Source organism: Lygodium microphyllum, chromosome 2 (genome assembly GCF_053477565.2).
Source record: "Lygodium microphyllum isolate KBCC chromosome 2, Lygodium_microphyllum_v1.1.10, whole genome shotgun sequence".
Lineage (NCBI taxonomy): Eukaryota > Viridiplantae > Streptophyta > Polypodiopsida > Schizaeales > Lygodiaceae > Lygodium > Lygodium microphyllum.
Genome location: NC_141136.1, coordinates 97,851,500 through 97,995,678, shown reverse-complemented (window position 1 = coordinate 97,995,678; position 144,179 = coordinate 97,851,500). Strand labels below are relative to the sequence as shown.

The following is a 144,179-nucleotide window of genomic DNA, read 5'->3' as shown; positions in this document are numbered from 1 at the left end:
ATATGGTTATGACTTGCTTTAACACTTGTATTTGAGCTATGTTTGATGTACTTGGGCTTAGTCAATTGCTTGGAGCTTTTTTGCTTACTCACTTATAAATATTAAAGCTTCATTTGACACATACTCTCAAATGTATTTGTGATATGTTTGGGCTTCCTAGATACTTTGATGTATATGTCTTGAGATTTTCTTGCTCACTTTGCATTTCAGACTTGCTTCTAGTGGAAGATGCTTGTACTTACTTGGTAGAGCTTGATCCTTTGAGACAATGGGACTCTTGGTTCATGTATATGCTCTCTTATATATTATTGGGCATAGTTACCTCTACTTGTGGGATAATTTCCATATGCTTTGGACATGAGCACTTACTTCTGTCAACAATTTGCCAGTGATGTATATGCTTATGGGATGTATAGCTTACTAACAATTTGAGTTTGTGATAGTCTTTAGTACTAATGGTCTACGCTTAGTCACTGCTAGTTTTATTCTTTGTATCCTGGTTGCTACTCTGATATATGTGGCAATGGAAGCTTGCTTTCTTGGCTATTTGCCCACAATTCAATTGACATATATAGCTATCTTTATTTTAGCATTGTTGTAATTATTGCTTTTAGCATTGTCTTAGAGAGTAGACATTGTACTTTGGCATTTCATTGCTTTTAGTTAGTGGATATTGGTATTCCCTTCTATTTTGCCTTTGTTTTAGGGATGAGTTTTGGGGGTTGATTTGCAATCATTTACAATATCTCATTCTCTTGGATTTTACATTAGTATACAATCATTATGGTGGCCAGTTCTTTGAATGAATGTGCTATTTAATATTAAAAAGCTTGATGGCACAAACTTCACTTATTGGAAGACATAGATATGGTAGATACTAGTTTAAAAGAAGTAAGTTAGGCCTTTGAAAACCAAGAATGTAAAGCTAAGAGATATTGATTAGGATACTTTGGATGAATTGGATGATCTATGTAAATCCACTATTATATTATCATTATTAAATTAGGTTTATTTCAATGTTGTGGCATGTGAGGATAATGTTTGGTAGTTATGGGAGAATATATATAATCTCTATGATAAACAAAGTCCTACTTCACAAATGTATTGGTTGAAACAGCTCATGGATTTTTGTATGAAGGAAGGGACCAGCATGTCTACACATTTGAATGAGTTTTGTTCGATTTCCAACCATTTGACTTCACAGGGCATTGCTTTTAAGGATAATCTTTCTTCCTTATTCTTGCTTGTGATACTTTCTAAGTCATGGGATACTTTCCATGCTGCCATTTGTGCTAATATGCCTAAGAATAGTTTGAAACTCCAAGTGTTGATGGTAAAAAAGAATGTGGATGCAGCCCATACTTCTCACGCATTGATTGTTAGGTGTAGACATGATGGTAAGAGCAGTGTTGACCACTATGGTAGAGACTTATAGAGGTCTCAATCTCATGGACAGACATATTGGAGTAAGTCCCATGGTTGTAAGGCCTCTCTTACATGTCATTATTGTGAAAAGCAAGATCATATTAGGCCATAGTGCCATAATATGCGCAATGATAAGTGTAAGGAGAAAGGCAAGGGAAAAGTGCTGCATAAGTTTAATAATCATAGCATTGTTCCTAGTAAGTCTAGCGTGAAAATTGAGGAGATAAATGCCTTGGAGCTTGATTCTAATGATGATTACATCTTCATAGTTTCTTCTCTTAATGATAGTCAATTGACTGATGCCTCATTCACTTTTTCTCAATGTGTTGGTTGCTTGATTCAAAGGCTTCTTTTCATGTTATCCCACATAAGGATTGGTTTCATTCCTATCGCAGCATGACAAGTTCTCTTGTCTTTTCTCAAGGTGCCAAGGCTAGCAGCCTCTATCCCTTGCTTATATCTAGCGTGACCATGTTTGTGGTCATGGTTGATATACAACATGTATCTTTATGGCATTGTCGTCTTGGGCACATCTCCTTAAAATGAATAAAAATAATTTCTCATTTTTGCAATATCTTTCACCCCTTGATTAGAAATGTTTTGATTCATGTGATCACTATCTTTATGGCAAGGAGACATACAATTCTCATAAGAAGACTGACATTACATGCATGGGTGAGTCTCTCACTCTTGTTCATTTTGATGTATGTGGCCCCATGCCCTATCAATCACTAGGTGGCACAAAGTACTTTGTGACTTTCATTGATGTTTATTCGCATAAGGTCTAGGCATATTCCATAAAGCAAAAATTGGATGTATTGGCTACCTTTCAATGTCGGCTTGTTCTTGTTGAGAACCAATCTGGAAATAGGCTGAAATGTATCTAAAGCATTTGAGCAGTTTTGCAATGAGTGGGGTATTAAGCATCAATTGACCATCCCTTATATCCCACCCTAAAATTGTATTATAGAGCACATGAATAGGATGATTCAAGAGAGAATCCCTAGTATGCCTAGCCAGGCAAGCTTACCGTATCATTTTTAGGCTGAGACAAGTACTACTACTATACACTTGATAAACAAATCCCCATGTAGTGCTATTGGTTTTTTCAAGTTATAGGAGGAGGTATGGTCTAGAAAACCTCCATCATATGCTCATTTGCATATGTTTAGATGTGAGGCTTTTTGCCATGTTCCTAAGGACAAACACAATAAGTTGGATCCTAAAATTGTGAAATGTATATTTCATGGTTATGGGGATGCAAGTGAGATGGACTATTACCTATGGGATCCGTAGACCATGAAGATCATCTATAGCCATGGTGTTGTTTTCCATGGAGGAGAAGATGCATAAGGAGATCGATCAGGTAGTTGAGGTCCGCAAAGTTATATTTTAGGAGAAGCCTCCTGTTACTATGCAACCAACTAGACAGCCTACAACTAACATCCCAATGGCCCATGATCATGATGTTGGATAGGAGCATCATGTTACTATGCAACCAACTAGATAGCCTATAACTAGTGTCCCAATGGCCCATGACCATGATGTTGGATAGGATGTACAAGCCCCACAACCTATTTTGTAATGATTTATTGGAGATGGGGGTTAGCTTAACCAATTTGTGCCCTCCCTAGACTATGTTATGGTGACAAATGCTGGTGAGCCTCTTACCTATGATCAGGCCATGCATAAAGATGATAGTCACTCTTGGGAGACGGCCATGTAATTAGAGTACAACTCATTGGAAAAAACATCATACATGGGATTAGGCTTCTTTGCCTAGTGGAAAGCGTGCTTTGCCATCCAAGTGGATGCACAAGTTGAATAGTACCCTTAGATATCCCAAGCCAATATATAAGGCTAGATTGGTTACAAAGGGTTATAAGGAGAAGCATGGTATTGACTTTGAAAATGTCTCCTCCCCTATGTGGTCAAGATGACTACCTTATGCTTAGTACAGGCTTTGGTTACACAATTAGATGTGGGCCTCTATTAGATGGATATAAAGATGAATTTCTTATGGGGACATTTGCGATGAGATTTATATGCAATAGCCTAAGAGCTTTGAGGAAAAAGGTAGGGAACACCTAGTGTGCAAGTTGAGAAAGAGCCTTTATAGCCTTAAGCAAGCACCTAGGGAATGGTACCACAAGTTTGATACTTTCATGCATTCATAGGAATATACATGTAGCCAGGGGGGTCCACTAGGGTTTGCCGTATGGTACCACGTGAGTGTAAGGGAGGGGGGTTATTTAAGGGAAGGAATGTACATTTTATAAGGTAAGGTCCCATAAATAGGGGGTAGATAAGGGGTATTTTCATATATTTATTGCATGTAGGTGATGTCTCCTTATTACTCTAGTGAATCCCATGTGACATGTACTGATATGGATTTGTGTCTCTGTATGAAGAAGGCCCATGATGGCAACCTAATTATTTTGGTACTTTATGTGGGTGATATGTTGATTGTTGGGAGAGCTCATGATGATTTGGATGCCTTGAAAAAGTCAACTCAATAAGAGATTTAAGATGAAGAACATGGGACGAGCCTCACATATTCTTAGCATGCGCATCACTCTCGCGATTACTCTAAGGGACTCCTTTACTTGTTACAGAAAGACTGCATATAAAAGGTCCCTGAGTGCTTCCATATTCAAGATGTTAAGCCTATTGGTTGTCCTTTACCTTCCCATGTGAAGGTCGGCCAAATGGGCAAAAGGTTGAGATGCTCAAGATCCCCTATGCATCAATGCTGGATAGTTTGATGTATGCCATGATAGCCAATTGTCTAGACATAGCATTTGCAATGGGAGTTATGGCACACTATATGGCTACACTTGGCCAATAACATTGGGATGCCATAAAGAATATCATGAGGTACCTAAAAGAAAATGTAGATATGAGCATTTGCTTTGGTTGTCAGGATACTATAATCATGAGTTACACTGACTTTGATTATCTATGACATGTAGATAGTAAGAAGTTTACCTCTGGCTATGTCTCCACTTTTGCTAGAGATGCTATTTATTGGATGTCCAGGGTGCAAAAATGCATGCCTTATCTGCTACTAAGGTAGAGTATGTTGTAGCCATTGAGGCTTGCCATGAGGCCCTTAGACCTTAGCATTACTATTACTCTTACATTGCATTTGGATTCTATGAATGCTATTCAGTTGGCCATCAAGAGTTTGCCAATCTTCCATGAGAAGACAAAGCACATGGAGGTGCACTATCACTTTATCTAGGAGGTGGTAGAGGACAAGTCTGTTGAGCTTGTCAAGATCTCGATTGACAAGAATCATGTAGATCTACTCACTAAAAGTCTCTTAGTGGAATGTTTTTCCTTCCTTAGGAAGATGATGAGCATAGGATGAGATGATGCTTATTCCTCATCCTATTGTACTTTATGTATATTTGTACTTTGTCACTTTTTCTGGTCCTCTCCTCACTAGAGGCACATTTCACCTTTAAGTGGAAGGTTGTTGGGGATAACGATGCATGTGCCTAAGCCGCCCTATATTTACTTCACATAATATAACTATTGAATAAAGGAGGGCCAATTACACATCATGACTATTGGAGTTCCCACATACAGTGTCTTTCTCTCTCTCTTGCTCCATCTACCATAGCTTGCTTTGCTCTTGCTTCCACCTGTGTGGTTCCACTTAGGCTCTACCTTCAAATCCAATAATGCCATGCTATCAAAAATTGTCATAGTCTTATTTCTTTACTATAAGTCATTGAAAAATCATATATTGCCAACACCAATGTCATACTAGACACTTTTGATTAGGTAAAGAAGGTCTTACAAAAGTTGGGTATGTGATGAGGTAAAGAAGGCATACTCTTGAAAATTAAGTATGAAAACTAGAAGGTATGTCTAAAATGTCATATTTGTCAAAAGGACATGCAACAAGAGGTAGTGCCAATCAAGGTCCTTCAGCACTTCCCCCTCATACTACTAGTCCATCACATGCTCTAATCCAAAAAACTTACATAACCCTTATACTTGGCAATTACATAACCATTTCTATGATGGTATGCAATGTTTCCCATGGATTGCAAGGCATGAAAGAACCTTATTTGAGAACTCTAAACTTGATTGGTCCAATGGCAATAGTGTCTTGACAGGGCTATTCATGTGGATGATCTCTATCATGAACATAGTAGAGATAAAAGCCACATGGATCCCATCAAGATATACCTATAGGACCTACAAGTCAAAAAGCTACATAGAGTCCAAGGTGACCCAAGATTTGATTGTAAATGTTAAAAAGCAGCAGTAACAACTAGTTAGGATGGTTGAGCCACTCAAAATTTCAAGATCTTACCTTCAAAATCTACAATGTGTTCCCTATATCAATGACCATCTACCTTCAAAATATCCATGGCAACCTCAACCTTGCACAAATTGTGGATGATTCGGCTATGAAGCAACATATTGTAGAGCCCCACATAGGCTCCCTACTCCTAACTTTTCCTACCGACAATTTACCTCATGAACCAATTATGCTAGATAGCCTCCACTTGCTCCATAACTACCAGTGTTGGCCTTGCCAAGACTCGCGCAATGTGTTGAGATTAATCCCTCAAGAATTCCTAGACATCTAGTGTTGATTGTCACACACCTGCCTAAGCTAGGAATTCCTAGCAATCTAGGGTTGAAGAGTTAACACGTTGTCAAGTGTTTTTCTGAAAATTGAAAAGCCCTAGTCAAACTGTAGTTAGGTTTGATTTTTGCTAGCTTAGTCGTTTATGTGACAGTTTGTTTTGTTATTTCATAATTGAATTTCTTGTGTTTGTCTAGCTTAGGATTTGTTTCTATCATTTTGTTTGATTTGTTGAGTGTGAAACTTGATAGCCTTGGTCGAACTTGGTATTTTTTTGGACAGGATGAAGCTTGTGTTTGTCAATAGCTGCTGAACATTTAGGAATAAGGTATGTTTTCTTATTGAAACTTTTGCACATCATGGGGATAATGGGTTCACGAGCACTTCACATTGCACTTGTTAATGCACTGCACTCGGGGGTCGTCTCTTGTTCTTATCAAATACTTCCATGCCATGGGTTGGGATTATACACATTTTGCACCATCATTGTGCACTAGCACGGCATGAGGTCCACTGCAACTATATGCAATAAGTTTTAGATACATGCGCACATGAGAGAGCGCATGTCATTGAGCACGCACATTTCTTGCACGCACCATTTGGGATGTTCATTACAAAGTTAGGAACCTCTGGTTGAGTGTGTAAGGAGGTTGGGTGAGTTAGAGGGTCGTGAAGAACGCCACCAATTGTGAGATGGGTTGTTTTTATCTAGTCAACATCTTGAGGACCATCATTTTTTAGAGTGATTGTGAGATTTTGGATGGGTGGAGTAGAGTATATCATATCTTTTTTATGAGAGTTGAGAGGTGAGGATAATGAATTTTAAATTAACAAGAAATTTTGTTTGCATTTTGCATGACGCACGATCACATGTAGATAGACTAGGCACAATTTCTTCAATGCATACATTATTTTTGTGTGTAACATCGATTGATTGGTTGCATATCATGGATCCAACATTGCATATTTTTTCAAATCATGAATGATTGGGCACGGAGTTCATTTCAAAAAACCATATTCCTGCTAGGGCACACTACATAAAAAACAGGTTCATATCCAGAGAATATTCATTTTGAAGACTCAAGGATCAAAAGAAAAAGGTCGTACGTTTTACATCGTTAGCGAGTATTTCTTGAAGAAAAAGAGGACATGTGTGGTGAAAGTGTGTGCAATTACAAGAACAATAGGCCAAGGAAGGGAATAAGTCATCCAAGAGAAAAGATGGAGAAAAATCAGTATTTTTGTCCAATTTTGTCCAATTTTGATGGATTTTTGTAATTTTGCTCATGTAAGCTTTTCAACTAGATGCGTTCCGATCGTCTTGAGTACCCGAACAATTATATTCGGAGTTCAAATGATAAAGTTATGATCCAAACAAGTTGCAAACATGCATAGAGCAGAAAAAATGAAAATAGTGAAAAGCATTAGAAAAGCAAAAGCCAAAAGCTGAAAGCAAAAAGCCTAATGTATGTGAGTGTGGAGAGAAAACTATATAGGGAGATAAGAATGGAGAGTTAAGGGCCTTCCCCCTCATGTACAATTGTATTTTGTGAGAGAGGAGAGTGGAGGGTCGCATGCTAGAGTGAGCTCTAGTCATGTCAATTTGGAAGTTTGAGCTTTTGGGTGTCAAAGCGCCGAGCATCGACTCAAGGTTGTTAAGGAACGAAAATATATCTCACTTGGTTTGTTTTCGAATTGTTGGTATTTTCGTTGTATTGTGGTTGTGTGATACTCTACCCGCATACGGGTTTTAAATTTTTTTTGAGCTATAAGAGGCTTTGTTTTGTTTTTGTGTGGCTTGTGGTATATGATTGAATAATTGAATTTTTTAAGTTATGTTGTGCATTCGACAAAGTCAATTTTACTCAACCGGCACTCCTTAACGTCTCGTTATCGGGTTATGAGTGAGGCTTGCTCTTGATCACCGCTCGCGTAACAACGTTCTAGGAAGGAGCCAAGTGACATGTTGTCCTTCTTGTGTAAGCCCTTGGAGATATTATTGTCTCACAAAATCATAAACATTGGAACTAGTGTAAGCATAGTTAATCAAGATGTACTCAAAGCCTAGGGAAATTGGCCAATTGAACCATTATACTTTAATTTGACCATCATCAATGTATTTAAAGTTGTGTCTTAAGAGATTGGCCAGTTAAGATCACCGGAGTACTGTCCAAAGTTAACTTTGTTGTTATGAATGGTGTAGACTATGACCTACTACTTGTCTAGGATGCACAATGCACAGCTCATCGAGGAATTGGGGCAATGGTCTAGTCTTCATGGGGAATAGAAAGGAGGCAATTTACATTGAGATGGAATCTTGGAAAACCTCATTGATCGACTTGGATGCTATCTCGGCACTCTTGCGTGGAGATTCTAATGACTCCCCAACCTTTGGACCATTAGTCTGATACATTTTCTCTCTCAAGGATGAGCAAGATTGGATGTACATTCTCACCACCTTGGAATTTCTATTCACAAAAGAACCAAAATATCGATCAGCCTATGAGCGCTTAAATCAAAGAGACACATAAGAAACTTTGATTCTCATGATGGATTTCCATTAGGAAACAATGTTAGTGTTGCTCTTCATGTTGGCCTGTGACTCAATAGCCACAACCTTCTAGGGTTATCTTACCATGATGGACAAGCTTACATTTTCAAGATCCTCAATCAATGATCAGTATATGCTTCCATAATTGAGCAAATGCTAATTTGACTATCTTTGATGAATTTTTAAATAGCCCTACCTAGCAATGGACAACCATACACCAAGCCCTATTCGATTTCCATAACAACCTATTTGCCTCATTCATGAAGGCACAAGGTGTGCACATAGAGGAAGTAAGTGCAGAGGTGCAAACTATGCCTACTCAAACACATATGTTTACAATTGGTAAATGCTAGTATTATCATGACCTTTAGTTCCAAAGAGGTGCAAACTATACCTACAAAATCATCCTTATGTCTTAGTAACTCCACACCTAAGACCACCACACTTTTGTCCCAACTATTGAATGAACAAGTTCGCAAGAAGCTACTTGTCAACTGCACCACTCAGTGGAAGTGGCAACCTAGAAACTTTGCCCACCCCTCTTCACAATACAAGCTAGGGAAACATAAGCAAAAGTGAAGACTTTTCCACCACCACTGTCAAACTTATCATAACCCTCACCAATAGCTTGATGGGTTCTAAAGCCCTTCTTGAAGTGCAATGATATTATGACAATTGTCGCACTCTCTGGTTGCCAAAATCATCCATGCACATATGGCCCCTCATCATATTCAAATCACTAGTCTTACTCTAATGACACCTCATAGGTCAACCAAACCAATCCCCATTGAACCTTCACAAAACACTCTTACCAAAAACAAAGGATCACTAACTCCCTTACCCCTATTGGCAACTTGTTCTTCACATACCAATTCCCTAGTCAACACAACACCTTAATCCTCTAAAATGGATACCACTCGTCGCCAATCTACCTCCATAAGAGGATATTCTTTTTTGACCTATACCAAGTTTCTCCATATCAAGTGAGAAAATACTAACCTTCTCCATTGGCCACATTGAGGAAACCCTATCAATCTTGATCCATCTATAAAAGGGTGGAAGAATTGTCCACCCAAGCATCGAGTGCTTTTTGTAACTCGACTCCACATTTGGCACCTTTGCCATGATCAACCTTGGGCTAACTAAACCTGATATGATTATGCTCACTTCACAATAGCACCCACTTGGGAGGAGCACAAACACCTCTTACAAAAAAGTATTCCCATACAATACTAGCTAGCTTAGGAGATACTGAAATAAGAATTACAAGCTTGTTGCATAATTCCTTCATTCACTATAGCAACACTTCTTAAGGATCTTTCTACCATCAAGAGACTACACCATCTTTGTAATATGACCACTCGTTTTCTCAAAAGATGATATGCCATGCATTATAAAGCTACAACAAGAGGAAATAGGGTTGTCACCATGGTCGAGCAATGCAAGATTGTCAATTTTCTCAAATATGGTCCAATATTCTATGGGACCACATATTTATGTATCATCATCAAGGCCCCATGTTGACATGCCTCAAATAGCAAATTCATCATCTACTAATTGACAAACAACTCACATCACTCCTTGACAACATCATGTCTCATCTCTATGAGTGACTAATTCCATGTGACGCCTTGGATGCCCTAGCAAAATTTGAGTATATAACCTAGATTTTTATGATTGGTGGATTTGTGAACCTTCATTCATTGCACATCTGCAATATACCCCCTTTTCTTGGTAAATAATAATAAAACTACAAAGTGTGAAAACTCTATGCACACTTTATGGCCTACTCTCCTAAGCTAGGAAACTTGATCAACATTTCTAGGAGGGGAGACAAGAAAGACCAAATTGATCAAGACTAAAGCCAATGACCACAATTAACATTCCAATGAACAAGACCAAAGTTAAAGACTACAACCAAGACTTCTAAGCATCCGAGACCTTATAAATCAAAAGGCCAGCCTCCAGAGCTCAACCTTCCAATCCTTTTGATGTAGAGTCAATGTTGAGAAATGTGCAATCACACCCACTATATCCCCTTTGTAATGAATGGCAAGGCAAACTATCACATTGCAAATAAAGCCTTAGACTAGGTCATGTATACATGGTTTATTAAAACCACAATTGGTGAATACCATGGTCCCTTTCCACCTACCAATATCACCTACTTTAAGCCTATAAAAGGCACTCATACCCACACTCAATCTATCCATCATTCTCATCTAGTTGTACTTGCATTATGCTTGAATATATCAGTTATTCTTCTTTGTCATTACTATGTCTCATTATGATTGTCTACTTGCTCATCAGTGATCCACCCTAGCATGCATCCTCAATAATTTAACATGGTATCAGAACCAGTTTCAATGCTAATGAGTCATTAGGCCACTAATTAGGTCATTTCAGTTTGAATTTTTGGCTCCCTCCACTTTCCCATGAATCTCTCACCTACCTCCATAGCCACCCAGCTTCGTTGGAGGGCTTGAATCTCTCCTCCCAGGCATTATTAGCCTTTGCTCTCTTCTAGAGAACTCTTCCTCTACTCTGAGTGCTCTAGCCTAGCACCTCATAGCATAACATTTGTGCAGCTAATGCTCTAGCATTGCATCTGCATCAGCCTGTTGTCCAAATTTGCACCATCTCTATTCGTACTATCCATTTAGCTTGCATGTGCAGTGATGTTGATAATTTTCATAGGGAAATTGAAAGTTGGCTCATGAGCTTCTTCCTTATCAAAGGATTCATCAAATGATTGCATCTATAGGCTGTTGTGACCAAAAAACCATATGCCTATAAAAACCCTAAAGAGGGAAGCCATAGCTATCAAGCTTCAAGCTCATGCTTCACTTCTTTCTCTCACTCCTTTGACTCAAATTAAGCCACTATCTCTCTAATATGCCCCATCACTCAAATTCTAGTAGTGCTCTCATATCAAATCGTCGAGGAAGGGATTCAACTTCAAGATCGAACATCAACGGCTCAACTTGCTAGTATCTCTTGATACTCACATAGTGCTTTTTGGCACTAGTGCTTCTTGTGTCTTTTGACACACTCAACTTCAACTCTCTTACTGGTCTATTCTCACTTAGTTGTTGCTGCTCCTACCAACAAAATGGGAAAATATTCACCCTCATGCCGATTCAATGGTGTCGAGTTTCCACACATGGCAAACTAGGATCAAATTGATCCTGATGAAGAAAGGCTTGTGGTCAATCACAAGTGGTCAAGAGAAGAAAGCAAGGGAAGCTGCACTCTTAGTAATATGGGATAAAAATGATGATAAGGCTCAAGATATTATCAAGCTCGAACTTGATGATAGCTGCATTCATCATGTTGATGATTGTGAAACCTCTTAAGTAACATGGGATCGGTTAGAAACCTCGTTTCGAGCTCACTCAAAATCCTCCAAATATGGCTTGCTATTTGAATTTTTTAGGCTTGACATGAAAAGTAGTACCTCACTTGCAACTCATTTGAATTATATGGGAAGCTTCTTGACACAACTTGAAGATGGATAAAGACATTTGCATTGGAGTACTTCTCAAAAGTCTTCCACCTAAGTATGATAATATGTCTACCACATTCATCAACATGCCAAAGCCGAAGCTTGTGGATATCAAAGATTCTCTCCTTGAAGAGGAAAAGAAGATTAAGAGTAAAGGAGAAGCAATCACCCCAAGAGGAGACCAACAACTCCTCTATGTGAAGGACAAAGGGAAGAAGGGCATAGTTTGTGATTTTTGTAAGAGAACTAGGCATATTGAGAAGTTTTGTCATGCTAGGAAAAGATCTCAAAGAGCATACCGTGCAACAGTCAAAGAAGATGAAGACAACAATGGATAAGAAGAAGAAGACACCCAAGAACAAAAGGATAGGACTCACCAATCCCTCATTTGTAGCTCATTTTATGATGGAATTTTTAAGGTTTTAAATGTGTACTTGCCTAATGTTCTTACCATAAGCTCTTGTACTCCTCATGTAACCTTTGCACACTACAGCCTCTACACACTTAGTGAGGCCTTGTGGAAGCCTCTAGCTTTATACGGTTGTTTTTTTTCCATGTCTACACTTACCAAGGTTCTACTCATGACAGCCTCTATACACTCAATGTCTTTCTTGGTTGTGATTGAGGAGGGGTGTTGAGAAATGTGCAATCACACCCACTATAGCCCCTTTGTAATGAACATCAAGGCAAAGGATCACATTGCAAATAAAGCCTTAGACTAGGTCATGTATGCATGGTTTATTAAAACCACAGTTGGTGAATACCATGGTCCCTTTCCACCTTTTTCCACCTACCAATACAACCTACTGTAAGCCTATAAAAGGCACTCATCCCCACACTCAATCTATCCATCATTCTCATCCAGTTGTACTTGAATTATGCTTGAATAATATCAATTGTTCTTCTTTGTCATTACTTATGTCTCATTATGATTGTCTACTTACTCATGAGTGATCCACCCTAGCATGCATCCTCAATATTTTAACAATCAAGATGTGGAACAACAACAACCAAGGACAAGGAACCATCTTGTTCTCATCAAGGACCCCTTGAATGAGGACAAGGCCACCTTCACTACTAAACAATGCACCAACTTTGGAATAACATTTCAAATGAATGAGATGGGCTATGTTCAATTTAGGGCCCCTAGCAATATAGAGAGACTCTATCAATCACTCTAAGAGTTAAGGCAGGATGTGAATTGGATGCTTGCATCAAAGTTGCCACCCATGGCATCCATTTTTTAGTATGTGAGATAGTCATTAGTTCCTATAATCTAGAAAAGAAAGAATTCAAGTTCAAATACTCTATAAAAAGAGAAGAACAGTGGGAAAGACGTGAAATTGTGATATAACTCAACCCACAAGTAGTGAAGAAAACCTTTGGCATAAAGGCAAAGTCAAGAAAATATGGCAAAGCCAAGGAATTAGTACGAGTATCCCAACAATGGAAGGACCCCATTGTTAAGAGTGGGGAAGTGTTGCTAGTAAGGGAGAAGAAGAAGAGTTATGGGTCAGGACATAGGTGATCCACCACCATCTATTCAATTGAACCTCCACAAGTAAGTCTAGAGGACCCATATGGTTTATGGAAGACATCTTCCACATTGGAAACTTGGAAAAGCATGACCTTAACGCTCTATATGGCTAGAGTGCATCATGGAGTCTCTCAAAAAAGCTTGCAAGGTGTTCTACAAGGAAATAAACACCAAACTGAGCTACATGGAGGCAAAGAATACCATCATCAATTATGGCAACACACTCTCCCAATTGATAGCTATCCATATTGGGGTCTTCACAGGATCCCATATGGTGCCACACCCACCACCAAAAGGAAGACATGGAAGAAAAGAGCAATCGAAGAGGTGAAAGCACCTCTAGAAAAGAAAAAGAAAAGAGAAGACCAACTGGTCAATGCAGCTCTCCACAAAACACCATCATTGGGCCAGAAAAGAGCATCCACCCAACTGATTCCACAATAGATGCACAATAATTTTCTAAAGGGTAGAGTGCAATAGGAAGAATAGGAGCCCTTGAGTGGATAATTGAAGAGCTTGAGTACAAAAACTTATTGATAAATTCTAAAAAGCAAAGTAAAGAGCTCCAAGCTTAGTTGTAGGCTTGTGACAAGGCACTACAAGAGATTCAAGCAAGACAAGAGTAGGAGTTTCAAACTAGTTGAAGGAGGATGACTCACCACTCACAAAGCTTCAAACCTAGCTAAAAGAGCTAGATGCCGCCGCACTCAAGGATCTTTGAGGGAAACATGTCTTGGAGCTTTAGAAACAAGTAGAGGAGTGTGACATAGTGCTTAAGAAGCTCCAAGATTAGCTAAAAGAGCAAGAGGCCACCATGAGTAAGCTTCAGGATCAACTCAAGGAGCAAGATCAATTGCTTGCAAGCTATAGAATTGAGTGGCTAAGTTGAGCACATAGATAATGGTGATCAATCGCAAGCTCACTGAGGCCAAAATTAAAGTAACCTACGAGAAAGTGAAGGTAGAATTAAATAAAAAAAGGCACTTAGAACACTAGCAAATATAGGACCAATGGAATGCCTCATATGCAAGCTTGCAAGAAACCATTTCCGGTAGTTTGACAAGGGCCATGAGTATAGTGGATCACGACATGCAAAGACTCTATGAGACCACCTTGATGAAGCTCACCAATGACTTAGGAGCAACTCTATACAATGAAATCTTTCATAGATTCTAACTAGAAGCTTGCAAACTAGTCATGGTGAAGCAATAGGAGTTGTTCAAGGAATTTATAGTGATAACCTACATGCCTTTTGACAAAAAGCGTAGAAGAAGTCAAGGCCCGATTGGGATTGCTTTTTAACACTTTGGTAAGCATGGAGAAAATTCAAGGAATCAACATAATGACAAAGGAGCCAAACCAAGAAGATCTAATTTGATAGCTAATGCAAAAGGTTTATCACGAGCATGAACTCAAGGTAGAAGGATTGACACAACTTGAGTAGCCCCAACCAACATCTCCCATTGCCTTAGACTCAGCTACATTCATGACACCCGCTACCTAATTTACCAAAGTTTGACATAGGAGAGTTAGAGGATCAACCAACATTTGAAGAGGAAGACCCAAAACAAAATAAGGCTTACATGGCCATGATCCAAATCCTACAAGCTTAGCTAGAAAATGTGATTAAATATCCCATTCCCCCTGAACTCTTACCATAGGAAGAGGAAGAGAATCATAAGGAGACAGTGCAGAATTATCAAGAGAGGTAAGAGGCCAATCTTATAGTGAAGTTTGAATTTAAATTGCATGAGAAGAGCATATTTCGAGAGCCACTTCCTTTGCATGCTATGCAACTACTCATATGAACAACTGAAAACATTGCTCTGCAAAAGTGGTTCAATCCTCTAGATGTGGAACAATATCAAAAGTCTTGTAGGATTGAGGGAAGTAGGGGGAGTTATTTGAAATTGAAGCACAAGGAGGTGTGGCTAATACTATCGAAATGGCAATATCCTCTTCTGGAAGGCAATAGAATGGCATGGGAAGCCTTCATTTATTCCCAAAAGGAAGAGTGGGTAAATCCACTCTTCTATCCCTATATAAGAAGATACGGCCAATATTATTATTTTTTTAAACATGGGAGGTGCAAGTTTCCAAAGATTCCTAACGTTAGAGCAACCCATGTCAATAAAACATACATATTCCAACATGTTGACCTAGTTCCTTCCTTTGCACATTTTGCAAGAGATTTTGCCAATTTTGCCAAATCCCTCCTTCATCACCACTTGCAACTACCTCCACCTCCTCATCAAGCTTCTCGAGCAACCAATAACTCCTTATGAAGATAGGCTACCCCCACTCTTCTTTGACATCAACACTAAAATCAACCGAGTTTCTTCCTAGGTGTATTATTGCCAATCTATTGTATCTAGTTATTGGAGGTCATGGTGGATAGCAGATTCACCATGTGTTCACACCCATTCTTTCAAGAGAATTCAATGCAACTATGAGAACATATCAAGGTGTACCTTCTTAGAAGTAGGGGATGTCTCAAGTGCACACTCATACCCATATTTGAATAATCTATTCATTTTTGGTGCTTAGTCAATTGTTGTTATGTAACTATTAAATTAAAAGAGAAGTAAAAGAAGACGTAAAAAAGAAAAAGAAAAGCACATGCACATTCACTCCACCTAGGGCAACCACCTAGCCCTTCCCCACATCACACTCCAAGGCACATTAAAGGTGGGACTTTCTACACTTGCTTGGATGGCCCATCACCTTGAGGAAAGCACCACAACACACTCCTCCACCAACCAAGTCCTCAAGTGTGGGGCAATGCTCCAAGTATACTTGGAGCTCGACCCATCTCCTAGTTGCACAACACATGCACATCATTGCAATGGACAAGTAGACACAACCATTGGGGAGAGCATATACTATGAATGGTACATTGGAAGACCCATCAATGTCAATAACCCACAAGTAGCACGACTTCATCCATCAACAATAGCCACCAACCTACTCTTCCCCACAATTGGTGCAGTTCCACAACACCTACTCATATCCCTCCTCCACCAAGACCCCTCATCCCAACACCTCTTGCTAACCACTTAGCTACTAACATGAGTACCATGGGATTGACACTTGTATAAGGGAGGGGCAAATGTTAACCACACAATTGGTAGAAAGACCTAAAGGAAAAAAGAAGACCTAAAGAGCCACAAATTTTTGTAAACAAATTATCATGTTATATAGAGAGTCCATGCAAGTCATACTCATGATCGAAAGACACCAAATCACCAGGCATGTGCAACATTATTTGTAATTAACTAGTCCAAGTGCATTGAAGAGAAATGACCGATCACAATGCCAAAAGAGGGGTTGGATGCTCAAGGGGGATGGGGAAACACTAATTCTGAAAAAGTGTACTAAAAGGATGAGTTTGAATAGAACAAGATATTCTTGTGTGTGCAAACTTCTATTCTTGCCTTTTTGCTTTTGCTATTGAAAGAGAGAGAGTGAGGGAGAGTGTGAGATTGAGAGAAAAAGAGTGAGACTATGAACATGAGGGACCAATGGTAAAGCCTCCTTTCTTCTTTCTAATGCCCTCTCTATACCTATGCCCGTGCTCATCTCTTGTGTTCAAAGGTCTTAGAGGGCTTGCTAATCAAGGTAGTGCATTGTGGACCTTGCAACATGCATCCTTCATGCTCAAAGGAAGGCCATACATGCTCACTACAAATAAATCATAGCATTCATGACATGTGAGAGGCTAGGTGAGAGATAGATGTCCTCCTTTGTGACTAAAGCTCCTAAAGCAATAGGATTCTATCCAAGGTCCCATTGTTGAGTACGTGTTGCCCAAGATAGCTAGCACACAAGAGGCCCCTTTAAGGTGATACCTCAAAATAGCTAGTATGATGATGATTATCATGAGACCAGAACTTTTTTTACAGAGAGAGATAGCGTTGGGATCTACTACCCACAAATAGGCACAACTAATTTTTGGATGTCTTGTATGGCTAAAGAAGAGAGTGTTCTTAGTCTAGTTGGAGAGAGACTTTGTACCAGTTGTTCTTCAGCTAGGGCTACAGAGAGGCTTCAAGCCTTTTCAGGGAGCATTGTTCAACCACACCCATTATATCCTCTCTTTCTCTTTTCTTTTCTTTTCTTCTCTTTCTCTTTTCTTTTCTTTTCTTCTCTTTCTCTTTCTTTCTTCACTCTCTCAATCTCTCTTTATTTATTTTCTATATTCTCTCTCTCTCTCTCTCTCTCTCTCTCTCTCTCTCTCTCTCTCTCTCTCTCTCTCTCCCCCCAACACACACACACACATCTTTAACTTTATGTTACACACACTCGCACACGAGAGAGAGAGAATATATATATAATGGGGTGACGCGGGAGGGATATCATGGGGCGTAACGGCCTGTAACGCGACGCGATGCGATGGGGTCATGCTGTGACGCGACGGCGTGTTTCCTTGACATGTCTTGCGAGTTGGCTTCTGCTGCGTTTTCAAGACTCGACCCGTGCTGGGTGCCCGCGGGCCATGTTTCTTGTGTTGGGTCCGCACGTGAAACCCGCACAAGAAACATGGCCCGCGGGCACCCAGCACCGCGTCGAGTCTTGAAAACGCAGTAGAAGCCAACTCGCAAGACATGTCAAGGAAACACGCCGTCGCGTCACAGCATGACCCCATCGCATCGCGTCGCGTTACGGGCCGTTACGCCCCATTTTTTCTAACTCGCACAAGGGTAACTTGGCGCTTGGAGACGCCGGATCGCGCCACGGAAGAGTTCCAGGCTCACAAGGATCCACAATCAACCATCTTGGAACACACCGCCATGGGGGCGACACGGTTCATATCTCACCTTTCCTCATAAGAAGTCATGGCGACTCAAACTCGGAACATGGGGCCCAGCTGCCTCGCTCAAAATGAGAACCCTGCACACCGGGAGGCTAAAACGATGGTTATATATATATATATATATATATATATATATATATATATATATATATATATATATATATATATATATAGAGAGAGAGAGAGAGAGAGAGAGAGAGAGAGAGAGAGAGGCACCTATTGCAATGAGAGAGGGAAATTAATGTTTCATTTTAATTCAAAACTTTAGAGGTTTGGGGTTGTGGCAAGCTTGGAGGGTCCCTAAAGGTTTGGGACCTCCCTTGGCTTGCCATGCTCGTTTTTGCCTCATAGTTGCTTGCATCTTGCCTTGGGACTTTTGTTTCGAAGCCTTATATGGCACTTTCTACTCGTTTGGATTGACCACCACACATGCTTAATAGCTCGATGGCTAGCTTTAACTCTACGTTAGAGATATATATACGTGTGTGTGTGTGTGTGTGTGTGTGTGTGTGTGTGTGTGTGTGTGTGTGTGTGCGCGCGCGCGCGCACGTGCGTGCGTGCACATGTACACACACATGCACATGTGTGTTTCCAAAAAGCCAAAATGGCCTATGAGATAAGAAAATGAGTACATCTAACCATATCATTTTGATTGGAGAACAATAATGAAAATGAAAACAACTAACTATGACTACTACAAGCATAGCCCACCATCATGTACAAAATGCTCTTTTGAAGATCCTTCAACTAACCTATAGAACTAGTAGGATCCCACCCTCATTAATATGACTCCCTAGAAACAATGGGTCCTTCTTAGGACAATAATATCTATCATGGGGTGGTCCAAGTCATTAACTCCACTAAGGGGAGGTACTCATATTTGATTTTGTGAGCAATGATGGCTCTAATTTGCCAGAGGTAAGGTATGTTGAGCATGACGACGATGTGGTGGTGGGCACACAGAGAGAGAGAGAGAGAGAGAGAGAGAGAGAGAGAGAGAGAGAGAGAGAGAGAGAGAGAGAGAGAGAGAGAGAGAGAGCGTGTCTTACATGTACAAACACTCACACATACTTGCTCTCTCTCTCTCACACACACACACACACTCACTCACACTCACACTCACACTCATTTTGAGGCTTTACAAGCTTACTCATGGACTGCGTGTCTCTCTCTCTCTCTCTCTCTCTCTCTCTCTCTCTCTCTCTCTCTCTCTCTCTCTCTCTCAAATACACCCCTACAAACTCTCAAGATCATGGCACACTATCCCTTGTAAGCTCACTCATGGACACACACACGCAATGTGTGCTTGCGTGTCCCCCCCCCTCTCTCTATCTCTCAAAAAAGCCTCAAATGCCCATTTAAAATAATAAAAACTCACTCGCATCTAGTTATTCTATTGGGTATAAACTATTCATTACTCCCAAACAATAACCCAATCTCATGATCTAAGTCAATAAGCCAATCTCTTCTCACACATTCTTTTCTTTTGATTGTGATGTCATGTCTATTTCAGCCTCATGCCCCCTTTTGTTGTTTGATGTGCCATATTTATACAAACTAAGATACAAATAATATAAACACCATATGCCTCCACACATGTATAGCATGGAGATAGTATGTGATGTATGGAGACTAATGCAAGTGTGCTTTCATAAACTTGCACATACATTTTCATATAGCGTCACAGTTTCATAAAGATCTTCATTTTCCTATAATCTATTGAGCATGGATATGTTAAGATATCTAAGAAACTAATCCTTGTAGGCTCTATCAATGCCATGATTAGTAGTTAAAGGCAAAAGGATAGGTCATGCTTGATTTCATTAACTATAATCACTAAAAATAAGCTAAACTAACTACAATTGTAGACTGAGAGAAAATATTGTTGCAATGGAACTTATGCTACAATTGTTCTTTTCTACATGTATGAAGGAGCCATTAAACATTTTTTGTTGTGCAACGATGCCCCACCTCATGCTCCTCTTAATGACCAATCAAGGCTTTTTCTTCTCAAGAGTGATTTTTAGAGAAAATAAAGAACAAACAAGGACTTTTGAGCAATGGTGATTCTTGACCTCTTAGAGCATCCCCCTACTTGTCGAATTAAAAAAGGGTCAGTTCATTGGGTCATTGCCATGGACATCGAAAAAAAAGGTTTTAGGATCCACACAAAGAGAGAGAGAGAGAGAGAGAGAGAGAGAGAGAGAGAGAGAGAGAGAGAGAGAGAGAGAGAGAGAGAGAGAGAGAGAGAGAGAGAGAGAGAGAGAGAGAGGTAATCATATCTCATAATGTGTTTCTCACATATTTATTTGCCATCAATACCACTCCATGGTAGTTGTAGAACCACAAAGCTTGCTTTTGAGAAGCATGTTTATTCAACCTTGTATATAATGGAGTGAGAAATGGATGTTTTTGGAAACAAAACATAATCTATCTTTTCTATTGTCATTCTTAGAGTAAGCCTAGCATGCTAGTGCTTTCAACTATTGTTAGAATTAACATAGTAATAAGTGCCCTTACACTCTATAAGGAAAATTGTAATACAATTTTTAGCAGCAAGATGTGCTTTGCCTTTCAAAACTAAGTGCACCAAACTAAGCAAATTACTTCTATTCTTGCTTTCTAGTATTCATTTTAATATTTTAATGGACTGAGTCAATGAGTGGTAGGGTTGACATCTTGCACTTTGGGGATGATGATTGTATGCACCTCATTCTCCATGGTTACATTGATCTTATCAAGCCGAATGTTCCTAGATAGGCCAAAATTGCTAAATAACGAAGCCCCCTTGGACTCTCTCCACATGATCTTAATGTTCCATGCCCTCAATCTCCTCTTTCTTGTGCTTGCGACTTATTTGGAGTAGATGGCCATCCACTACCTACATCTTAATTACATCATTTCAAATGTGTAGGGCAAGCTAGAAACCATGGCCCTTGGAGGCTAACTAAAAGTACCCAAGTGTTTACACACACACACACACACACACACACACACACGCACGCACGCACGCACGCACGCACGCACGCACAATATCATCATGAGAGTAGTATCAACCTCAACATGAAGGAGGATGACAAAGCCATGGATTCTACCCCATAGTTGTATACACAGAGCTACTGTTTGTTTCTTGTTTAGCACCATTATTGTTGCTAGCATCCCCATCATCTTACTCTGCAAACTTGCGTGTATGTGTATAACTTGGCATATATGAATTAAAGAGACTTCTAGGATGTGAAAAATACACTGCTCCATTTGCATTTGATCTTGCTCATGATTTCCATATTCACTTCCAAGCTTCATTTGGCTTGTTCTTTTTTCATGTTTTCTCCGTACAATAGGTGCAATCATCTACACATCCCATTTTGCAATTTCCTTGACATTGCATCTTTGGTCCAATTCAAATCATTTGTAGGAGACCATGGAAGCTAGCTCCATAATAGTTGGATTGAGAAAAACCCTACTTTGGCCAAAGTACGGAGTCAACTGCTAGACATGGGGCTCTATCATAGTGGGTTACAAATGCTCCACATAGCATATGGAATTCACAATAGACTTAAAAATCCCAACCATAACAAAAGGCATCAAGCACTTTCTTGCCAATGCATCAAAAACAAAGAAACATGAGACATGTCATCCTTCTTATCCGCACTAACCTAGGATGTGGGCCGTATCTACAATTTAGTTTTGAAAGGACGTCTCATGGGGGTGGTATTTTAATCCACCTTCCGATGCCTTCACAAGTTCATGTGTTGTGTTTTAGACAACCATATGCAAATGTGCTAAATTGAGAATACATGGTTCAAGAAGAGCCAGATGCACAATTGGGAGAACAATCTCAAGCAACCAAATGGGTGGACATTGCCACATGAAAGAATGGTAGTGTAACAAATAGACGGGCACCAAATAGATAGTTGATGTAGATGCAACATGCACCTATAATAATGGTAGTGATTGGTTGGTAGGTGTTGCCAACATAGGGCATTCCAAATCAACCAAGCTATCCAAATAGCTTGGATGGACATGCCATGTGGCAATTGCATGTCAATCCTAGATAGCATGCTCACTAGCACCAATATGGTTTAAAAAAGAAGTTCATCTTCTAAGTTTTGATTGGAGAACACACATTAAGCAAAACCTTCTCTCCTTGGTCAACAATAGAAGCAATTCAAAGTAGCAAATCATGCATCATAGCTATCGACACATAGCTGATAATGAACCTTCATTGTCTACTCTAAGGGGTGTAGGTAGAACAATAGGTTCCATGTTTCTTCGATGAGATGTAGTGGCAGCAACATACTTGGTAGAGGCTTATAGTTGCCTATTGTCATTATTAGTCATGTCTATAAAATCATATGGCATAACATGGTTCCTACATGTTTGGATGATTGATGGTTTGCCATGAAGATGGTATCGCTCTCAACCACGGCCCCCAAAATTGAATCCCTCAATTCAAAACATAGCTCACTACTTTCATGCATAGAACATCACCTTAGCTTGAATTAATTATATCACTAGCTATTAATATTCAATAACATCCCAAAGCATCCTCTGCTAAGTGACCATGAAATCAGACTACTAAGAGATTGGGACACGAAGGGACATGCCGGTGACCTTGATGCTAGCCTAGTCAGGGCCTTGACATGGTAGCGTCCTCAATTTGTGAAAATTTGGCACAATAGTCTGCCTAAGACGACAATGGCATTGATCCCAATCACTAGCATTTCTTCTTCTTTGTGCTTCTTTCATACCACTCCTATGATTCATAATGAATCAAGAGGTTTGTTGCTAGCCTTAGAGTCAGAGCTAAGTCATGCTTGCAAGCTTACTACCATGCCTAGTGTTGTGACGACCATGGCAAGTTATGGTTGCTTGAGAGGAGGAAGTGAGGGAACTTCGTAAAGGAGAGCCAACAAGAGAGAGAGAGAGAGAGAGAGAGAGAGAGAGAGAGAGACAGAGAGAGAGAGAGAGAGAGAGAGAGAGAGAGAGAGAGAGAGAGAGAGAGAGAGAGAGAGAGTGTGTGTGTGTGTGTGTGTGTGTGCGATTTTAAAAAACTTATTTCAAAATCTTTTAGGTTTGTCGTTTTAGCAACTTCACAGGTTCCTCAGAGGTTTGGGACCTCCTTAGGCACAGTTCAAATTATTATAATACAATATTATGATATAGAATGGTTCATAAAAAATTAGAACGTAGCCTTTTACCATAGGAGGTCATGTGCCAAGGTCATTTTGGAGAGCAAAAGTTAACGTCCATAACAATTCCAGGTCATGGCCACTAGAAATGAACCTATTTTGTTGTTCACCCCATGAATAGTTTAGGAAGCTACAATAGATGGATTGTCCTTTTGCAGGTTGGCTAAGTGGAGAGTTTCCATCAGCTCTCAACGGTGTGATTTGCTCCAGGGAGACCGTCTTCATTGCACAGCACAAGTTCGATACATCAATGATTCTGGAGCAGTAATGGCTCTGCGAGCAGCCTTCCATGACATCAATTCCATGTCTTCATGCAGAGTGGCACACTTCCGTAGAGAATTTGCCTGTACGTTTTTTTCCAAAGAACGAATTTGCCGATATCTCTCTTCATGCCACAACGATCCCTGTCATTCATAAAACCAAACCATCTGGCTTTTTTGTCTCAGGGTTGCGATCTCCCAGGGTCGTCTCAGTATCGATTGGGAACTGCTGCTGCAAAGCTAACACACACTCAGCCTCCAGTGGCCTTGTAACAGTACCTCAAAGCAGGTATCAGAAGCTCTCTTATCGAGCAGATCATTTTATTTCAAAACATGAAAACACAAAATGTTTGTTTAGTCGCTTACAATAATGATGAACTCCGAGAAATCAGCGTAGTACTCTTTGCCCAATACCATGACCATTTAATTGATGTCTTACTTCTAATTTCATATCGATATCACCCTTCTAATTTCATATCGATATCACCCTCCTAATTTCATATCAATATCACCTTAATAACTTTTATGTTTTGATTGCTATTCTTGGCTGGGGTGTTGCCTTGTGTAGATTTGCCTGTGTGAGGAAACAGAAGCAAATACCATACAAGAGGAGACCATTTAACTAATGTCAAACTTGTAATTTCAAATCAATATCACCTCAAGCATTGTTCTGTTTTGATTGTAATTGTTGGCTGGGGTGTTGTCTTGTGTAAATTTAACAGTGTGAGGAAACAGAAGCAAAGGCTGGATGAACTATGTCAGGAAAGATTTCCTCAATACAGCCGGACACTCATCCAATCATGGATTCTTCAAGGTAAGTTAGTCTTATGCACAGTCAAGTGGCCCACTCAGGTGCATTGGCTGATTTTGTTCTTGCTTTCTTAGGAAAGGTTCTAGTGGATGGAAAGAAGGTGGAAAAGGCAGGCTCGCGCATCTCGTCTAAATGCGAAGTGGAAATCACAGCAGAAATCCCCAAGTATGTTTGCAGGTACTGTTCTTGAAATCCTAGCAGAACTCCTGAAGTATGTTTTGCAGATACTATTATTGTGGCCAATTCAACAATGCAGCACCCTTGACAAAATCTTTAATACCTGGTCAAAGATACAACAAAACCTTCAATACTGATGTGCTAGTTAACATTAGAGTGAGCAACCAGGGAACTTGATGACTCTAGCCTACATGTATGTTATTGTACCGGATGGTATACAATATTTTTGCAAGTCATGTGTACACATGGGTAGGCTTTACAAGTTGTGGCTTGATGATCCTAGTATTAAGTTTACAGACCAAATGGCAATGTGAATGAAAAAGCTGACGAAATTTAGGGAAAGTCATCTATGGGTAAGTAAAGGTGGTTGGGCTTCTATTTGAATTGCAAAACGGCTTTAGAGGATCATGCATACATGTCTAGTATCAAGTAGAGAGAAAGAAGCAACATTGTTCAGATATATGCAATAAGAGCGATTTTTGGCGCAATGTACTCCATGGGACAGGTGCATGTCTAGTACCCTGGCTGCATCACAAAACCATTGGGGAATAAATGCAGAAAATGCTTTCCATAGAGAGCCATCTTCGTCCCTAAATCCTACCTAGGCAGGCCCTGGTTCTATGTAGTTGAATAATGTCCATCCTGATGATTTTGTTGAGCTCCTCTGGATTGAGCTCTAAAAAAGGGAAATCCAAGCTGTAGTGTAGAGATGAAAGGTGATTGTAATGTCTCAGGTTTTTGAAAAAATTCTTCCTTGTCACCGTGTGTAAATACACATCTCGAGTTTACATCTCAGGCATGTAAAACACTGTTTTTGCCTTATTCCGCTTCTCTCACCTCCTTCCTGGGTGAACAATAGCCCCGGGTTTTATCTTTTGTCTCTCATTTTCCCTACACATGAACAAAGACTAAAGCTAGTAGAATAGAAAAGAAGAAAAGAAAAGAAAAAGTTAAAACATTTAACATTGTAAACTTATTATTAAACCTTACCTATAACCAGTCGGCCGCTTTGTCATCATCATTGTCCACTTCCTCTGCCACCCATGTGTCATTGCAGATGAGCACTGCCATGATCATCGACGTGATCTTCTTCATCATCGCCATTGATAGATGCTTCTCCCTCTCGCAGTTGCAGTGTAGACCCCATGCTCATTCCTAGCCACACACGTGAAGTGAGGATGATGAAGGAATGGGAGAGAGAGGGAGGGATAACCTTCCCCCCTCTAAAGGCTATAAAAAGCCTTATATCACAAGGCTTAAGAGGGACAACATGGTCATGACAAAGCGCTGCAGGGGGGGAGAGAGAGAGAGAGAGAGAGAGAGAGAGAGAGAGAGAGAGTCCATGAAGACGATGCCGTCGCCTGTCTGCCAACCCCTAGCACCGCCCGTCTAACTTGCGTGTTGCTGCTGTCGTGTGGACCTGCGCAGCCTGTCGGACAGAGCTACAACTCGATGCGCCAATCTCTTGCCCTGTAACGTTGCACCACGCTGTAGGCGCCCACCAAATCCGACGGTCTTGCTGTCCTCGTGATCGTGCTTGTCCATATTTGGAGAGGTGCCGTGCTGCAGTAACCCTAGCCAGCTACTGTCTTTGTCAGAGAAAGGGAGCGCCTGATCACACCGATCACATCCAGGTATTTTGCATTTGCTGCCCCGCTAGCTATCAGACCTGCATCTGCTGCCCCTGGGCGGCTACAGTGTGCACGCTGTTGTGCCGGGAGTGAGAGAGAGACATAATCTGGCAGAGCGTGACTGCGACCCTGCACAGATCAGAGTGCTCACCAACTTGCATGCGCACGCGCACGCGCACGCGCACACACACACACACACACACACACACACACACACACACAGTTGTGGTCTGCCAGCCTGCAAGGGAGACATAGTAGTTCATGCTCAATATCTAGTTCAGCGATGGATAATTTGTAGGAGACAAATGGTATTGATGTGGCCTGTGGCCTTTCTCGACCAGCATTTAGGGACGTCAGAAGATGTCGGTTGAAGACCCGCTATTATGCCCCCCAAATTTGCCTCATCCAGAGGTTCAGGCTTCTAGTCCACGACCTGATGGGTCTCTTCAGTTCATGCTGGCCACTACCAATCATCTTATGTCCGATTATGTCCATGTTAATGAGAGTAAAGCTAACTCTTTTCCGGAAGGGGATCATGTAGTTGCAGTCATGGGAACATAACTGGTTCTACAGCAGATTGCTGCCTTCCATGAGAGGGCAGCCATCTTTTACTTTAAAGGAAGGACTCCCTTGATCACCAAGATTCGTATGTGGCTGTAGTCTATGCTTGTAAATATTCAACAGTGCCAAGAAGATGCTTCAGGGCATGTGCAGGCCCCTCTTGTTGAAGAGATTTATGATGGTCCGAAGGGGTTTTTTGAGGTATTTTTTCGCTCCTCAGAAGTGCGGACTTTCATCATGTAGCACATCCCTTTGTTTTTAGATGGGCAGCTTGTTCACATGGTCCCTTGGAGGCCCATGGCCGAGTTTCAGGAGGTGTTGAGGCAGGCATGCCCTATTTGGGTGGAGGTGGTTGATTTCCCTGCGCATCTTTGGAGGCTCCTCCCTTTGGTCTTGAGAACCTTAGGCGACGTGTTGGTAGAGCCTCGCTTGGCTTCCCGCAATCGAAACAGGGCATGCATGCTTTGGGATATAGGAAAACCTCGCCTGACCAAAAATTGTTTTTAGATTCCAGGACTGCAAACCTTGGTTTATGAGTTGAAATGGGGTACTTTTGTAGGACACTGTTTCAAATGTGGCCAATTGGGACATTTCATTTCAGAATGTGACAAAAATCCGGAGGTTTTGCAGCAAACTATAGATCCAAACATGGATATGCAAGACCACCATCCTCCCCACATACTTCAGCATCCTCAAGTTGATCTTGAGATGCTTCCCCAACATGGTCGTGATGAAGGTAAGAAGGAGGTTTCTCAAGTGGGTCTTGAGCGTACTTCCCTTCCGGTTGACCGGAACTTGTCTTCTCGGGAAGATTCTTGGGTATCAGTGGTTAGATGTAATGCAAGACAAGCTTCTCGTTCGGTTCTTGCCCACCCATCGCTACACCCCATCACTTAGACCTTTCAATGTAGAGGTAAGGGGTTTTACAAGAACCCTCAATCTTCACGTGCTCCGCCGGGGGATGATAAAAGGAATTCCAATTCTACTTTGCGCTTCGATGAGCAGGAGAGGCTTGTGCCTCCTAGGGATGTTTTTCATTCACAGCAACAACAGTTTCCTTCTCGTGCTTCGATTGCTAGTTTGCAAAGGGCTGCACCTTGTAGATGTAATCCGAAGCGAGATAGAAAGATTCCAAGCAGCTAAAGCTATAGATGTAAAAGGGAAAGGAAAAGCGGTGGTTTAGTAGTTTTCTCATTTTTGACTTATGATGAGAATTGCTTTGTGGAATGTGAAAGGTATCTCTTTGGGTAGCAAGCAGTATTGGTTATGGAAAGTTGTGTTTGCTAGAAGGTGGGATGTATTTTGTGTAGCGGAGCATAAACAACATGCTTTGGCTAGATTCTCTTATGTTTATAAGGATTATGTAGTTTTTTTCAGTGGTCGAGTTCCATATAAATCTGGAGTTATGTTGGCCGTCAAATCTTGTTTGCAACCATCGCTGGTTTCTTAGGACCCTTAAGGTCGATTTGTGATTTTGGAGATACTTTATGAGGGAGAGGTTTTGTGGTTGGTGGGCGTGTATGCCACTTCCACAACAAGGGAACGTTGTTAACTTTGGGATGACTTGCACTGCCTTTCCATGGGTCGTCAAGGTTTTGTCATGGGTGACTTTAATGTATGCGTATTTGGGGATTAGGCTATTTCTCTGCACTCAGTTATGGATGGTCCTAAGCGACAGGCTTGGGATGCCCTTGCAGCTAGATCTTTGAAGTAGGACATGTGGTCCTGGATGTATTCATCACAATCTAGTTATACTTATCAATCTTTGCAGCATCCTAACACTTGAGCCAGACTGGATCGGATATATATTTATTAGAGTGATTCCTTTTTTCCTGCAGTTATTGACATGTGGGTGGAACGACAACATGTCTTATTAGATCACTACCCTTTGGTCTTGGAAATGACCCACAGACCTATTCATGTATTCAAGGCTCTTCTTACTCGGTTGCCACTTCGTTTTAATCAATCTTTTCTATAGTAGAATCTGTTTTTGGACTATGTTCAGTAACTGATCACTTCTTTTAGCTTGAAGGTCCTATCTGGAGGGAGGGACGCATGGTCTATTTTTAGGGATAATGCCTGAGAGGTATCCCATCAGTATGGTATTTAGCTTGAGAGGTATCCCATCAGTATGGTATTTAGCATGCTTCCTCTTTGTGAGCTGAATTGCAAAATGCCCAATATTTATTGCCCCACTCCTTGTCTCTAAGTCAATCAGGGGATTCTAATGATGACTTGCTCACATGCATTGAATGGTTGAAAGGCAGGGTTCATTCTCTTCAAGAAGAGGAATATGTAAAATACAAACTGCTGGCCAGAGCTGAAGCTTTATACGATAATAATCGTCAATCCCATCAATTCTTTGCTCGCCTGCAGGAGAAATATGCTCGGGAAAATATTGTGCGTTTAATGGATGAACATGGTGTTATGGTGACTGATCTGGCCTCCATCATTTGTATGTGTGTTGACTTTTATAAGTCCTTGCTGGGTCCGCAAGAGAATTTTTCTGATGCTGTTCTCTCTACTCGCCGATATATTTGCGAGTTGGTTAGCAATTAGGTCAAACCAGAATGGGTGGATTTAATGGAGGCGGATATTTCAGAAGATGAAGTGGAAGAAGTGCTATCCCACCTACCTTGAAGGAAAAGCCCTGGTTGGGATGGACTTCCTAATGAGCTGTTTTCAGCTAATGTGCAGCAGCTTAAAGACCCACTGACTCGCCTGTGTTAGCAAGTGTGGAATTTTGGTATCATGCCATTAGATTGAAAGATTGCTGTCATTTGGTTATTGCCCAAGGTTCCCTCTCCAACCTCTTTGAAACAATGGAGACCTATTTCCGTTATGGGTTCGTTATATAATTTTTTTTTTCCAAAATCATTGCCAATAGATTGCAGAGAGTTTTTATGCACCTAGTTCATCCACGTCAATATGGTTTCATTAAAGGTCGGAATATAATGCATAACATCTTGAATGTTCAATTGGGAATTGACTATGCTAAAGCTTCAGGACAGCAAGTAGTTATGCTTCAGCTCGATATTGAGAAGGCATTTGATCATGTTAGTTGGTCTTTTTTGTGGCAATTATTGTCTACAATGGGATTCGGCCCTTGCATGGTTTCTCTTGTTGATACTATTGGTCAGGGAGCTGTGGCTCGTATTGCTCTTAATGGAAGGATCATTGAAGAAATTGCCTTATCTCTTAGGCAGGGCTGCCCTCTCAGCCCTTTACTATTTGCTTTGGTCACTCACCCTCCGATGCTCTCATTGTTGGATAAGTTGGCTGATCAAGGCGAGATAGTTGGCTTGTCTCTTCCCATTGGTACTCAACTTGTGGGTCAATCTTTGGCAGATGATTCTTTTATGTTCCTTAAGGTTGATTGCACTAATGTTAATTAGGCAACGGTGGCATGGAATTTTTTTGCTTTGGCATTTGGTCTTTATATTAATACTCAAAAATCTACACTTCTCTCCTGTATGGAGACTGATATGTAGGCCTTGGGCTGGCATGGAATTGTGATCTCAAAGGGAAATATAACCAGACACTTGGGATATCCTATTGGTGTGGCGGCAGCATCCCGTGCCTTATGGGATTGGATGGCCTCCTGGATTCATGACAGGTTCATGTATTGGAAATCTCAAGGCTGGCCTTTACATGTCAGACTGAAAGTTGCTCAAAGTATTATGATCAGTTCTTTTTGCCATTGCTTTCCTGGACTAAAACGTCCCTTTCGGAACTAGTTCAATCTATCAGGTTTATGTTGTGGAAAAAGAAAGGGAATCGTTTGGGTCAGGTCTGGATTTCGTGGCAGCATGTGACTACGCCTAAACGACTGGGGGGAGCAACTTTGTTGGATGTTCATATGAAAGCCTTGAGGTCGGTTCTTTTGCAGGCGTTATGTGTACAGAGTCATCCTTGGTCAGACATTGCAAAATTTTTCATTGAAAAAACTCGCATCTCTCATGGTAATAATTATTCGTGCCTCCTGGTGGTATGCACTTGATTCTTGAGGCCTATTAAGATCACCCCGTCTTTTCTCCTTTCTCATTTGATTGCATCCTGGTAGGAGATCTTACGTTTTTTAGTTTAGCGCCCCTCTGAGATTCACGAGGAGGCGAATTCGCTGCAAGGAGAAGTCCTGGCCTCCTCTAGGTTGTTGGATTGGCCGGACAAAGATTTGCACAGGCTCAAGTTTAATTGGATGGCTCGTTTGGGGTTGTAGATAGTTTTTGACGGTGTTTCTTGGCAGTCCCGGCTTTACTCTTTTCGGCGTATTCGTCAACACTTTCAGGTACCCTGTGGATTTTGTGACACCTGGTCATCCATACAAGTCAAACTTCAGAGGTTCTCTCCTTTACTAGTGCTACAGCCATTGTATCCATGGCGTGACTGGAAGTTTGTGATCCTGGATGATTTTGAGAAGAGGTTTGCTAACTAGATATACCATCAGATGGTGGAGGCCAAGAGATGGGTCACTACAAAGGTGAATAAATTATGACATATTAGGGATGGTAAAAAGAAGTGGCAGGAAAGATTCCTTCAGCTTTGGAAGTCTAAGGTTCCCTATCAGGGTAAAGTCTTCTTGTGGAGATTGCTGATTGGTGGTTTTCCAATTGGAGAGGTGTTGCGTGCTCGAAAGACTGCTGGTTGTTGTGTATTCTGCACTACATGTGATGAAACATTGCTTCATCTTTTTGCCTCTTGTCTAGTTTTGAGATATATCTGGTGTTTTATTTCTTGTGTGTGGCTCTCAGCGACTCAGCTCCGGATAACAGCCTATTCATGGATTATGGGAAAGCTGCCCTCCGTGCCCTTCTTTGCATTCTGATTATTCCTGCCTTTTCCAGTTCCTTAGATGGAGTGCCTTGTGGCATATTTGGTGTACTTGGAATGCGTTTATTTTTGATTCGGTGTCGGGCATCCATGGTCATGTGGCCCGTGTTCGAGGTTTAGTGCTATGGCAGATTTCTTCTATGATATCAACTGACCTGGTTCTTCCTGATATTGCTGCCCCCTATTGTTCTCTCTACTCTAGCTGTGTGATTTTCTCGTTGTGTTTAGTCTTGATAGTCTTTCGTCACTTTCTTTGATGACTTGATGGTCTGATGTAAGAGAATGTAAGAGATTTAGTGAGAATGCTGTATATATTTTCTACTTAATTCAATTACCTTCATGAAGAGAGAGAGAGAGAGAGAGAGAGAGAGAGAGAGAGAGAGAGAGAGAGAGAGAAGAGAATAGAGAGAGAGGAAGAGGAAAAGAAAAGATATAGAGGGAATCATTGATGGATTGTGAGATCCATTTGTCAGTAGTCACATGTGTCTTGTGTGGTCATCTCTTGCCAGTGAGCCTTAGTTTGAGTCAGATGAGGACATTAGGAGCTTTGACATTGTATTTGTTTGTCATTTTATGTGTTTTAGACACTTTAGATGGAGGCCTTTTTGGCACTTTTGGCTATTTTTAGGGTTTGGCCCCAACTTGCTTATATATAGGCGGCCTGCCTTTCCACTCTCATTATCCATCATTGATCCTTCATGATTAGTGAACCCGTGTGATTCTCTCATTTCCTTGCTACCGCCTAGTGCCCACATTGACATGTAGAACTATGTCTTGGGGCTGATTGTCGTCGTAGCCTTGTACCTTTAGCCATTACAGTCGCATTGTTCCTTCTCTCTTGTATTCTCTCTTTGTCTCGTTCTCTCAGTATTCACTTTCCTCTTTCCATTGCGCACTCTCACATAGTATTAGAGCCATGTGTGGGAGTTAGAGATCTACGAAGAGGAGCGTGCTATCTGCGAACGAAACATGCCAGACGCCATCCATATGTGTTGTAGTCCTTGCATTTGTCATCAAACAAGGCAATGCTGTTTCCAACCCTTTAGGTTACGTTTACCAGGGCGGACTTTCGTTTTGACCTAGGTGGCCATCTTCTAGTCTAAGTGGCACTAATCCTACACTTCGGCAGCATCAGATAGATTGGGTGACACCATACAAGCCTGTCTTTTTTGCACGCAGCCCTCGATACACTTATTGTAGGTTTAGACCTGCATTTTTTGTAGGCAACCCTTCCTTCTTGCTTGTGCACCATTTACCCCACAAGTTCCATCCCATCCTCCACCATCTCCTCTGGTGGTTTTCTTGTACCTCCTATCCCTTTCAGAGGGGGACGATATTGGCGATGCAATTGTGGATTTCCTCGCTCTTTGTATTTTAGAGGGGGCTTCTTAGGATCGTAAGGAGTTACTTCAGGGCTTTTAGTCTACTTTGGGCCTTTCTTTTATGCAATAACCTCTTTTCTTCGTCATCGAGCTACCATTCTTTGCCACTTGGCCTTTGGTCCTTGCTGTTTCTATGTAGCTTATGGTGCCTTTGATAGTTTTTGGCTATCATCTCATAGTTGGGTTAGAGGCTTGGCTCACCCATCCCTGACTGGAGTTTTCTAGAGCGATCCATTCGAGGCCTCTCCGTTTTCTTTGCCCTTTAGTGGCCTTTTGTTTGCTCAAAGTTTTATATGGAGAGGGGGTCTTGCTCCTTGGCTGGCTTTCTTCATTAACAAATTTCATCGCCATTGGCACTCTTCTTGCCACCCTTGGATCCGCATCTCCTTTGGCCTTCCGCCACATCAATGATTTGAGAGGGGGTGTCAGCAGTCATGTATGTCTTCTATGGTCATCTCTTGCTTGTGAGCCTCAGTCCGAGTTAGTCAGTCAGAGTCAGACGAGGACGTTAGGAGCTCTAATATTGTATTTATCTATCATTTTGTGTTTTAGATACTTTAGATGGAGGGCACATCAGTGTATTTCTTTTTGGGCACTTTTGGCCCGAGTTCGCCAACATATAGGTGGGATGTCCTCCACTCTCATTATCTATCATTGATCCTTCATGATCAGCCAGCCCCCTCATTCTCTTATCCCCCTGTTATTGTTTGGCGCCCACATTGATGCGTAGAGCTGTGTGTTGGGGCTGGCTGCTGCAGCCTTGTACCTTTAGCCATTGTTGTCACATTGTTTTTTCTCTCATCCTTTCTCTCTTTGTCTCCTTTTGTTAGTGTTGACTTTCCTCTTTAAGTTGTATACTCTCACGCCATCTTTAAGAAGATCTCTCTCTCTCTCATCTACTCAAAGATCTACCCCCCTCTACAACATGTTGAAGCTCTACCATCTCCATCTTGTCTGCCTTGAATCCAAGTGGAAAACTCTCAAGCTGGTCAAAGGCTAAGAGCGTTGTGCAGCGATCTATCACTTTGCAGTTGCCCCAATGAGAAGAAGTTCGGGAGTTGTAAGTGCTGGAGCTGCGAAGGAGTGGCGAGTGTGGATAATGATCCAATGCCAATCAATCAATCCCAGGTTCCTTCTACTTGATTAAGTCGATTAACGAAAGATTAATTAAGGTTCTTTCTCATCATTGAAAAGATTATTTTGGAAAGGAAAGCTCATATCATTTATGCTAAGTTGATAAAATAGAAATTTATTAAGATTGTAACTTTTAAAAAACAAGTTAAGGCACTTGATATTTTGATAGATAAAAGAATTGAATGATAGTTAATTAATATATTTGAGCTATTCTTTGATAGGAAAGATTAGTTAATCAATGAAAAGATCACCAAATTAAGAAAAGAGAAATCCACTTCAGTTCGATGGATTTAAAACTTAGAAATAAATAAACCCTTTTTAGGAAATTGATTTAGATTTCTTTCATAAAGTTCTAACTCACATTGCACTAAGTTGAGAAAAACTTAGTTTGATTAGATTGCCTTAGAGAAAAGAAAGAAAATCTATCTTGATTAGGTGTACTAGCATTTAAGGTTTAGATCAACTTTCCTCTCCTTAAAGATTAAATTAAGTACTTAAATCTCCCTTTCGAGATTTAGCTAACACTTAATGAATTTAAACAAGTTAGATTCTTTCGTAAGAGTACTTAAATACTTAGATACGATAATTTTGTTTAATTCAAACTCATTGTAAAGATCTACATTAAATAGGATAGACCTAATGAAGGTTTGATCAAATGATCATTGCCAAAAAGGAACCAATGGAAGGATCCATTGGCCTTCAAAATGCTAAGGATTTAGATAGGAATGTGAAGAAAACTGCTAGGGTTTGCACTGAGGATACACAGTGTACGACCACGACAGAAACACAAAGAGACAGATACAAACACAGAAAGCAAAACTCAAACCCTAAATGCAAAACTCAAAACTCAAACACAAACAGAAGAAGGGAGAGAAGAACACAACTTTGAAGTGAATGAATACTGCAAATGAATGTAAGAGTGTATAGATACTCAAGGGTAGAGTGTTGTGTTGGAGAGTGATGTCCATCGGAAACGGATCCCAAGTGTTGTGACCACCAGTCGGAGTGACGAAGTGAGAGAAACACAAAACGCTGATCACCAGAGTGTGAGGAGACTGAGGTGACTGCAGAGGACGATGCCTAATGATGTAGGCGAAGTAGCAAAACGTAGCAGTAGAATGCCGCAGTAGAACGTTGCAGTAAAACACGGTAGTAAAACACAATAGTAGAATGCCGCAGTAAACTGCTGCTGTAGAACGAGGTGATGGAAGCAATCGTGAAGGCTGGACCGCCACGTGGTGGGAGATTGATGGCTAAGATTTGCACAAAAGGGTGAGAAACCTACACGGGAGGGATCAGACTGAATGGGGGCAGCCTGTCTATTTATAGATGTTGAAGGGTGCCCCAAAGAATTAGGGTTTTTGGAGGACCATTGAAACTCTCTCGGATCGCTCTCTGTTTTAGGGTTTTTCATTAATTAAGTGTGTTCTAGGGCTATTTAAGAATGCTAATCAACTAAAAAGCATCTTTTAGCTCAACAAGGAATCCTTTAGGGAACAAGATAATTGTCTTAATATTAGAGAAATCATTTAACAATGAGCTCTAAATGAGCCATGTGTCAACAAAGATCTTTAGTGTCTTGGAAAATCTTTACCAAAATAAGTCAAAGATTTATTAATGTGTTTCTCAAAGTATGAAATTGCTTCTTGATCTAAATCAACACAAGAAACTCTCAATACATTGGTTATTTACTTTTGATGAGTTAACCTAAGCTAAGGTGGTTGTCAAAATAAAACCCTAGCTGCTGAAAGAATTGATTACTTACCTTTCAAGGGGAAGATAAGAGATGTACTTTAAGAGAGCCCGGATTCTCTTAGAAAGAGATAAAATTCATAGCTTGTGAATCCGATGGGAAAGAGTGAACCAAAGGAATTGTTGAAAAGATTGCTACTAGTATGAATTTTGTTTGTGATTTCAATTGTGCATTCAAAGGGCTGCTTGATGCACCATGGAGAAAATGTTTGTGTTTGCAAAGATTTAGGATTCTGGTTGAATCTTAATACAAATAGGATAAAAGGAAGGATTATACTAGACCTCCTCCAAGGCTAGTTGCGGAACCCTACACCAAGGGGGTTAGTTTTATAGCTTTGGAGAGCTCGGATTGTCCGTGATTGCGAGAGGTTGCTCCGTAGGGAGGACGTTAGATAGGTGGTAAAGGTGTCAGGGGGGCTTTGGCTAGTAAATTCCTTATGCACTTAGGAACTGCCTAACCTCTACATGACTCAGGATGGACTTCTTGGGAGTGCTATTACTAGTTAAGGGCAGAAATCTTGGTGGTGCAAAACTCCCATACTCTAAAAGAAACGTGTGGGCGTTATCAGCCCACTGAGCGAAACCCGCACGCATAGGATGGATGAGTCGAGGCCCCTAGCTCACATACTGCTTTAATGGGTGAACACCCCAACCTTGCCATTCTATGAATTTCTTCCCTCTTTCGTACCGAGATAACCTGGTTTAGTTAACCAAGCAGATTGAACCTTTAGGTTGTTGCTTTTGTATGGACGGAATGAGAAATTGTAATAAGAAACCTTAAAGATAAATAAAGAACTATTTGATAAATGGCTGTTTTAGTGTTGTAACATAACTTATATGAAAGAATCCAATGTCCTAAATGTTGATTAAGAAAGCTGCCTTTATGTGTTGAAACATAAGCGTGGTTGGTAATTAGACAACTAAAGATGATCCAAAGAGGGAAGTGGGAGGGTGAGATCCGTGACGGGTCCGTAAAGTGATCTTGGTGAGCTGAGAGCTTTCTTCAAGTAACAACAATTAGGAATCATTTGTTGACCCAATTAGAAGGTTAAATAAGACCTTGACTTCTCGTCATTTTAGGGGACTAGAGTGAGACTGCCTTATGGATAGAGGAATTGACATAATGCACTCCCCCTTCTCTCTCTCTCTCTCTCTCTCTCTCTCTCTCTCTCTCTCTCTCTCTTTGAACCAAGTGCGACATAGGTCGGCTTTGGTTTGGGTGATCTAATGCAAAGCGGATGCTCCAAGACCCGAACTAATAGGTGACCTTAGTCTACTCTAAAAGCCTGGATTCATGTTGATCCTCGTGGGTTACGGTTGAAACATTTTGTTGTGAAGTGGAATTAAACGAACTTAGGTGAGAAACTGCATGTTATTCTAAGGAATACTGGGCAACGTCACTTAGGAATATCTCTTGATGGGCCACTAAAATTGTGTCACTAAAGGCTTCTTAGTCGGGCACGTTACATGTGGTATTAGAGCACAAGAAAAGATTAGTCGCAAACCTAGACATGCTTGAAAGAACTCATGACAAATTATAACTTACGATAGATTTTCTTAAGTTTACTTTCTTCTTTGCTAATGTACATTGGGTCTCGACAAAGTGATGAAGTTAGGAACGCTTCTTGGTATTTCGAGTGATATACACACCAGCCATGCACTCTCTTGATTTTGAATGGAGAAGTCAAGTTATGCGCAACTTGGAATGGTTGTATGATCCCTCTCCGCTGTACCATGAAAGATGTTAGATTGGGGATGGAAGATATTTCTATATTAGCGCTAATCATCTTTCCTGCATCCTCACAACTTGAAGAGAATATGTAGTGGATGGAGAAATTGAAAGTTATTAAGGCTTTCATATTTTATTAACCTAGAAGAAACCCTACCTTGTTCATGAGCGATCGGCGGCCTTCTATACGAAAGCTGCGATAACTAGAGTGTCCTTGTATAAACACCCTATCAGTTGGGATCCCTTTTGCTACTTCATCATAGATATAGCGGTCTAAGTTAATTTGCCGACCACCTGTGAACAATGTAAGGTTCCTTTTGGATTTACAAAATATGAAAGCCTTAACAACTTTTCATTTCTCCATCCATTGCATATGCTCTTTAAGTTGTGAGGATGTAAGGAAGATGATCAATGTTAATATAATAATATCTTCCATCCCAAACCCAACATATTTCCGAGTACAGTGGAGAGGGATCATATAATTGGTCTAAGATACACATAAGTTGACTTCTCCATTCAAAATCAAGAGAGTGCATAGCCAACGTATATATCGCTTAAAATACCAAGAAGCATTTCCAAGCTTCATTTACTGAAACCATCATTCCTTTTGTGGAGGGGTGGTAATTCCTTGATCAAGCACTTAATTACAGCAATTAGTAAATAAACATAAACTGAAATACACACTTCACCTTCATAATCTTGGATAGTAGACACCTTGTTGGCCCCAAAGTTGGCTCCCCTTTTGGTATTTCTTTAACTTGATTGACTAATGGATTGGATATAAGCTGAGATTCCATAGTCTTCTTGGCTAATTGATAAGCCCCTTGTAGTAGATGCAATTAGCAAATAAATTGGTCAAATTGCCCCTTGATTTTCACCCAAGACTTGCTCTAAAGGAACCCCACTTGGCTAAATGCTACCCCAAATTCACAATGGATGGGCTGGTATCTAAATTCCTTGACAATTCCACAAATTTCAAGTGCTGAATTTAGTGTACAATGCCTTCTACTGATGGCACGGTTCCAACGTGGTTGCAAAACCCTAATTTTTGCAAAAATTTAGGGTTTGCAGTAGAATTTTCTCCGTTGTCCACCAAATTTGATTGAGATCTACTTCAAATGACTGAGATAAGGTGAGATCTTCTGAGAATGGATTGGAGTAGGTAAGAGAATGCCAGAGAGAGAAAATGTGGAGATTCTTTGCAGAGAAATGGCTGAAATTGACTGCTATCTGCTTTGATCAGCCCAGATTACTATTGCCTATTGTCAAGGAAGTGCCCAATCGCTATCACATGCATTAAATGTTGCCCCTTGTGTTATGGAAGCACTAGACTGTGCTCGAGAGACTAGACTAGATGCAAGATTTGTTTCAAGAATTTTGATTTTAAGATGATCCCACGTAGGGACACAAGGTACAATGATAACTTAACAAGATACGGAAAATCCCACAACTTGGGATTGTAGGTATGGACAATAGGACTCGATAGGATATGAAGGATTCCACAACCCGGGGCCGTAGGTATGGATACAAGATATCAGAATTACAAGATCTCCCTCAACAAGGATGAACAAGATACAAGACAATATTAGACAAGATCTCGTACTACAAGATTACAAGGTGACAAGACAATAGGAGTATAATGGAAGACAAGACAAGACTAGATACCATCACTAGAAAGAACTAGAACTCGAACTCGAAGTTACTTACTTGGAGGTCTGGACTCTTTGAGCTCCCAAGACTAGCATTGGCAAGACCGAGAAGCTCTATGGCGAGCCTCTCCTTTTATAGGTGTTGGAGGGCAGCTAAAGATCTTCTAGAATGTTCCATGATGATATCATCGATGATGTATGCGATGATATGGTATATCTTCTAGAAGGTGCTATGATGACATGGCAAGGGTGGGTTCGCATGGTTGGCTTGAGGATATCCTGTTAAGGGTGTGTTAACATGGGGTGTGAATTCAGATGGCATGAGCAAGAATTAATCCGTACACTTGATCATGGCATGTTTGTGACACCTTACATCAGAAGGCATCATAAATGTTATCGTTTGTATCACTAGTATCTCCTTCAATTGCTTGTCGCCTCTGAATGTCTCCTTTGCAACAAATTCTGATCGACAGGCTCTTCTCTCTCTTCCATAGGGTAAAAACCTGCTGAATAGCTAAAACCAAGCCCAAAAAACGTTTTTTGAGTTTGCATGGGTATTTTTGCTAAGTGGTAGCCTTCTATACCCAATTTTCAGCATTATCCAACCATTTCATTAACTTTTAGAATTAATTAATTCTAAAAATAAAATTCAGTTCTTTCGACCTTGCCCAAAATTAAATGTGCCCATCTATAATTAATTTGGCTTGGCCATTTGCAACTTGGAGTGGTTTCCAATCTCTATTGACCCTTAGACTGGTATTAAGTAATTAATTAATGCTAGTCCTTAGTATCACTACTTATTGGCCAAATCCTAGGGTCAAAACTGACACCAACGGACCACCAAGGTCTAGTTGATATAACTTATCACAACTTTTGCTTTTGACATCCATTGCATCCTTGGGTTGTCGTCACCATGGAATAACTGCCATGCGCATCGCATGTGCTAAATAACCTTGCACATTTGATTAGTAACTTAATCAAATGTTATCAATAAGATTAAAGCATCTCAAAATTTTACATCCCCGTTATAATTACTATGTCAAGTCCCAATGTACATTAGTAGAGAAGAAAATAAACTTAAGAAAATCTATCGTAAGTTACAATTTGTCAGGAGTTCTTTTAAGCATACCCAGATTTGCAACTAATCTTTTCTTGTGCTACTTTGCAGTTTGTAGAGAGTAATTATGTATTGCTACGTTTTGAAAAGGCAAGGCTAAAAAAGATGAAAGGAAGAGAAAGACTATATCCAAAGTTGAGTACGAGATACTATGGGCCCTTCTAGGTGTTGGAGAAGATTAGCGATGTTTTGGTATGGAATATCAGTTGAAACAACCTCCACATTGGGAGATACATGATGCCTTTCATATCAGTTTGTTGAGGCCTTTTCATGGCGATGTACTAGAGGATATGTTTGCTGAAATTCGGCCTGAGGTTGAGGAGTTGGATGAGATTTTCATACCTAAGTAGATTTTGGCACATTAAAAAAAAAAAGATCAAAGGTAAAGTTTCTGGGAGATACTTAGTGAAATTTCAGAATTATTCACCAATGGATGCCAAATGGATAGAAGAGGATGGTTGGTAGACCATCCTCTGTTGTTGCAACTTTGCCTAGATGCCTTTCAGTTAGAGCGGACTTTAGTTCGGGCTTAGTCAGGTTCAACAAAGTAGGGGTCCAAAGTATTGCTTGATGCTCAAGGGGGAGGTAGCACTTTCACTCCACCAATTGTGGACAGCTCTCGTATGTAGTGGATCTCGGATGTATTTAGCATGTATCCAAGGTATTGTGTTGACCGTATATTTGCCATGAGGTCACTACTTAGCGTACTAGTCACTATGAGATGTATGCGGATGAGTATTACTTTCACATGAGCATTGGAACAATACTTTTGCATTAGCTTATGATCAGTTTGGCATAAATTTTGCCTCAATTTTGAGACAAAGATTTTGATCAGTTTCAGCTCAGTTTTTGATCAGTTTGAGAACTGTTTATGGCCACTTTTGGGATGAGTTTTGCATTGATTGCTGATCAGTTTTTGCAATGAGTTTGGGGTCACATTTGTAGTAGTTTGTGATAAGTTCTTAGATCAGCAACAAGTGATCAGTTTATGATCAGATTATGCTTAATTTTCAATGGTTTAGAAGCTAGTTTCATGGACAACATATTAGTAAATGCCATTGATAGTTTCAGCTATGCTTTATGTTGAATTAATGCTTTTCTATGGTTGATAGTTACAATAGTAGAGAAACATGAGTTATGTATGCATCCAATGAATTTCTAGCAATAACTCTGGATTGATTTCAGTTTAATGTTATGTATATGCTGGCTGGAAAATTTTCTATAGGTTTGGGACATGTATCATGGTTGGATAACTGTACGCAATTTTGCGACCATGATGCCTTATGGAAATTCCAGTGCAATTTACTTTTTCTATGGCGCAATGCAGTGCAATCGAGGATGATTGCAGGGATTTCAAGGGGAAGGTTTGTCATGAGGACATGAAATTTTAAGATGCTTTAATCTTGTTTATAACATTTGATTAAGTCAATAGTCAAATGTGCAAGGTTATTTAAGCACATGTGATACACATGGTAGATATGTTATTGTAACAAGCCAAGTAACCCGAGGATGTAGTAGGTGTCAAAGGTAAAAGTTGTAATAAGTTATGCCAACTGGGTTTTGTTGGTTAGTTGGTATCAAATTGGGTCCTAGGACAGTGGTTTGGCCAATAAGTGTTGGTAGTGACACTAGGGACTAGCATTAATTAATTAATTAATGCGAATCTAAGGGTCAATAGAGGTTGGGGATCACTCCAGATTGCAAATGGTCTAGCTAATTTAATTGTGGATGGGTACATTTAATTTTGGGTAGGTTCAGAAGGGTCGAAATTTATTTTCAGAATTATTTAATTTTGAAAATTAATTAAATGGCTGGATAATATTGAAAAATGGGTTTAGAAGGCTGGCACTTGGCAAAAATGTCCATGCAAATTGAGAAAACGTTTTTGGGGGCTGGGTCTTAGTCATTTAGTCAGTTTACAACTTGGGAGAGAGAGAGAGAGAGAGAGAGAGAGAGAGAGAGAGAGAGAGCTGCTAAGTCCATTTTTTGATTAGAGAACAACAATTTGCTATAGAAGACAGCCATCTGGGGGTCTCAATAGGCTGGGGACAGCAGGGAGTCACCTTCCAGGGGCTGGCAACAACATTGCTGATTAGGTGACGACATTTTGGAGGTGCTTAGCAGTAGCTGCCTGCACTAAATGCACACTGGAGTAGGTAGCAAGCAGAATTTAGGGTTTTCTCGCAAAGAAAATCAGATCTCTCTCTCATCCTGGATTTCTCTCATCTTCTCAAATCCATTCTCGGGAGATCTCAGCATTTCTTAGCCATTTTGAGTAAATCTCAGTCAAATTTGGTAGAAAGCAGAGAGATCTCTGCCGTAAACCCTAAATTTCTGCAGAAATTAGGGTTTGACAGTCACCTTGAGACCCATGCCAATTCGGTAAAGACATCGTACATTAAATTTAGTACGTGAAATTTATGTAATTGTCAAGGAATTCAAATGCTAGCTCATTCATTGTAATTTGGGGCAGCATTTAGATAGTTGGTGGTTTCATTTGCACAAGTCCTAGGTGAAAAATCAAGAGATAATGGGCCCAAATTGATTGCTGATTGTTGCTACAACAAAGAGGCTTTTTGGAACAACAAAGGAGATTGTGAATCTCGGCTTCTACTCATTCCATTAGTAATTAAGTTAAAGAAATACTGAAAGGGGCGCTAGTTTTGGAGCCATTAGGGTGTTCGATGTCCAAGATTATTAAGGTAATAGGTAATTTGTGCATTCAAACTATATTCATTTGCTAATTGTTATAGTTAAGTGCTTAATTAGGAAATTACCCCCCTTTTCAAGAAGGAGGGCTAGTTTCATAAGCTCAAAATAGGCCATAACCAGCAATCGGTATCAACATTAAATGCTGGCCAACTGGCACAGAATGCCAAGCCAATAAAATGCCTATTATACTAATAGATGTGCCCAGTCCAACTAGTAGGCACAGACTTACACATGAGCTGACAATCTTGCTAACAGGCATCAACTACCTTGTTTTGTTTCCTAGGTATGTGCAAATATCTGAAAGTTAAATTAAGCTAAATAATTAGCCCATCAAATATGCTTCTTAGAAATCTTTGGTTGGTTGAGAAAATGTCTCAAATTGTCATGGTTTGCCTTGATGAGAAATTCTCCACCTATAACAGATAGTGTCTCTAATTTTTCAAAGCTTGAATTGTAGCCATAAACTCCTTTTCATAGGTAGTAGTATTTTTTCTTGCATTTTGTAACCTTCTGCTTGTAGAAGCAACTGCATGCCCTTCTTGTTTTAAGATTATACCAATGTAGTATCTTGAAGCATCACATTTCTCAAAGAAAACATTTGATAAATTAGGTATGATCAAAATAGATTCTTTGCTGATATAGCCAATTCTGGCCAAGTACTGAATCTCTTTTAGGAAAAATTCACTCTTTTTGCCATTCACATAAAGCTTGTATTTACGGAGTTCTTGAAATACTATTTTTAAGTGTTGTCTATCCTCTTTTTCATCGTTTAAGTTTGAATGAACCAAAACAAAGTATTTGTAAACTTTTGACGTGCTCTAAAGATTATTTCCATTATTCTATTAGAGGTTGCAAGAGTGTTGGCGAGACCAAATGGTAGCACAAGAAACTCATGCAAACCAAAATTTATCTAGAATACTATTTTATAAACATCTTGAGGAGCATTCCTTATCTGATACTAACTGCTCTTCAAGTTAATCTAATTGAATATTCTGGATCCATCTAACACATGCACCAAGATCCATTTTTCTTTTGTACTAAGAGGACTAGAGAGCAAAAAGATGAGGAATTGGGTCTTATTAGACCCTTCTCCAAAAGCTTATTCACTTGCTTTATAATCTCCTCTTATTGTATAGGATTCACACAATAGATTGGGCTATTTGGAGATGAGCTTTTAGGAATGAGATCAATCGTGATGACCTTATCGTCTCTCTGGTGGTAACTTGTCAGTTAAAGTGTCTGCAAAATTGTAAGTGCAGGGAAGAACGTGAAAATGACAATACTTTAAACTTAACCAACTTGATCAATTATGACAATGAAAATTAGAAGAAAGACACACACACACACACACACACACACACACACACACACACACACGTGTATGTATGTATGTATATGCATGTATAAAAGGGCTGATTTGCTGCAATTTTAAAAATTAGAGTTTTGAAAATCTAAAATTTTCAAACTCTGGCCAGCAAGTTGATTTTCTTCTTTAGTTCTTGGATTAGATCAAGCTAAGTAGAAAGTGTTTCTTGGATGAGAGAGAGATAGAAGAGTACAAAGCATGCCGTTGAAATTTTAGTATGAGAGCTTGTTTCAAATGAAGAGAGAGACCTCCATTATATAGGTGTGGGGCTTGGATGTTCAAAAGTGGAAAATAGAGGTTACAAATGACAAGTGTTTATTGAAAATAGCAAGTGTAGGGACACTTGTCTCTTCAAAATGGCACATGTTGTCTTTTAGATGCCACATGTTACTTTTCTAGAGAAAGAAGTTTCCAAACCTTCTACTTTAATCTCTCAAATGGTTAAGAATTGAGAAAGTTATTGAAGACAAAATTGTTTCTTGCGAAATTCTAGAGCCTTTGACGTGAACAGAATTTCCATTTTAGCAACTTCCAAAAATAATAATCTCCTAAATTTTAGAAGCTACTAAATTTAGCTTTTGGAGAGCTTTATTATATATGTTCACCGGTTCATGGTTTGTTTTTTTAATCATGAGGATCTAGTGTTTCACTTTTTGAAACCACTCATTACATAGGCTTCTAGTCAATGTGACTATCTAAGTGTAAAAGGCTTAGTCATCTGAGCTTTTTGGTCAATCTGACCGCCCGACCAAACTTTTAATTTCTCTTGGGTATCTCCTTTTCTCAATGGCGACCCAAGGATAATTATAGGGTATTCTGGCCATTGGCCATTCTTAACTAGAAAGATGAATACTTAATCACTTAAATAATATAAATCATCTTTTAAAGTACATGAGTATCAAATTAATTTGGAATCATTTAGCTAATATGTCTTGGTAATAATTGATATACAATAGGTTTGTTACATCTCTCCCTTTTGAAATCCATATTGTTTTCAAGATGTTTATTAAAGTGTTTGTGATGCTATAGCTTTTTTATAAGTTGCAAGTATTTTTTGATAGTCTTTAAAATACTCTTTTGACATTCATTTAGAATCTAAATAAGAGTAATTTTTAAATTTTAAAAGAAAATTTCTAGGAATGTTTCTTTTTTGTTTCCTGATCATATGAAAGACTATTTGCTCTGGTTAAAGTATCCTTTTCTATTCATCTACTTAAGATGGATTCTCTATTGTAGGTTCCAATGGTGGAGGCCTTTTATAAGGCTTTAGAAGATGGATATGAAAAGTATTGTGAATTCTCCAATGCTCTGGAAGTTGTAACTTGTAACAAACATCATTAATCTTTTTAATGACTTGCTATGGGTTTCTTGTTGCAAGCTTAGTGACTTGGGATGAAGACTTGTTGGAGTTTCTTAGATGAGCTTTGTCAGATTTCAACCATATCTAATCTCATTGTTGTAAAATCAATTGCCTTCGATGCTTATCTATTGCTGTCTTTTTTTTTTCTTGATCTTTAGATAGTTTATCTAACTTGGGTGAAAGCTGTATCCATATCCCGCATGAACTCATTGGTATGAAGTATCTTCTCCTTGGTTTTGAGAATAGCTAATAAGAGTGTTTTTCCATATATGATCTCAAATGGTGCTTTACATGTAGAAGTATGAATTGTGTTATTATAGGGATATTCTACCAGAGGCAAATATTTTTTCCATTGTTGGTTAGTTTCATGGCAATAGTACTTCAGCATATCCAGTATTGTAAGATTGGCTATCTCACTTTCATCATCTGTTCGAGGATGATAAAAAGAAGAAAAGGTAAGCTTTGTACCTGAATTTTTAAAAAAAGCTTGCCAAAAGAGACTAGTGGTGTGTGGATCTCTATCGCCCACAATGGATTATGGTAACCCATGATACTTAAAGATTTGTTGAATAAATATTCTAGCCATATATTGAAACTTGATAATCTTCTTGGCTGGAATGAAATGAGCTTGTTTACTAAACTTGTCAATAATAGTCCATATGCCATCATTGCCGTTTGCTGATTTTGGCAAGCCAAAAATAAAATCCATAGCAATGCTTTCCTAAGGTTGGCTTGGAATTGTTAATGATTGCAAAAGCCGTGTATGCTTTTAGCGATCAAACTTAATCTTTTAGCACATAAGACATTCTTTGATAAATTGCTCAATGTCTAGTCGAAAACTTGACAAAAAGAAATACATTTCAAGTGCCTTGGTTGTGGTTAGAACACCATGTTGAGCCATGTAAGGTGCCGCATGACATTCTTCTATTACTTTAGTCATGAAATCTTTAGTAACACACAAGTTATTTTCCATCAATCTTTAATAACATAAGAGTTTAACCTTTTACCAAGTTGTAAATTCTCCTAGATAATTTTAAAACCTTCATTAGAAGCATATATGTCCCTTACTAGTGAAATCTGTATGATGGATCATGGATACTACATGAATCTGAGGTCTTCTTGCCAAGGTATCTGCTACCTTGTTTTGTTTTCCAAGAATATGTAGTATTTGAAAGTTAAATTGAGCTAAATAATTGGCCCATCGAAAATGCTTTTCAAAAATCTTTGGTTGGTTGATAAGATGTCTTAAATGATCATGGTCCGTCTTGATAAGAAATTCTTTATCTAAAAGAGTGTGTCTTTAATCTTTTAAAGCTTGAATGATGGCTATTAACTCTTTTTCATAGATAGTAGCATTATTTTCTGCATTTTGCAACCTTTTGCTTGTATAAGCAACTGCATGCTCTTCTTGGTTTAAGATTGTACCAATATAATCTTCTGAAGCATCACATTCCACAAGGAAAGGTTTTGACAAGTTAGGTATAATAAAAACAAGTTCTTTGTTGATATAGAACTTTAGAGTATCAAAAGCTTTTTTTTCTAGTTTGGTTCATTGGAATGCCATTGCTTTCTTTATTAAATTATGCAATGGTCTAGCAACCAGTGCAAACCATTTAATAAATCTCTCATAATAAGAGCATAATCCCAAGAAACTTTGAACTTCATGAAAACTAGTCAATTTTGGCAATTCTACAATAGCCTTGACTTTTTCTGGATCCATTCGAATCCCATCTTTGGATACAATATGGCCTAAGTAGTGAATCTCTTCTTGAAAAAAATCACTCTTTTGCCATTCACATAAAGTTTGTGTTTGCGGAGTTTTTGAAATACTATTTTCAAGTGTTGCTTATGATGTTTTTCATCTTTTGAATAAAACAAAATATCATCAAAGAAAGTACTTGTAAACTTCCGATGTGCACTAAAGATACTTTCCATCATTTTATTAAAGGTTGCAGAAGCATTGGTGAGACCAAATGGTAGCACAAGAAACTCATACAAACCAAAAGTTGTCTTGAATGTTGTTTTATGAATATCTTGAGGAGCAATTCTTATCTGATGGTAGCCACTTTTCAAGTCAATCCGGTTGAATACTTTGGATCCATCCAATGTATCCAAGATATCATCTATGCTTGGAATGGAAAATCTATTCCGAATTGTAATTTTGTTGAGGGCCTTGTAGTCCACACATATGCGCTAAGATTCATATTTCTTCTGCGCTAAGAGGACTAGAGAGCAAAAAAGGAAGAAACTCGGTCTTATTAGACCATTCTTCTCATTCACTTGCTTTATAATCTCCTCTTGTTGTGGTAGACTCACACGATAGGGTGGCCTAATTGGAGGTGAGCTCCCAAGAATGAGATCAATGTGATGATCTTTTGGCCTTTCTAGTGATAACTCGTCAGGTAAAGTGTTTGCAAAACAATCCCAAGCCATAAAAAGCTTCCTTTTCTTTGACGGAGTTTCATCCTGTTGCAAGGATTCCTTTAATACAAAACTTGCTTGAGGTATCTTTTGGGGCTAGTTTTCCTTCTTTTCCTTATTAGGGCATTGACTAGCTATGTATCCTTTTTCTCCACAAGAGAAACATTGTCCTTCTCTTTTATGTTTTGCTAACTACTGATATGTTAGCTTCTTTTTGGATGGCAAAGGTGGTCTACCTCCATCCTTATGCTTTGCTTCTTGTTTATCTGCTTTCTTTTAGTCAAACATCTTGATCTTTTTCCTTTGTGGTTCTTCTTTTGAGGCTTTACCAAGCATCCATGGCATATGTAGTCCTTTAGCTTCTGCTAACTACTGATATGTTATCTTCTTTTTGGATGGCAAAGGTGATCTACCTCCATCCTTATGCTTTGGTTCTTGTTTATCTGCTTTCTTTTGGTCAAACATCTTGATCTTCTTTCTTTGTGGTTCTTCTTTTGAGGCTTTACCAAGCATCCATGGCCTATGCAGTTCTTTAGCTTCTAAGGCTGCATCTTCAGCTACTTCCAAAGTATTAGGCTTTGTCATCTTGACAGCCCGCTATACCGTTGGATGTAATCCATGGATAAATTTTCTCATCTCCATATTGAAAGGAACTTCATTAAGAGATGTAAACTTAAGATAAATAGCGGCAAACTTGTTGATATATGTTTCAATATTGTCTCCATGGCTTTGCTTCAGCTCATTTCATTCTTATTGCACATTGGCTTCAAAGGATGAAGGCAAAAACTTCTTGTTGAATATCTCCTTAAACTCTTTCTAAGACTTGGGTTCATTTTTCTCTTGAATAACTTTGAGCCACCAATTCAAAGTGACATTGTTTAGATGCATTTTAACCATCATAATTTTTGGTTTTGCTGTATAATCTTCACCACCAAAAGCAACATTAAATTGTCTAATAAAACATACAACTTTGTGAGAATCTCTCTTACCATAGAAAACGTCAAACTTGATACTCTTCTCTCTAGGCTTGAAGTCTCTTTTAGCATCATTTTCCTTTGCTAAAAGCATCTTTGGAGATTCGGCTACTATGGAAATAACCGGTTCTTTGACTTTCTCCATATCCTTCTCCATGGAGGGATTCTTGGGATAAGAGGAGGTGGCTTGTGTATAATGAGACTTTGAAGTCAAATGGTAGGTGATATGTTACCTTTCGTAGGCTTAGTTGCATCAATAATATTGATACCTTTGCTAAGGTAGGCCTCCGCAGCCATAATACCATTTATCTCAAGGGCCTTCTCGATAAGGAAATCTTCAAAGACCTTTGCTTCAGCTCGTACCTTAGCCCTTTTCTCTATCAAAGCTTGAATTTTTGGATCGGCTTCCAGCTCCTTGTATCTTTATATCTTCTCATAATTAGAGAAGCATATAGATACAGAGTGTTGGGAGCCTTCCTGTTGTTGCCAAAATTCTTTTCTTCGCCTAGTAACATGGTGATAAAGTTAGGCTCAAAGAACTTGTCGCTTAGAAAAGTTCTTGCAAAGAAGAAGTCCTTGCTCTGGTACCAATGTAAGTGCAGGGAAGAACGTGAAAATGACTACTTTGAACTCAACCAACTTGATCAATTATCACCATGCAAATTAGGAGAGAGAGAGAGAGAGAGAGAGAGAGAGAGAGAGAGAGAGAGAGAGAGAGAGAGAGAGAGAGAGAGAGAGAGAGAGAGAGAGAGAGATGGCGACCTTCTGTATCCGCTAGGGTTTAGATCGTCGGTGTCTCAGCGGCGGCTGTGAATTCTGTTTTCGAGTGCCTGCATGACGCGAAGCCTCTGTTTCGTGATTGCTGTCCATGGCGCATTGTATACCTGCGGGCCTGTGAGGCGCCTTTGACATACAACGCAGAGAGGAGCTGCGCTCTATCCTATCGCGAGCTCTGGAAGGAGACGGCACAGAGCTGAGAACACTGCTCACTGCGTCTGCTGTCCGTGGGTGTTTGCCCTGTACATCTTGTTGCGCCGAGTCAGAGAAAGAGAGACCTAACCTGGCAGCATGCGCCTGCAACCCTGCACAGTTCAGAGAGCTGATCTACGCCTGTATACACACACACACACACACATAGAGAGAGAGAGAGAGAGAGAGAGAGAGAGAGAGAGAGAGAGAGAGAGAGAGAGAGAGAGAGAGAGAGAGAGTTACAGAGGTGCAGATTTCTATCACAGCAACAATCAGAGATCTGTGACACAACAGACACAGTGAGAGAAACAGAGAGTGAGAGAGACCTGTGCTGTTTCTGGCTTCTGTGAGCTTTTGGTGCAGCATCCAACCTGCACAAGTAGTGATACAATATGGCTGGTTTGGATATGGCCTTTCTCGACCAAACGGTGGCAGCCCTTGGTCCGGATTCCGATAGAGAGGAACCAGAGGATATGGTTCCGTGTATGGAGGAGATGCCCCCTGGTCTTGACTTCCAGCCGGCGGGCAAACGCACCAAGCATATTTCGGAAGAGGCAATGGATCATCAGGAACGTTCGTATGCGCAGGTTGCTTCTGATTCTGTGGATTCTCGGGATGTTGATTGGGAGCATTTGTTGGAGTTTGCCAACACCCTGCTTGGTGATTATGTTCAACATAATCATGAAGCATTTTCCGACTCTGGAATTGAAGATGTTCTGGAAGCTACTGTGGACCCGAAAAATGTCCTGCGCTCCTTCTCGGGGTTTTATGAACGTGCTGTTATACTCTTCTTCATTGGCAGGATTCCAGTGCTTGCTCATATTTGCCAGTGACTACACAGTCTACTATAAGGAGAGTGTGTTGAAGAGATTTTTGTAGGGCCTCGAGGCTTTTATGAGGTGTTGCTAAAATCCGAGAAGCACCGTGCTGATGTGCTGTCTAAACTGCCACTGTTCTTTGATCGCCGTTTGGTCCATGTTGTGCCATGGCACCCAATGGCGGATTTTCAGCGCTTGCTTCAACATGAATGCCTGGTATGGGTTGAGGTGGAAAACTATCCGGCTGTCTATTGGCCACTGTTAAAGGATGCCATGGCCGTTGTGGGTAGTGTTTTGGTCCCCTAGAGCCTAAGGGCTACGAATTGTAACCGTTTGTGTATGTTATGGGACACTGCTCGGAAAAGGCCTGCTTGGTTACGTCTTAACTACTCTGGCATGCATCCTTTGCACTTTCGACTGAAATGGGGTAACTTTGCAGGCCATTGTTTTTCGTGTGGTAATTTGGGGCATTTTATGGCTGAATGTCCAAAAAAGCAACCGACTTCAGATGCGGAGCATGTTTTGCCTCCCAGGAAAGATATGGTGCTTGATGCTCCGTCGCAGGATGCGACCCAGGCCCCTAAAGTTTTGGATAAAGGCAAACAACACGTTTCGGGCTTGGATTCCCGTGATAATGATTGGGTGGATGTACGTGCCAAAAAAGATAAAAGGTTTGATGCTGGCATGGCGGATATTGTGCCTAATGCTTCTCAAGATTCCTTGCGTACTTATACGCGCAGGAAAGACATGTTGTCGTTAGAGCCTCCTTCTCATGCTAGGGTTTCTTCTGTTCCTCGCAATCCGCCCACGAGGAAAGTATATTCGAATGGTCCAAAGGGCCCACCTGCTAAGTTGGCTTTCGATGCTAGAGGTAATGTGATTACCCCATGGGATTGGCGTTATCCCCGCTCCATCCCCAAGTCAGTGGATATACAGTCTACCTCTAAATCTGCCCGTCGGAACTCTTTTGCTGTATTGGCTGATTTTTTGGACGAGGGAGTCCTTGACATTCTTGCAGAGAAGGTTAAATCGAGACAAGTGTTGCCTCATTCCTGATCTTCTTTTTGAATATACATGAATATAGCCACATGGAATGTGAGAGGCATTTGTTCTCGCAATAAGCAGCATGCCATGTGGAGTTTATTGCATGAGAATCAGTGGGATGTATTGTGTGCTGTTGAGCACAAGAGTCACAACGAAGCAGGAAAAGTTGTGGATTGCCATGGCTTTCGCTTGTTTTATGCAGGGACTCATGCTATGCATTATTCTGGTGTGCTTATGATTGTCCATGAGAAATATCAGCCTGTTCTTATAAAAAATGATGTACATGGTCGTTTTGTGGTGATTGAAGTTTTATTTGAAGGAGAGATCTTATGGTTACTTGGCCTCTATGCTCCGAATGATCCTTTATCCCACCGGGATTTTTGGAATACTTTGTAGACCTCCTTGTCACTTGGCAGAAGGGGTTTTTTGATGGGGGATTTTAATATGTGTGTTGATTCTTCACAGTCCACATCAGAGCATTTGGTAATGGACGCGCCGGAAAGTCGTGTGTGGAATGTGTTGGTTCTTGACGTTCTTAAGCAAGATCTTTGGTCTTGGCTACACCCTTCTTCTACAGGATTTACTTTTCATTTTGCGCAGTATACATCTACATGGTCGCGGTTGGACCGCATGCACATCATGCAGGATGATGCTTTTCTCCCTGAGATCCTGGAAATGAAAGTGTTGCAGCAATACGCCCTGTCGGACCATTTTCCTCTACAGCTAGAAATGCTTGCACAACCCATTGCACCTTTTAAGCAATTTTGGATAGACTCCCTCTACGTTTCAACTCGTCTTATTTGAAGCATTCAATCTTTCAGGGTTATATGCAGCAATTGATTGATAGATTTTTATTGGACTTGCCGTCTGAGGGCAATGCTTCTTTTGAACGATTGCTCTCTAATGTGCAGTGGGTTGCACGGCAGTATGGGATCCATCATGCCTCTCTTTGTCGGCGGCGTCGACACGCCGCGGAGGAATTACTGGTTTTGGTTCGTTCTCTACTGGTGGAGACTCTAGATGATGTATTTTTGCTACCATTGGCGATGCGTTTGGCTGATCTTTTTAAAGAGTTTCAGTTGAAATCTTACCAATAGGCTAAATTGCAAAATTTGACAGAGAATTTTCAAGATAGTGCTTGTCAAACTCATTAAGTTCTTTTGTGCTCTTCATGCATCTCCTGGTCGAGAGAATATGACTAGACTCTAGGAGGCAGATGGTCATATGGTCACTGATCCTCAGACTATTGTGAATATGTGTAGGAATTATTTTCTAGACCTTCTTGGTTCTTTTCCTCCACCTTCGGACCAAACTACTCATGCTCGCTCAGTCTTCTATGATTTGGTCCGCAATCAGGTACCACATGACATGCAAACTACTTTGGAGACGAATATTTCTGAGGCAGAGGTTATGGATGTTTTGTTACACTTGCTGTAACTGGCCTGCTCACTGGAAAGGGCGGTAGTGTACAACCAAAATATATAAATGCTTTCACCTAATTCACAGTCACCCACTTTACCTGAACTTAAAGACACAGAATCAAGAAGACATATAGGAAGCTAGAATGCTCCTGTTGCAACACAGACACCCTGTTGGCCCCTAAGTTAGGCGCCCCTTTCGGTATTTCTTTATTTTTAAAAGGAGAGAAAGTACAATGAGCTGTCTTTCACCTATTCTGAGTGAAATTTGGCAGCATAACAATACAATTACTGACCCAAAACAAGCTGACCAGAAGGGGAACTCTGCCCAAGTCTGAAACTTCTGGTTGGAGTGCAGAATTGTCCATTTCAGTCTGCTGTAATTACTGGTTCAGACCTGTTCTGAAACCTGTTTTCAGCTCATATTGTTCCCTGTACTGTTCTGCATCATCTGTGCCAAGTGCCCCTTGACTCTGACATCAATTGGGCTCTGAAATAACCTCTGAACAGTCCAAAAACAGTACTGATTTAGTGCTGCTTCAGACACTTGCTTGGTGAGGTTACCATCCTCACCTGTTCCTGCTTGTAGGCAGCAAACAACTGCTCCTGTTCTTGGAGAAAGAAGGCTCTTGCCTCATGCAAAAACAGCATATTCCCACACAACTGTACATGAATCAGCAGAAAGGCTCTCAACTGAGGCATATCCATAACTTTCAGGGGGAGAGAAAGAGAAAGTAGGGAGTAAGCTCAACCCTTTGTGCATCATAGACAAGGTAGACCAGCTCTCCATAGCTCTCCATCTGCAACTGTTCCTTCTCCCTTTCACAAATGAGTTCTCCATCCTCAAAAAACTGCACGCCAGCCCCTCTTTAAAGAGGTAAGTGCAGCAATTTGTGCCAAATGGCAGCACTGGAGGATATTTCCCGTTCTAACCTTCCGGTCTAAAATTCTCCATCCTCGGTACAAAATTCGACCTCGGCACAGACTAGAGGATTAATCCTCGTGCAAAAACGAAGATAATGATGCGAACGGATTGTGGGGTCCAAAAATAGTAACTCCCTAAATTTTAGGAGTTGCTTCCATTGCATCCCACTAGTCTTCTGACCATCTTTGCAAACTATGGCTACATCCATTTGCAATGTAGCTCAACTGAAAGTGAATTTCTACAGATGACCCCCACATGGACTGATCTCTTGGAGATTTGTCCATCTTCACTTTGAACTAGTCTCTTCCAGGCTAGTTCTTCAACACAGTTGTCCATATACACTTTCACAAGTCTCTTCCAGACTTGTACTGGACCTTAATTGTCCAGTCTTGACTAACTAGACATTCCTGTCCGTTTCACATACTGGCCATGCAACTCAGGCGTTTAGATTTCAAGAGGGATCCTTCCAAAAAGAAAAACCAAATAAAGTATGTAATAAAGAAATCAACAAAAAGGTAATAGTTGTCACAGTCGTGTGACATACCTCCCTCTCGAAATCGCAAATGTTCTCGTTTGCATGAATGTTATACATGCTATCAGCTAACCCAGTAAACTTACACTTGGCAGCACATGTACAACACATACATGCTATCAGTCAACATTGTGTACTGAACACACTGTTAACACATGTATCTTCTAACTGTGAAACATGGCAGACTATCATCATGTGACTCCACATCACTGTTTCCAGATATAGTGGCCGGTATACCACAATGATATCCCCATAGTGGCAGATTCTCATTTGATGACTCCACATCACCTAGAGATCTAGTGGCCGGTACATCAAAATGATATCCCCACTGAGTCAATTCACAGAATACATGCCCGATCGAGTAACCATTGTTACAACATGTATTGAATCCAATAGAAGTAAAAACTGCATTCTTGTAAGCAATATTTACTTCTTTAGCACTGAGAAAACCATATGGACACAATAAGTGTTAACCTGTATAAAATCTGTTTCTGTACATAATTTCTTTCTTAAGAAATTGTCACTTTGACAATCTATTTCAGCTTAGAGATACAAGGGGTCAAGGTAGGTTGCAAGTGAAATGCTTCAAGGTAAAGTTCCAACACATTAGGTGACTCTGCAAGTTCACCTTTGTCCATCCACTTAGCATCTATAGCTGGATAGTTCTTGAACTTAACCAAATACCTTCTAGCAACCTTGCCTTTCACTTTCCTTTCCTTGTGTGCCAGTACCTGTTCTAGAATAAGAATTTCATCAAGTTCCTCAACTTCGGGCTGTTCCTCAGCTAGCATATCTTTTGGCACATCACCCACATAGGGTCTAAGAAGACTTACATGGAAAGCATTATGAATCTTCCAATTGTCAGGCAATTTCAGCCTATAGCTGACATCACTAATCTTCTCTGTTACTTGAAAAGGCCCATAGTATCGCATACTAAGCTTAGTGAAAAGACTTTCCTTGCCTTTCCGCTTCTTTAAGCGTGTCTTTTCAAACCGCAACAATACCCAATCACCAAGTGAAAACAACAATTCACGACGGTGATGATCAACAACTTTCTTTTGCTTTGCCTGAGTCCTTTCAAGGGCATGCTTACCTTTCTGATACATTTCACCCATACTCTGCACATATTGATCTGCCTGAAAGATCTTATCCTTTGTATGCAAAATGGGAGGAACCTTTTTACCACCTTCAACAATTTCAAAAGGGGCTTTGCTTGTTGACGAATGCACAGTATTATTGTATGCATACTCGACCAAAGGCAAATACTGCTCCCACTTTGACTTGTGCTCTGACACATAGCACTTAAGCAGATCCAAGACAGTAGAATTTGCCTCTTCTGACCGTCCATCAGTCTGTGGATGAAATGACGATGAGAACTTAAGCGTTGTGCCCATGTTCTCAAATATGCCTCTCCAGAATAGACTTGTCATCCGTGGATCACGATCACTGACAATAGATTGTGGCATACCATGATACTTGAAGACATTGCACATAAACAAACGTGCCATCTGATCTGGTTTTATCTTCTTCTTGACAGGAATGAAATGGGCCTGTTTGCTAAACCTGCAAATAATAGTCCATATCCCATCATTTTCTGTCTGTGTCCTTGGAAGATCAAATATAAAATCCATATCTATGCTTTCCCATGGTTTATCTGGAATAGGCAATGGCTGTAAAAGCCCTGGTGCTTTTTGCTTGTCAAACTTGACCTTTTGGCAAATCAAACACTACCGCACAAAAGCATCCACGTCTCTTCTCAAAGTAGGCCAATAAAAGAATGTCTCTACTGCTTTGACTATTGCATCAATACCACGATGCCCTGCATACGGTGGAGAGTGACTCTCTGTCATAACTTTCCGTCTCAATTGCATAGTTACACATAGTCTACCATGCATCAATATGAAACCATCCTTGAGAAGATAATGCTCATGATGTTGTCCATTGACAAGCTGATCAAAGATCCTTGCAAAATCTTCATCATCAGCATACTGTTCCTTCATATCATCAAGCTCATGATGATAAGGAATTGACACAACTGAAATTTGTGGCTTCCTTGACAAGGCATCAGCCACAACATTCTTTTTGCCTTCCACATGCACAATCTGAAAATGGAACATTGACAAAAAGTTTGCCCAACGCATATGCTTTTCTGACAGCTTAGTCTGAGTTAAGAAATAATGCAATGTCTGATGATCTGTCCGGACAACAAAATCTGCCCCAAGTAGGTAGTGTTTCCAACAAGAAAGCGCATGAATCACAGCCAGCAATTCTTTCTCATAGACCTGCATAGTCTTCTCTGGCCCTCGCAAGATTCTGCTTTCATAAGCCACTACCTGGCCATCTTGCATTGGCATTGCACCAATGCTATTGCCATAGGCATCACACTAGACAACAAATGACTTCCTAAGATCTGGCAGGATGATCACTGGACTAGAAGTCATCTTTTCTTAAAAGCTGAAATCTCTTTCTGTGTCCACTGGAAAGAGACTCCTTTCTTTTGTAAAGCATGTAGAGGTGAAACAATCTTTGCAAAATTGCGAATGAACCTCATGTAGTAAAAACACAAACCCAAGAAGCTTCTAACATCATGGACAGTCTTAAAATCTAGCCATGTTCTAATTGCTTCAACCTTAGCAGGATCCATTCGGACACCATCCTTTGACACTATGTGCCCCAGGAACTGGATTTCTTCCAAGAAGAACTCACTCTTCTTGCCATTGATAAGCAACCTATTACTGCAAAGCTCATCAAAGACTGCTTTCAAGTGTTCTCTATGCTCTTGTTCATTCTTTGAATCATGTCATCAAAGAATGTACCAACAAACTGCCTGTATGGACGAAAAATCCTGTCCATCATTTGATTAAACGTAGCAGGAGCATTAGTAAGTCCAAATGGCATTAACAAGAACTCATAGAGACCAAACGTGGTCCTAAATGCAGTCTTATGCACATCCTCTTACTTGATCTGATGGTATCCACTCTTCAAATCTATTCTACTGAAAATTGACGCTCCTTCCAAACGGTCAAGGATGTCGTCAATTCTCGGAATGGGGAACCTGTTCTTGATGGTACTCTTGTTCAACGCTCGATAATCTATGCACATGCGCCAAGAGCCATCCTTCTTCTGCACTAAGAGCACTGGTGAGCAAAAGGGAGATGAACTTGGCTGAATCAGCCCCTTTTCTAATAGCTCATTCACCTGGCTCAATATCTCTTTCTGTTGGGCTGCACTAACCCTATACGGAGGTCTATTTGGTGGGCTACTGCCTGGTACCAAATCTATCGCATGATCCTCAGACATCTCTGGTGGCAACTGTGATGGTAATGAGTTAGAAAAACAATCACTGAATTGAGACAAGAAAGCGGACCTGTCTCTATTTAACATAGAGAAATTTGACTCATCATTATCCTTGACATCACGTGTAAAAGTACGCAGAAAGATGATTCTTTATTACAGATGTAATGGTAGAAGCCGATACGATAGGTATAGAGTCTCCTTTAAGCTTCACATCATGCACATGAGTTTTTCCCCTATGTTCCAAAGTCAGTGTCTTGTTAAAGGCATCCAACACACCATGCTTTCTGAACATCCATGGCATTCCCAACAAGACATCACAGCCTTCAAGTGGCATGATATAAAATTCTTCTGCATCAACATAAGACTGTATATGAAGACGCAGCTTCCCAAGAATGGGTGTCACAGACTCTGAGTGGCCAGGACATGCCAACCCTGCCTCTGCTGTGTAGCCCATCTCATCTGCTCTGATGCCCAAAGTAGAAGCCAACTGTGGTGAGATAAAGTTTGCCTTAGCTCCAGGATCAAAGAAAATGAGTACATGTTGATCCCTAACTTTACCCCAAGCTCTGCAAAGCTCATTAGCATCCGAGTGTGGCTTGTCTCCCAGCATATCTGGCACTAAACCTGCTGAAGGTTTGGGCTTCTTTCCTTTCCTGTCCTCTTTATCATCATCAGCTGGTCTCTTATTCTTGTCCGGACAATTAGACGCAATATGACCAGTCTGCTCACAGATAAAGCACTTCCTCTCAGCCATTAAAGCCTTTCTCTCCTCAAGAGACTTGCGCACAAAAGGTTTCTTCTGGTCCTTTGACTGCTGTCCAAAGAACTTGGCCGGCTTCTTCTTGAACTGCCAAGGTTTACTTGTGCTCTGAGAAATCTAAGAAACCTGTTTACCAAATGGCTTCTTTGCTGAAAATTTCTCAGATTTGTCCTGTTTAATGCTGCCCCCAAAACCACTTGACTGTCCCAACAATAATGCATTTCCTGTAGTGGCATTCTCAATTAACTGAGTCAAAGTGGTGACCTTTGTCTTTGCACAATAATTCCGGAGTTCCTTGGGGAGCCCACAACAATATTTCTCTATCTGCTCGGCCAATGGCACAACCCTGTAAGAAGTGACTAGAAGTAAAGCCTCCCAAAACTTCTTGTTATAGTCTTCCAGATCCTTGCATTTAGATGCATCCAAATTGTGCCAAGTTGACATAACATCGATCTCAAATTCATTGGTCAAGCAAGCAGAAGCAAATACTTGCTTGAAGTGAGTCCAAGTGGCAGGAGCTTGTCCTTGCATCAACAGTGTACTCCACCATTGACTAGCATTGTCCTTAAGAAAAGTGGCAGCTTTTTGGACCTTAGAAGGCTTTGTAAAGTTCCCTCTTGCAAATGCGGCATCAAACTGCTGTAAGAAGGAGAGAGCCTTAGTCCTATCTTCAAATCCTCGAAAGATGTCAAACTGTACAGCTGCACCACCTTCCTTGTATGGCTTTGGCTTCTCATGAGCCATCAAAGGGTTCGTAGGATATGCCTATAACATAGGAACACTAACAAGTGGCATAGGAGTTGCCGGACCATTGACTACAGGGCTTGTAGACACAATACTTGCTTGCTGATTTTGATAACCAGCCATACCAAAAGTGCCCTGTGGCATGCCAAAACTGCCCTGAACACCCTGAAATCCAGGCTGCATGCCTATATTGCCATACATGGGGTTTGGCATAAAACCCTGTGTACCCCCAAACATTGTTCCTGGTACATAAATTTGTTTTCCAGGTGCATAACCAGCCATACTCTGAAATACAGATCCACCTCCAAAGTACCCAGGATGTACAGAGGTCGGTGGGAAAACCTGTGGTAAAGCCTGAAAACTGTTTCTCTGTCCATTTAAACCAACATTTGGTTGCTGTAAAGTGGCGAGCTGAACTGGCAATGCCTGTGTAACTAGCGTTTCCGCCACCTGTTCCTGGAAAGTCGGAACCAATCTTGGAGTCTCCATTGACTCCACAAGTTGCCTTGGTGTTTCCACTGAATCTGCAGCATGCTTACCCTTATCCTAGACCTCTACTGGATCTGAAATCTTTGCAGATTGCCCAACTTGCTGTAAAGGAAGGGAGGGCTGCAAAAATGCCAAAAACCTTGGATTCTGCATCACTTGAGTAAACATACTCACAGCAGCAACTAACTGAGTCTTGAAAATGTCTTCATCCATAGAAGAAGCCGTAAGAACTTGTGGCTCAACCATAACAGGAGGAGTAACAAACTATGGAGGTCTAGAAGACTCTCCCACCTCATGAACAACAGGGATCTCCTGTGATGCAGACGCTTCCTCTCTGGTGTCTTCCTTTCTATCAGCCATAATGCCCAATTCTGTGTCTTACACCCAAACAAACCCTGGCTCACTCTTTAGGAAAAAAGTGATTTGGTCTTGGCAATGGAGCCATGTAACCGGCCTGTTCACTGGAAAGGGCGGTAGTGTACAACCAAAATATATAGATGCTTTCACCCAATTCACAGTCGCCCACTTTACCTGAACTTAAAGACATAGAATCAAGAAGACATACAGGAAGCTAGAATGCTCCTGTTGCAACACAGACACCCTGTTGGCCCCTAAGTTAGGTGCCCCTTCCGGTATTTCTTTATTTTTAAAAGGAGAGAAAGTACAATGAGCTGTCTTTCACCTATTCTGAGTGAAATTTGGCAGCATAACAGTACAATTACTAACCCAAAACAAGCTGACCAGGAGGGGAAACTCTGCGCAAGTCTGAAACTTCTGGTTGGAGTGCAGAATTGTCCATTTCAGTTTGCTGTAATTACTGGTTCAGATCTGTTCTAAAACCTGTTTTCAGCTCATATTGTTCCCTGTACTGTTCTGCATCGTCTGTGCCAAGTGCCCCTTGACTCTGACATCAATTGGGCTCTGAAATAACCTCTGAACAGTCCAAAAACAGTACTGATTTAGTGCTGTTTCAGACACTTGCTTGGTGAGGTTACCACCCTCACCTGTTCCTGCTTGTAGGCAGCAAACAACTGCTCCTGTTCCTGGAGAAAGAAGGCTCTTGCCTCATGCAAAAACAGCATATTCCCACACAACTGTACATGAATCAGCAGAAGGTCCTCAACTGAGGCATATCCATAACTGTTAGGGGGAGAGAGAGAAAGTAGGGAGTAAGCTCAACCCTCTGTGCATCATAGACAAGGTAGACCAGCTCTCCATAGCTCTCCATCTGCAACTGTTCCTTCTCCCTTTTACAAATGATCCCTCCATCCTCAAAAAACTGCACGCCAGCCCCTCTTTAAAGAGGTAAGTGCACCAATTTGTGCCAAATGGCAGCACTGGAGGATATTTCCCATTCTAACCTTCCGGTTTAAAATTCTCCATCCTCGGTACAAAATTCGACCTCAGCATAGACCAGAGGATTAATCCTCGTGCAAAAACGAAGATAATGATGCGAACGGATTCTGGGGTCCAAAAATAGTAACTCCCTAAATTTTAGGAGTTGCTTCCATTGCATCCCACTAGTCTTTTGACCATCTTTGCAGACTATGGCTACATCCAAATTTGCAATGTAGCTCAACTGAAAGTGAATTTCTACAGATGACCCCCACATGGACTGATCTCTTGGAGATTTGTCCATCTTCACTTTGAACTAGTCTCTTCCAGGCTAGTTCTTCAACACACTTGTCCATATACACTTTCACAAGTCTCTTCCAGACTTATACTAGACCTTAACTGTCCAATCTTGACTCATTAGACATTCCTGTCCGTTTCACATACTGACCATGCAACTCAGGCGTTTAGATTTCAAGAGGGATCCTTCCAAAAAGAAAAACCAAATAAAGTATGTAATAAAGAAATCAACAAAAAGGTAATAGTTGTCACAGTCTTGTGACACTTGCCCAAGGATAAAAGTCCCGCTGGGATGGTCTCACCAATGAATTCTTTGAGGTCTTTGCTACCAGTCTGGTGAAACCATTGACGGCTATGTTTCAGCAAGTTTGGGAAACCGGGTTCATACCTTCCTCATGGAAAGGACTTATCAAATTGCTTCCAAAACTTCCTTTGCCGTTGATGTTGACATATTGGCGACCAATTTCCTTGATGGGTTCTCTGTATAAAATCTTTTCCAAAGTAATGGCGAATCGGCTCCATAAGCATCTTCCTGCCATTGTGCATCCTCTTCAATATGGTTTTATTAAGGGCCGAAACATTTTGCATAATGCCTTGAATGTGCAACTGGCTATTGACTATGCGAGGCACTCTAATCAGGAGGTGGTATTGATTCAACTGGACCTGGAAAAGGCGTTTGATTATTTAGACTGGTTCTTCATTGCAGACCTTATGTCTACTATGGGCTTTGGTACTTGGATGGATCGTTTGATTTACACCATTACTGTGGCGGCTTCTTCGCGAGTTATGCTCAATGGTGGTGTTACCGAGCCTTTTGTCCTTGCACGCTCTGTGAGACAGGGTTGCCCTTTGAGTCCTCTCTTTTTGGCCCTTGCGACTCATTTGGTGCTTTCAATGTTATCGCGTATGGCAGCTTCTACTCGGTTGGCTGGATTGTCTCTTCCTTTTGGAGAGCACTTCATTAGTCAATCCCTGGCTGATGACAACTTTATGATTTTGCGTGCGGATAAGGATAATCTTCGCAAAGCATTAGATGTTTGGACTCTCTTTGGGCATGCTTCTGGTCTTCGTATCAATACTTTGAAATCAGCCATTCTCAGTTGCACGGAGTCAGATTTGCAGTCACTGGACTGGCAGGGAATGGTTGTTTTCCATGGTTCCATTGTCAAGCATCTTGGGTACCCTTTGGGTGTTGATGTTCGGCTGAAGCAACTACTAGAGTGGATTTCGCAGAAACTGACAGCTAAGTTTCTGTATTGGAAGTCACAGGCTTGGCCTTTCCATGTTCGCCTCAAAGTGGCTTAGACAATTATGTTGCCAATGCTCACATATTTCTTGCCATTGCTGCCTTGGACTACTACTACATTGAATGCTCTTACTCAGTGCATTCGTTTCATGTTATGGAAGGACTCCTTAGATGCAAGTATTTCATGGATCTCTTGGTTGCATGCATGTTACCCCTAACGCATGGGTGGTGGGGCTATTTTGGATGCCGAAACTCATATGTTGGTACTCCGTTGGTCTCTTTTTCGTGCCATGTGCTTGGATCATCACCGTGGGTCTTGATAGCCCGTTATTTTCTTGAGAATCATGGGCTTCTACATGATAATACTCAAATTCGGAGCTCCTGGTGGCATGTGCTTAATGCAGACTCTCGGTTTTCTAGTCCTTCATCATCCCTGCTTGCTCACTTGGTATGTTCCTGGAAATTGGTTCTCCAGAAGGCTCAATGGTATCCAGCCGAGGATCGATTAGCTGCTAACTCTTTTCAACAGGAATTGTTGGCAGCCTTGCGATTACTTTCTTGGGAAGGCAAACATGAGCTTTAGACCAAAATTTAATCGTATGGCACGTTTGGGCTTGACTTCAGTTGTAGATGCCACCCTTGCTAGTCGCAATGTCTTGATATCGTTTCGTACAACTAGAAGGCATTTGAGGATCCCTCGTGGATACTGTGATTTATGGGGACAACTTCTGATGGTGCTCCAGAGCAAACAGCCCTTTCTTGCCCTTGCTTCGAATCGTTCCTGGCAGGATTCGAACCTTGCAGGTCGCCTGAATTTGGAAAGGGCCTCAGCTAACTAGGTGTATCATCTGCCGATTACAGATCATCAATGGCTGGTTACTAAAGCCAATACTGTATGGGGATTGTGTAAATCTCGGTCTTGGTGGAAGGCAACTGTGATGGAGGACTGGATGAACAAGACACCTTTCAAATGCAAGGTCTTTCTTTGGAGGGTGATGATCGGTGGTCTTCCTCTTGCTTCAGCCCTTTCCAAGCGTTGAATCTCCAACGGCAATTGTTTCTTTTGCACCACCAGTTTGGAATCGGCCCCTGGAATCGGTCCGTCATCGATTTATTTCTTACCCTCTTACTAAGAAAATCTGGTCACTCTTGTCGGTAGTTTGGAGAGCAGTGGTTGGTTTCTCGCTAAGCCCTTTTGACTGGGCTTTTGCGCGGCCCAAATACCCCACACTGGCTGCGACACATATGAAGATCTTGTTTCACTTTCTTAGATACTGGGGCTGTTGGCACAATTGGACCATTCGGAATGCTTTTCTTTTTGATTCAGCCTACAATGTTCAGGGACATATTGCTAGGCTTAAAGGCCTCTTGCATTGGCAGATAGATCTCATTCGGCACTCTGACTTACTTCCTCGGGAGGACTTGCTTCCTTGGCATCATATGGCAATTTCCTTTGCGTCGTTGCCATGACTTTTTGTAACTCTTTTGGAGTTTAGTGCTTTAGAGAGCTAGAGAGATTGCACGTGATGGCTTAGAGCCATCGTGTATCTTGTAATCATGTAAACTTGTACCTTTTTTTGGAATTAATACAATTACCTTTTACGAGAAAAAAAGAGAGAGAGAGAGTCGACACCATGTTGAGAGAAAACCGGCTCCTCCCCCTTTTCAGGAATTTATTGAAACAAAACCATGGGTACCAAGTGCCTGAACCATATACAAAAGGGTTGATTTGCTGCAATTCTGAAAATTAGGGTTTGAAAACCTAATTTTTGCAAACTCTTAGCAAGTTAAATTTCTTCTTTAGTAGATTAGATCAAGATAAGTAGAAAGTGTTTCTTGGATGAGAGATAGTTAGGAGAGTACAAAGCATGTGGCTGAAATTTCAGCATGAGAGTTTCTTCCAAATGAAGAGAGAGGCCTCCATTATATAGGTGTGAAGCTTGTGTGCTCAAAAGTGAAAAGTAGAGGCTACAAATGATAAGTGTTTGTTGAAAATGACAAGTGTACACTTGTCTCTTTAAAATGACATATGTCACTTTTCTAGAGAAAGAAGCTTTCAAACCTTGTACTTTAAAAATCTCTCAAATGGTTAAGTATATGAGAAAAATGTTGAAGACAAAATTATTCCTTGAGAAATTTGGAGCCTTTGGCATGAATAGAATTTTCATTTGAGCAACTTCCAAAAATAGTAACCTCCTAAATTTTAGGAGTTGCCAAATTTAGCTTTTGGAGAGCTTCATTATATAGGTTTATCGGTTCATGTTTTTTTAAAAAACTTTTGAAAACCACTAATTATATAGGCTTCTAGTTAATGTGACTATCTGAGTGTAAAAGTCTTAGTTATCTAAGCTTTTTGATCAATTTGACCGCTCGACTAAACTTTTAATTTCTCTAGGGGATCTCTTCAATGATGACCCAAGTATAATTATAGGGCGTTTTGGCCATTGGCCACCCTTACATAGAAAGATGAGCATTTAATCATATTTTGAAACACTTAAATAATACAAATCGCCTTTCAAAGTACATGAGTATTAAATTAATTTGGAATCATTGAGTCAATATGTCTTGGTAACAATTGATATATAAAATGTTTGTTACAAAACGATCTTCATACTCCTTTAAGAAACTCATTCGCTCCTTGTTCATATATGAGATAGAGTCTTTAGTTCTAGACTCTTTGTTAGAATCTTTGATAAAAATTACGTACGAGGAAATAGACTTTTTCATTGGTTTATAAATTTGTATGGGATAAGATGAAAATAGAGTTTCCTTTCACTCCCACATTAAAAAATATATTTTTACCCTTGAAAGAATATCTTAACTTATTTTGATTCTAATTATTGGCTAGATCTATTCTTTTATGCTAGATATTTATAATACAACATCACAATAACCAAGGTCTCCCATGACAAAACTCTCATGATCTACATAATCTCCTATCTCAATTTGTAGTTTCCTAAAAATGGGAGTCACTCGAAACTTCATTCCTTGAAAAGTAGCACATGATATTTTTGATATTACAAACCTCTTCTTTATAGCTGTACTATGTAGAGCTTCAACAATCCGAGGATGGATATAATGATATGTAGTCTCTATACGAAAATGAATGAGAACAGACTGATTAGTAATCTTATCCCAAGCCATAAGAAACTTCCTTTTCTCTAATGGAGTTTCATTCTCTTGCAAGGATTCTTTAGGTACAACATTTGCTTGAGGTGTCTCTTGGGGTTGGTTTTTTTCTTTGCCTTGTTAGCACATTGACTAGACATGTATCCTTTTTCTCCACAATGAAACATCGCCCTTCTCTTGTATATTTTGCTAACTGCTAATATGTTAGCCTTATTTGGATGGCAAAGGTGGTGTACCTCCATCCTTATGTTTTGGTTCTTGTTTACCTGACTTCTTTTGGACAAACATCTTGGTCTTCCTGACTTCTTTTGGACAAACATCTTGGTCTTCTTTCTTTGTGGTTCTTCTTTTGAGGCTTTGCTAAGCATCCATGGCATATGTAGTCCTTCAACTTCTAGGGCCGCATCTTGGGTTGCTTGCAAAGTATCAGGCTTTGTCACCTTGATAGCTTTGGATGTAATCCATGGATAAATTTTCTTATCTCCATATTGGAAGGAACTTCATTAAGAGATGTAAATTTAAGAGAAATAGCTGTAAACCTATTGATATATGTTTCAACATTGTCTCCTTGGCTTTGCTTTAACTTATCCCGTTCTTATTGCACATTGGCTTCAAAGGATGAAGGGAGAAACTTCTTGTTGAACATCTCCTTAAACTCTTTTCGAGACTTGGGTTCCTTTCCCTATTAAATAACTTTGAGTCAACAATCTAAAGTGGCATTCTTCAAATGTACTTTAATCACCCTAATCTTTGATTTTTTTGTATAATCTTCAGCACCAATGGTAGCATTTAATTATCTAGTAAAAGACATAGCTTTTTGAGAATCTCTCTTACCATAGAAAACATCAAACTTGATGCTATTCTCTCTAGGCTTGAAGTCTCTTTTAGCATCATTTTTCTTTGCTAAAAGTATCTTTGGAGATTCAGTGACCATGGAAATAGCCAATTATTTGACTTTCTCCTTGCTCTTCTCCCCATGGAGGGATTTCTAGGACAAGAGGAGGTAGCTTGCGTATGATGGAACTTTGAAGTTACCGCTTGGGTGGATCCTCGAATGATAGGTGATGTGTTACCTCTCATAGACTTAGTTGTATCAATAACATTTGTACCTTTCATGCTAAGATAGGCCTTCGCAGCTGTAAAAGCTTGTAATACCATCTATCTCAAGATGCATCGTCTCATAATCGGAGAAGCATATAGATACAGAGTGTGGGAGCATGCTGGTGGTTCACAAAAATTTTCCTCGTCCCTTCTAGACACGGTGAGAAAGTTGAGCCCAAAGATCTTGTCACCCCAAAAAAGTTATTGCAAAGAAGTCCTTGCTTTGATACGAATGTAAGCGTAGGGAAGAACGTGAGAATGAAAATACTTTGAACATAACAACTTAATCAATTATCACCACGAAAATTAGAAGATAGAGGGAGAGAAAGAAGAGAGTTGACATCATGTTGAGAGGGGAATTGGTTCCCTCACCTTTATAGGAATTTATTGAAACAAACCATGGGCACTAAGTGCTTAAACCATATACAAAAGGGCCAATTTGTTGCAATTTTGAAAATTAGGGTTTTGAAACCCTAATTTCTGTATACTCTAGCCAACAAACTGATTTTCTTCTTTAGTGCTTGGACTAGATCAAGCTAAGGAGAAAGTGCTTCTTGGTTAAGTTCAAAGGATTGTTATTCTCACGTTCATCCCCGTGCTTACATGCCTGCTTAGCATAAGTGATTTCTACTGGTAAAAAGACCTTGGATAGTTTTTTTGAGAGGGTGTTTCAAAGTGTTGTCACAAAAATCCCACACTTATTGTTTATGGACTATTCTAGACCTTTAGTTCTGCTCTTGTGTTTCTTACCTAACCTGCATTTTGGGCTGTTTAACAAAACCATTGGTGCCATTGAATGTTTGATGTGCATGAAAGTTATCTTTCTTTTGATAACAACATTTAAAGTGGTGTTTTTATTGAGGGAGTCACTAAATATAGATATCTTCCTGGCTTGATTTCTGATTGTTCACTGACCTTTCTACATGGTCAAATTTTTAACCACCTATACTTTTGATTCTGCTCCTTGGTTCTTACTGAATCTGCAGCGTGGGTTATGTATCAATAACAATAGTTCCAGTTGACTGCTTGAGGTGTATGGAAGTTAGCATTGTTTTGATTAAAGGTTTCTGACTTGGTGCCTTTATTGAGGGAGTCACTGAATATACATTTCTTCCTGATTTGTGTTTCTGAAGTAGGTCACTACTATCACTTTTACAGAGCAGGGTACAAGTTGGAAGCTGCACTAAAGCATTTCAGGTGTGATGTTAGAGGAAAAGTAGCACTTGATGCAGGCTTGTCCACTGGTGGTTTCACAGATTGTTTGCTTCAAGCAGGCGCAGCTTGTGTTTATGGTGTTGATGTGGGTTATGGGCAGGTATGCAGTTTGGTAGGTTGTGCTGTTTAGATAATTAGATTCTCCAGTAACATAGCTGGTTTGAAATTAAGATACATGCATTTTTGTTTGAGAATTTTCTTAAAGCAATGGCTGCCTAAACTAAATGTCCAAAGACTTTTACCTGCAAACTGCTGAAAGTTTTTCAAAACTGAAGTTAAACTCCACCTCACCTGGCATTTTCTGAAATCAACTTTCTAAGGCAAATCTGAGATAAAGCCATTATGATATCATCCATTCCACAACTGATCTATTGGATAACAAGTCTTTAGCATGCCTTGGTTCCTTAATTTAGCTTGTTCAATATAGCCTTGTACACTTGATGCCAACTCCTTGCAACATATAACACTATCCAATCTATAGTTGCTCGATCAATCAACTAGGCGATTGACTTAGAGCTAAGAAGCCACATGTTGCCTCAGTCAAGTAAATCATTGGAGTCTTCATGGCATCAGATTATGCTACAATATTCTCCAAAAGAGTCACACGACCCCATTCCTATGCTTTATTCTTAATAATTTGTGAATCTTTAGATCTCCATAGAGCTTCCATAAGCATCAACTTTCTTTTGCATGCTTTGGTACCCTTGCAAATTTTATGCAAGGCCTTAAAGCTGCTCCCCTGTCCAAAAAAAGAGAGGATCCAGTTCCGCATTAAATGCAGACAGTTTTTGCTTCTTCTGCTTTTCTCTCTCGTACATCTGAGTCCTTGAGCTCCTAATTGTCACTTTCTCTATCTCTTCCAAAATCTCTCCTCTTGTTAATACCATGTCTTTTCATGGTGTATCTCCCTTTGATGCACCCATTCCTAGTGAACCTCAACACATGGAGGATGCTTGTCCGGCTTCTCCTCCCGAACTTGAACACATGTACGGGTAACATCCCGGAGTCTCCTCTTCTTTAAATTTTGAAGGAGATTCATCCACTGTGGTGATTTTCGAAGCTCAAGTTAAAGAAGTGCAGCGGCAATTGGTCGAGCTCCACACCCCCCATTTTTCATTTGTACCTGCAACCATGAGGACGTTGCCTCTTCAATTTCAACCCGATTTCTTTAAATGGAGAAGAAGGAATGCAATGATATGAATATCGGCTCATAGTTGGTTAAATGGACGGCGTATTTTGCTTTGTATTAGTTGGATGATGCCCAGCGCATTGGGCAGATACAAATCATGTTATAGGGGAAGGTATACTCTTGGTGGGTGGGCTTACATCTTAAGCTGGTGACTTGGATTGATTTTCAATTTGCTTTTCAGAAATGTTTCATGAGTGATGATTGGATTGAAAATTTCGGACCATCGGTAAAACTGTTTTTGGCTCGTATGATCTTTTAAAGGTCACTAGACCTGTAAATGGCCAAGCGATTACAGTTCTATTTGATAATGATTCTACTCATAATTTTATTTCTTCTCGCTTGATACAAAGATAATGACTCTACATGGTACCTGTACTAAGTTTATCGTGTTCAATATGCGGAGGGCCCTATAGTGGATTGCTGGGATCAGGTGGTACTAGACTTGGATCTTTCGATCCAATAGCATCATCAGATTATGGATTTCCGATTTAGGAGCCTTGATTATGTCGATGTCATTCTTGGCATGCTGTGGTTCTGTGAAGAATACTCATCCTTGTAGATTGGTTATAAAAATCATATACTTTCTTTTGAGCTTGATGGTTATTTTCATGTGATCGAGGTTTGTTTACTCTCCGGGTGTCAGAAGTGGTGCAACAATGGAAGTGTAAACATAAGTTGCAATAAATTGCTGAAACACAAGACAAAAGAGAAAGGGAAAGAAAGAACACAATACAAATGAGAACTCAGATGTATGCTCAGGAAATGGAATCCATATACCAAGACATGAGACAGTATAGAAGCAATGTGAATCATCAACTGTGGAGGCATCGGCACATGCTCCCTCTCTCCAAGAACTGTTAGGTGATGAATGAATGTGGAGGAGGGAGCCTGAGAATATATAGGCCAAATAAATGCAAAAAATATGATAGGTTGGCCAACATTAAATGCTGGCCGATTGGTTGTAAATAATGCCAAAACACAATAAATGCTGGCAAATAAAATGCCTAAAATATCTCTGTGCCCAACCTGCTGTACCACATGTACAGACTCAACCATGAACTGACTAGTTTACTAACACCCTCTCTCAGATCATGGGTGATCTGATACAATACAATATACAATGCTAATGTCGCATCAGAGTAGATACAACAATGTCCATCATAGTAGAACCATGGATACCCAAGTAGTGGGTGCACAAGTCACTACCAAAGTGCCTCGGAGAGAACCTGATGTCGATGTTGATCGTATCAGCTCTCCTGACGATAGATAAGATCATAGCAGCTCTCAATGTCTGTCAACAATGCCTCAGATGTAGCATACATGACCATCTTGTTACCAATGCCACAACGCAGAAATAATCATGAATTTCCCTTCTTTGACCAGACCACCAAAGTGTCCCCTCATGTGAGCTCGAGATGAAAGCCACCCACTCTTTGTCATGTAACCAGCCCATCATGAACCTTGATGTCAATCCTAGCTCCAAGATTTGAACCTGCCAGACTTCGGTCAATACGTTAGGGACATCCCTTGCTGGATCTTGTGCATCTGTATAGAAATATAGATGAGGTAGGATTGCCCCATCTCACCACCCTCTCACACTCACTCTTTGGTACTGGAGAGTTGTGAGAATGACCGCATCACCACTACTAGAAAGCAGCTGAGGAAGGGGCCACCATGATCCGAAGAAGACGATCCCTTCCGCACCTTGAACTTTGCCTTGGCTAGAGGAGTTGAGTCGGAATTTGAGGCAGATGATGACTGGTTGGAGGAGTTTGCATCCCGCTTCGTCTTCTGCTCCTTGTTCTTCTTAGAAGCCGCTAACTCGTTGTAGTCCTTCCGTAAATGACCCTTCTTGCCACAGTGGTAAAACTGGGCCTTCGACTTCTTCATCTTCGAACCCCTCTTTGAAGCTGCAAGAGTCTCACTTGAACCTCCATAATATGACGGAAGCCTCCCCTGTAGTCGCAAAGTCGCCTCATGCTCAAGTAGCATTGAGGACATATGAAGAAAACTAACAAGAGTCGTAGATGTCTGCGCCTTTAAAGCATTTGCCACTTCATCAAACTCCCGAGGAAGATTGTAGAGTACCGTACCAACAAGATGTGCCTTTGATAGTTCAGATTTCATAATGCAAAGCTGGTCCTGGAGTTGGGTAACTCGAAGTAGGAATGATTGAATCGTATGTGTGGGTTCAAACTTTAGTTGCTGGAGCTGGCCATAGAGAGTAACGGCCCTCATGGTGGAAGGAGCCTTGTATATCAATTGCAACTTTGACCATACGTTTGAAGCTGTCTTGCAGGACGTGACGGCCGGTAGGACTTCTTTGGAAATACACCGAAGTAGGGCCGAATAAGCACGGCGGGCATCATCCGAATCCCATGTAAGCACTGCCTCATGGTTGTCTTCATCAAAATTAGATGGAATAGGAGAAGTTTGTTGAGGACGTGCCATAGCTCCGCCAACCACGTACCATAACCACTTCTAGATAAACCATACCTTCATCACCGTTCTCCACGTGTAATAATCAGGTCATGGAGCTTGTCATTAGTGGATGTGCATGGAGGAGCCATCTGTAGAGGATTGAGAAAAGAAGGGATTTGGAGAGGGAACATAGCCAAAACACGAGCACAGACTACAAAAAGTAAGAGTTTACATATAATATAACCCAAAATCTAACCAAAATAAGACAAAAGCTGCTGTAAAAAGTCAAGAAATCAGTCAAAAAGTGCTAAAAACAGCAAAAAACGGCTAGATAATGTAAGTGTAGAGTGAGAGGAGATGCTGAGGTACCAAAACGCAGGCTGAAACGGATGCACAGGCTGTATGAATGCTGACGTCAGCAAAAAACGCAGGTAAAACAGGTTTCCTGGTTGGAGTAGTAGTTGCTTGATTAGCAAGGGTGAAAACAGTCCTGAAATCAGCAAAAAAACACATCAAGAACACAAATCTTGAAATCTGATACCATGTTAGAAGTGGTGCAGCAATGGAAGCGTAAACATAAGCTATAATAAACTGTTGAAACACAAGACAAAAGAGAAAGGGAAAGAAAGAACACAATACAGATGAGAACTCAGATGTATGCTCGGAAAATGGAATCCATATACCAAGACATGAGACAATAGCAATGTGAGTCACCGGCTATGGAGGCACTAGCACATGCTCCCTCGCTCCAAGAACTATCAGGTGATGAATGAATGTAGAGGAGGGAGCTTGAGAATATATAAGCCAAATAAATGCAAAAAATATGACTTGTCAGCTGGCTCGCTGCAAATAATGCCAAAACACAATAAATGCTAGCAAATAAAATGCCTAAATATCTATGTGCCTAGCTTACTATACACATGCACAAACTCAACCATGAACTGACTAATCTGCTAACACCGGGATCATAGAAAACCAAGAGATAAGATAGTTATTGGGTAACGTTTCAATTCTATAGTGTAAGGTTCCGTAAGACAACAAAGCTAGCTCGAATGGAAAGACATTAGAATACTCATATAATATCAAATCCAAATACTCACTTATATTTGAATTCATATTAATAATATTATTAAAAGAAGCTAAATTACATTGGTAATCAGACAATTGAACTTTTTCAACGAAACAAATATTAGTAATACTTCGATCAGAAAAACATTGAGTAAACTCCATTGCTGAAATCATCTGTATATTACCTGACAAGTGTAGCTTGAAAAAGGAGGAGAATATAGGTAGGCAACTTTAAGACTATTTGGCTAAGGGTTATATTGAGCCTACTAAATCCCCATGGGATGCACCTGTCCTTTTCACTAAAAAGAAGGATGGCATGATGCACTTTTGTATCAATTACAATGGTCTCAATAAGGTGACCATCAAGGATAAATATCCATTACCGAGGATGGATGACCCTATAGATTGGCTTTGCGGTGTGCATTGTTTCACTAAAATCAATCTAAGTTTCAGATACCATCAGATACATATAGTTTCAGAGGATATTCCGAAAATGGCGTTTTAAATGCAGTATGGACATTATCAATTTTTGGTTCAACTTTTGGATTGACAAATACTCTTGCAACTTTCCAATAGATGATGAATGATTTATTTCGTCCGCATCTTGGAAAGTGGAGCTGTTTTCCTTGACAACATCCTTATTTATAGTAAGTTGCTGGAGGAATGTAACAACATCCTTATTTATAGTAAGTTATTGGAGGAACGTGCTAAACACTTGCGTATTGTCTTACATCTTTTAAGATAAGAACAATTGTTTGCTTAACTATCCAAGCGTGAATTCGTTCGCATTTATACGGGTTTCACGATGCGCGGAGTGCCGGACACCTTGGCATGCACCGGGGACCTTGGTTAACTGCTATTTTTATAGGCTGCATATTAAGACTATGGTTGAGTCTTATATGTGTAAGTGTCCGCAGTGTTTGCTTAATAAAGCTTAATGACACAGATAGGTGGGGATGTTACATCATTTATCAATCCGTGATAGGAAATAGAGTAGCATTTTTATGTATTTTGTAGTAGGGTTGCCCCCACACGAATTGAGGTCATGACGCAATCTAGGTTGTGATCGACCGATTGAGGAAGATGGCTTGATTCATTTCTACAAAGATGATTGTGAAAAGCCATGAGTTGACTGGTCTCTTTGTCGAACATCTTTATAGAATTTATGGTTTGTCCGATGAAATAGTTAGCGACAAATATCCCAAGTTCATTGGCCAGATCTGTGGCAAATGGTTTTCCAAAAACTGGAAACTTGATTGTCCATGTCATCCTTAGAACATCCTGAAACCAATGGGCAGAGTGAATGGATGGATCAAACCATGGAGGATATGCTTTATGCATATATCTCCATAGACAATGTAATTGGGAGTGTTATCTTTCTTAAATTGAGTTTACTTATAATAGTGCTAAGCATTTGGCTATTAGTTATAGCCCATTTATGCTTATGTATGTTTATGAGTTGAAACCACTGATTGCCATAGATCTTGGGGGAGGTGGGGGGGAAGGTGGCTGAAAATGCAATCCGTAGTCAACTTTCTGTACGATATGTAGGAGATGTTGACGATTGCTAGGAAAAGTATTAAAATGGCTGAGGATTGTGCCATGTTTTATATTAACCAATGTTGTACTCCCAGGGAGCTCCAAGAAGGCATGTGGTTTTACCTTAAAGTCTCAAAGAACTCTGATTCAATGACTACTAGTAAGTGCTATAAATTGTCTTTGAGATATTGTGGTCCTTTCCAGATTACCAAGAAGATAAGTAGCATATCCTATGAGTTGGACTTACCTTCCGAAATCCGAGTTCACCTTGTGTTCCATGTGAGTTGTTTGAAAGAACGAGTGGGAAAGATGAGTAGATTGCTCTGATTGAGGAAGTCCCACAGCTTGAGGATACCGCTCGTCATATTTCACTTGAGCTTGAATTGGTTCTTGACCTTGGGATTAAATGATCCCGTTGGACCGTTTATCCCAAGTATTTGGTGAGGTGGAAAAATTGCATGGAGATTGAGGCTACTTGGGAATCGGTACACTTATTGAAGAGTTGTTTTTCTCACTTTGTTCTTGAGGATATTGTTGAGGACAGTAATCAATTATAAGGGGGAAGTATTATGTCCCTAGACATCTGGATGGCCGCTAGTAGCATTGGTCACGGTGGTTATGAAGTGACATAGTGTGAATGTACTAAGGACACTTCGGGTTAGGGCAGCCAAGTCCTATTTATAGGACTCAAGACCCTATTGAGCACATTCATTGTGTGAATACCACTCTTGGACTCTTTGCCTGTTGGTCGACACATCTGTACACCGGGAGAGAGTGGGCTGGTGGTATGGGATGCAAATCCTTGGGATGTGGTTGTGACTCAGAGTGGTGCTAGCTTCCAAGCTCAGGGGTGAGCTTGTTTGGCTCCACGGCTGGGAGGTGAGTTTGATGTCCAATTGCTTTTATGGCGAGTTTGGCTTGCATCGTGGCTCGTGTGCAAGTTGGATCTTAGGTGGACATTTCAAACCGGGTTTCCCTTTCCAACATAATGGAGATAGTCCCTAGGCTATTAGATTCCCACCAAATGGAACTATGATAATTTTAATAGTAGGATGGTTGGTGCTAGTATGGCAACTTTCTTTATGTATTTTTAAACTATTAGGCTGTTTAATGTTAGTAGTGTTGTTATTTATTGCTAAAGTCCTTAGTGCATTCGCACTAAGTCACCTCTCAACTACCGTGACCAATGCTACTAGCGTCCATCCAGATGTCTAGGGACATAACACTTCCCCCCTTATGATCTAGAGTCTCTTAGTCTATGCGAAGACTAGCAAATTTATACTTCTTGACCAACAGAATAGAAAGCTGCAAAAGGACATGAGTTAAGAAAAAAGGTTAACTGCTCCATGGCTGGTATAGATGATAGGGGAACTTATTTTATGCATCTCGTTTGGGCTCCTGCAGCTATGCTAGGTTAGGAGGAGGAAAAACTGTGTTGATTATCTCACTTTGACAGTCAAGTTCATTAGTGTTTCAAATTAATGTAGAATTCTCTGGAGCAGGTCGCTGAAAAAATAAGGGTTGATAAAAGAGTGCAAATCTTCGAAAGGACAAATTTGAGGCATCTCTCTGTACTTCCACAACTTGTAGACTTCACAACACTCGATCTCTCCTTCATATCTGTACTTCTGGTACTTTGTCTTCTTATTTTTGGAATTCAGCATAACCTTTGTACTAAAATAGAATAATAGAAGTTGTATTTGAGTTGGACTTATGTCATTTTTCCTCTTTTGTTATTCTTGTGATTTGAGTTGTTACAGGTATTACCAGCTGTTTGTGCTCTGATGAAGGCAAATGCAACTTTAATTGTACTTATCAAACCTCAATTTGAGGCTAAGAGGTCTCAGGTGTGTATTTATCACTACCAATTTTGTGGATATTCTTGGTTACAGCCTTCAAATGAGTTTACAATGTTAAGCTAGCTTCAAGTTAAAACATGAGAGTTCTGACTTTACTGTGGTTTACATCTGCATGTGTGTGTCAAAACATGGTGATCCTATTTTGGTGTTCATTTGAGAGTGATGATCCTATTGTTGGTAGATTTTCCTCATGCTTTGGATTTTTTGTCTTTTATGGCATTCGTCTACTGGTCTTCTAATCAGTAGAGCTCCATGGCAGCTGCTCTATGTTAAGCCACATAATTAGCCCTAAAGTACTAACTTTATTGCCTAATTTTATCAGCTCTTGAACAGCCCGAACATTATTTTAAATCTATTTATTTATTAGACATGAGGCACCAGATTTATGTTAGTGAAAAAAGGCTCTATAAAGATGGTGAGTATGTGACCATCTCCTCATCCCTAAGCCTATCACTATCTTAGAATTTTGCAGCCTGCTTTTTCATTGCCACCTTCCTGCTCATACGTCACCATGCTGCTGGTCTGTCAACTTTCCTGTTGCCCCTGCAACTTCAGTGATGCTGCACACTGCCTATTGCCATCTTCTCTAGCCTGTTGCCTCCTGTTGCTTCCTAGTGACACCATTTCCAGCAGGGCAACATCATATCCAGCAGGTCGTCATCTTCAGATAGCCGTTGCAGCATTCCTACTGCTGCATTTGCTGCAGACAGGGATATCCCTAATCCTACTCGTCTGGATCCTCCTCCCTAATCCAGTGGTGTATCCAAGGTGTCTTTGCAAATAGATGTCTCCAACTGGACTCCTCAACGTCCCATTACAATCTCTAAACTTTGAAGAGGCCTCCTCTGATATGTCAAATACCTCCAACCATCCATCATGAATGTCTTGGGGTTTGGGTCTAAATACAAATCTTGTCATAATGGACCACAACCCTAATTCTCTACTGATAGCACCTTATGAATTCCGACGCTGGTAAGAGTCAATAACTTCTCAGGGATACTTGGGAGACAAAGTGGCCTAGCCAATTTAATTATTAGCCAATGGAATTATTTTTTTGGGCACTAAAATAATTGTTAAATTAATTTTTATAGTTAATACTCTACAAATCGATTTAATAAGTTGGATAACGCTAGAAAATGGGATCAGAAGGTTGCCATTTGGCAAAAACTTGCACGCAAGTGTGAAAAATGTTTTTGAGACTAGGAGAGAAATGCAATGATATATTAATGTCTACAAAAGACCAAAATGACCTATGAGACCATGAGTTACAATCATGTGTATGATGGTACAACTGTCTAGGCAAAATATGTAGCACAAACAGAATAAGAAAGGAAACTAACTATGGCTATGTGTAAAACATAGAGCTCTATCTAGTAACAATGAGCTCCAAAATGGTACAATCTCATGTGGGTATGGAGGGCCTAGCTCTAGGCCGAGCAATAATCTCCTGTATCCGCCTATGAAGGTGTTGTCGCTATCTGTGTCGAGGCCTAGGACGTCTGGATCGGCTAAGCTGAATGGCTCGATCAATCAGTACTCCTTGTCTGTGTGTGGACTATGGTGGTGAGAGAGGCTCTCGTGTGGACTGTGGTTGTAACTGTATTGAAGTCTTCTGAGTCTCCTTTGCAAAGAAGTCTGTGAGCTGCCTCTGTGAAGGGCCTCCGTGTCTTGGAGCAGCTGTACTCCTGAGGCGCATGTCATGAAGCCGTCGTATCTCAAGAAGAAAGAGGCCAAGGCATCGCCGATCGGTAAAATCCATGACTCTGGATAGTGGTCCAAATCCGTCTCTAAAGAGACGAGAGACGATGGAAATGACCACGGATCTCATAATATGCTGGGCAGCAGTAGATATAATGCTTCTTGTCTCTGGCTCTAATTGGCATATCTGGCATATGCGCTCCTCTAGTGGGATGGATCTATATCCACGAGTCTCAATTTCTAGCTGATGTGAGGAGGTGCGCAACTGGCCAATAGTACATCTAATCCCATGGAAAAGGTGGGTGTCCATGTATCTCGGGCGAACAATAAATCCATCATCTGTAGTATGAAGGAAATGCTCGCGGTAGAAAGCCATCTTTGTCCCTAGCTCCTGCCTTGGTATCAACCATGTCCCCCTGATATCCAATTGGGTAAGATCCATCCTGATGATCTTGTGAATCTCTAACCTGCTCAAATCAAGAGATGGTGCATCAAGGGAGTACTGGAAGGGGGGTAACTTGTCCATGCTAAAGCCATGCAGCTCAAACCAAGCCTAGATCTGTGCATATCAGCATGAAGTATCACCCTCTCTAGCAAGCTGCTTGGAGGATTCAATGGCCAACCGTGCATATCTCTGTCTGGGTAAGTCCCATAGGCTATGTATGTATGCGATCGATCGGGTGAGGGCCTCTACCACAATCGGTGTAGCTGCTAGCTCGGCTTTGATGATCTCATGTGGCACTGAGGCCTTACATCTGATCATCCTGGATATCATGGACATTAGGGGTTTCTCCATAGACCTCCATCCGTCATAAGTGCATCCTGATCTGCTACGGTGGTCAAGAGTGGGCCCCCATATGTGTACTCCATAAAGTAGTGTGGATGTGACCAGTGTATCGAAGAGCCATAGCTTGGTGCGGGGTTCTTGGAATTGCACCTGTGAGCACATCCTCTCCAAACCACCTAGTGTTGTGTATCCGCGAGTCAGTCTAGTGTTTGCTACCTCTCACATAGAAAAGGTGTGTCCTGTGAATAAGACTCCTAGGCATGTATAAGAATTCACATACTCCAGCTCCTCAGATCCATATGTGAATTTATTTGTTGATCTTCTGATTGTCAAAAGATGACGTACCAGCGAGATAGTAGGGTTTGCGGGGAGGAACACGGAGTGAACTTGGCAAACATGGAGAAGAGAAGAGAAGAGAGAAGGAACTTTAATGAATGGAATGATGAAGATCTGAGTTATGGAGTGAATGTGATACAAGGGAACAAGGGTGCCGTAGCATAAAGAAGATGATGAAGACAACCACGAACCACGAACCACAATATTCTCCTGAAGGGGTGTGTGGGCAGTGGAGAGGCTGGAAAGAGGAGGTGACGGATTGAATGAATCAGCTGTGAGGAATGAATGAGAGAGTGGCCTATAAATAGGCATAGTCAGTCTAGGATGGCGTCCCTTTTTGGAGCTACAAACCCTCAACGCAAACCCTAAATGCAAAATGCAAAAATGCAAAAACGCAAATTGCGGGTGAAGGGTTTCTCAACACCCCCTCTCAGGCCCAAAAAGGGGAACAAGAGAAGAGTGAGGTGGAGATGCAATGCTACATGCTAAAGAATGCTCATGCAGCAGGTGCCACTTGGACAGTGTCCCTCGTGGGAAAATTGTTCACTTGCCCAAGCGCCCTAGTACAAAGATGATGAAAACATGCAATACATAGGAGGAATTTCGGACTTTGTGTGGTGCCGAGAACCGTAAGGATATGCCCGTACTCGATCTCGGGAGGTGGCTCCATGCTAACCAAGTGACCAAGGCAAGAAGAGAAGAGGAGGAAGAAGATTTAGAAGATCCCTAAGATCCAAGATTTCCACCGGAAAGGGATCCTGGAGTAAAAGACCAGTAGACAGAGTGAATTGGAGAACTCGAAACACAACCTTGGGAGAGAAGCCACTAGCTCCGTGCATCCATGTTGGAAGAAATACGAAGGCCTCGTCACCAAGTCGCGGCTAAACCTCCGAGGTCCCGATCTAGGTGGTACCTGAAGATCCTAGGTATCAGTAGAAGAGACGACTGGTCGAAGACAGCCACCCCAAGAAAGTAGAGGATGGGTGAATAACTTCATGTGGAGTAGGTTTCCCCTCTGAGGTGGGAGGTGGAGGGGCCCTCGCTGAAGTCAAAGAAGAAGTAGATGCTCCCTAAGGAAATCCAAAAACTCATGGATCACGGACTCCGAAATGTTTGATGACAAAGGAAGTGCTGCTGATCGTGCTGAAGAAGGTATTTGGGGTGTTGAAGAACTCCGAGAGGTAGCGTCTCGAACTTGAGTAGTTGAGGGTGGGGAAGGGTGGGGCTCAGAATGAGCAAGAGGTGGGCAACAGTCGTTGTCTCTCAGTGGAGCAGATTGAGTAGCCGAAGAAGAGGAAGGAGTCGAGCAGCCACTGTCTCTCGAAGTAGCAGACTGATGAGGAGATGGCATCAAACAATCACTGTCTCTCGATGGAGCGGACTGCAGATCTGTAGGTCGTGGAAGCCACTGTACCTGAAAATAAGTGGGAGAAGACTACTGGTGGCATTGCGACGATCTCCAGGAGGTTGTAGTGCCAATCGATCCTCCATGTTCTCGAAAGGACTTAGTGCCCATCGAATGCGTCTTATTGCCTTGAGTATGGTACTCTGATAGCCGATGTAGAACGATGTCTGTGGCCCAGAAAGGGGAGGTGGCACAAGGAGTGCATGGTGGAAGACGCATATACTCCGGGGGGGTGGGGAGCAAAGGTCGAAGTCGGTAAGCATTAGTGGTGTGTTTGGTGATGCCACAGTAGGAGCACCCAGTTGTCTGGTCATCTGTTGGTAAAGAAGCCATGGATACCAGTGTGCCTTGCTGAAGAAGGAAGAGGTCAGCCACCATGAACCACGAACCGCAATGTCCGCCTCAAGGGATGTGAGGGCAGTGTGAAGCACGAACTGCAATGTCCGCCTCAAGAGGTGGGAGGGCAATGGAAGTGTTGGGAATAAAGGGCCATCGTGCCTTTATATGTGCACGGGTGTGAACACACCCTTAGCACATTGTACTTTCATACATATATCTATCTAAAACCTAAAGTGGTATACTTGTTACTGTACGGAAAAACGTGTTTACTCTCTACTCTGTACACTTGCACTCTCTCTGTCTCTCTCACTGTGCATAATGACTGTCTGCCTCGATCTCAGTGCCATGCCCAATCGATTCTTTCAAACTGGTATCAAAGCGTAAGGTGCTGCAAGTGCTATAGACGATCGTCAGTCAGGCTGAGGCAGTCGTGAGCTGCAGAAAGCGGACAAGTTGTGGAGAGAGTGCAAGGGCCAGGCTCCAGCTGTGCGCCAAGGCCACTCGTCATCGGGCGAATGTGGCGGAACGGTAGCACTGTCTTGAGGTGGCAGTGAGGTCACTCGTCATCGGGCAAACGTGACGGGACGGGTAGTAGACAGCAGTCGTCGCGTGACGAGGTTGCGTTTGATCTGCGACAGGCCTGATGGGGCACGCGACGCGTGACGGGACCAACGGGCAAGGACAGGCCTGACGGGGTGCGCAACGTTGACAGGACCAATAGGCGAGTGCGCGACGGGGAGGCCTGACGGGTCAACGGACCTGTCATTCGAAACATTTTTTTTTTCAAAAAAAAAAAAAACTCTCTCTCAAACACCTTCCTCTAACCGGGGTTTGCGCGTGCAAGCACAAAACATCAAATTTGTGTAATTTTCACCCAGAAAGGTGGGGCTTTGCTAGACTGAGCACTGTTCGTGAAAAATTGAGGCATGTAGTCGGAATTGCAGGCATTGTGCGCATTTGAATTGGGGATTTCGCCAAAATTGTTGAAATTTTGCTCATCTGAGTAAAATTTCTCAACATTTAGCCCAAAAATTTGGGGCTTTCCCAGATTTGGGAAATTTGATGCAGGACAAGCAAAATTGTCTCTGAAATTGCAGGAATTTGTGACATTTTGTCCTCGGCATTTGGGGCTTTTCATATACATGCACAAATTGGGCTGAAATTAACCCAATTTCTCGACATTGAGGCACATTGGACCCTGTGCAATTTGGAGCTTTTGCAATTTGGGCAAAATTTATGCAGCATTTGGTCATTTTATGTACATGCAGGTTGAATTCCATGCAATTTGGACATCAACACTTGGTGAAATTTGGGGGTTTTACTGAAATTGCTTTATTTTGGCAAAATTGGACAGTCCTATGCATGACAGAGGAAATGTAGATGTGTGTTTGATGCTTTTGAGCACAAAATTTTGGGGCTTTTGACCGTTCGTGTCAAATTTTATGCCCGTGGGTACACGTACAACCAAATTGCAGCTGAAATTTTGAGATTTCTCATGTAATGTGATGCACATGCCCTTTGGAACAGCTGTAATCAGTTGGATAATGCTGTAGCACTTGGTTTGGTATTTCTGAAAACTGAATTACAGATGTGAAATCTGTACTTTTGCGTGGTCATTTATTGCTGATTGGTACTTGTTTGTACCTTGGTCACTTGGGTGTCAATTTGGGCCTGCATTTACTGGTTTTTTGGTCACTTTTGAGCTGAAAACCATGGCTGGCAGCAATGACAGCAGTAATTTGATGCATATAAAGAAGCTTGAAGGCACACATAATTTTGCAGTGTGGCAAAAACAGTGCCACAATATCCTGTTACAAAAGAAGCAGGCAAGCCGATCAAAACTAAAGGAGCAAAGCCAGTGGACATGGATCAGGATGATTGGGATGAGTTGAATGAGCTTGCACGCTCAACCATAGAGCTATCGATTTCTAATGCCTTGCTCTTCAACATTGAAGGTTTGGATTCTGCATATGCTATATGGACTAGACTGGAAGAACTGTATGCACAGAAGAGCGCTGCAAATAAAGTGTATTGGCTGAAAAAGCTTATGGATTTGCGTATGAAAGAAGGTACAACAATGTCTACTCACTTGAGTGAGTTTAACTCCATTTTCAGCCAGCTGGTTGCCTTGAAGTTCATGATTGATGAGGAATTTAAGGCTACTTTCTTGCTTTGCACTCTACCAGAGAGTTGGGATACATTCAGGACTGCTATGAGCAATTCTAATGTGATCCTTTTGTATGCTGATGTAGAGAGTGCTCTACTTATGGAAGAGATGAATCGGCAGAACAATGCATCCAGTAAGTCTTCCAGTGCTTTGCATACTAGGGGTAGATCACAACAAAAGGGCAAATATGATGGCAAGGGACGCAATAAATCACGTGGCAAAGATGTTGAATGCCATCATTGTGGCAAGAAGGGTCACTTTAAATGTGACTGCTACCAATGGAAGAAAGAGAAAGGAAAATGCAAGAAGACAGATGATTGCAAGGAAGAAAAGGAGGATAGTCAGCTTAAGAAAAGCAGTGTAAAAATTGAAGAGGTGAATGTAGTCACTCATGACAGTGAGAGTGGGAGTGATGTACTCTTTGTCTCTTCACATTTTGGTGCACATGCGCTACTTGCAGATACAGATGATGACATGCATACCTAGATTCTTGATTTAGGTGCTTCCTTTCATGTCACCCCCTCATCGTGAGTGGTTTTCCGCATATACAGGGGTCGACATGGTGTTGTCCATCTTGGGGAAAACTATGCATGTGAGATTGTAGGTATTGGCAGTGTGCAGTTACAGTTTCAGCATGGCTCTGTCTTTACACTTCAGCATGTATGGCATGTACCTCAGCTCAAGAAAAGCTTGATCAGCACAGGGCAGCTAGATGATGATGATTTTCATACCACCTTTGGTGATGGAAAATGGAAGATCTGTAAGGGATCTAGGGTTATTGCTAGAGGTTGCAAGAGTGATACGTTGTATCCACTTCATGTATCTAGTGTGTGTGACCTTGTTGTTGCTGTGACCGAGCAACCAAGTGTTTCTTTGTAGCATGGCCGGTTGGGACACATGAGTCAGACATGAATGAAAGTGCTTTCTCGTTTGGGTTATTTGCCTTGTCTTCGTTATGCTGATTTTGAGCACTGTGATCATTGTATTTATGACAAACATGCATAGACTTCTCACAAAAAGTCTCTTTCTTTGAAATCTTTTCCTCTAGGGTTAGTACATTCGGATGTATGTCAAATGCCAGGATTATCTTTAGGGGGAAAGAAATATTTTGTCACCTTTGTCGATGATGCTACACGGAGAGTATGGGTTTACCCTATTCGTAGCAAGGATGAAGTGCTTGACAAGTTTAAAAAATTCTTGGCGTTGGCTGAAAATCAGACAGATAAGACACTTAAGTGTCTTCACTTTGACAATGGTGGGGAATATGTGTCCAAAGCCTTTCGGGCATTTTGTGACAGCAAAGGGATAAAGAGGGAGCTCATTGCCCCTCATAATCCACCCCAAAATGGAGTTGCAGAGCATATGAATCGGACCATACATGATAAGGTCCTTACGATGCTGTCTCATGCTGCATTACCCCATGGTTTTTGGGCAGAGGCTGTTATGACAGTTGTTCACTTGATTAATCGGTCACCAAACAGGTCTGCATGAAAGTGTTTGTTGAACAAACCCTCCCAAATGGTATGTAAACTCAAAAGGAGTTTGTATGGGCTGAAACAAGCACCAAGAGAATGGTGTCATAAGTTTGATACATTCATGCAGTCCCAAGACTTTCATAGAAGTCAAGTGGATCACTTCTTGTACACCAAGAAGGCAACAGATGGCAGCTTGATTATCTTGGTTTTGTATATTGATGACATGCTGATTGCTGGCAGGGATACTCATGCCTTGGATTCATTGAAGCAAAGTCTTCATGGCAGCTTTGACATGAAGGATTTGGGTGATGCAAATCACATTCTTGGCATGCGAATACTTAGAGATAGATCTAAAGGCTTACTCCATCTATCTCAGCAGGAGTATATCTCCAAAGTTTTGCAGCATTTCAATATGGAAGAGGGGGGGGGGGGGGAACAATTGGGATTCCATTGCCTCCATATGTGAAACTCAGTGCAGAGGACAGCCCTACATCTGATGATGAGAAGGCTGAAATGGCCAAGATACCATATGTTTCGCTGTTGACAGTTTGATGTATGCTATGGCTGCTACACGTCGTGACATTGCTTTTGCAGTGGGAGTGGTTAGCAGATACATGGCAACCCCTGGCAAGAAGCATTGGGATGCAATGAAAGGTATTATGAGATACCTCAAAGGCACAAAGGAGTTGTGCATCTGCTTTGGAAAGCAGAAAGCATCTATTGTTGGCTTTACGGATGCAGACTATGCTCGTCATGTGGACTGCAGGAAGTCCACTTCTAGGTATGTGTTTAATTTCACAGGAGGAGCGGTCTCTTGGATCTCCAAGCTACAAAAGTGTGTTGCATTGCCTACTACAGAGGCAGAGTATGTAGCTGCCATTGAGGCATGTAAGGAGGCTTTATGGCTTTCACGTCTGGTGGGAGAGCTTGGCATCATAGAGTTACATGTTCTCCATTGTGACAGTCGGAGTGCTATCATGCTAGCGCGGAATCCTGTCTTTCATACAAAGATGAAGCATATACAGGTGAAGTATCACTTCATTAGAGATGTAGTTGACAGCAAGAGCATTGAGCTTGTCAAAGTGCATATAGATGATAATCCTACAGACCTTCTCATGAAGGGTCTTCCAGCAGAGCGGTTTGCTCATTGCCGACAGGAGTTGGATAGATATATTTATTTCAGCTTTGTACATACTTAGACTTAGCTGATTCTTTTCTCCTCTTAAGGCACATTGCCTTTAGGTAGGAGGTTGTTGGGAATAAAGGGCCATCGTGCCTTTATATGTGCACGGTAATAACACACCCTTAGCACCTTGTACTTTCATAGATATATCTATCTAAAACCTAAAGTGGTACACTTGTTATTGTACTGAAAAACGTGTTTACTCTCTACTCTGCACACTCGCACTCTTTGTCTCTCTTACTACGCGTAATGACTGTTTGCCTCGATCTCAATGCCTAATCGATTCCTTCAGGAAGGGCTGGATGTGAGCTGCGAGTGGGAGGAGGATGCGACCAACAGTAAGAGGTTGCAACCAATAAAAAAACGCAGGTGAGGAGAGAGGAAGACTAAAAACGTAGGCAGCAGGTGAGAGAAAGACAAAAAAGGCAGGAAAAAACAGTAGGAGCAGTCAATATGCTGAATCAGCTTCGAACAGTGAGTGATAGGTTGGAAACAAGTGCGAGACTATTGTAGACAGCAATGACCAGCTTGGACCGTGATGTTCTCCGCGTTTGGAGTGTGGGTAGTAAGCTGAAATACCTGAAATCTGCAAAAACGAGATTGTTTTCTGAATGGAGAGTGATCAACAACAGTCGTTCTGCTGTAAACAACTATGAACTGCGAGTGGAAGGCTAGAAACAGGTGCTAGATTGTAGATGACAGCAATCCTCTATCTCCTTGCTGTGAAATATAATCAGCAATTCTATCAAGGGGGCGTCCCTGCTTCACCCCAATGGTGGAGTAAATAGGTGCCGAAAGGCCCTCAGGTGTCCGAACTTTGCCCACAACTCTCTCATTCAGTGCCAAAATACCCCAATTGATCTTTTTTGGTACTCCCATGTCATGCAGTCTATGTATTAGCTTGTCTCTCGCTGTGTGTGTGTGTGTGTGTGTGAGAGAGAGAGAGAGAGAGAGAGAGAGAGAGAGAGAGAGAGAGAGAGAGAGAGAGAGAGAGAGAGAGAGAGAGAGAGAGAGAGAGAGAGAGAGAGAGAGAGAGAGTTGGAGATCATCGATGGCGCCCACTCGTGACCTGCCGCCTGTGCCGTTTCGTCGTCATCCTTCGGCTGGTTCCCCCCGTGTGCAGACGGCAGGGACCCGAGTCCTGGCGGCTGGGGTCCTTGCCGTCGCCCTTCCGTCCTGTCAGGCTTCATTTCGCACGTCCTGGTCCTGAGCGCCGTTCTAGTTCGTCACAGTGTCCGTTGCGCCTATCTAGTTGCGCTGCCATGCCTGCAGACGCCCATCTGCCTTCGACTGCTTTGCTGTCCGCGGGTCCGCCTGCTCGTATATGTTCCCTTCTGCAGAGGCGCCCAGCTGCTATCAACCCTAAGCCTGACAGTCATCAGAGAGGCAGCGTCTCAACCAGAGTGCCCGCTGATCTGTACACACAGAGAGAGAGAGAGAGAGAGAGAGAGAGAGAGAGAGAGAGAGAGAGAGAGAGAGAGAGAGAGAGAGTTGGAGATCGTCGATGGCGCCCACTCGTGACCTGCCGCCTGTGCCGTTTCGTCGTCATCCTTCGGCTGGTTCCCCCCGTGTGCAGACGGCAGGGACCCGAGTCCTGGCGGCTGGGGTCCCTGCCGTCGCCCTTCCGTCCTGTCAGGCTTCATTTCGCACGTCCTGGTCTTGAGTGCCATTCTAGTTCGTCACAGTGTCCGTTGCGCCTATCTAGTTGCGCTGCCATGCCTGCAGACGCCCATCTGCCTTCGACTGCTCTGCTGTCCGCGGGTCCGCCTGCTCGTATATGTTCCCTTCTGTAGAGGCGCCCAGCTGCTATCAACCCTAAGCTTGACAGTCGTCAGAGAGGCAACGTCTCGACTAGAGTGCCCGCTGATCTGTACACAGAGAAAGAGAGAGAGAGAGAGAGAGAGAGAGAGAGAGAGAGAGAGAGAGAGAGAGAGAGAGAGAGAGAGAGAGAGAGAGAGAGAGAGAGAGAGAGAGAGAGAGAGAGAACAGCGGGAGCGAGAGCCTGAGCGAGCAAGGGAAAGAGGCCTCGTGTTCCTTGCCTGTGGACGTGCCCTTTCTGCCCAACGGGTGTCTGTTCCTGCTCGTGCGCTGCATGAGCCCCTTCATCAGTCAAATGCAGGGTCCGTTCTGCCCAAAGAGAGAGAGAGAGAGAGGTCTGCGCCGTTTCTACTTTCCGTGAGCTCCTGGCTCGGCCTCTGATCTTCGGCACACGTAGTGATACAACATGGCTGGTCTGGATATGGCTTTTATAGACCAAACATTGGCAGCTCTTGGTCCGGATTCTGATACAGAGAAACCCGAAGATATGGTTCCTTACACAGAGGAGATGCCCCCTGGTCCCGACTTTCAGTCTGCGGGCAAACGCACCAAGCATACTTTGGATGAGACAATGGATCATTAGGATCGTTCTTATGTGCAAGTAGCCTCGGATTCTGTGGACTCTCAGGATGTTGACTGGGAGCATTTGTTGGAGTTTGCCAATACTTTGCTTGGCGATTATGTGCAACATAATTAGGAAGCGTTTCTGACTCTGGAACTGAAGATGTTCTGGAAGCCACTGTGGACCTGAAAAATGTCTTGCGCTCATTTTCAGTGTTTTATGAACGTGCTGTTATACTCTTCTTCACTGGTAGGATCCCAGTGCTTTCTCATATTCGCGAGTGGCTGCACAGTCTGCTACAAGGGGAGTGTGTTGAAGAGATTTTTGTTGGGCCCCGAGGCTTTTATGAGGTGCTGTTGAAATTTGAGAAGCATCGTGCTGATCTCCTGTTTAAACTGCCTTTGTTCTTTGATCGCGGTTTGGTCCATGTTGTGCCATGGCGCCCAATGGTAGATTTTTAGCGCCTGCTTCAACGTGAATGCCTGGTGTGGGTTGAAGTGGAAAATTGTCCGGCTGTCTATTAGCCATTGTTAATGGATGCCATGGCCGTGATGGGCACTGTTCTGGTCCCCCCGAGCCTCAGGGCCATGAATTGTAACCGTTTGTGTATGTTATGGGATACTGCTAGGAAAAGGCCCACTTGGTTATGTCTTAATTGCTCTGGCATGCATCCTTTGCACTTTCGTTTGAAATGGGGTAACTTTGCAGGGCATTGCTTTTCGTATGGAAAATTGGGGCATTTTATGGCCGAATGCCCAGAGAAGCAACCGACTTCAGATACTGAGCATGTTGTGCTGCCCATGGATGATATGGCGCTTGATGCTCCGTTGCAGGATGCAACCCAGCCACCTAAAGTTTTGGATAAAGGTAAACAACATGTTTCGGGTTTGGATTCCCGTGGCAATGATTGGGTAGATGTACGTTCAAAAAAAGGTAAAAGGTTTGATGCTGGCATGATGGATACTGTGCCTACTGCCTCACAAGATTCCATGCGCAGGAAAGAAATGTTGTCTTTAGAGCACACTGCTCCTGCTATGGTTTCCTCTGCTCCCCGTCATCAGCCTACCAGGAAAGTATATACGGACGGTCCAAAGGGTCCACCTGCTAAGTTGGCTTTTGATACTAGAGATAACGTGATTACTCCATGGGATCGTCGTTATTCCCGTTCCATTCCGAAGACAGTAGATATACCGTCCACCTCCAAATTTGGCCGTTAGAACTCTTTTGCTGTGCTAGCTGATTTTTTGGGTGAGGGAGTCCTTGACATTCTAGCAGAAAAGGTTAAATCGAGGCAAGCTGTGCCTTGTACTTGATTTTCTTTTTGAATACACATGAAGATAGCCATGTGGAATGTGCGAGGCATTTGTTCTCGCCATAAGCAACATGCCATGTGGACTAGATTACATGAGAATCAGTGGGATGTCTTGTGTGCTGTTGAGCACAAGAGTCACAACGAAGCAGGAAAAGTTGTGGATTGCCATGGGTTTCGTTTGTTTTATGCAGGGACACATGCCATGCATTATTCTGGTGTGCTTATGATTGTACATGAAAAATATCAGCCTGTTCTTATTAAAAATGATGTACATGGCCGTTTTGTGGTGATTGAAGTTTTATTTGAAGGAGAGATCTTATGGTTACTTGGCCTCTATGCTCTGAATGATCGTTTATCCCACCGAGATCTTTGGAATACTTTGCAGACCTCCTTGACACTTGGTAGAAGGGGTTTTTTGATGGGGGATTTTAATGTGTGTTGATTCTTCACAGTCCACATCAGAGCATTCGGTAATGGACGCGCCGGAAAGTCGTGTGTGTAATGTGTTGGCTCTTGACGTTCTTAAGCAAGATCTTTGGTCTTGGCTACACCCTTCTTCTACAAGGTTTACTTTCCACTCTGCACATTATGCGACTACATGGTCGCGGTTGGATCACATGTACATCATGTAGAAGGATGATTTTCTTCCTGAGATGCTCGAAATGAAAGTGTTGCAGCAATATGCCTTGTCGAACCATTTCCCTCTACAGCTTGAGATGCTTGCACAACCCATTGCATCTTTTAAACAATTTCTGGATAGACTCCCTTTGCATTTCAACTCGTCTTATTTGAAGCATTCAATCTTTTAGGGCTATATGCAGCAATTGATTGATAGATTCTTATTGGAATTCTCTTCTGAGGGCAATGCTTTGTTTGAACGATCGCTCTCTAATGTGCAGCGGGTTGCTCGGCAGTATGGGATCCATCGTGCCTCTCTTTGTCGGCGACGTCGACAGGCAGCGGAGGACTTATTGGCTTTGGTTCGTTCTTTGCTGGTGGACACTCGAGATGATGTATTTCTGCTGTCACTGGCGATGTGTTTGGCTGCTCTTATTAAAGAGTTTCAGTTGAAATCTTATTAGCAGGCCAAATTGCAAAATCTGACGGAGAATTTGCAAGACAGTGCTTGTCAGACTCATAAGTTCTTTCGAGCTCTCCATGCCTCTCTTGCTCGAGAGAATATGACTAGACTCCAGGATGCAGAAGGTCAAATGGTCATTGATCCGCAGACTATTGTGAATATGTGTAGGAATTATTTTCTCGACCTTCTTGGTTTCACTTCTCCACCTTCAGACCACATTACTCGTGCCCACTTAGTTTTCTTTGATCTGGTCCGCAATCAGGTTCCACAAGACATGCAAGCTACTTTGGAGATAGATATTTGTGAGGCGGAGGTTATGGATGTTTTGTTACACTTGCCTAAGGATAAAAGTCCTGGCTGGGATGGTCTCACCAATGAGTTCTTTGAGGTCTTTGCTACCCAACTGGCGAAACCATTGACGGCTATGTTTCAGCAAGTGTGGGAAACGAGGTTCATGCCTTCCTCATGGAAAGGACTTATTAAACTGCTTCCAAAAGTTCATTCGCCGTCTATGTTGAAACATTGGCGACCAATTTCTTTGATGGGTTCCATGTATAAAATCTTTTTCAAAGTAATGGCGAATCGGCTCCATAAGCATCTTCCTGCCATGGTGCATCCTCTCCAATATGGTTTCATTAAGGGCCGCAACATTCTGCACAATGTATTAAATGTGCAACTGGCTATTGACTATGCAAGGCATTCTAATTAGGAGGTGGTACTGATTCAATTGGACTTGGAAAAGGCTTTTGATTATCTGGACTGGTCTTTCATTGCAGAACTTATGTCTACTATGGGCTTTGGTGCTCGGATGTCTCGTCTGATCTACACCATTAGTGCTGCGGCTTCTTCGCGAGTCATGCTGAATGGAGGTGTTATTGAGCCATTTGTCCTTTCCCGCTCTGTGAGACAGGGTTGCCCTTTGAGTCCTCTCTTTTTTGCCCTTGCGACTCATCCAGTTCTTTCGATGTTATCTCATTTGGCAGCTTCTTCTCAGTTGATTGGATTGTCTCTTCCTTCTGGATAGCACTTCATTAGTCAATCCTTGGCTGATGACAGCTTTATGATTCTGCGTGCGGACAAGGATAATCTTCGTAAAGCATTAGATGTTTGGACTCTCTTTGGTCAGGCTTCTGGTCTTCGCATCAATGCTTTGAAATCAGCCATTCTCAGTTGCACGGAGTCGGATTTGCAGTCATTGGACTAGCAGGGAATGGTTGTTCCTGGTGGTTCCATTGTCAAGCATCTTGGGTACCCTTTGGGTGTTGATGTTCCGCCAAAGCAGCTACTAGAGTGGATTTCACAGAAACTGGCAGCTAAATTTCTGTATTGGAAGTCATAGACTTGGCCCTTCCATGTTTGCCTCAAAGTGGCTCAGACAATTATGTTGCCAATGCTCACATATTTCTTGCCATTGCTGCCTTGGACTACTACTTACATTGAATGCTCTTACTCAATATATTCGTTTCATGTTATGAAAGAAGGATTCCTTGCATGTAGGCATTTCATGGATTTCTTGGTCGCATGCATGTACCCCCAAACGCATGGGTGGTGGGGCTATCTTAGATGCTAAAACTCATATGCTGGCACTCCGTTGGCCTCTTTTTCGCGCCATCTGCTTGGATCATCACCCGTGGGTCGTTATAGCCCATTATTTTCTTGAGGATCACGGGCTTTTGCATGGTAACACCCAAATTCAGGGTTCTTGGTGGCATGTTCTTAATGCAGACTCTCGGTTTTCTAGTCCTTCCTCATCTTTGCTTGCCCATTTGGTATGTTCCTGGAGACTGGTCCTCCAGAAGGCTGAGTGGCATCCAGCGGAGGACCGCTTAGCTACTAACTCCTTTCAATTGTAATTGTTGGTAGTCTCGTAGTTACTTTCTTGGGAAGGCAAACATGAGCTTAGACTAAAATTTAACCGCATGGCACGTTTGGGCTTGACTTTAGTCGCAGATGCCACCCTTGCTAGTCGAAATGTGTTGATAGCGTTTCGTACAGCCAGGAGACTTTTTAGGATCCCTTGTGGATACAGGGATTTATGGGGACAGCTTTTGATGATGCTCTAGAACAGACAACCCTTTCCTTCCCTTGCTTCGGATCGTCCCTGGCAGGATTGGGAGCTTGCAGATCGGCTGAATTTAGAAAAGGCTTCAGCTAACCAAGTGTATCATCTTTTGATTAAAGATCATCAATGGCTGGTTACTAAAGCTAATACTCTATGGGGATTGCGTAAATCAAGGTCATGGTGGAGGGTAACTGTGATGGAGGCCTGGTTGAACAAGACACCTTTCAAATATAAGGTCTTTCTTTGGAGGGTGATGATTGGTGGTCTTCCGCTTGCTTCAGCCCTTTCCAAGCATTGCATCTCCAACGGCAATTGTTTCTTTTGCACCACTAGTGTGGAATCGGGTCGTCATCGATTTATTTCTTGCCCTCTCGCTAAGAAAATCTGGTCCTTCTTGTCAGCAGTTTGGCGAGCGGTGGTCGGTTTCTCACTACCCCCATTGGATTGGGTTTTTGTGCAGCCCAAATACCCCACACCGACACAGCCACATATGAAGATCTTGTTTCACTTTCTTAGATATTGGGGCTGTTGGCATAACTGGACCATTCGGAATGCTTTTCTTTTTTATTCCGTCTCCAATGTTCAGGGGCATATTGCTAGGCTTAAAGGTCTCTTACATTGGTAGATAGATCTTATTCGGCTGTCCGACTTGCTCCCTCGAGAGGACTTACTTCCCTGGCATATGGCAATTTCCTCTGCGTCTTTGCCATGACTTTTTGTAACTCTTTTGTCATTTAGTTCTTGTAGAGAGAGAGAGAGTTTTTGCACACGATGGCAAAAATCTATCGTGTATCTTGTAATCATGTAAACTTGTACTTTTTTTTCGTAATTAATACAATGACCTTTTACGAGAGAGAGAGAGAGAGAGAGAGAGAGAGAGAGAGAGAGAGAGAGAGAGAGAAGATTGCCATCGCTATTGTAACAATTGATAGGCCAACTGGAGACCCTGCAAGAGCTAGTGACATGCCTAGAAGAGACTACGATAATAAATGGCAGGAGTTTGAGGGCTATTTTAGCCAAGCAATGTCATATTTGAGGTGTTCCATCGGTGGAGACAACTTTCATATCTGTTTAGATAGGGCAATAGTTGATTTCTTTCATTTTCTCATTATGGAAGTTTGGATTTTCTCTCTCCTCAGAATTCTCTCTCATCCTCTAGCCTATTCTCGTCCATTAGCAATTTCCAGCAAAATCAGCCATTGGAGGTGGAGGTTTTGACTACTATTTGCTCTAACCCTAATTTATAGCAGAAATTAGTGTTTAATAACTACCTTTGGAAGCGTACTAAAAAATGAAGGCCTAGAGACTTGAATTTTAGTCATTGAAATTGGTGCAATTTCAAGGGATTCAAGTGGCCATTCAGCCATCAAATATTTGGGACTGAATTTCTTACTCAAGGAGCACAATTATAGGCTAATTATTTAGCAAACCAAGGGGCAAATTGGTTTGAAGGCTTGTTGGTCATTTATGATAGCAAGAGGCAATTGGAGAGCGAAGGAGATTTAGGGAATCTCATTGTATTCCATCCAGATTGCAATTTAAGATAAAGAAGTTTTCGAGCCAATAGGCTATTCACCAAGAAGTGAATTCTTCAAGGCCACAAGATGCTAATGACTAGCAAGGAGATGAAGAATATGACGACCAATTCAAGGCAGCATTTGATATTTTTGTTCAATTGGCCAAAGATTTATAGTTCGAGAGATTTTTAAATCCTCCAAAAGGGCTTGCAAGGGCAAGAAGAAGATGTCATCTTCAAAGGCCTTTGGGTAGTAAGAAGCTTCCAAAGGATAGCTAGCACATGCTAAAGATGGACTAGAGGTTGGGGATGAGTAAAGGCAAATGATACTAGTGGGATTGGATATTTAATGCAAGGCCACCTTGGTAGTACCAATCCAATGGGTTTTGGACAATGGAGTATGTATGCAATGATGGGGTAGGTAGGATAGGTTTAAGGTGGCATCATTTTTCATGCTATGGTGGGTCAGGGACTGAATACAGGAATGTATGTCACAACTCCTTATGGTATGAAGCAACCAATGCATGGTGTGCTAGGCTCAATATTCTAGTATGGCTTGTAATATGCATAACCCCATGTATGGCAGCATTAGCATGATACTTGGGGCACAAAGTGGCACGTTTGGTAATATATCTACACCCTAGGTGTTGGGCTCAAGAAATGAATATTGGTCATGCAAATGCATCTTTTGGTATTGGTCATGATGCAAATACAAAAAATGCACCCTTTTAGTAGCATTTAGTATATGATAACTTGATTTCCAAAGGGGCAGTAAAAGACAATGAAGAGGGTGGAAAAGGAGTGAAGTTTGAGTCCTTCAGTGATGCACAAGGTAGATTGAAAGCTTTGATATTATTAAATGTAGCCTACTCGGGAGAAAACTTCACCAAGTCCTCTAAGATTTGGAAGGCAGCCACTTTCTTGAAGGGAAATGCATTGTAGTGGTGGTCGCACTCTTAATGCAAGGTAGAGCATCATCAACATCGGTACAATTCAAGAGAATTTTTGCACTGAATTGGTTGACTAGTATATTTGAGGTGGACATCATGACAACTTGGAATAAGCTTGATGTAATGTAATGTAAGGATGTGGAGCAATATAATATAAAGTTTTAGGATGCCATGAAAGATCAATATACTGCTTATTCGGATTTTAGGAATGTATATGATTAGCTTTGCAATGGCTAGAGGCATGAGCACTTTGTGCTTAGAGATGGTTTTATGATTATATATAGATAACTGTGTTACAAAGCAGTTGAGACCTAGGGTGATCATTGAGAGTCACCTCCTCCTTATGCAAGGCATAGAGGCATTGATGCTATAGATAGAGCAATGGAGCATTTCTTTTATCGGCCTTCTTTGAGACATGATATTGAGTAGTTATAGGAGTAGTAGTTGCCTTTGGTAGAGTTTGCAAACAATAATACAGTGCATAGTTCCATTGGCAAAGCCCCATTTGAGATTGTGGAAGGTGGTAAGAAAGTGCCTTCTATTTTGCAAACAAAGGACAAGATCTTTGAGATTGATCGATGTGTAGAAAATACGGATGTTGAAACTAGCCTTCGTCCTCGGATAGAGTGGTAAATAACCTGATTAAGTACTAGTTACAAGCGTAAAATTCACATAAACTGAAAATGTACACTTTACCACTTTAATCTTAGATATTGAACACTCGGCTAGCCCCAAATTGGCGCCCTTGCAGTGTTTATTTATTTTACATTGCAATTGGAAGGAGTATAAGTGAAAACCTTTGATCTCCTCCGCTAATCCAAGTATCTCTTGTTGTTAAAACTGACATGCAAGCCTCCAAACCAATTTGCCCCTTGGTTTGCTTGGAAATTGGCCTTTACCTTACTCTTTGAAAGATAAATTCAACCCCAAATTTAATATTGGTTGGTTGGCCTCTTGAATCTTCATGAAATTTCCTAATTTTAGTTGTTGAAATTCAAGTTCAGGGCCCTCAATTCTGACCATGCATCCTAATGTGGCTGTCAAAACCTTAATTTCTACCCTAAATTAGGGCTTGTAGCAGAGATTGATTGAAATCTCTTCCTCGAATGGGTCCAACTAATGAAAAATGTTGAGATAACTTGAGAAATGGCTATGGAATGAGAGAGAATGCTATGGAGAGAGAAATTTCAAAGTTTCGTTGTGAGAAACATTGAAAAGCTACTGCTACCTTGCTCAAACAGCCATGGAAGTTGTGATGTACAGGTTAAGTCTAGTAAAAAGTCTCTCCTTGTTGTCTGACAGTCTCCTTCTCTCGCACAATGCTAAGATAGACTTTCATTAGCCCCTAAAAACGTTTTTTCCACTTGCATGGGCAAGTTTGTAAAGTGACAGCCTTATAATCCCATTTTTTAGCATTATCCAGCTTATTAAATAAATTTTCAGAATATTAATTTTGAAAATTAATTCAATGATTATTCTAGTGCTCAAAAAATTAATTTTACTAGCCAATAATTAAATTGGCTAGGCCAATTTGTCTTTCAAGTATCCTTGAGCAGTTATTGACCCTTAAACTGGCATTAATTAATTCATTAATGCCTAGTCTCTAATATCACCACTGACATTAGTGGCCAATAAATTGGTCTAGGCCAAAAACTCACATCGGGTACCACCTAGTACTTGTCAGGTATAACTTATTACAACTTTTGCCTTTGACTCTGTAATCAGCCTATCCTCTCGGATAGGGTGGTTTAACTTGATTAAGCACTTAATTACAGTAATCAACAAATGAACATAAGCTGAAGTGCTCACTTTACCTTCATAAACTTGCACAGTGGACACCCTGTTGGCCCCAAAATTGGTGCCCCTTGCGGTATTTCGTTAGCTTTCATTCAATTGGAAGGAGTACAACTCAAGATTCTTCAATCTCCTCCTGCTAACCAATTGCTCTTGCTGTCATAAATGACCATCAAGCCTTTTGGGTCATTTGCTCCTTGATTCACCCAGGACTTCTTCTCCAATTTGACCCTTGGCTGGCCAAATGCTGCCCCAAATCAATTCGGTATGGGTTGGCTTTTGAAATCTCTCGAGAATCTTCAATTATCAGTTGCTGATTTCAGTCCCTTGAGCCTTCAATCTCTGGCACGAATCCCAAGGTGGCTGCTAAACCCTAATTTCTGTTGTAAATTAGGGTTTATTGCAGAAATTACACATTAACCCACCAAAAATGTATGAGATCTTCTTCGAATGGCTAAGAATTGCTAAGAATGGCTGAGCATAGACTGAAGGAGGTGAGAGAATGCTGTAGAGAGAGAAAATTCTGAGATTTGTCACGAAGAACTAATCAAAATCAGCTGCTGCCCTGCTGTACCATCCCCAAACGGATGCACCAACAACAATAGGAGCATCAGAGACTGTGATCTCCAGGAGAAAGTGCATCAACAGCAATTGCCAGCTTCCCAAGGTCAAGAATATGCAATCTCCATCACCAAAATGGTCTCCAATGGTTGGGAAATGGCCCCAAAAGCTGGTAGCAACAGTCCAACAGCTCTTTCCAACAGCTCCAAAATGAAAAAACGAGATTTCCCTCTCCTTTCAGCCCTATTTAGCCTTTCCCTTACTTGCATGGGAAAGTTTTGCGGGAAAGTTTTACCAAGTGGCAGCTTTCTTAATCCATTTTCAACAATTTCTAGCCATTTAATTAATTTTTAGAATTAATTAATTCTGAAAATTAATTCAGCCCTTAATCCATGCCCAAAAAATTGACCTTGCCCATCCAAAAATTAATTGGCTAGGCCATTTGCAACCCAAAGTGGTCCCATGCATTAATTGACCCTTGGACAAGCATTAATCCATTAATTAATGCCTAGTTCCTAGTGTCACCATTGACACTTAATGGCCAATTAATGGTCCTAGGGACAAACTGACACCAAAATTCACCTAGAATCTAATAAGTGTAACTTGTTACAACTTTTGCCTTTGACACCCATCTTTTTCACAGGGTCCTTGGGCCTTCAATTGTAAAAAAGTAGCTTGCACCTCACATGTGCATATTTTAATTGCACATTTGATTAATCCTTTAATCAAATGTCAATTAAACTTAAGCAAAGTATCAAATTTTCACATCCTCGTGACAGACACCCACTACATCCTTGGGGCCCTTGGCTGTTACCATGAAATAACTGCCATGTGTATTACATGTGCTAAACAATCTTGCATATTTGATTAATAAGTTAATCAAATGTTATCAGCAAGATTAAAGCATCTTAAAATTTCACATCCCCATGGCAGACCTCCCCCTTGAAATCCCTGCAATCATCCTTCATTACATTGCATTGTGCCAAAGGAAAAGCATAGTGCAGTGGAATTTCCATAAGGCATCATAGTCACAACATTGGGCATTGTTGTCCAACCATGCTACATGCCCCAAACCTATGGAAAATTTTCAGCCAACATATACATAACATAAAACTGAAAATCAATCTAGAACTGTTGCTAGAAACTCATTGGATACATCCATACTCATGTTTCTCAACTGTTTTGACTATCAACCATAGAAAAGCATCAATTCAACATAAACCATGGCTGAAACTATCAATGGCATTTACTAACATGCTGTTGTCCATGAAACCAGCTGTAAACCATTGAAGACTGAGCATAATCTGATCATAAACTGATCACTTGGTGATCTGATAATTGATCATAAACTGCTGTAAATGTGACCCCAAACTGATCACAAACTCATTGTGAAAACTGATCAACAATCAATGCAAAAACTGATCCCAAAAGTGACCATAAATGGTTCTCAAACTAAGCTGAAACTGATCAGAATTTGTCTCAAAATTGAGGCAAAATTCATGCCAAACTGATCATAAGCTGATGCAAAAGTATAGTTTTAGTGCCCGGGTGAAACTCATACTCATATGTATATATCTCACATTGACTAGTACACTGAGTAGTGACCTCATGGCAGACATATTGTCAGCATAATACCTTGGATGCATATTGAATGCATCCGAGATCTACTATATATGAGAGCTGTTTGCAAATGGTGGAGTGGAAGTGCTACCTTCCCCTTGAGCATCAGGCAATGCTCTGGACCCTTGCTTTACTGAACTTGACCAAGCTAAAGTTGGCTCTAGTTGAAATGCATCTCGGTAAAGTTGCAACAATTGAGGATGGTCTACCAAGTCATCCTCTTCCATTCACTTTGCATCTATTGGTGAGATAATGCTGAAACTTCACTAAGAAGCATATAAAAACTTTACCTCTTAACTTTATTTACCTCAAGCTTCCACTAGGTTGTAGACCTTTCTTCTCCTTAAGCATTGCGATGCTTTATACTTTCACATTGCTGCAATTCCAACTTAACAAATGTGCAACATTGCATCCACATGACTAGCCCCTCATGTATATCTAACATGCTAGGAGCACCAAATGCATTAGGAAACATTCTTGTTTGCATACTTTGGACCATTGCAATGTAACTGTGTATGGGAATTCGCATACTACCAGCTATACCAAGATACATTTTCCCATACATTGCATGCATCACTAGTTGCATTTTTCCTCATAACTAACACTATACGGAGCATTTGCATGACCAACATTTAGCATCATGAGTCCCAAACACAATGGATTGCATATATGCATTGCCAAACTTGCCACTTTGTGCCCAAGTATCATGACAATATTGTTATACATGGGGTTATGCATATTACCAACCATACTCGGATACACTAGGCTTTGCACACCACGCATTGGTTGCTTAATACCGTAAGGAGTTGTGCTATACGTCCCTATATGTGGTTCCAAGCCCACCATAGCATAGAAACTAGTGTCACCACCAAAGTATCATGGCCATTGGTTGCCCCATCATTTAATGCATGCCCTACTAGCCAAAAAGCATTGGATTGGCACTTCCAAGTTGACCTTGGATATGCATCGATTGCTCCACTGGCATCATTTGCTTATGTTCACTATCCACGCTTGGAACATCACGTTGTTGTATTGTCTCTGCCTTTGGTGCATCTTCCTATTTCGAAGCTCTTGAAGACGATTTCCTCTTATTGTCTTTGTTTCCCTCCTTTAAGGATTCAAAAAGCGCATAAACTGAGGATCATTTGCCGATTGCATAAACATTTTAGTTGCTCTTTCACGATCTTTAAATCCTCCATCCACTTGATTCTCTTCAAGTTGGTATGAAGATACGCGAGTCGGTGGGTTGCTATATAATATATTCCTGATTCTCCCGTCCATCTCTGTTCCGCATACAGAGGTGAAGGATTATAGATCCGGTCCAGAATATTCATCATGCCTAGCCTTTGTTGATAATCCGAAGCACGCATTGCAGCCATAAACATAACCTGGAACACCAAGAATTTGTTCCATGCTTCGTGACTCTGCAACCCAACATCCATAAGTGAGTCAGGAAATGTTTTCAACAGAAAACACTGCTCTATTCCACTCACCTTCCCTTGGCTGTCCCCTTATTCCCTTTACTTTCCTCCATTAAGTTCCTTTGTAAATCTTAGATCCTGTTGGTTCGCTCTGATACCAACTGTAACGTGCCTGCTTGTCCGCTTGCGGAACACGTCTTAGCAGCCCATCGGGAGGAGTGTCTAGAAGGCTTTGCCTGGCACTCGCAGGGAATGACACAGGGTTTGCGATCTAGGTTTTCCCGAGTCTGCCCCGAATGGAAGTGTCCAGCCATTCCCAAACCGGTCATTAAATTCCTCTCTCTTGTTGATCGTCAACTTCTAAAGGCCTAGAAGGACTCACATTACCAACATTATCAGCTTGCTGTCCATGTTGCATGCCTTGCCCAAGATCAGACATTGCATTTTTCCCAACACTTTTGTGAATTTTCAGATTGAGAGGTATCATCCTTGCTTGATCCCATCTCACTATCTGAATACATTCTTATTGCAATGCTCATTTGAATACAATGTCAGCATTAGAACAAAGCGTCTGACCTTCAATCAGATGTCTCAGGTCCACCAAGTCAAGGGAATTGATAGTATCCTAGCGATGGAACCATGTAACCAGTCTTTCTCCTCAGATAGAGTGGTAAATAACCTGATTAAGTACTAATTACAACAAGCACAAAATTCACATAAACTGAAAATGCACGCTTTACCACTTTAATATTGAACATTGGACACTCGGTTGGCTCCAAATTGGCTTCCCTTGTGGTATTCCTTTATCTTATATTGCTAATGGAAGGAGTACAACTAAGATTCTTTGATCTCCCCTGCTAATCCAAGTGCCTCTTGCTGTCAAAACTGACTAGTAAGCTTCCAAACCAATTTGCCCCTTGGTTTGCTTGGGAATTGGCCTTTACCTTGCTTCTTGAAAGACAAATTTAGCCCCAAATTTGATATTGGTTGGTTAGCCTCTTGAATCTCCATGAAATTTCCTAATTTTAGGTGTTGAAATTCAAGTTTTGGGCCCTTAATTTTGAGCACGTATCTCGATGCGGCCGTCAAAACCCTAATTTCTGCTATGAATTAGGGTTTATAGTAGAGATTGACTAAAATCTTTTCCTCGGATGGCTCAAAATACTGAAAAATGCTGAGATAACTTGAAACATAGTTGGGGAATGCGAGAGAATGCTGTGGAGAGAGAAAATTTAGAGTTTCACTGTGAGAAATACCCAAAAGCTACTGCTGCCCTGCTCAAACAACGATGGAAGCTGTGACCTAGAACTTAAGACCACCACAAAGATTGCTGCTCGCTCCTATATGCTGTCATCTACATCAAAAGGACCTTGGGCTACTATCACCTACTTCTTGAGGGCTCCAAATTGCTATCATGTGCTATAGGATTGATCCCTGGTGGTTGCAAATTGTATAACTAGTCTCTCCTTGTTGTCTAACAGTCTCCTCCTCTCTCACAATGCTAGAATAGACTTCCACCAGCCCCTAAAAACGTTTTTTCCACTTACATGGGCAAGTTTTGCTAAGTGGCAGCCTTTTAATCTCATTTTTTAGCATTATCCAAGTTATTAAATTAATTTTTAAATATTAATTTTGAAAAGTAATTTAATAATTATTCTAGTGCTCAAAAAATTAATTTCACTAGCCAATAAGTAAATTGGCTAGGCCAATTTGTCTTTTAAGTATCCTTGAGCAGTTATTGCCCCTTAGACTGACATTAATTAATTAATTAATTAATGCCTAGTCTCTAATGTCACCATTGACATTAGTGGCCAATAAATTGGTCTAGGCCAAAAACTCACATCGGGTACCACGTAGTACTTGCTAAGTATAACTTATGACAACTTTTTCCTTTGACACCCACTACATCCTTGGGGTCCTTGGCTTGTTACCATGAAATAACTGCCATGTGTATCACATGTGCTAAACAACCTTGCACCTTTGATTAATAAGTTAATCAAATGTTATCAGCAAGATTAAAGCATCTTAAAATTTCACATCCTTGTGACAGATGCAACCTATACAAAGATTAAGTATGCTCTTTAGAGGTCTCAAGAGAGACAAAAGACGGCAACTAATTGCCATAGATGTGCTTTACAGCTTACAAAGGGTGATTATGTATTGTTATGTTTTGAAAAGGCAAGCCTGAAAAATATGAAAGGTAGAGAGAGGTTGTATCCAAAGTTGAGTATGAGAATATATAGGGCTTTTAGGTGTGAAAGAGGATCAACAATGTTGCTTATAGGCTGAAACTACCTCAACATTGGCAGGTACACATTGCCTTTCATGTGAGCTTGTTGATGTCTTTCATGGTGATGTGCTTGAGGATGTATGTGCTGAAATTTAGCTAGAGGTTGAGGAGCTAGATGAGATTTTGGTACCTAAGAAAATTTTGGCACATAAAGAGAGAAATGTGAGAGTTAAAGTTTCCAAAAGGAATTTGGTAAAGTTTTAGAACTATTCACCAATGGATGCTAAGTGGATGGAAGAGTATGACTTGGCAGATCATTCTCAGTTGTTGTAGCCCTATGTGGAGACTTATCAGTTAAAGCGGGTTTTGGATTGGGTTGAATTAAGTTCAGTAGAGCAGGGGTCCAGGGCATTGCTTGATGCTCAAGGAGGTGGCATCACTTTCACTCTTCTAGTTATGGATAGCTCTTGTGTATAGTGGATGTCGGATATATTCAGTACGTATCCAGGGTACTATGTTGATAGTATGTCTGCCATGAGGTTACCATTCTGTGTACTAGTCACTATAGTTGGTTTGTTGATTAGCATTTGATTGAAAGTTAATCAAATGTGCAAAGGTGACTTGCACATGTGAAGGGCACGTTAATTATTTCATCATGCAAGACCTAGAACCTTGAGATATTAGTTGGTGCCAAAGGAAAAAGTTGTAATAAGTTATGTTTGAGAGGCACTAGGTGGTACCTAGTGTTAAACTTGACGAATTTACTAGCCACTAATGCCAGTGGTAACATTAGAGACTAAGCATTAGTTAATTAATTAATGCTGGTCTAAGGGTTAATAACTACTTAGGGAATTTAATTATTGGTTGGTGGAATTATTTTTATGGGCACTAAAATAATTATTAAATATATTTTTAAATTCAATATTCTGAAAAATAATTTAATATGTTGAATAATATTGGAAAATGGGATTAGAATGCTGGCACTTGGCAAAACTTGCCGGAAAAAACATTCTTGAGGCAGAGAGAGAAAGAGAGGGCTTCATTTCGACCTTGTGCAAGCATAGAGAGAGAGAGAGAGAGAAAGAGAAGGCTGCTCCTGTAACAATTGACAAGCCTTTTCTAGCCAATAGGAGACCCTCCAAGAGCTGGTGGCATGCCCAAAAGGGAGTAGGTGACAGCAATTTGAGGGTTGTTTTAGCCAAGCAACATTATATTCAAGGTGTTCCATCAGTGGAGATAGCTTTTATGGCTGTCTAGATAGGGCAACACTTGATTTCTTCCATTTTCTCGTGATAGAAGCTTGAATTTTCTCTCCTCAAAATTCTCTTTTATCCTTTGGCCTATTCTCATATTTCCTTAGCAATTTCTAGTAAAATCAGCCATTGGAGGTGGAGATTTCGACTAATCTCTGCTGCAAATACTAATCTATAGCAAAAATTAGGATTTAACAACCACCTCGAGAAGCGTGCTGAGGAATTTAAGGCCTAGAGATTTGAATTTCAGTCATTGAAATTGGGGCAATTTCAGGAGATTTAAGTGGCTATTTAGCCAGCAAACACTTAGGGCTGAATTTCTTAACCAAAGAGTACAATTTAAGGCCAATCCCCAGCAAACCAACGGGCAAATTGGAGAGTGAAGGAGATTCAAGGAATCTCATTGTATTCCATCCAAATTGCAATTCAAGATAAACAAATATCGCAAGGGGTGCCAGTTTCGAGGCCAATCTTATCCAAGCCGCTTCATCTGTTCTTTTCTTGTACAGTTGTTTTCTTAATGTGACTGATCATCATGGCAGAGCTCAAAACCACTTAATCAAGAAACATTAGTACCACAACTACATGGAGTTAGCGAGTCACATGAGGTTGCAGTTGGTCCATGATCACTACTAGAGGCTCCAATGAAGCCCTATGCACATCTACGACCAGTGCCTTGCTATCGATTTTCCTTAGTCCAAACATTTTCTCTTAGAGATAGAGTAACAACCCTAGAGGCGTCTTCTCTAGTTTGTGAACAGGTTGGAGACTGCCTCTTCATTCACATCTTCAAGGACACCATTTAGGTGGCTATTGTTGGCATCCTAGCCAGGGTTACTTGAGTGGTATCCATGGGAAAGGGGTGTTTTAGACTCTAGCTCAACTCACCCAAGTAGATGGAGGTAGCACTCAAAACAATCCACTTGACATTACGTCTTCAATGGCACACTTTGACAGACAAGCCGAGGATCAAGATTAATTACTTGGGGATGGCACCAACAATACTATTTTGTTTCTAGGCCTTGATGAGTACTTCACTCCATACGTGTCTTCGATCGGTAGTGCCTTTGACCATGTGATATAGACATGACTTTTGTTGTTACAGTCTTCGAGACGCCCACATTGTTAACCATGTGTTAGGGTGGTGACCACAAAGTCTCTACATATTATCCCTCAGACCATCAAGATTCTCTCCACCCATGGCGGCTTTTGTATGTAGCCGGGTCTCATATATAAGACTCCCTAGTTAGTGCTTAGGGTGGTGACCACAAAGTCTCTACATATTATCCCTCAGACCATCAAGATTCTCTCCACCCATGGCGGCTTTTGTATGTAGCCGGGTCTCATATATAAGACTCCCTAGTTAGTGCTTTGCGTGCAAGATGGTTGATGATTGAATATCCAGTAGTAGAATGCCCCATCAAACAACAATAGCTTGCACCCTTGGGGATGAGAGAGGTGGTAGACTGTGACTTTGAAGAAGTGAGGTAGAGTACCAGAGATGGTGGCAATGCTAGATAGAGGAGAAGGTAGTGAAACCAGTCTTCGTCCTTGGATAGGGTGGTAAATAATTTGATTAAGCACTAATTACAATAAGTAAATAAATCACATAAACTGAAATGCACACTTAACTACTTTAATCTTGGACATTGGATAGCCTATTGGCACCAAAACTAGTGCACCTTGTGGTATTTCTTTAGCTTTTATTGCAAATGGATGGAGTATAACTGAGATTCTCTCATCTACTCTGCTAATCCAAGTGCCTCTTGCTATTAAGCCCTAAATTTGATATATGCTAGCCTCTTGAATCTCCCTAAAATTCCTTAATTTCAGATGTTGGAATTCAAGTGCTAGACTCTTAATTTTGAGCATGCAACTTGAGGTGGCTGTTAAAACCCTAATTTCTGTTGTAGGGTTTACAATAGAGATTGATTGTGATGGAGCCTGACGGAGCTTGAATAAGTGAGCTGAGAGTGAATGCGTTGGATAACACAGAGTAGAGAGCAGTAGAGAGGAGAGTGAGCACGACACACTTGATGTTCGGTACAAAGATGAGTGTATCACTTTTTAGGTTTTGATAATATATATAAAGTACAAAAGTATAAGGGTGTGTTACCCGAACACTAAAAAAGGCACAATGAGCCTTTATTCCCAACAACCTCCCACCTAAAGGCAACATACTTGAAGGTAGAGAAAAGAATAAGCTAAGTCTATGTATGTACAAAGCTGAAGGACATATATACTATCCAACCCCCATCATCTGGTGGAAACGAGGAAACCACTCGGCTGGAAGACCCTTCGTGAGAAGGTCTGTAGGGTTATCATATGTGTATACCTTGACAAGCTCAATGCCTTTGGTGTCAAGTACATCCCTGATAAAGTGATACTTCACCTGTATGTGCTTTGTCTTTGCGTGAAAGATAGGATTCTATGCTAGCATGATAGCACTTTGACTGTCATAGTGGAGGAAAGGAACCTTTGTAATACCAGGCTCTCTCACCAAACGCGAAAGCCATAAAGCCTCTTTGCATGCCTCAGTGGCAGCCACATATTCTACCTTTGTAGTAGACAATGCAACACACTTTTGTAGCCTAGATATCCAAGAGATTGCTCCTTGTGTGAACATGAACACATATCCTGAAGTAGACTTCGTGCAGTCAGGATGACCAGCATAGTCTACATTCGTGAAACCAACAACATATGACTTCCACTTACCAAAACAGATACACAAATCCTTTGTGCCCTTAAGGTATCTCATGATACGCTTCATTGCTTCTCAATGCTTTTTGCTAGGATATGCCATGTATCTACTATCTCTCCCACTGCAAATGCAATGTGAGGACGTGTAGCAATCATAGCATACATCAAGCTACCAGCATCTGAAGCATAGGGTAGCTTGGCCGTCTCAGCCTTTCCATCATCTGATGTTAGGCTGTCATCTGCACTAAGTTTCCTATATGGAGGCAATGGTATACTGATGGCTTTCCCCCTCTCCATATTGAAACGCTGTAGAACTTCCGTGGCATACTCTTGCTGTGACAGATAAAGAAGACTCTTTGATGTGTCTTTGAGTATATGCATGCCAAGAATGTGATTAGCCTCGCGAAGATCTTTTATATCAAAGCTATTGTGTAAAGTCTGCTTCAAGGAGTCTAAGGCATGAACATCCTTGCGTGCAATTAGCATGTCATCCACATGCAAAACCAAGAGAATAAGGCTGCCATCTGCTGCCTTCTTGGTGTATAAGCAGTGATGAACTTTGAGAGCGATGAAATCCCTGAGATTGCATAAATGTATCAAATTTATGATTCCATTCTCGTGGTGCCTGCTTTAGCCCATACAAACTCTTGTGGAGTTTACATATCATGTGCTCTTTTCCCTTTGCAGTAAAACCTTCAGGGTGCTGCATATAGATCTCCTCATGCAGATCACCATGTAAGAAGGTGGTTTTTATATCCATTTGTATGAGTTTCATGTCTTCAGATGCAACCAAGCCCAAGATGGTTCGCAAAGTAGTCATTTTGACTACAGGAGAAAAGATTTTATCAAAATCAATTCCATGTTCTTGCTGGTACCCTTTAGCAACCAAGCGTGCCTTGTACTTTGGCAAAGAACCAGAAGTGACTTTCATTTTGTAAACCCATTTGTAGGATAGCACTTTTTGTCCTTTTGGCAAATGTACCAGATCCCAAGTGCCATTCTTCACGAGGGATTCCATCTCTGATAGCATTGCTTTGTGCCATTTCTTACTATCCTGTCTGTCCATTGCTTCCTGGAAGCATGACGGTTCACCACAATCTTTTAACATGACATAATCAGCCACATGGTTTACACCAAGAACAAATCTATCTGGATGTTTTTGCACTCTGGTCGACCTACGGACCTAGTGGTCAAGATTTGCTGGCTGTTCAGTCTGCAAATCTGCATTAACAGCTTGTTGTTTTGCAGGTTCAACATAATCATTCCTTGCATTTTTAGGGACATTTACAGCAGGTATTTTCTGCTGTCTAACATGCATTCTTTGCTGTCCTATTGGTATATCCTCTCGGAATACAACCCTCTGACCTCCTGTGTTCTTTTGGGCTGTTTGTGCATGCAATCTTCCTAGAAGATAACATCATTGCTGCATACTACTTTTCTTTTCTCGGGATTCCATAATCGATACCCCATCTCACCTTCATCACCATATCTTAGGAAAATACATTCACAGGACTTTGGCTCAAGTTTGTTGCATTCTTTCTTGTGAATGTGCGCAAATGCCTCGCAGCCAAATACTCTCAAGTGAGCATACAAAGGTGGCTTGCCCGACCACTCATCTTGAGGGACCTCCCAACCCCCCCCCCTCCCTCCCCCCCCCTTCAAGACCTATTTGGTAATTGATTAATTAAGTGTATGGTTGTCATAACAACCTCTGCCCAAAATCCATGGGGTAAAGTAGCATGTGACAACATTGTACGGACCTTGTCTTGAATGGTCCTATTCATACGCTCTGTAACACCATTTTGGGGCAGATTATGAGGGGCAGTGAGCTCCCTTTTAATCTCTTTTCTTTCAAAAATGTTTTGAAAGGCTTTGAACACATATTTCCCACCATTATCAGAGTAAAGGCATTTTAATGTCTTGTTGGTTTGATTTTCAGCGAGTGCTAGGAATTTTTTAAATTTATCCAAAGGTTTTGTCTTTGCGACGGATTGGATAAACCCATACTTTGCGTGTGGCATCATCAACAAAGGTAATTAAATACTTTCTCCCCCCTAAAGATAATCTTGGCATTTAACATACATCTAAATGTACCAACTCTAAGGGTGGAGACTTTAGAGAAAGAGATTTTTTGTGTGACGTTTGAGCATGTTTACCATAAATACAATGATCGCACTGTTCAAAATCAGCATATCTCAAAGACGGTAAATAACCCAAACAAGAGAGTACTTTCATTCCAGATTGACTCATTTATCCCAACCAGCTCTGCCACAAAGAAACACTTGGCTGCTCAGTTATGGCGACTACATGGTCACGCGCACTAGATTCATGCAAATCATACAAGGTGTCACTTTTGGATCCCTTTGCAACAATGCGAGAGCCCTTATAGATTTTCCATTTACTATCCCTAACGGTGGTGTGATAGCCTTTATCATCTAGTTGCCTTGTGCTTATCAAGCTCTTCTTGAGTTGAGGTACATGTCTCACATTATGCAAAACAAACACGGAGCCATGCTAAAATTCCAGTTTCACACTGCCAATGCCTACAATTTTACATGCATAGTTATCCCCCAAGTGGACAACGCCATGTACACCGCCATTGTAGTCAGTGAACCACTCATGATGTGGTGTGACGTGAAAGGACGCACCTGAATCAAGTATCCAAGTGTGCATATCATCCTCAAAATCTGCAATCAATGCATGTGCACTCAAATAAGAAGCAAGAAGTACATCACCATCACTGTGAGTATCATGAGTGACTACATTAATCTCTTCTATTTTCACTTTGCTCTTCCAAGTGTGCATATCATCCTCAAAATCTGCAATCAATGCATGTGCACTCAAAGGTGGCTGTCCTTGTTTTCAGCCTTGTTGGCTTTAGTGTTTTTGTTTTTGCCTTTCTCTTTCTTCAATTGAAAACAATCCCATTTGTGGTGCCCTTCTTTGCCACAATGATGGCACTCCACATTTTTTCCACGAGATTTGCTGCGTGTTCTATTGTCAGAATTGCCCTTGTACTGAAATCTGCCTCTAGTATGTAATGCATTAGAAGACTTTTTTGCTGAGTTATTCTACCTATTGAGTTCTTCCATTAGCAAAGAACTCTCCACATCAAAGTATAGCGCTGAGCATTGGAATTACTCAAAGCTATTCTGAAAGTATCCCAGCTTTCAGGCAAAGTACATAGCAACAAAGTAGCCTTGAACTCTTCATCAATATGGAAATCCAAAGCAATCAGTTGACTGAAAATTAAGTTAAACTTGTTCAAATGTACAAACATGGCTGTGCCTTCTTTCATGCGAAAGTCCATTAAATTTTTCAGCCAATAAACCTTGTTGGCTGCACTTTTTTGAGCATACAATTCTTCAAGTCTTTGCCACATTGCATATGTTGAATTCAGCTTCTCAATGTTAAATAGCAAGTTGTTTGACATTGAGAGCTCAATGATAGAGCGAGCAAGCTCGTGCAAGTCATCCCACTCGTCTTGTTCCATGTTTGCTGGCCTTTGTTTTGATGGGCTTTACATGTTTCTTCTGCACCAAGACATTGTAGCATTGTTTTTGCCAAATTGCAAAATTATGTGCACCCTCAAGCTTCTTAATGTGCAAAAGATTACTACTCTTCATGTTTCCAGACATTATTTGTAGTCCCAAATTGACTAACTAGTCACCAAAGGTAGGCCCAAATGTGACACAAGTAACCATGGTACATGAAAGTACCAATTAACAGTGAGAAAATCCCAAGATTGCAGAAATTTCAGATCTGCAAATAGATTTTCATAGTTAAGAGGATGTCTTTTGCTACTCTCCTCAAGCAATTACTGACACATTTAGAGACCAAGTCACCAGCTACATGTGAAATCCCCAAAATTTCACTGCAATTTCTGCTCGAAAGGCATTCCTGGGCACAAATTTGACAATTTTGATCAAAAGCCTCAAATTTTTAGAGGAAATCCGTCCAGATTGCATCAATACATGTACCCCAGTGCATATATTAGGCAATTCTTGCACAAATTGATGAAATTCTACAAAATCCCTAATTTTCTCATGTCCGGTGTGCACAAATTTCAGTGAAATTAATTTTTTTTTTACTAAAATGTGAAAAGCCCCAAAATTTCCCAGGAAAATGTGCACTAATTTTGCAATTTTTGAGTCAGATTGTCCAGTCCTGCATCAAAGTCCCCAAATCCAATAAAAGCCCTATAATTTTTCAGGTCAAGCTTGCACACTCTGCGTGTGTGTGCAAACACCCAATTGTGGGAGAGGAACAAATTTGAAATATTAAAAAAAAAGACAGAGATTTGACTTTAGATTCGTGACCCATGGCCCATTTGGTCACGGCTGACCTGTCGCATCAGTTGCAGCCCATCGCAACCTGTCCTGTCTGAGCTTTTCGCAGCCCCCGTCACTTGTGTTTAACTGTCTGACATTGCCTGCTCGTCACGTGTCGCTTGGTCATCTACTCATTATGCCTCTCTATTGTCGAAGTCTTGTCCGTTGGTCCGACTGCCTCCTTCAAGTAGTTGATTGTTGACTCTGACCTGCACATGCTGAACACTGACTACTGATGCTGACACCTCTCACTTGAGGTTGCCTGACTAGCCTGTGCCTGCCTTCCAGCTTCGAGAAGTGTGCACTCCTTGTGCTCTGATACCAGTTTGATGGAGCTTGACAGAATTGGAATAAGTGAGTTCAGAGTGAATGCGTCGAATAACACACAGAGAGAGTAGAGAGCAGTAGAGAGGAGATTGTCCAGTTTTGCATCAAAGTCCCCAAATCCGACAAAAGCCCTAATTTTTCAGGTCAAGCTTGCACACTGTGCGTGTGTGCGCGAACACCCAGTTGTGGGAGAGGAACAAATTTGAAATATTAAAAAAAAAGACAGATTTGACTTTAGATTCGTGACCCATGTCCCATTTGGTCACGGCTGACCTGTTGCATCAATTGCTGCCCGTCGCAGCCTGTCCTGTTGGAGCCTTTCGCAGCCCCTGTCGCCTGCGCTGAACCGTCTGACTTCGCCTGCTCGTCTCGTGCCGCTTGGTCACCATTACGCCTCTCGATTGTCGAAGTCTTGCCCATTGGTCTGACTGCCTCCTTCAGGTAGTCGACTGTTGACTCTGACCTACACCTGCTGAACACTGACTGTTGATGCCGACACCTCTCACTTGAGGTTGCCTGACTAGCCTGTGCCTATTGTCCAGCTTCGAGAAGTGTGCACTCCTTGTGCTCTGATACCAGTTTGATGGAGCTTGACAGAATTGGAATAAGTGAGCTGAGAGTGAACGCGTCGAATAACACACACACAGAGTAGAGAGCAGTAGAGAGGAGAGTGAGCACGACACACTTGATGTTCGGTACAAAGACGAGTGTACCACTTTTTAGGTTTTGATAATATATATAAAGTAAAAAGTGTAAGGGTGCGTTGACACCCGAACACTGTAAAAGGCACTGTGAGCCTTTATTCCCAACAGATTGAAATCTCTTCCTTTGATGACTCAAACTGTTGGGAAATGCTAAGATAGCTTGAGAGATGGCTAGAGGATGAGAGAGAATGCTGAAGAGAGAAATTTCCGAGTTTTATTGTGAGAAAGATTGAATTGCTGCTGCCTTGCTCAAACAGCCCATGGAAGTTGTCAGTGGACAGATTAGGACCAACAGAAAGGTTGTTGCCTCCTCCTACATGCTGTCACCTGTACCAGTAAAACCCTGGGTTGCTATCACTTGCACTTGAGGGTCTCCAAACTGTTGTCACCTATTGTAGGATTGGTCCCTTGTGACTGCAAATCACATCAACAATATCTCCTTGCTCTCTAGCAACCTCCTCTCTCACAATGGTTGGAATAGACTTCTACTAGCCTTCTAATCCCATTTTTTAGCATTATCTAGTTATAATTATTCAAGTGCCTTGAAAAATAATTCCACTAGCCAATAATAAATTGGCCAAGTCAATTTGTCTTTTGAGTATCTTTGAGTAGTTATTAGCCCTTAGACCAACATTAATTAATTAATTAGTCTCTAATCACCATTGACATTAGTGGCCAATAAATTGGTCTAGGCCAAAATCTAACACTAGGTGTTGCCTTGAACCTATTAGACATAACTTATTACAACTTTTGCTTTTGGCACCAACTGATATCCGGGGTCCTGGCTCCCATACAGTGAAATAATGAACTTGCACCTCACATGTGCAAGTTACATTTGCGCATTTGATAACTTTTAATTCAATGCTAAGCAAAAGAATAACCTTTCATGTCCTTGTGGCAGATAGTTCCAATGACAACATGAACATATAGATGATAGAGGAGATAGGGGAAGAGGGGCCTAGAGCAATAGAGACGGGCAAAGTGATAACGGAGAGTGGTCAAAGACCTTCGATTGACAACGCTTTTGGTGCCACTTGAGCCTCTTACAACCTCTCTAGACACTCCTTTGGCCACCTCTCAGTCAAAAATTCCACAATCCCAATTAGTAGCAGCCCCTCAAATGGAGGTGGTGTCATAGTAGTTAGAAACATAAAGAATGTTTAGAAACATGTATCATAAGTTTCTTTCTAGAGGGGGCAAAATAAGAAACATAGGGTTTTTTAGTAAGGGATTTTAAACAGCTTTAAGCTAGGGAAAGAGGCTTTAAATATTTGTGGAACTTTCTCTTGGACAAAAAAGGGTCGATTGAGCATAAGTGACAATACATAAGAGTCAATTGAGCATAACATGTTTGCCATCCATTATTGATTTATGTCAAGGTTTAGTCTTTAGACAAGCAAGCCATACTATGATTCAAATCTTAGGCATCAATACATATCACACAAAGAAAATCGAAGTGAACATGTGCAATGTGAAATGGGCCAAGCTGCAACATCATTATTATCATTCTAAAACAAGATGACAAAGTATCAAAATTCAAAATGAAGCACAATGCATCATGAGTACCTCATAAATGAGACTAGAGTCTCGAGACAAGAATAGTTACTAGAGTGACATAGTCCAATAACTAAACAAAATGCCAAAAAAGTAAGTCTCTCATCCGAAATCCTAAGACCTCATGAGTCACTACTCAAGCTCATCATCATCATCACCATCATCGTCACTGTGGGGTTCTCCATCCTATGCTTATCCCCCTCATTGACAGTCCACATTGTGCAACATCTTCGGAAAGTTGGGCTTCACTTCAAAAATAACCTCACATTTTTACTCTCAGAAATCTTTGTTATGTTTCTAAAAGTTTCAGCTTTCTAAACTAAGGAAGCATGTTTCTTTGCTGCTATGGGTGGCATAGCCCTGTGCCTTAGGAGGCAGTATCAGCAGTCCCCCTAGGAGATGCTGTGGGCTGCAGCTGTGCTGACGTCTCCAGCACCCTTTCATCATTAGACTGAGCCCTCAGAGCTGATTCCTCCATAGGTCCCTGACACCTAGCAAGCAGGGGACATAGAGGTTAATCAAGAGATGAGGAGATGGATGACTCAGATGCATACTGTGCGGACTCTTCCCCCTTGCATCCAGCACTAGAGCTAGTAGAGAGGAGATTTGAGAGGGTGTATGCTAGGAGACAACAGAGGCATGCATGGACTGCAGAACCATGCTGGTCTGAGCCTTGGAACAAACTTCTGTTAGGGATGCTTCAGTTTGTTACACTTAACATGGAGGACCATGGCATCTCTGCATTAAGAGATTTGTTTCATGTGGCCTCCACCAGCTACCACCTACTTCAGTTGAAGACAAGAGGAGGCAGCCTCTTCTCTTAAGTCACTAATTGTGATCAGAGTAAGGCCATACTCTTGGACAGAGGGCTTATTGTGGGGCAGGTTCTCTACACAAGTTGTTGCCTTAGTGAGACTAACTAGCATTTCAGGAGTTGGCACAGGAGATTCAGAGCTAGAGACTATAAGGTCTCAGGGGCATTAGAGCTGTGATTGAGGCCATGACAAAGGGAGTACCTCCTGACTAGAGAGCGAACACAAGCGCTTCTCAAACCTGAGTTGGTCCCTTCTCCAAAGGGGACATCCAAGTCCTCTTTGGAGAATGTTCACTTTTATGGCAGAGGATGGCCTCCAGCGAGAGGACTTGGACCGGGGACTTGGACCGGAAGTGGTTCACAAGATGTTCTCGAAAGAGGATTGGAGTAGTGGTGCATTGCAAAAGGAAGTGGTACACTCATTTGGGTCCAGCTATCTACCTCCTGGATGGATCGAGACACTGGGCTTATCTGTGGAGGCCCCTTAAGAGATTACAGTGGGATCCAAGATAGTGGGTGTGGAGGGCTGTAGTGTGGGTCATAGACGGAGGTTCAGCATGTGGATTGCAAAAGGAAGTGGTACACTCATTTGGATCCAGCTATCTACCTCCTAGATGGATCGAGACACTGGGCTTATCTGGGGAGGCCCCTTAAGAGATTACAGTGGGATCCAAGATAGTGGGTGTGGAGGGCTGTAGTGTGGGTCATAGACGGAGGTTCAGCATGTGGATATGAGGATTTTCAGGGGAGCGTTTCTCTTTTCCGTCTCTTTTCTCATCATTGGACAACATACCCACTCCAAATTGCTCGTAGGCACAGTGGACCCAAGGACATTGTAATAGATGGGAGCTGATTACTAGTATGATTGCTTGGTGCATTTGGACTGCAGGGTGCAGCCATGTTATAGACCTTCAAGATGTATCCACAATAGAGGCTCTTTCGAGGATTTTGATACAGATCATCCACACTCTCGGTGGGAGATGGGAGAGGACATAGGGAAGCTCTAAGAGGATGAGGAGAAGGAGAGATTCCTTCTTGCGGATCCAGACTATGGCATCTCTTTTCGTATTGCTCCTTAGCCTACTCGATTGGTTGTTAACACAACCATCGTATTTGTGATGTACTTAGCTACCCTTTATAGGGTTCCTTCTACTTTGCATTTCACCTCAAGGGGATTTGCTATGAGGTGTTATTAATAGGATTCCCCTTTTGAAAAAAAAAAGATCATTGTTCATTGAAAAAAATTATTAAGAGGTCCCTGTTTAAATAAGGTCATAATTTTAAAGAAAATGTTGAACCTTTGAAAAGAAAACATAATATTGTTTTGAAAATTGACAACCATTTGGCGAAACAAAAAACATATGCATGTGTGTTAGAGCACGTTCACAACAGAGTGGCTACAAGAGGAACATATGGGTTGGTAGTTCAGTCTCCAAAATGGAATAAGACCAAGCATGGTGAAAGAAAAGAAATTTCTTGGCAATGAGCCTTTGTGAACATATCTACCACATTTTCTACAGTAGGCTCATAATTGAGTTGATCTCATCAGCACTAAGCCTTCTCTAATGTTGTGAGGCACCTCAATGTGCCTTGTTAGAGCATGAAACTGGATTTCAGGACTGCTGTGCTCTAATAACTGTCAGTGTAAATGGTATACATGAACTGGATTTCTCAGCACTGCTGTAGTGCTCGAACTGTCAGTGTGAATGGTATAGGTGCAATACTTCTCTTTGTTTCCAGATTCTTCTGATTCTCAAATACAGCTGTTTTCACTATGACCTAACTTTTTTATATTGGTTACAGTGAAGTTCCTTTCACCTAATTTCAAAATTTTGTAAAAACACATCCCCAGTTCCCTGCCTGGCCTTCCCCCTCATTTTGTCCATCAGGATTCTATTTTTCCATTGAAATTGACTATGAACCATAATATTAACAAAATACTGAAATCTTGTGGAGCATCCCAATGCTAGTACAAAGGACCACTTCAATGTCATGGCCTCCGACTTTGAGTTAGCCTAGCTGCTGAATGGTGGATGAAAGATTATGCTACATAAAGGCCCCCAAATGCTGATTTGATGCCAAAATGTTGTTCCAGCTTTTCTCATGTCTTTTAGGCAGATTCATTGAAGTTGAGGTAATGAATACTGTGATTGAGTAACTTCTTCTGCTTTCTGTTTTCCCAGTCATCCACTGGAATTTTCAAGAAAACTACATTTCAATAGAGACATGTTTTGAGGGTGCAGAGTGCAATCTATTTAGCTGCATGTTGACATGTGACTTGTATATGCAGGTTGGTAGCGGTGGCATTGTTAGGGACCCTAATGTGCACAAGGAGGTGAACTTGATGTTTTTTTGTCACATGATATTGGGATATTTAGGTTGATAGTACACTATCTGTGCTTTACTATGTAGCATTTAGAAACAATTGTTGGTTGTATACGGCTTTGTAACTTTTCCCTTCAAAACAGGTCATTGAGACTGTGGTAGCAGGGGTTGAGGGTCATGGTTTTTCATGTGAAGGATGGATCCAATCTCCATTGAAGGGGGCTGAAGGAAATGTTGAATTTTTGGCTTGCTTCAGGAGAAATCTTGCTGTTGCACAGGAAGAGTCGGCAAATCATGCAGGCTTCAGATGCTCTTAAAAGTTAGTATATATGAAAAAGAATGAGTTGTACATGAGTAATTGACAACTTTGATGAATCAATGTTACAGATTGATCCCTTGTTAATTGCTTGCCGGAGTCCTGGTGCAGGAGATTGGTTTGGATACATTTAAACAAAGATTACTATTTGATAATAACGAGGCATTTCCCATGCTTAGTAAAAACAAGGGCCTGAGTCTACCGTACATAACCATCCATGAAGGGATTTTCTTGTCCTATCTTTGGCGATTTCTTTTATTTTTCTGCTTTGCCACCCTGTAATTTCTCTAGTATTGAAGAAGGCTTTTAATGGTGGGCTATCACTGTCCATTTGTCATCTGCCTTTGAAGGGGTTAGGCCTAGACTTGCTTCCTGGGTTGCTTGTGATTCCCTTCATACTGACTCAAAGCATCAGCTTCATCATGACATGGACTCTGTGGCCGGAAAATTTTGTACTAACTTTAATTCCTGGGTCACAATGGCATACATAACTAAGCATCTTGCAAGACAATGTGCATATGTGTATGCGTGCGTGTGTGCATGCATGCTTGTGCACACATGCATGCAGTGTTTAGGCAATTTTGGGAAATACTGTTGGCCTTTGGCAGATGTTCAAGGTGACATTCTGATCAGTCGTATTCTTCTTAATTAGGCTACATTTTGGGCATTATGGAAGACTTGGATAGCTTGCAATCATGTTGTATCTTTATTTCAAGGCTTCCCACTTGTTGGAAGATGGTCACAGTAATCATTTTACTAGTATGTTTCTTTTGGTGATCTGAGTATTCATACAATTATTGTGGTAATAGCCATGTTGGTGATACAGTTCGTTGTATAATAACTTGATGAGAACATCATTTTCACCAAAAAGAAAAGAAGAGTAAGATTTGGGGGTATTGGTGTATTTGGATGTCCTTCTAGACTCAACGCTGATTGTTCTCAGGATTTGCAATAGAGCAGGCAAATCGGCCAAGAAAACATACAATCGCTGTTGAGCGTTTGGATGTAGATTGGCTCTTTAGAAGCATTTGGTCATACAACTCGTGATTGCTTCTGTGAATGGGAAATGGTTATCTTTCCATGGGCATGTAGAAGATGTGCTTTGGGCTTACATCACCGGCCCCTTTTAGTGTTTGATTCAGAATTCAGTTCAGCCCTTCCAAATAGTTTTGAACAATCTCAATGAAGCAGAGTGGAATAAAATGCTCAAGGAGGCACACAATCTTCCTTGAAACTGCTTTATAGCTTGGTCATTCACAAACCTTGGATGTGGAATAAGGAGGACAGAGTATTTTAGTTGAATAAATTTGCTTTGAAATTTAAGTACTACATCGAAGAGTTGGCATTACCTGTTTGCAACACAAGTTGAAGAAAGCCAAAGACAAAATAGAAGTTGCATGCAAAAAGCAGTAAAAGTGAACTTGGATATGAAATTTGAATTGAGCACAAGTAACAACCATGGAATATGGAGCCTAATTTTGTGCCAATTTTTTTCGGCTATATCTCTATTTATTTTTAATTTTGTAATTTAAGTGAAAGTGCATTATAAATTCAAGCATCAAGCTCACTCATGTGACATGTAAATTCTTTTGGGAACATGCCATGGAGGCTTAGGCCAAGAGGTGGGCATCATACTTAAATAAATGGGCCAAATAGCTGATGTGAGAGGGTTTAAACCTTAGCTGCTCTTGTATATGAATTTCAAAAAGAAATAATGTAAGTCTAGTCATGGATCCTATTTTGTGGCTCCCATACACTCTTCTTGCAAAAAGCTTGTGCATGCGACCACCTCTTTTGCATCCATGGCTTTGTGCTTCCTTTTGTGTAGTCCATTCTTCCTTGCTCTTTTTTTTAAAGGGTTTCTTCTACGCTTTTTCTTCACTATTGGAGTCTTGTGGGTGGACATGGCTCCATGCTTGTTACTTTAATTTGATTTTTTGTTGGTTGCATGCATGCACTTGCCAAAACTGTAGTTGGGCAATGTAGTCTAGATATTGTACATCATACCTCTTGGGGGGACTTTGTGTTCCCAATGAGCAGAGCTAGCCCTTGATTTGCATTATGGCATCATGTGTTTTGATGCTTGGAGAAATCCTAATCAAAGCAAGCTAGGAAACAATTATTCAAACATCAACTAGCAAAGTCCACTACAAGATTGTGCAATCGGCTATTGGGAATCATGATAAATTTGACCCCTTCCAAATTTCACCTCAAAATTACATGCAAATATATTTTGAATAGTGTGACCTAAGTCATCATAGTGATGAAAACTACTAATATAACCTCATAATATTATGTTGTGATATTGTAGTACTACCTTAATATTGCAAAATTAAGAGTTTTTACATGCTCCCTACTTAACGGTGTTTTGAATAATGTGGAGGCCAACAATTGAGGGAGCCAAAAGTACACCTTCATTAATGAAGAGCAAGAGCATCAAAATTTGGGTGTTTGCCTCAAATGGTATTGGACCATAAGTTTCATGATCAATTTTGAGTGTTTGCCTCAAATGGTATTGGACCATAAGTTTCATGATGCTAATCGTGTAGAGAGCACCACCCTCTACAACCTCCCTATAAATAATTTTGACAATCCTTGCACCAATTTATCACTACCTTCCATCAATCCATCATACTAAGAAATGCCTAGAGTTTCTTCACACATTGTGCTTAATTGTATCCATAACCCATACCTTAGGCTAGGTGATTGGTTTACTTTCCTAAAATACCAAATATTTGTGCTTCAATGCCGACCACCTCTCTCTCCCAACTCTCCCATCTTGTTACTTCATTGTGTCCAAATTCTCTAATTGTTGTGGCCCTACCTTTATCACCATGGTATATTATCCTTGTTGCTTCATTCTTCTTCTCACTCATTGTCTCCAATGACAACCGTCTTCTTTTCTTTTATATCAATGTCGAAATAGAACCATTGGCACTAGGGCTTTACTTTCATGTAATGGTCCTTCCACTCAATTTTCTCAAATTCTTGCAGGACATGAATGACAATCATTTCACTCCTTGATCTCACCAATTTCTCTCGGCCACTCTGCTCAAATGCTACCTTAACTATTCACGATCATTTTGTAAGACAATAGTAGCTCTCTAAATCTCTTAGGTCTACTTATCCTTCCCCACTATCACTCTAAGGGACATTGACCCCTAGATCTAGTGTACAATACTAGAATCACTAGCCCTCAAAGTTGGGATGCACCTAGGGAGCTCTGTCTCACTCTATATTAGACTTGTTCCCCCAATCATACCCTCCGATCACCACCACTCAAATTCATGCAACCACACCCCCTAGGAAGAGCACTCTAGACATCTATAGCAACCAAAAAAATAAAAAACCACCAAATCTTTGTCACTCACTTGTCTATTCTTGAAGACTCCTGTCCCATGGAGTGCTAAGGGATTGGTACAATTTAGCAAGGGAATAATGTTACATGTCTACCATACAAGAAAAGAAAGCCAAAGGCAAGAGAAGCTACTTCATGCAAAAAGAGAACCTCAGAAAACCTAAAATTAATCTTTTTTGAAGTCTATGTAAGGAGTGAGCTTTGGAGCAAATTTGGCAACCCCTATTTTTGTTCTATACATTCCATCCATTCCAACCTTTGTTGTAGTCACTAGCACCAACTCCCCCCCCCCCCTTTTTCTTTTCTACACACACGCGCATGTGTGTGTGCACATGTATATATGTATGTTTAGAAGCATCTTGAGAGAGAGAGAGAGAGAGAGAGAGAGAGAGAGAGAGATGTTATGGATAGAGTGTATGTGAACATGGATCAAAGGTTTTCCATAATGACATTAGATACTTATATCCAAGTTATAAGACATTTATGAGTTTTAGATAAGATATTGTGGAGAACTAGATATGATACTTGTGGATGGTAGGAGAGGCCCAACTAGCACACTCTTATATATGTATCTATGCTACTATACATGCAATATAGTAGAGAGAATACAATTTACTAGTTCGTGTACACTCCATCAAAGTGTTAGCCTCATAGCATAATGGTCATCATCTCTCACAACCTTAAAGCTACCCTAGATTTCTAGAACTCTTTACATTACTTTATTAGGAGTTCTCCTTTCCTAGATCGAGTCCACTCAATAGGTTGTCTCTTGTTTGATGTTTTTACTATCTACATCAAGCATTATTGAAGTCTACATCAAGTTCAAGAAAGAATGAAGAACAAGAAAGGTAATATTTCAAGAAGAGTCTCATCAACAAGGATTTTGCATAAAAGGTGCTACATCAACAAGAGCTTCACCAATAAGGATTACAAGAAGTGGAATATCTACTTTCACTCATGGAGCTTCTCTCGTTGGTGATCTTGTTCCTTGTTGTACTTGAAGTGTTGTATTTATTTATCACAAGTTCTACTGCTACATATCTATCATTATTCTTAGCTCTAGTTATCAAGTATCTTCATTGTCATGAAAGAAGCAATTAATGTACACGAAGTGAAGGAGGAATCGTCTATCTTTGCATATATTCATGGTTGGTTTGTGCTCAAAAGGAATAGAGCCTTGATAGCATACATGTTGAAACCTACTTGGATTTCTACAACTTGGCCACTTCTATTTTGTGTGCTAGAAAGATCATTTATATGTTTGAGCCTAGTTTAGAAATGCTTTGAGAGAGCTAATTTGTCATCTATTAAACCACACTACCATCCATAATTGATTAAGAAATAGAAGAAGATGAACATGAAGAGGAAAAGTAGTGCTTTAATATTTTGAAGATATATTTAGAAGAAATAGAATTATGCCTTCTATCTGGCTATATCCTCAATTGAGTCAGGAAAGGGGAGTTTTCTAGGCATAAGGATGGTAGAATTTAGAAGTGTCTAAAGAAAATGTTTCGTATGTGTTCTCTAAGGGTTCAAACATGCCATTTGATATTTCTGTTGCAAATGGCTCTTTACGTGGAATAGTTTCCAGTGCCCAACATAAACATGCTTTCCTACTTACCATAGGCATTTTGTGCCCTTGCACTACCTGATACCACTAGTGGTGTTAACCATTCTACCCATCATTAGTCTCACATGAAGTTTTAGACAAATTCCCAGTGTACTTTCTACATTGCAAATTATAACATCATGAGCTTTTGTGAGGGAGGGACCACACAACTAGCCAGGTGCGGTTTGGGGCCATTAACCCATTGCCCCAAACCACACCTAGCTAGGTATGTGGTAACTCCCAAGCAAAAGATCATGATGTTCAAGAGTATAGGACAAAACAAGGGAAAGGAGCCCCTTTTCACAAACATAAAATTGTCATAAACTTGCATCACTTATCACACGTCAACCTCTAGCCTTCCTCAGTGTTAGTTGCATATCACTCACCATCTCAATAGACTCCAACTCTAGTCCCAATGCCTTCTCTTCACCAACACCTCAAAGAACCATTTCATTAGCACTACACCAACATTGGTTAACTACCCACCTTGGCTTTTTCCATACTTTCATCTGCTACCGCCACATCATTTTCTACCACACTTCACCAAATCTCTCTTAGAGTTGGGGCACGTGTGTGTCAACTGACTTGAGCAAGTATGCAAATTCGATTTTATGTTGCACATGTCCACTATTTTGAACTTTAACTACATGAAAAAGGGGACTCCACCAAGTTGATGAAGTACAATTTTTAGAGTTACTTCATCTACTAGCCATAGCAAATGCATGTAGTAGTACTTCACATAACGCGGCTCCGTCCTTCTCTTATGGCCTATGACATGCACATGAGTTTCTCTCTTCTCCTAGTGTGTTTCTCTCTCCTCCTCATACTGTCTTGCTCTTTGGTGATGGGGTCCATTGTTGATCAACAACTTGCGTGAGGTCATAAATCTCCAAGTTGTTGCTTGTTGACACATAGGTGTATTGATCTGCATTGGTGGGTCTCTTATCTACTCTCCAAATTAACCAAACCCTACAAACTATATCCACCTTCTAAATTTCTAAACCTTAATTCATATCTCTTCTTGATATATTATACTTTGGGTATTGCCCTATCCATGTCCTCTTCTCTCCCTTATATCAACTCTTCATCACACCTTCCTTACTAACCCTATTTGTTTCACAACCATCCAATTTAAGTCTCTCTCTGGTCTAGAAATATACATTGCAAGCCCACTTCGAATCTTTGTCCCTATCTTCATATCTCCTCAGTTAGCTTCCTCTTGGTCTTAATCCATTGGCGTATCCTCGCCACATGTTCTCAAGCTTATCCATTCAAGCTCTATCTTATTGTTCTATCATGCCATTTCCCTTTTCTCTCCTTTTTCCTAAAGCTTGCTCTTTCCATATAAAGACTTTCTCTTCACGTTTAGTCACCTATCCATCTAAAGAAAAGTAATACATCAATCTACAAATCTCTTTCCTTGCATCAATGCCAAATCTCTCACTCAATCTTCTTTGCCTTTTGCACAATATCATATCACATCTCCATATTTGTCATGCTCTTTCATAGCATGCATCTTGAGTTAAAATATCCATATAATGCTTCGTTATCTTTGCAAACAACCACATCCTTGGATGTTGACAATGCATTATTAATGACTTTCATGATTCCCTAACCTTGGCATCCTCATCATATGATATCAAGGTATCATTGGCACACACTCCTCTAGATTTGGTAGGGGTGGAACCCACCAATGGGCCTCACATGGCTCAATCGATAACTTGTATCATCATATGTATGACCCTCACAAATTCCTCAAAGTGATGAAAGGAGATTAATTGGTCCTATTCAACTATAATTATACATTGTTCCGCATGTTAGGGGTGCAATTCCTACTTGTAATGATTAGTTATCATATGATGTGATTGAAGTGCCATGTTCTTTGTCCATCAATCATGCTCTCAGGTACTTTGTGCTGAGACACAAGGTCTAGCCACCCCAATCAAATCAAAGCAAGTTGGAGCTACCACAACCTCATTTGGATCTACAAAAGAAGGTGGACTTCAACAATCTAACTCTGCTACCCATCTCTCATATGAATGCACTCTAAGGTGTCCAAGAATCTCTCTCAAATCCCTTCACCATGAACACTCTTTCTTGATCCTCTTATCTTGCTTCCAAAGTTGCTATCACACTATCTGTCTACTCCCTTCAACATCCACTTGGTTCATTTTATCAACGCTTCTCATCACAATATTCTTATGCTTCTGCTTCAGAACAACTCACTTCATGCTTTCAATCTCACCTCCACATTCTAAAACCATCCAATACAACACCTCAATTCACATCTTACTCCAACTTCTGTGATCACTTCATCATCAATATTATGCAAGCTTTCAAACGTTTTTACTCTTCAATAGCTTGATTGTCTCCTCTTGCCATTATACGCACATTTCTCACATCTTTTGGTTCTTTGCTCCATCTCAATCTCTTCTTCCCCAATTGCAAATTGCAATGGACATTAAGAACTCACAACTTTGTTTATCTACTCAATTGATGTTCTAAAGGGGTATCATATGTGTCATCTAGTTTAATGCTCCTCACAATCTTACATTCTCTCTATCAACAAGCACATTCATCATTGAAGACTCTCCATTGGCACAAAATGAGTATGAACTAACATGCCTATTATCACTCTTGGCTAATCGTACTTGCCTTTTAAGAGTTGAAACCTTATAAGTCTTAGCAAGTGTCAACTTGAGCAATTTTCCTTGTACTCTATAATGTTCTTTATGGCCTTGTATCTCTTTGTGTCTTGCCCATTCCGTTAGCAATGCTCTCAAGTTAATTCGTCTCTTCAATTTATCACTACCCCTCCATTTACAAACCTTCTATCCTATCAAAAATCAACATGTCAACCTCTCTCCATCTTACTTTATCAATCTCCCATGGCTAAAATCACCATCTCAACTTCTAGCCTTCCCATCTAAAATTCTTAGATACTTGCCAATCATGTGATCTATCTTCATCTCATTCATGCCCCATGATCTCTCCTTCAAATAATTGCTACTTGGAAAATCAACTACTTCAAGTGAGTCTTCATCAATAAGATTGGCCATACACATTTGGATCTCATTCTCAAATATATATAGGGAGAAAAGATATTCCTTCCAACCTCTCATTCATTCTAGGAGGGATGGATTATTGGATGTATTGTGAACCTTATATCACTTTATCACAAATTGTGTCAACTTTCTTTTGTCATTATGGGGCTACCTTAAGGATGGTTATTATGGATAGAGTGTATGTGAACATGGATCAAAGTTAACCATAATGACCTTAAATATTTAAGAGTGTTAAATAATATATTTTGGAGAATTGAATAGGATACTTAGATAAGATATTGTGAAAATTAGACAGGATACTTGCGGATCGTAGAGATCACCCACCAACCACCATCTTTTATATATACTTTTCCTCCTGTACATACAATATAGTAGAGATAATACAATTCATTACTTCTTATATATACTCTTGTCTCGTTTTGCAACACACACACACACACACACACACACACACACACACACACACACACACACACACACACACACACACACACACACACACACACACACACACACACACACACACACACACACACACACACACACACACACACACACACACACACACACACACACACACACACACACACACACACACACACACACACACACACACACACACACACACACACACACACACACACACGCACACGTGCGTGTGTGTGTGTGTGTGTGTGTGTGTGTGTGTGTGTGTGTGTGTGTGTGCGTGTGTGCGCGCGCGCGCGCGCGAATGTGTGCCAATGCACGCATGCCCGTGTGTGTGGTTGTTTGTGTATGAGTGAGAGGGTATGTGTGTTTCAACAATGAATTAAACAAAGTTAATAAGTATACTAAATGAATCCATTAATCATGGGGAAATTTTTATAGAAACAATATCACATTATATTGTTTGAATTACAAAGTGAGCATCAAGCCAACAATTTACATAGATAGCTAGAAAAATCTAGATCACATTTCAATGAGAGAAGGGAACTATTTGTTACCTATCGAAATGCAAGAAGAAAACCATTAGTAAGGGCTAAAAGATAGGGCAAGTAGCTTATTTTAGAACAATGGAGAAGTAGGAGCAATAGATAGTAAAGAAATGATTCGAGGTGACCTTAATTTATAAAGGCTTCAAGTTTAATAGTAGCTATAGCAAGTAACCCATTAGGAAGAGTCATAATATACATAAATATGACCTTTAGAGCAATGTAGGCCCATCACATATCAATTGTCAAAATAAGAACAATATGTAGAGGGTAAGGGGGTTTCAAGACTCTTGTTAGTCCATCAAAACAACCTGAAGGCCTTATATTTCATTAAGCTACAATATGTTTGATCTATCTAAGGATGTCGAATATGATAAAAATAAAAGTGTCCCAACTAAGTTAGCGATGTGGGAAACACTAATTCTATAGTATGACATATACTACATTAGTAGATAGATTTATATTGAGCTTTGATATAGCAGATCCATAATAGTTGTATCTAAAATGCTTACAAGAATATATATTTAGGAAGGGATTGAAGTAGTATGTTCAGTATGATTGTTGGAATAGCATTGGTATTAATAGTGGTGGTAGCTACTAAAAGTATAGATATTAGAGATGTTGCTAGTTATTTTGTTATCTAAAAACATGAAGCTTAATAGCGCCATACTAAGTGATTGGGAAATGCTAAAATAGGCATATATTGACACAATATTTTAGTGCAAAAGAAATAAGAAGTTCCAACACAACATTCTCACTAAGAATGGAGGCTAGTGTAGATTTTAGGGATGTCGTTTGTTCAAAATGAGTTGTGGTGAGAGAGTTTAATGAGGCATACAAGCATCATAATGTCAATAAAAGATAGGCATATAATGTTTATGGACAATAACAATATAAACAATAATGCTTTAATGCCATAACAAATATGAATATATGTAGCATCAAGGGTGTTGATTAAGGGGCTTGTTTAGAAGTGCCCACATTGAAAGGGTAGATCAATCAACATGTAGGTACGAAAAGATGATTTTAACAAAACCTCTCTACATTGAGATAGGCAATATATAAGAGACATCACCTATGAAAACAAGCTCCCAAGAAAATGAGTAATAAAAGCGCCCCAATACCAACACCACATATGCCATAACTAATAATAGGCACCACATATGTCATAACTAATAATAGGAATACATTACTTATGAACAACATTTATATATTTAAAAAATTAAATGATAAAAATATGTTTAGCATCGAATGTACTGATCAAGGCATCTACTCAACTACTCTTAAAAAATGCTCATATTAGAAGGATATTGCAAACTGAAAGAAACAACAACATTAAAAGGGATGAATTTAAATAATAAAAATAGACAATAAGGAAAGAAAACACTTCATTCATAATAGAATTCAACTAAAATTTATTGACCATTCTAGCAACAAATGAGGGTGAATGAGATAGTAGGTGATATTAGGTGTAGTCCATCAGTCAAAAATAAAATCTAGCTAATGGACTATTCAAAATGAAAGAGAGCTTTGTGGGAGGAGACATATGATGAGGGCATGTATATAATCCACAAGAAATAGAGGTATTTTGCTTCATAAAAGGCATGGAAGGCTTGCAAGAAGAGTAGATTTAGGTGGCATATCAAGGTAAGAAAACCATCATGCCATCCACAAAGGATGGTTAGAGTGAGAATTTTTTTGAAGACTCACAAGTAGCAAAAAGGGGGCTTAGTCAAGCAAGGCATTCTTTTGATAAGCCCGTACCCTAAAAATTTGTAGAAATAGGGAGTTCATATGGTAGCTTAAACCATAAACTGCAAAAAGAGAGCTATCCCATCATAAACCATGTTTGTATTGCACACATGTAGAACCCACATTCATACCATGCCTTTAGTGGGCCTAAAAATAGGTGGTCATACTTGAGGAACCACCCATTAAAGGGGTGATCCCAAGGTATCCATCATGCCTAATTTCCAATAAATGATCTCAATTGGTGTAAATCCATCTTCAATAATGAAACATTGGCATTCAAGGATGATAAAATAAGTCTTCAAAGTTTAGAATTCTCAAACCTATTGTTGGTAAGTCTCTACAAAAGTAATCAATGTTGAATAGTATGAGAATAGGTTCCACTTGAGATAGAATGAATTTGTGTGTCCATGAAGAGGGTTAAATACTACCTCTATGGATGCACCTAATGTATTTAATAGGGATCTTATATTTTATGCCATAAGTTTAGATAGAAGGTTACATTAGGAGGACATATGATTGTCATGTCTAGGAAGTGGGTAGAAAGAGACATGAATTCCACTATTGACATAGTATAATGAGTTATCAACTAAGAAAAATTGTAGAGGAACATCTTGATGTATGGTGAATATAGGTGATCTAACATGGCCAAAGAAAGTTGTGGGATTGGGCACATTGATTTTAGAGGATATCATCATAAAATCTAAAAGTGCGTATTAAGGAGGCCAAAGAGATTAGCAAGAGCCAATTTTTTGCAAAATTTTTACAAAGAAAGATAATAGATATAGGTTGCACCACAAGGGTGAGCAACTAAATCCCATATGGATACCCTAACATTACCTTTTATATACATCAGTAAGTGTAATGTAAGTGTGTTAATAATACAAGCATTGACACTAAAACATTCATTCAAAGTCAATGACTTGTTTAATCTTGGTCCTTAATAAATTTCTTTGTCTAATGAGCATATTTATAGTTGCTACTTAAGGTAATATAAATGGGCCATTTTCCCCATGATATGGTATGTTTTCATAGCATTTGGAGATATCCTAGCTAAGTGATATCTAAAAATAGTACTAGGAGAATGAGGCATCATGTGCTAAATCAATAAAGCCAAAAGGATTTAATCATGCATCAAGAGTACTAGGAGAACGAGGCATCATGTGCTAAATCAATAAGCCAAAAGGATTTAATCATGCATCAAGAGATCTAGAAGACTTTCTCATTAAGATTAGTAGAAATACTGATCTTGTTTACATGCATTGAGAATGCAAGTGAGTTTTGAGTATACTCACAATAAGTAGAACATGCAACATTTATGAGTCAATGGAGTTCCTTTTTATGGGCTTTAAAACTACCCTTAAGAAATGCTTTCTCACCCAAGAATAGTTTTCCATTTCTTATGGATTTTGTGCAACTTGAAATCAATATTAATGCTAGCTAAAGATTCTCTTGCACAAAATTCTAGAGTTAGCCAAATTTATGCTATGTAGGCATTGACATATTTTAGTAAAAAATAGCTTATTAATTCTAGAGTTGTAGTCATCCAAATTAATGCCTTCCCTTAAATCTTTCTAAGTTGATCTATTTGAAGCTTGTGCTAGAAACATAGATGCTCGACTTCCAAAAATCTTGGGTTGTTTTAGTGCCCTTGTGCGTGTCTATCTCCCTTTATTAGTAGTACAAAAACCCTCTATAGGTGGGGATGCCATTGACAATGTGCTAAACCTCTAACTAGTTTTAAGACATCTTTCAATAAGTTTCATGGTTTTACCTTTTTATTACCAAGAATATAAGTATCATATTTTACAACCATCATATTTTTAGCAACAGAAAATACCAAATATCTATAATAGCATGCTTTGATTACCTCATAGCCTTCATTAGCTACCCCTTTGAAAAATAAGAGCATTAAGCATCATAGAGTTTTAGCTACAAAAACAAAGTCCATATTATTCATGATATACCAAAAAGCATGATAAAAAACCTTAGTATGGTGCTATTTTTGCACTCACTATGATGGGCAACAATGTCACAATGACACTTAATGAAGGGTTTGAAATAGTTGAAGACCCCACATCATGTTCACCATTGTTTGTTTGAGTAGATTTGATAAACGAGTATATGTGATAGAGAGATAGGCATGTAATTTTCTCAAATTATGCCATGTTAATAGGCCCATTCAAAATAATAGTTCTTGAGACTAAAGAGGTAGCCTTCAATGCTAGGGTAGATATTAATATTTCTATTGCTGAGATTTTCTCTTCCCCAAGTAGCATTAACCTCATTTCAATGTGAATGGGGGTAGCTAATGTAAAAACAACATATGCCTATGGATGATAATTTCTTGCTTGCAAGTATATTTCTAGTAATCTATGTGGGATAAAGAGCAACTAGTGCATCATAACTACCAATCTTGTGTGAACAACCAATCTTGTGGGCCATTAAAAAACCTCTCCCCTTCCTCTGATTTTCTCAAATCTACCATATAGCCTTTTCCATCTCCTAGAAAGAGTGTGAATGATCTCCATCTCGATCCTACAAAGAGTCTCTATTATGGAAACATTTTTGAATCTATAACATGGCTACATATAAAAGTCTAAATGTACCAAGAAATAATACTAGAGATCAACTCCCATATGCAATAGTGTCCTTGAGTCCAATATGTCTACAACAACGGTCTGGCATTAATCCTAAAGGAAGACAAGTTGGAAACTGGAAGTGAGTGTAAAGAGGTCAATCAAATGTGGAATAAATTACTTTTTAAAGCTATTTCAAATTGGAAGAGATTTATGTAGTATTTAAGGCACTAATTATCTATGAGGTGCACTTATAAAATTTCCTATTCCATCACTTGAAAATGAAATGGTATCTTATTTTGTAAAAACTAAGTGAGAGTTGGGCTTAGTCCTCTGGATTGACTCTCATGCACGGTAGTATTACCTAAAGTATGCTAGAAAAACTGCAACAATAAATGTGAGGGTTGTTGGCAATCTCTATCTACTTTTGCTAAATCATGTCCACAATGGCGAAAGTGCATTCAAAAAAGAGAAGGACTAGTCACGAATGGAAAAGGGGTAGAAGGTGCTCAACCTAAAGTTGAAACCCTAACCCTAATTAATACAATGTGCAAAAGTGAATATAGGCTTATGCTACTTGTGTGCACAACTTTTAAGTTTCCACTCTTTCATATTCTTGTCTACTTGTTTGTTGTCTCCATTTTGTGAGAGTGAGGAAGAGAGAGTGCGAGTGTGATTCGAGTGGTGAGAGACTAGTGAGGGTGAAGCTCAATCTTCACTTTTGCTTCCATCCATAAGGGGATGGATGGTGGGACATAAAGTACACACACACACACACACACACACACACACACAGAGTTATCTTCAATATTCATTGTCTTTACTTATATACGAGTGCGCACATTTTGTACTAGTATAGGGGATACTTGTCCAACCTTTGGCCATTGGCCTTTACCCCAATGACCTTCCATCTAAAGGCCAATGTTCCTTCAACAAGAATGAATAAATAGTGAAGATAGTATCCAATTCCCATCAACACTCTACAAACGTGTAAAGTTCTTAAAAGTTAAAATCTTCGAAGAAGATTTGTAGGGTTATCATCCATTTATATCTTGAGAAGCTCAATCCATGTGTCCTCAAGCACCTCCCAACTTTGTTATTGCAATATGAACATGGACTTCCCAAACCAATTCAACCTCCAGTCAATTTAAAAGGGGAAAATTGAGGTAACGTTTAAGCCTTATATTTGATAAATAAGTGATGTACCAAACTAGTAGCATATTGGAACCAAACTATTAGAATCTATGAGAGCTCAATAATGGGGCATTGAGTAGAGACTTATATCTTTCAAGAGCTCAACTCACTTATGAATCACCTATCCCTTACTTAGTTGGCTTGCACTCTAGCTTTGGGCTATCTAAGCTTCCTCTCTCACAACAAAGAGATCCAAAGGGTGTAGGTAAACCCATCTACTTATCTTCTTTGTGTTAAAATTTGAGATGCATGAGAGGCTCATTGGTAGTCTCATGGTCCAAGTGTGGATCTCCTCAAGTTTCCTCCTCACCTTTTTCTCAAGAATCTACATTAGGGATGAGAAGGATATAGAGGAGAAGAAGGAGAAGGAGAGGATGGAGAAGAACTTATCCCAATTGGTCCCTCATTCTCTCTAATAGCCTTGCCCTTGTGCACTCCCTCTCATTCAACCTCTTACCCTTTAGGCTATGATAGTAAAAGGGGAAGAAGAGTTTGTTGGGTTAAAAGCCAATTGCCAAAGGCTAAGCAAGCACCCCTTGTATTAGTATACATTGTACAATCATCTATACAATTTAGGATAAAGATTAAGGGTAATTGATTCTTTGCATCCCACCATCTCTTCCTCTCAATTGGTATTAGAGCTGCATCGGTAGGAGTTGATGATTGAAGTGAGAAGCTCTATGATGTAAGTTAAACACGTATTTGAATTTCTCGGCAAAAGATTTAGTTAATCTATTAATGTATGCAAGCATTGGGGTTGCACATGCTAAAATAAGCAAAGGGTCCAAATTAAGGAGAGGGGGTAAGTAGTAGTGGTAGTGGTAGTGGTAGTGGTAGTGGTAGTGGTAGTGGTAGTGGTAGTGGTAGTGGTAGTGGTAGTGGTAGTGGTAGTGGTAGTGGCAGTGGCAGTGGTGGCGGTAGCAGTTGTGGTAGTGGTGGTAGTGGTGGTGGTGGTGGTAGTAGTAGTAGTGGTGGTGGTGGTGGTAGTAGCAATAGTGGTGGTAGTAGTAGTGGTGGTAGTAGTAGTGGTGGTCATGGTCGTGGTGGTAGTGGTAGTTTGCTGCTATAGCAGCAGCAGCAACAACAACAACAACAACAACAACAACAGAAGTAGTGGTAGTGGTAATGTGCTACTGTAGCAGCAACAACAACAACAGAAGTAGTAGTAAGGACTAGAGTATGTGATCAATTGACTCAAAATCAGTGTCAACATCCTCTCAAACTATCCTGAAGTAGTAGTAGTAGTAGTAGTAGCAACAACAACAACAACAATAGAAATAGTAGTAAGGACTAGAGTATGTGATCAATTGACTCAAAATCGGTGTCAACATCCTCTCAAACTATCCTAATTCCACATTGTCAATTTATTGCACTGCCCACATTAGTGGTAGTCGTAGTGACAGTAGCAACAGTAGTAGTAGTACCAATTCCATGTGGCCAATTTATTGCACCTCCCATTTGTCCATTAGATGGATTAATAAACCAAAATCCTACTAGTCTAATGCTTAAAATTTTGATAATTTATCCCCTTCTCACCTTAAATGAAAGCTGAACTAGTTTGGAGAAGTCCATGGTCACACTGGCACTATTGAAGCTAGAGATTTTGAAGCTTTATTCACACTTGTAGAATTAGAACTTAAGCTTTTGGGGTTGGTTTCACACTCTTGATGCATTGAAATTGGTTCAATTTGAATCACTTGGTAAGTAGTTCTGTTCACATAGCAATCATTAGAAACAATTCTTTTGTGAGCCACTTGCAAGAGTTGTTTTCACCTTGTGAAAACTAGTCATCTCTGAAACTAGTTTAGAGGTTTACTATTTACACTATAGGAAGAAAACATGTTCTTTCGGAAGGCGTAAAGACTGTTTTGTATGCAAAAGGGATTGTTTTAAGGTTGAAAAGTTTGTAGAAAACTATGAAATATTTTCACAAAGTAACTGTACACCATAAGTGTTTAGACACCATTTTGGCATCAAAATTAGCTATTTTGACGTTGCATTTTTTATTATTTGGCCATTACAGTGGAATCGGATTGTAGCTATATTTTTCTTCTTGGTTGTGCATTGATACTATCTTGCTTATTCATTTGCACATACTATAGTGGTTATCACTTGAACTTCCACTTCAAAAAACACAAATATATAATTTCTCATATTGTAAAACACAAATATATAATGTGTTATTGGCTAGTTTGGCATTATATTTGCTATTATTTGGCCATTACATTGGCACTTAGATTGTAACTATATTTGTCTTATTGGTTATGCAATTGATACTATCTTGGTTGCTTGTTCCTTTGCACATACTGTAGTGGTTATGGCTTCATCTTTGACTTCAAAAACATAGTTTTCAATATTGAGATGTTGGATGACACTAACTCATATTGGAAAGAACAAATATATAATGTCATGACACAAAAGAAACATGCCAGGCTTATCAAATGTGAAGGGGTAAAGTCTAAGGGCATGGATAGAGATATATAGGATAAGATGTATGAGCATGGATGCTCTACCATTGTGTTGACTCTTTGAAATTATTTTATTTTCATGTAAAGAATATTGAGGGAGGTGCATATGGGTTTTGGAAGATGCAACCTCTACAAAAAGTAAAGTGCTACATCACAAGTTTATTGGTTATAGGAGCTCATGGACTTTCATATGGAAGAGGGAACATCAATATCCAACCATTTTAATGAGTTAAGACTAACTTGAGTCGGTGTCTATATAATTCCTTTTGCACACACATATGATTAGTTCAAAGAAGTATAACTATATTTTATAGCCTATGAATATTAATATTACAACAATATGATGTCAAGCTAGTAAAGACATGCACAATGAGATATCAAGATCCTTTGTCTTTGGCTCTCTCTTACAAAGTTGGCACATGCAATCTTCTATCTCCATACCTTCTCATCCGAATATCTCAATCCTTAGATGATGTGTTGAGGTATGAATTTGTGCAATAGCTATATTGTAATGAACCGGTACCCGTGCGTGAAGGGGGATTAAGGGGGGAATGCTAATAAGGATTCAAAAAAAGAAGAAGAAACCTTAGTGGAAAAGAAAATAAGAAAACAATTCAAAAATGAACTATCTATTCAACTGCCACTCATTATCATCACGAGCAAATCTTGGAAGTTGTGTGATTGGTAATTATCCTTGTGATCATCAACGCTTATTAATTGCAGCCCTTGATTACATTGAGGAGCTCCATGCCATTGATCATTATACATGATCACTCATTGATGAGGCCAAAGCCTCCATGCTACCACTCGTTGCTTGATAAGGCAATTATTAGCATTAGCTAAGGCTATAAAGCTTTGGCCAAAGGCTAGGCAAGGCTAGCCAATATTATTATGTATGCCTATTGCTCGTTGAGAGAGAGAGAGAGAGAGAGAGAGAGAGAGAGAGAGAGAGAGAGAGAGAGAGAGAGAGAGAGAGAGAGAGAGAGAGAGAGAGAGAGAGAGAGAGAGAGAGAGAGAGAGAGAGAGAGGATAATAGAAGAGGTGAGGAAGAAGAGAAGAGAAGGAGGAGCAAAAGAAGAGGGAAAGAGAAGAGGTGGTGAAAAGAAATAGAGAAGAGAAGGAGGAGAAGAGAAGAGAAGAGAAGAGAAGAGAAGAGGAGAGGAAGAAGAGAAGAGATGGAGAGGAAGCGAGAAAGAAGAGAATATGTGAAAAAAAGAGAAGAGAGGAGGAGAAGAGCAAGATAGGAATACAAAATAGGGAAAGAGTAGAGAACAAGAAAAGAGGGAGTAGATGAAAAGAAGAGAAGGATCGAGAGGAAGAGAGTGAAAAAAGAGTGGGAGTGGGACAAAGGAGCAAGAGGAGATCATCTTCAATCTCAAGAGGAAGCATCACTCTAGCTCGCAAAGGTCTCATCTACCTTTCTACCTTTCATATCCTCGACATAAGTCCTTCCTCTCCCAATGGAGTCTCGATCTTGCAAGGAGTGCATGAGCTATCAACATGATCACGAATGTGGTCAACGTTCCATCACATGCTAATACATGGCTAGGAACATAAACAAAGATATTTCAATTTGGTAAAGAAATGATAACAAAAGGAAATGTTAGAATATGTAAAGACTATTAAATTAGAGCTTTATAATTCAAAGTTAGGATGAATGGTATAACATTCCATTGCATTGGGTAAGTTATCTTACATTGCTTATAAACAAACAATTGCATCAAGAATAAATTATTTTTGCATTTCTAGATTGTGCAAATGTAGGGAAAGGTGAAAACTTGCATTAATCATTATTATTTTTTCATTCATACATTGTGCAAACATAGGGAAAGGTAAAAAGTTGCATTACGAATAATTCTTTTAGCCTTTATGAATTATGTAGATATCATGATAAGTGAAAGCTATATTAAGAATAATTCTTATAGTATATGAATGTAGGAAAATGTGATATTGTATCAAGGATATTTCTTCTTGTATTTATAAATTTCTTAAATATCAAAAAATATTTCCTTAGTATTATAAACATAATAAATTAGTTTTTTCTTGGTATCAAAAATTCATTTAAAGTGAATTAGAATAGCTAAAATAGGTGATCAAAAAATTGTTGATTGGGAGTACTTTTCTTTATGGAAGAAAACTCCATTACTATTAATCAAGTTAAAATTGATGACGTATACAACTCATCCAAAAGTATTAAATCGAATATATAGTTGGTCTTAAACCTAAGATATTTGCACCAATTCGCTTGTCAACTTGACAAAGCGAAATACGAGCCCTAGATTATGAGATAACAAAAAAGAATGATATAATTCTCCTTGGAAAGAATAAAAGGCTAAGAATTCCTAGGGAGAAAATGCTTGATTTGTTGACTCATGTAATCTCTAAAGAGAGATCATGATTCCAAGACCTAATTAATTCTCATAAGTTAGTATAAATTCTAGATTTGTATGAGGTTATGCGACCAACCTTGACAATAGTTATGAGTGAAAATTATGAACAAAGACTAACAACAACCATGGAAAGACCTAATAAAAAAAAGTTAATCAAAGTTTAGATCTCAAAAAGAGGGACTTAGGAAATACACATTCAAATAAAAACTAAGAAAAAATGAAGAACATAGAAAGTGAACCAAGTCAGAAAGAATTGCCTCTAAGTTAAGATCTCGCTCAATTGCCTTTGTATTTGTTAGGAATATTGCATGAAGAAGAATTGCTTGTGCTTGTAACAATGCATACAAGTTTAACTTGATGCACTTAGAAAATTTATTGAATAATAAAAACCCTAATACTCTAAGTTTACAATAGGATAAAAGAAAAATCGCACTCGACCTCCCCCAAGACTAGTTGTGGGTTTCTTTTTCAAGGGTGAACAAATTGACACCTCTTGAAGAGTTTTGGATTGACCTCGATGGCGAGAGGTTACTCTGTAGGGGAATCCTTGGACAAGAGGAGTTGTGTTGGGGGTAAAGGCGCCTCTGCCTAGATGCCCATGTATTACTATACTGACAGTCACTGCCACTGCACACTGTCACCTCTTGGAGCTTCCTTCACCTGGATCTTGCTTTCAGTCTATTAAGGCTTGTTGAGGCTTGGTGGAGGCCTTCTTTGGCCCTCATTTGTGCCTCTTTTGGGCCCCATTGTTGAGACGTGGGACAGCAGAAACCCCAACCAGCTCACGTTTTTTTTTTTGCGCATGTTTCAAAATTTGGCCCAAAAATCACTCTTTTTGTCATATCTCGGGCATTCGAACCCCGATTCAGGCAAGATAAGAGTCTAAGTTGGGATTTTGGCACGCTCCGAACGTGATGGTGATGTCAAATTTGCCAAATTATGATGACAGAATCTTCTGCAATAGATTTCAGGTCTGAGATAGCATATATTTGTATGCCTATGCTTGTTTGGGCATGAGTACATAACCGATTTGATACCTATTGCATCCTGATTGATTGGGGGATTGAAGCTACATGTAATGCTATGATTTTGACCTGATTTTGGGGATGGAAATACACAATTTATAACAGTAAATGCATGCTGAATACTCTTGGGCTGAAGATATCTTTCATGCTTTGATATATACATATTGGTTTCGGATGTATGTCTTGGGTTATGCTATGATGTATTGATCATCGAGGGATGACTTTGAGCTTGTCATTGAATCCGGATGCTTTTGGAAGCTTGAGATTATTTCAGCCCACACTTATTGACATTGGTATATGCTTTGACAGTGATGCTTCTTGGGTTTATGCATACCCGTTGCCTACGGCTTGATACTCATGTCACGGTTGATTACCCTATGCATACGTTGAGCTTGAGTGCTCATTGAAGCTCCACCTTGGATGCATTTTGGATTATCTGGAGTAGCCTTGGATGTTATTTGGCTTGTCAGAGTTTGGATTGGGATGTATTTGATGTCTTACATGCTTATGGATGCTACATACGGATGCTCTACCGCCTACATGTTCGGGATGTACTATTGATGTATTGTCTTGGACTTATGTCATTGGCACTGTGTCTTGCCTTGGCTTGAGCTCTTGAGCTCATACATACGACTTTTGTGCCAGTGGGAGCAAGTTGACCGCCCCCTACACCCCCCCAGAATGGTTTGGCTAAGCGAATGAATAGAACCATCCAGGAGCGTGTACGCAATATGCTTAGTCATGCAAGCCTCATAGAGCTTTTGGGCTGAGGCAGTTAGTACAGCTCTGCATGTCATAAACAGATCATATTGTAGTGGTTTGGATTTCTAGGTTGCAAAGGAGATATAGACTGGAAAACCCCCCTCTTATGCACATCTCTGTGTCTTTGGATGTGAGGCATTTTGCCATGTGCCCAGGGACAGGAGAAGTAAGTTGGATCCCAAGAGTGTCAAATGCATTTTCCTTGGTTATGGGGATACAGGCGAGATGGGTTACCGTCTCTAGGATCCGCAAGCACGGAAAGTCATCCGCAGTCATGATGTAGTCTTCCATGAAGACAAGATGCATAGGCAGCCTGAGAGAGTTGTTGAGATCCGCAGGGTCATATTTCAAGAGGAGCCGAGAGCTCCCACACAGCCAATTGGACAGCCTTAGATAAACCACAATAGTATAAGATGTCAATAGATAAACCACAATAGTATAAGATGTCAATAGATAAATATCCAAAAATATTTGTGTATAATGCATAACATACTCTAATATAAATCACAATGGATATCTTAGAATTATCTTTCATATCTTAGGGTTTTCATCTCCTTCAAGAAGACTATCATCATATAGATTTATTAAAATTTTTGGTTTCTCTTCTAATGGAAACTTCAGTTTCTCTTCATACCCCATGTTATCAATACCAAGTCTCTATTGAATTTGTAAGTACTCTTCCTCTAAAGGTATCCCCCCCTTTTCATATTCCACGATTTGATTAATACAAGAATGCAAGGCTACAGAACTGTCTTGAAAATTCTCTCCCTCAACATCAAAATTTGCTAGCAATTCCTCTTCATAACCTATAAAATTATTATAATTTTGACCCCACACAGCAAGGATTGCCAAACAGTAATCTCCTCTAAGATAAAAAAGGTGTTGAACATCATTTAGTAATACATATCTCTTTTTGTTGATGAGATAACTGGGAAATATTGGGACACATTCAAGAGGACATGTTTCAATCTCTGCCCTCAACTCTATCTCCTTTTCCTCCACTTTTGTAATGTTTTCACTTTTAAACAAAGCAACACCAAATCCGTGCACTAACTCATTCTCAATATCCTTCTGAAACATTTCACCCTTCTCTTCAACTCCTTTGTCTTTGCATGCAATATCCTCCATCTTATTCTCTTGTATTATATTTGAAGAACAACTATCCATATAATGAAGATATACAAGAAATCCAACATCCTTCTGTACAAGAAGACATTGTTCTTGATTCTGATGAAAAGTGCAATCCGCTTTTCACTTCTTGAATTCTTCATCAATAAGGCTAAACCTTGTTTCCAAAGTTGTTCTAGCAGCATTATAAGCTTCCATTACATCGCTATAATGGACAAATCCCTCAATCTCTAGGCCTTCCACATGTCTATCATAAAACGCCTTAAAATCCTTCAGTTTATCTTCAAGATCTTTCAAAATCTCTTGCAAATCAAAGGGAACATTGAGCATATCTCTGATGTAAATAAATCTAGATGAATTTCTAGTTGCATGAAGAAAATCAAATAGCTTTTCACCACAGGTAATCTTCAGATCCTTCTCCTCCATTCTCTCTAAAGAAAACTTCCTTTTAGTCATCCTAATTACTCACAAAAGAAAATCCAAAAAATAGAAATAAGGGTCATAATATAAAAATCCACATTTGCTCATATGCAGTAGTCTAAAGAAACATTGCTAAGAAAATGTAGGAAATACAAGATGAAAGAAATTAATTAAAACTTTATGCAACAGAGAAAGCATGAAATTCCAAGTCTCATCGATCAAACTTTGTTTAACATTTTCGACTCATGAAACACGAAAACAATGATTCAGACCGTCTCACAGTTCACAAAATCACATTTCACATGACACTTATTAAAAAAACTTTACGAATTCGTGTTTTATACATCCGAAAAATTTGAACAAAACAATGCCTTGAGAACATCAAACCCCATCATTTTACATGTTTACCAGACCAATATTGCTAGAAAAACAAAGTAAAACCATTACAGAATTTCTAAGTCCCTGATGTATCTTTCTCCTTTTAAACCAACTAACATCTTCAATGCCTCGAAATTCAGGATTGTAGAGAAAAATATTAAGAAAGGTGTGATACCTAATATTTGCAAGCCTTGCTCTTGAGAATAAATGGTTTATTGTAAGCATATGCTTGGTTTGGCTTGTGATGCTTACAAGATAAAAAGTTGGTCGAAGACAGGACAAGTTATGTGAAAGAAATAGTAACCAAAACCCAAACCTGAGTGTTCATATATATATGCCAATGGTCACCACACACTTGATCAAAAAGTAAGCTACACTAGTTCGAAGGATATGTGCTTAAAATGAAAAAGAAAAAGAAAAAAATTTGAAAATCAGAGCCATAAAAGCGCTATCATGGTGAAAAAGTAAGTGACATGTGGCACAACTTCCCAGGAAAAACAGTCTTCAGTCGCACGTGTGAAATTAACTACGCATTACAGCTGCCACATGTGTAGACCAACATCGTTATAAACCCGATTTTTGAACCGCAAAAGATTTCTTTCGAAGACAAAACCATCTCTATGCTCAACCACACCAACACAACGCTAATTTGCAGTATAAAATTATTCTTCCATGCAAGGGTACTAAAGGAGGTTTCATTGACAGCATATCAACACTCAAGAATATAAGTTTTTTTTCTAAAATATGACTAAGTTTTGAATCACTTGAACACTCCTACTAAATCATCCCCAAAAATGCCAAACGTATGAAACGCAATGGGTGCTAGGTTTCTCTTGTCCACATGAGGCCTCCTTGCATTTCATACAACTAAGGCCTACAAGTTTCTGTTGTAACGTGGGTGCTAGGTTTCCTCTGTGGAAAAACGCATGCTACAAAGTCAAATTTTTTTTAAAAATATCAATCAAGAGGATAAAGATGTTTAGGGTAAATAATTTTTCCCAAAAATAAGTCTAAAAGCTAAGTTGATTCTCGAACAAGGTTAAAGGTGAAGATACCTCTTGTAGGATAGATGAGTTGAATACAACTAGGTCTGCCATGGTTGTTATGTGACGTATGAAATGTGAATGGTGTTATGTTCTTTTTTCCGAGTAAGGCCATATCGCATTTCATCTTACTTGAGCCTGAATTGTTCCCCTTGTGCGGTATGAAATGTGATATGGTGTTGAGTTCCCTGGTCTTCAAGGCCTACTCGCATTTCATACGTCTTCCGTACTGTTTTATTGAAATTGGATTTAGACTTTGTGATTAGTATTTGCTTGCTGCTTCATGATTGTAGATATATTGATTTGATAGATTAGGAGATCTTTCCTAATTTGTTAGTATTATTTGTTTTTTTGGATGTTTCAGATGGCTAGAACTAAGTTCACTGCAAGGAAGCAGAAAGTTGATCGTAGAGGTCTTGCTTCAAAGATACATCAATCCTCCAAGCCTTCCAAACTTTCAAGGAAATCAAAGCCAATAAGAATGTTCTCACAGCATGTGAGGTGCCTTAAGGAGATTAAAAGTGCAATGAAGGCTCTAAATAATGCAATTCCAAAGCTTTCTTTTTAGAGGCTTGTTAGAGAAATCTGTGACAAGCATAGTCTATAGAGTTTTAGATGGACTAGGGTAGGTCTCAACTGTATTCAGAAGGCTATAGAGGATTTTTTCATTGAGTTTTTCCAAGATTCCTATATCTGTGCGGCTCATGCACATAGGCTTATGCTTATGGATAAAGACATGATAATTCTTAGGAGATTGAGATATAGGTTTTCAAAGGTCCTTGAGCCAGTCCCTCTTTCTGATGTTAAGGCTTTCAATATTTTAAATGTGCTTCCATATAGAAAGAATAAAAATGATATTGGTTTGAAGATTGAAGATGTTACGCATGAAAATGACACAATATAGCATAAGAAAGAGGAAAAGGCCATTATAGTAGAGCAAGGAGATAAATGGAGAGAGTTTAAAAGAAAGAAGGAAGAAGAAAAGGAAGCAGAAAAGCTCCCATCTTTTGAAGAGGAGTTATCTACCCTTCTTGAAAGGGCTGATCCTAAGGTCTTCAATGCTTCTTACTTTTTACATGCTGATATTAACAAGAGATCTTATATGGTATTTTTGGACTCTGATTGTGTTCAAATTCTCCAGAATAAAGTGAGAGAAGTAAATGACTCAATTCTTCTTATTGGGATGAGGTATAGTTTACCAAAATTTGTTTGAACTCACCATATTTTTCTGGCAATAGATGTTCATGTTGATGCTTTCTATCTCCATTCCTTTGCTAGGTGTGTAATGCATGAGCTCCCCTTCGATATACAACAAAATACTGAGGTTCTTGATCCATCCATCTCATACTATATGAGAAGTGAGCTTGATGCAAGTGCTTTTAACCATTGGTTCAATTCAATTGACTTTGAATCTTTGGAGCTTCTTCTAATTCCATATAATGAAAAATAAGTAATTTGATATTTTTTTAGATTTTATGAGATCTTTTTTTGCTAGATTATTGAAATATTTTTGTTTTCAGTTCTCATTGGAGCCTAATTGGAATAGACTGTGTGGAGAGGCAATGTTTCCTCATCAATTCTATAAAAGGAAGCCATGGAAATGTCAAGTTGTAAGTTATATAATCTAGGGTCTCCTTGATATTTTGATCTTTTTGTTGCAGGTAATCTAAATATTTTGATCTTTCTTTTGTAATAACTCTAAATTTTATTGCCTTTTTGGTACAGAGTTTGCAAAAGATTGATTGAAGTGCTAGAGAAAAGGCCTCCCATGCCTTCTGACTTACTTGCAACAATATAATATAGACAAGTTGCAGTAAGTTCTTGATTAATATGGTTGGAACATACTAAGGAAATTTATTTTAAAAACTACCATAAACAAGTTTAAAAATATTTTACATCCCTCACTAGTAGCTTGAAAAATATTTTACATCTATAGCCCTCACTAGTAGCTGGACTTGGCAAAGGCCAGTCAAAGCCTGAAAGTATATGAGAGGCATGTCCCAGATCTTTCATCTCAAAGGTCTTCTTGAGCTGAGCCTTAAGAGCATCGAGCTTCTCATGAGTTGTCCCTTCTAAAAGCATGTCATCCACATAGAGTACCAAAATCAGTAAAGAACCGTCACGGCTTTCTTCGTATACAAGTACGAATCCATGGCACTATTGTAGCCCTGTGACTGCAAGAATGCATCAAACTTATGGTACCATTCCCTAGGTGCTTGCTTTAAGCCATATATACTCTTCTTTAGCTTACACACTAGGTGTTCCCTGCTAGGGTTTGCAAAGCCCTTAGGCTACTCCATGTTAGTCTCATTATGCAAGTCCCCATGTAGAAAAGCCATCTTGACATCCATCTGGTGCAAGTCCATGTCAAGCTGTGCAACTGGCTAAGACTAAGCGTAGGGTAGTCATCTTGACCACAAGAGAAAAGACTTCATCAAAGTCAACACCATGCTCTTGCTTAAAACCCTTAGCAACCAATCGAGCCTTGTATGCCGGCTTGGGGTGT

The 144,179-nt window shown here is 40.4% G+C and overlaps 1 protein-coding gene and 1 pseudogene across 1 annotated transcript; one reads left to right on the top strand and one right to left on the bottom strand.

Annotated features, from left to right (window-relative positions):
* The first annotated feature begins 23,651 nt into the window (after window positions 1–23,651).
* LOC148040062 (bacterial hemolysin-like protein) lies at window positions 23,652–118,155 on the top strand. The gene is made up of 10 exons (XM_087696563.1): window positions 23,652–23,704; window positions 23,791–23,978; window positions 24,079–24,181; window positions 24,615–24,706; window positions 24,778–24,880; window positions 68,761–68,917; window positions 76,537–76,665; window positions 76,795–76,881; window positions 117,184–117,228; window positions 117,362–118,155. Exons 2-10 carry the CDS (start codon window positions 23,900–23,902, stop codon window positions 117,533–117,535), a joined length of 969 nt encoding a protein of 322 aa, XP_087552689.1. The 5' UTR covers window positions 23,652–23,704; window positions 23,791–23,899; the 3' UTR covers window positions 117,536–118,155.
* Window positions 54,461–60,854, bottom strand: LOC148040063 (uncharacterized; annotated as a pseudogene).
* Window positions 118,156–144,179: the final 26,024 nt, after the last annotated feature.

Excerpts from the sequence above, each read along its gene's own strand:
- LOC148040062 (XM_087696563.1), top strand. The coding sequence starts at position 23,900 with ATGGCTCTGCGAGCAGCCTTCCATGACATCAATTCCATGTCTTCATGC. Across the intron at positions 76,666-76,794 it reads CCTTCATATCTGTACTTCTG|GTATTACCAGCTGTTTGTGC; the intron begins GTACTTTGTCTT and ends GAGTTGTTACAG. Across the intron at positions 117,229-117,361 it reads ACCCTAATGTGCACAAGGAG|GTCATTGAGACTGTGGTAGC; the intron begins GTGAACTTGATG and ends CCTTCAAAACAG.